Source organism: Vombatus ursinus, unplaced genomic scaffold (assembly GCF_900497805.2).
Source record: "Vombatus ursinus unplaced genomic scaffold, bare-nosed wombat genome assembly UNPS02010548.1, whole genome shotgun sequence".
Taxonomy (NCBI): Eukaryota; Metazoa; Chordata; class Mammalia; order Diprotodontia; family Vombatidae; genus Vombatus; species Vombatus ursinus.
In genome coordinates, this window is record NW_020950326.1 from 8318083 (window position 1) to 8445965 (window position 127883).

General features: G+C 39.8%; 1 protein-coding gene and 1 long non-coding RNA gene across 2 annotated transcripts; one reads left to right on the forward strand and one right to left on the reverse strand.

Annotated features, from left to right (window-relative positions):
- The first annotated feature begins 23069 nt into the window (after nucleotides 1–23069).
- LOC114037759 lies at nucleotides 23070–71624 on the forward strand. The gene is made up of 4 exons (XR_003568496.1): nucleotides 23070–23158; nucleotides 30469–30517; nucleotides 61974–62179; nucleotides 71539–71624. It is a non-coding gene; the product is annotated as an uncharacterized LOC114037759 (long non-coding RNA).
- On the reverse strand, nucleotides 71491–121651 carry TFCP2L1 (transcription factor CP2 like 1). The gene is made up of 15 exons (XM_027854712.1): nucleotides 121497–121651; nucleotides 115326–115477; nucleotides 96746–96822; nucleotides 96050–96155; nucleotides 95412–95518; nucleotides 94447–94599; nucleotides 89789–89899; nucleotides 86565–86656; nucleotides 85008–85056; nucleotides 84819–84912; nucleotides 83157–83247; nucleotides 82264–82364; nucleotides 78259–78401; nucleotides 73512–73563; nucleotides 71491–71666 (listed from the first exon to the last, which is right to left on the reverse strand). The coding sequence occupies exons 1-15, from the start codon at nucleotides 121556–121558 to the stop codon at nucleotides 71620–71622; spliced, it is 1437 nt and encodes a 478-aa protein (XP_027710513.1). The 5' UTR covers nucleotides 121559–121651; the 3' UTR covers nucleotides 71491–71619.
- Nucleotides 121652–127883: the final 6232 nt, after the last annotated feature.

Consider the following 127883-nt stretch of genomic DNA (forward strand, 5'->3'; position numbering starts at 1 on the left):
GCTCCCGACTTCATTAGCATACAGAACTTCTAGATATGGAAACTCCCTCCACCAGTGGAAGTTGGCACCCTCTCTGTAACGTGTGTCAGAAGCAGGACTTGAACCCAAGTCTTCCTGGCACCAAGGCCTGTTGTCTATCCATCATGCCATGCTGTCTCTACCAATGAGGGAACAACAATAATAGCTCATGTTTATACAGGACTTTAAGGCTTGCAAAATACTCTGTAATTGGATCCTCACAAAAACCTGTGAGGTAGGGGCTATTATAATTCCATTTTTACAGATGAGAAACCAAGGATTAGGGTGGTGAAGGAGCTTGCTCAAGAATTAGGTAAATGCGGGATCTGGATAAGAACCCAGGTCTGACAGGAGTGTCGAAAAGAGTGATTTCTATTATGGTTGGGAGCCTCAGGTTCCAGTCAGCCAGCCAGTCTCTGACTCTCATTCGCAGGAACTTACTACACTGGGCTGTTCAGCATTGTGATAGAACAATGTCTGGGAACATATCCTATTAACCTCTGTCTGTCCACATGATATAACTCATCACCTATTGTCCTATCAGGCACAATGACTGTTAGGTAGGGAAGGAACATTTGTCTGGGGAGGACAATGAAAATTGATTATTCTGGCAATGAGAGCTGGCAGCCACAGGAGGTAGTTTGGTTTGAGGTTTCTTGTTGGTTTTTTTATATGGATGCCTAAGTCTGGCTGCTTCTCATTCTCTGCTCTTCCTGGGCCCCTGGGCTTACCCAAGGATCTATTGTAAAAGGATCCATACAACAATCCCCCCAACCCCCCCTTACCCCAATTGTGTGTGCTCTTCTCCCAGAATTCCCGGTGTCACTTTTGGAGTGATGACTGTTAATGGGTAGATCAGGGCCTGTGCCAGCATGCATGTGCCCCAACCAACACAGCCCCACCTGGCAAGAGTTGCCAAGAGCAAAGCACCTTGGGAGATTCCAGTCTCCTCACTCGGTGCTTGTCCACTGCCCAAGAACCCACAGGGCAAGTGCCAGCGACTTGGGGAGGAGGGATTAGTGGCCATGTTTGGTTCCTGATGTCCAGCTATCTGACACACTATGTAGCCCTTCTCTGCCTTTTGTGTTGTTTTCACTGTGATTATAGATAGACTCCCTGAAAGCAAGGACTGTTTGGCTTCCCTGTATTTGTATCCCTAGTGCTTAGCACAGGCATGGCATATAGTAGGCACTTGATAAATGTTCTCTGTCTCTGTCTCTTTTTCTCTGTCTCTTTCCATCTTTCTGTCTCTCTCTCCCCCCATCCCCCTCTCTCTATTCCCCTCTTTCTTTCTCCCTTTCTCTCTCTCTCTGTGTCTCTGTCTTTATCTCTGTCTCTTTCTCTCTATCTATATCTATACATCTATATCTATATATATCTACAAGCTAGACAATGATAGAATAATGTTTTATCTGGAGGGGGAGGAATATAGAGGAAAATATAGGCAATGTAAAAACAAGGTTATATCAATAAAAATTTATTTTAAAACATATTTTATTCAATATTTCAAGGATTCATGATATGAATATACCCATAAAAGTATTCTCCCTAGCAAGAAAGATTACAACCCCTCTATACCCTTGTACATGTTCTTCATTAGTTGCTGCAACCCCAAATACTCACCCCTATTGGCAGGCCCCATGATAATGAATTTCTCTGACCTGAGCTAGACTGGTCCTTGAATGAAAGGCATATGGTCCATTACCCGGTTTTAACTCAAAGTCTGTTCGAGTTTGATAGGATCTACTAGAGCTGGCCTGTCTTCTGGTGGTGAAGGGGGCTAGCAGAGGGTGCCTATAGATACATAAATGTACATATACATGCAAATAGAATTACAGACATCACACTATATACACACACATAGCAACATAAGTAAAGAGCTGGAAAGGACCTTCGGAGACCATCTAGTGAAATCCCCTCATTTTACAGTTGAATAAATTGAGGCCCAGGGAGGATAGGGGATCTCCCCAAGGTCATAGAGGGAATAGTAAGTGGCAGGTGAGATTTTAACCAGGGTGCTCAGATTGCATAACTAAGTGCTCTTTTTTCCCTATGCCATACTCTAACCCAGTGGTGTCAAACTCTAATAGAAATGGATGCCACTGAAGTATACATGAGGATCTCTGTGGGCAGCATATCAACTTAGTAAACAACACTTGTTTGTGTATTTCTTTTTTCATTACTACATCAACATATTAATATCAGATAAGAACTAAATTTTGATCTTCCGGTCACCTGATGGGGGGAGGTTGATGTATGTTTGACACCTCTGATCTAACTGATCATTCTACAAGCATTTATTGGACACCAGGCACTGTGAGAAGCACTAGGGATACAAAAAAAGGCAAAATCACAAAAATAGTACCTGCCCTCAAGGACCTTATATACTAATGGGAAAGATCACATGTAAATAAATGTGCATAATAAGATACATACTGAGTAGACAGGTGACCTCAGAGTGGAACACGGAAGGGTTAGAGAGAAGGCCTCTGGTGACCAGCCTTTTTTTCCTTCCTCCATCATGAGTTAGGAGTCAGGAGTCTGGTGTTATGTCCACTAATTCATTGGTGACATTGAGCAAGTCACTACTTCTCAGCTTCTGGGAAAGGTGATGTGGTAAAGTGGGAAGAGCATTGGTTTGAATTTAGAGGAAATAAGTCCAAATCCTACTTCTGGAATTTGCTACTGGTGTAACTAACTGGTCTCAGTTTCCTTCCAACTCTAGCTTTATGACTTTTTGAATTGAACTGATTCTATATAAGTAGATTATAATAGATATAAATTATAATAGATTATAATTTAGCTGTTCAGTTGTTTCCCATTCTTTATGACCCCACTTGGGATTTCTTGACAAAGGTACTGGTTTGCCATCTCCTTCTCCAACTCATTTTCCAGGTGAAGAAACTAAGGCAAACAGGGTTAAGTGACTTGCCCAAGGTCACACAGCTAGTAAGTGTCTGAGGCCAGATTTGAACTCAGGAAGAGGAGTCATCCTGACTCCAGGCTCAGCATGCTATCCACCATGTCACCTAGCTGCCCAATAGATTATAATATATAATTATATTAATTTAATTCCATGTTAATTATATACATTGAAATTATGAAAAAAATAAAGTATTAATACTATCTCATTCATATCATTCAAATTATTCATATCATCATAACATATAAATGTTACTAGTAGTGTGAATTGTCTCCCACCTCTGCCTCACCTTCATCTCCAATGTCTGAGCCAATACACCTGAACAAATGCAGGGACTCCGCCTAATCTCATGGCGGCAGTGAGCCACACATCATTTTGATGTTCTATCGAGAATTGTCATTCATTGCAGGCAGCTCTGCTCCTGTGGCTTGGACTCTGGTCCAAGGAGCTCAAACTGTTTTACTGACAACATCTCCCTTCAGCGTCATGACACCAGAGGAGGTGAGGGGAAGGTCATGGGGAAGATGGAGAAGCAGGGGAGCAGCCATAATGAAACTCAGATATTATCTCCCCTTCCCCACACCCTGTTTAGCAGAAAAGGAAAAAGAAACACAGAGAATATCTAACTGCCTGGCCAAGACTGTATTAAACCAACCTGAGTTCTTACACTTTATATCCATCCCCTTCAATTTAGGATGATGGAGTGGAGTCAGAAGACCTGTGTCTAAATCCCAATCTGTCCCTTACAAATCATGACCCTGGTCAAGTCACAACCCCTGAGCTATGATTTCCTCATTAAGAAAATGGGGGCTTAGATTCTTATAATCTAGCCACTGCTCACATTCTTAAAATCTAGCCAATAGCTTACTAATGTTCAGACTCTTTAAGAGTCTGCCCAATATGAAGGAAGTTCTAATAAACCTTGTCTTTGGCTGAAAAAAAAAAGAAAGAAAGAAAATGGGGATAATGATTATACTACATACTATATGGTATCATTGTAGGAACAGCACTTACGAAACCTTACAATCCCATAAAGAGGATAGGTGATGTTACCCATCTTTCTCTACCAGGCCCATTGGCGACCTTTTCCAATAAAGGCTGCTCCTAATAAGAATTTCTCCCTCTCTTCCCAGACTGCCCATACAGCTTATTGTCCACTACATCAAATTTATTGGCCCTTGATGTGATTAAGTTTAGCCTTTTACACTTTTTTCTGTTACTCTGCAACTGTTTCCTGTGACATATTTTTGTCTTCCCAACAGTACCAAAAATTCCTCAGGAGCATTGACTGTATCATGCACTTTTCCTGTGCCCCCAACAGTTCATAGGCACTCAATAAATATTTTGACTGGAGTTGAATTGAACTGAATTGAAAGATGCACATCAGAGGTGCCCCCCTTCCTGTGTCCCCACCACCACCCTTATCAGAGACATTCAATAAATACTTTGACCTGAGTTGAATTGGGGTGCAGCCTAATTGGAGGAACAAAGGCAGGGACTCGCCTGAGCTCTCCCAAATTCCTCCCCAAACAACTTTAAAATAATGCTTTAAAAAGAATTCTAGAGTGGCAGAACCAACAAAAGGCTGAGGTGAGATAACTTTTTAGCCCAAGACAACTTAGAAGGTTGGCAAAAAAAGATCTGTGAGAGTAGAGCACAGTCCAGCAGAAGGCCTTCAGAGTGACTGAACTGGCAGCAGGGGGCTTAACAGTGGCTTCTGGAGAGCTCAGCCCATAAGCACTAAGGGAGTGAGAAAATGGACCAGAAGGTGATTACAAGATACCCTTTGCTGGCAGTGGGTGCAGGTCTCTGTTGTATTGCCCATATGCAGTTCTGGGTCATAGTCCCAGGATGAGGAGGAGCACTAGCACACTAGAGTATGTGGCCACAGGGGAGTGGGGACCCTGGCCACAGTTTCAGGGTGGAAAAGAGTGCTTGTGATTGCTCATAGACCAGAACACAGGGCAGGAGGGCAGTGACCACACCTCTCTTTACATCATACCACCTTAGAAGAATTGAAAGCTTACAGACCTCCAGAACTACTCTGAAAACAGTAGCACAAAAAAAAACCTGAGGCTTGGGACAGTGCCCCCTCCATGCTGAGAGCAGAACCCAACTTTAACATAAAGTTCAAAGTCAAGAAATAGGCTGGAAAATGAGCAGAAAACAAAAAATAATCTGACCGTAGAAAATTACTATGATGACAGGGAAAATCAAAATACAAACTCAGAAGAAAACAGCAAAGTCAAAACAGCTATATCCATATCCTCAAAGAAAAATGTAAATTGGTCCTAGGCCCATAAAGAATTCCTGGAATAGCTAAAAAAGGATTTTTAAAGTCAAATAAGAGAGAGTGGAAAAAGTGGGGAAAGAAACAAGAGTGATGTAAGAAAATCATGAAAACAGAGTCAACAGCTTGGTAAAGGAGGCATGCATGCACACACACACACACACACACACACACACACAAATACTGAAGAAAATAACAGAATAGGCCAAATGGTAAAAGAGGCACAAATGTCCACTGAAGTGAAGAATACCTTAAAAAGTAGAATTGAACATATGGAAAAGAAGGTACAGAAGCTCACTGAAAAAAATAATTCCTTAAAAATTAGAATTGGGCAAGTGACTGGAGTTGAATTGAACTGAAATGAAAGAGGTACACCAAAGGAGAAGCTATGACTTGGTAAAGTAGGGATAGTCTCCCATTTTATGCTGTGTGGAAGACATGTAGGAAAGGATACCCAAGAAGTAGTAGACAAATTGCATGCCCTCAGGGGATTTACGATCTCATGTTGTAAGCATCCCTACAAGAAAACCTAAAGAATAATTCATTATAAGGCAAAATTATTTAAAGTGGTTTACCTACTATAAAATTCTTACTTATTATTATCAATTATTATTTATAGTATTAATAATAATCACAATTTATTGTGATGTGGTAGGGGAAAAAAAAATAAACCCTGGCATCAGAGGACCTGGTTCTAATCCCACTTCTGTAACTTAATGCTTATGAGAATTTAGTTGTCACTTAACCTGTAAAATGAGGGGCTTGCATTGGATAGCTCTGAGACAACTTCTAGCTCTAAATCTGTAGTTCTTATCATCATAACAATAGCTTCCTTCAAGTCCCAGATAAAATCCCACCTTTTAGAGAAAACATTCCCCAATCCCCCTTAATGCTAATCTGTTGGTTATCTTCAATTTATCCTGTATATCTGTGTGTATGTATACGTATATGTATTACATGTGTGTGTATATATAGAATACATATGTTTATTTATATATATACATGTGTGTATATATACATACCTGTTCATCGGTATATATAAACATATGAATATAGATATATGTATATAGGTATATATAAACTTAGTTATGTGTGTATGTATATATGTATACATGCACACATGCATATGTGTCATTTGTACATAGTTATTTGCATGTTATCTCTTCCATTAAACTGAGTTCCTTGAGAGCAGGGACAGTCTTTTGTCTTGTCATCCTTAGCCCTTAGCACAGTGTCTGGCACATAGTAGGTACTTAATAAATGTTTATTGACTGACTCATTAATATTCTTTTTTTTTTGAGGCAGTTGGAGTTAAGTGACTTGCCCAGAGTCACACAGCTCATAACTGTATGAGGCCAGATTTGAACTCAAGTCCTCCTGATTTCAGGGCCCTCCCTCTTTCTATATTATTCATATTCCTTTAAGGCAAGGGTGGGGAACTTGCAGTCTTGAGGCCACAGTCCTCTAGGTCTTCTAGTACTGCCCTTTGACTGAATCCACACTTCACAAAACAAATCTCCTTAATAAAAGGATTAAAGTTTAAGGTTTACCTTAAAGTTTAAGATTTACAAAGAGAGGAAGGGTGGGTATAGTGGATAAAGAGCTGATGGCCTCAGGGTCAGAAAGACCTGGGTTCAAATCTCACCTCTGCTATCTACTAGCCATTTGACCCTAAGTAAGTCATTTGACCTTTCAGTGCCCCGGGAGGAGTGAAAAGCAATGGAATCAAGGAGTCTGGATATAGAAGGAAGTAACTGAGGAGAGAGGAAAAAAAAATTCCTGTGAAAGATAGCTGTATTTAACTTGGAAACTTCCCAAGAAGAAATCAGCTTAGGCTATCCAGATGCATCCAAAATAGAAAGATGTCAGCGGCTCCCCCCATCATATGCAAATGATGTGGCTCTCTTGACAAAGGTATTTTCAGTACAGAGACAGAGACAGGTCCTGTTTTAGAAACTCAGCTGTCCTAAAGGGGGCCATTTCTTCTCCTTATCAAGACAGAGGCAGTGTCCACTGAGCATAGTGGATTGTCCTCCATACTACCAAAGATATTAAGAGAAGATCAAGTTTCTGCTCTCAACATGGTTAAGGTTCAGGAAGTGAAGGTAACTTTTTCAAGGTAAACTTTTATCAGCAGAAGTTCAAGAACAAGAAAAGATCTGGGTTAAAATCCTGGCCCTGCCGTTTTCTAAATGGGCATTTCCTATTTAGTCAGATAATCACTCTGGGCCTCTGTTTTCTCAGATGTAATGTACAAATAAAGAGGTTGGACTAAATGATCTAAAGTCCCCTGAAGTCCCCTAAAGTCCCCTATACTTCTAAAAATATAAGATCCTTGTACTTCCATTTGTAAAAAAAAAAAAAGTTATATTAAAAATTGTCCCAATCATTGCTCTACCCATCCCAAATTCCTCCTTACCTGTCCTCTTGACCAACTCTGTCTCCAATATAAATGCTTCTCCTTTTCCCCCAAACACTCTTCATCCAACCAATCCCTCCTTTTTCTTCAAGACTCAGATCAAATCCTATTTCCACTAGGAAGCCCAAGGAAGTATTATAATTCAAGACATCCTAAATGGAAGGTGTTCCATTAAAAGGGCTGATTGCTTGATTTTAGGTTTAAATCTATATCTTGTAAATTTAACTATTCTAATTTTGAAACCTCATGAGCTCAGTTGCTATTAAGGTGAGCTGGTGGTCACCCTTGTGAGAAAGTATCTGAAGTCCCCAGCTCCTACCTGAATATGAACTATAAGCCAAAGAAATGAAAATTCTCCAAAGTGGTCTTTTGTGTTATGAGGGGACCTCTTCCACAAAGGGGTATATTTAGATTCTATTACTTCTATTACTCTCAATTGTGACACCATATGACTTATAGGCGGCTATGTGGAACAATGGATAGAGTATTGGGCCTGGAATCAAGAAGACTCATCTTCCTGAGTTCAAATCTGGCCTCAGACACTTACTAACTGTGTGACTCTGGGCAAGTCACTTAACTTTGTTTGCTGTAGTTCCTCACCTGTAAAATGAATAGAGAAGGAAATGGCAAACCACTCTAGTATCTTTGCCAAGAAAACCCCAAAAAGAGCTCACAAAGAGTCAGACATGAAAACAACTGAATAAAACAACAAATGACTCTGACTTTTATTCCACCCCAATTCTTCCTTTCAGGAAGGAAATGTGTCGATGAACTCCTTCATCGTGACAGGTTAGTGACATAATGAGTTATTTTTCCAAAATAATTTTCATTTTTAAAAAAGATCACAGGGGAAAGAAATGCCCCAAAGGGATGAGTCTCCAGGGGCAGAATTCTGGGAACCCTCACCACCACCAGAATCACTATGCTAGTGATAGAAAGAGATTTGAACATGGTAACTGCCTTCCAGCTGTTTACAATCTAATCTGAGGCCACAACATACCCATTAAGGAAAGAATAATAATACATGTCACTGTATGTAGGTAAGTGACAAACAATTAGTCACAGAAAGCAAGGAATCAATCCACAAGCCTCTGCTAAGTGACACGAACCTTGCTATGCAATGTGCTATGGACACAAAGACAGGAGCAAGAAAGTGTCTGCCCTATAACCAAATGCAATATATGTACAAAATATCTACAAGGTGATTTGGGTAGCAGCAGGTGGAACACTGGCTGTCTGTAGGAGGGAGCTCTTGAGCTGAGACTTGAAAAGAGGTACGGATTCCAAGAGGCAGAGGTGAGAAGGAAATGCATTCCAGGCATCGGGGCCAGCTCATGCAAAGACACAGAAGTGGGAGATGAGGCGTCATGAATGCGGAATGGCAAGTAGGCCTCTGTGACTAGAACACAAACTTCACGAAGGAGAGTAATGTGCAATAGGCTGCAAAAGCAGATGAGCAAAGTCGTAAAATTCCTTAAGTGCCAAAAAGAGAAATTTATTTTATCCTAGAGGCAACAGGGAGCTATGGAAGCTTCTTTAGTAGGGGAATAATATAGTCAGATTTATGTTTTCAGCATAGCATTTTAGTAGCCATGTGGAGGACAAATTGGAGAAGGGAGAGAATGGAAATAGGGATGTCAAGAAGGGGGCTATGACAATAGGGTTGGCTAGGTGGTACAGTGGACAGAGTTTCATACTTGGCAGCAGGAAGAGCTCAGTTCAAATCCAACCTTGGTCACTTACTAGCTATGTGACCCTGGACAAGTCTCTTAGCTTCAGTTTCCTCAGCTAAAATGAAGATAATAAATAAAATGAAGATAATAATAGCACCTAACACCCAGGGTTGTCATGAGGACCAAATAATACTTGTAAAATGCTTAGCGCAGGGCCCCGGATACCTAGTAGGCACTATATAAATGTAAGCTATTAATACTAAAATTGTCAAGGCAAGAGTTGCTGAAAAACTTAACTAATTGTTTTAGTCTTCGTGGAAATCAGATGTGAGAGATGTTGATGAAGTAGGACCAACAAGCCTTCGCAATGGAGGGGATATGGGGGGATAAGAATGAAGAATTGAAATGGCTACCCTATGTGGCTGGAAGAATGGTGATTATGTTAGTGCCCTGAGAGAAAGAGGGAAGCTGGGAGATTTTACTTTAGGAAGAATTGGAAGGAGGAGTGGGGCAGGGTGGGGAAAGGACTGGAAAGGTGAGAAGAAAAGGGGAAGGGGAGAGGAAGAGAGTCCCAGAGTATATCCACTCTTAGAGGGAAGGGCATGACTGATGATCTTGACAAGGAGATTGAGACAGATCAGTCAGCCTGGTAGGAGAACCAGGAAAGAACAATGTCACAAAAACCCAAGGAGATGGGAAAACAGCCAGAAGGAGGGAGTGGTTAACAATATCAAACAGGGAAGACAGATAGAGAAGCTTGAAGACTGAGAAAAGACCTTGGGATTAAATAATAAAGAGATAACTGGTGACTTTAGAAAGTAGTTTCAGGTAAGTAGTGATGAAAGGCCAGATTGCAAGGGAAGGGATGAAGTTTTTACATAGCTCCTACTATGTGCCAGGCATTGTGCTAAGTGCTTTACCAAATTTTTCTTTGTTTGATCCTCACCACTTGTGAGGTAGTTACTGTTATTCCCATTTTACAGTTGAAGAAACTGAAGCAGACAGAAGTTAAGTGATTTGCCCAGGATCACATAGCTATTAAGTACCTGAGGGTGGATTTGAACTCAGGTCTTGCTGACTCCAAGCCCAGCTCAGGGCCACCCAGTACCTCAGGGGATGAGAAGTAATATCCTTAATAGAATGCAAGGTTCTTCAGGTCAAAGATGGTTTCTTTTTTTGGTGGGGGAGGCAGGGTTTGAGGGTTTAATTTTTTTTTAACTTTGGGGGTTTTTTTTTTGACGGTTTCATTTTTGATGTTGAACCTCCAGCATCTAGCATTGGGTCTTCTTCTTGTTGTGTCCAACTCTTCATTACCCCATGGACAACACTGTCCATGGGATATTGTTGGTAAAGATGCTGCAATGGTTTGCCATTTCCTTCTCTAGTGGATTAAGGCAGATAGAATTTAAGTGACTTGCTCAGGATCACACAGCTAGCAAGTGTCTGAGATCAGATTCAAACTCAGGTCTTTCCTGGCTCCACTGAGCCATCTAGCTACCTCTTGCCTGGTACATAGTAGGTGTTTCGTAGGAGCTACCTAGTTGTCTGTACATAGTAGGTGCTTAATAGATGCTTGTTGTTTGGTTAATTGATCGATGAGTGCTGTAGGGGCTCAAAGAATGGAGAGAAACACAAGAGTGGTCAGGGAAGCCTTCATGGAAGAGTTAGAGCTTTGGGGCAGCTAGGTGGTTCAGTGGATAGAGCACTAGCCCTAGATTCAGGAGGACCTGAGTTCAAATCCAGCCTTAGACACATAACACTTACTAGCTGTGTGACCCTGGACAAGCCACTTAACCCCCATTACCCAACCAAAAAAAAAACAAACCCAAAAACAAGAGTTATAGCTTCAACTAGTCCTAGAAGAGAGGGTCAGACAGGCAATCCAGGCCAGGGAGAGCTTATGAGCAAAGGTATGGAACCAGGACTGACCCTGCCCTTTTCAGGGGATAGTAAGTAAATTGGTTTGCCTAGAGCCATGTGTGGAGTAGGATAGCAGGAGATAATGCTGGAAATGTAGGTTAACATCCTATTTGAAAGGTTTTGAATGCCAGGGAAAGAAGTTTGGACTTTATCCTGTAAACAGTGGGAAGAAAATTTGCAGGGCTGGAGGACATTGTTTAAAAAGCAATAGGCTGATAGGAGAGATTTTCTTTCTTTCTTTTTGGAATGGGAGGTAGACTTTTCTGGTGTCCCTCAAATGAAATGGACAGGTTGCTACCTCCTCTTAGCCCACCTCTTAGCCCACCTCCATACCCCACTCCCTCTCATACCTGCCCCCAGCACCACAGTCCTTCCCATCTAATAACATTTTGCCCTCAAGCTCACCACACAGAAGTTGGCCATCTTCCCACCTTTGTAATTCACTGAAATCATCTGACTGACTTGGAAACTTCCCCAAAGTTGTACTGAAGTTTACAATTTGTAATGCAGATTTTCTCACTGATAGAGAAAGAAAAGGAAGAAAGAAAAGGCAGAAGGTTGGAGCTGAGATTGCCAGGTTGCAAACCACATTCCACCTGAAACTAGCAGGTGTGTGACTCAGACTTTGCAACCCAGGAGGATCTGGAGCTCATGCCTCTGTCCCAGACTAACCCCATGCAAACCTCAATACAGTCCTGGACAGGCAAGGGGCCCATGCCTCGGGGTTCAAGAGGAGGGTCTTACAAGTGACAGTCAAACTCTAAGAATATTGCCACTGACTTTGCCCAGACACTGTTGTTATTGTTCAGTCACATCTGACTCTTCATGACCCTATCTGGGGTTTTCTTGGCAAAGATGCTGGTTTCCTTCTCCAGCTCATTTTACAGATGAAGAAACTGAGGCAAACAGGGTTAAATGACTTGCCTAGGGTCACACAGCTAGTAAGTGTCTGGGGTCAGACTTGGAAACTGAGACCCAGGGCAGTTAAGTGATTTGCTCAAGGTCACATGAGTGGTAACATCACAGTTAGGATTTGAATCTAGGTCCTCTGATTACAGAGTTCCTGCACTTTCTCCTAGTGAGTGAAAAATCTGTAGGAGATATTTTTGGAAAAGGAGGTCTTCTGGTAAGTATATATTACTATAGGATACCACTTATTTCAGGCAGCTAGATGGTGCAGTGAATAGAGTGCCAGGCTTAGAGTTAGGAAGATCATCTTTCTGAGTTCAAATCTGGCCTCAGACACTTACTAGCTGTGTGACCCTGGGCAAGTCACTTAACTCTGTTTGCCTTAGTTTCCTCATCTGCAAAATGAGTTAGAGAGGGAAATAACAAACCACTCTAGTATGTTTGCCTAGAAAACCCCAAATGGGGTCACAAAGAGTTGGGCACAACTGAACAACAACAAACCACTCATTTTCTTCCCCCTTCCCTCATTCAAGAATTACCCCTCTGTCTTCTGGGAGCAAAATACAGATAAGCAGAACAGTAGCTACTGGGCTCTCGCCTATAAAAGCAACACCCCATAGGACCCAAAGAGTCTTTGTCTGGGTGGGCAGCATTGCCTAAATTAGGGAGTGCTTCCATTAGACTCAAATGGGCATGTGTTCTAGGTTGGGCCCTACTTAGGCCAGTCTCCTGGTAGTTTAGGTTCAATATTGGAACAAAATGAGGTACTCGGTCATTTGATAGTAAATAATAATAATGATTTATTATTATATTTATATAGCACTTACTATGTGCCAAGCACTGTGCTAAGTTCAGGGCATTAAAAAAAAAAAAGGCAAAAGAAGGTCCTCGTCCTATAGGAGCTTAGAACGAAATGGATCATACAACTAGTAAATGTCTGAGGTTGAATTTGAACTCAGTTCTTCCTGACTCTAGGTCCTGTGCTCTAGCCATTAAACCACCTAGCTGCCTCCAACTTAGAGTTATATACCCATAAGCAGGAACTCTGTAGTCAGAGGACCTAGGTTCAAATCCTAACTCTGATGTTGCCACCCATGTGACCTTGGGTAAATCACTTAACTGCCCTGGGTCTCCGTTTCCACATCTGCAGAAAGGGGGTTGGTGTAGATGATTTTTGAGGTATGTTACAGCTTTAGATTGATGATCCCATGGTCCTATGTATATATTATATATATATAATATGTATGTATGTATGTATGTATGTATATACCCATTCTACAAGGATGGGCATGGACACTTACAGTGGATTAACCTGAGAAAAGCTCCCTTTGTCTAACTGGCCATTGTGATCCACCAGCTGAGCATCAAAGGGCCCCGGAAGCTGTTTGTGGGGGCTGTTTTGTCCTCAGGGATAAGGAAGAGATATCAATAGTCTGAGGCTTCAGTTGCCTGAGCCAACCAAGTCTCAAGGATGGTCTTAATACCTTTTAAGAAAAAAAATTAGCCTAACCTGTTTGGGAAGAAAGATTAGGATGTTGTTGTTATCATAACTGGGGATCTCATCAATGCTTAAGTCCCCTCCACCAGTCCATTCATCCTGTATGACTCTCATCCATGTCCTCTCAAGTTCACCATGCGGGATCCACCTAACAGGCTGGGGCCCTTCCTCACTCTCTCATGACATCTCAAGGGTACCCGTGGCTCAGCCTAGTTGACTACCTGTCATCCCTTGCTCTCTCCATGTGAACAATCCATCTTCTATTTCCATCTTATAATTCTCTGATGACATCCTTTATTCCTGCTCTTCTTTTAGAATTCCTTGTTGTTTTGTATGCTGCAGCCTACTCATACTTGCCATGAGGCTTTCCAGTGCCCTCTTTGTGTGTTTTTAATTCTTCCAAGATATGGAATTCCAAGCCTTGTTGTCAATAGCAATACGAATAAAATGTCTGTGTTGAAAAGATAGGCCTGTGCTGTTATGGGAAGCTTGGAATCAGTAAAAATACTTTGCAGTTTCCCAGAAGGAATCCAGCTTTCCTCTTCCTTTCCAATTCTAGGCCCTGATCATTTTCCATCTTTATTATCTGTCCCAGATATACAAATACTAATTGTCACACAAACTATACATGTTGTCCATTCAGACGCATGTTGAAATCTGAGCAATAGATCTTCAACCTTTTGGACTTTCCTATGTGATAACCAGTGAACTCACAATGAGTGATTATAAATCTCTTCCAAGAGGCTCTGCCACATCTTAGGGCTTAATGCAATCAGCGCAATGTGTTCTACAAACAGGAATATCTGGAAGACCTAACTATTCACAGGGAATCCCTCCTTAACTTAGACCAGGTGTGGGGAACCTGAGGCCTCCAGGCCACGTGTGACCCTCTCGGTCCTCAAGAATGGCCCTTTGACTGAATCCAAACAGATTCTGTGAAGCCTTGAGGCAGAGGCTGCAGCTTCCTCACCCCTGGTAGACTCAGGACCAGATCTCCATCACAGTGGCAAATACTTTTGGACAGCAAGCATCTCTCCGTAGTATACCTTGTCTGGTGTTTATTACCAAAAGGTCATTGAAAAGAGTTATTCCTATTCTCTTGTAACATCTTCCAAAAAATCTTGGAATGATTTTAATACAGAAATGGGAGACACCTTGTAATAGAGCCTATTAAGCAATATTGTGTAATCAACAAGCAATAAATGTAATGAGATCTTATATTCTCCACTTCTTTCAGTCAGTTGTGAGATGGTAAAGATGTGGTCCATTGGTGAAGACTCCTTGCTTCCATTATACACATCTAAAAGAGGGCACATTATTAGTATATGAGGGAAATAGACTTTTTTTAAAAAAGATAGTACAAGATGTATCATGAGCAAAGGTCAGCAACCTTGTTTATCACCTTTCTAATTCTTTTCCAAAGGAAATTGTTCCAATCATATGTTGGGCTTTTCAATAACAGTGGCCCCTTCCTTCCCACTCCCAAATCTGGATGTTGTGTAGCAAAAACTACTTTTTATCATGGCTATGCCCTGCTCAAGAATCCTCCATTGCTCTCTATTGCAGGATACAGGACCAAGTTCCAATTTCTCAGGCTGGCCATAGATCCTTCCCCAACCTGGCTCCATCCAATCTTTTCAGCAGTATCCCTACCTGCTACTCCCTAGCATGAACCCTCTATGTCAACTAGGCTAGCTTAGTCATCATCCACCCAAAGTTCTATAGTTATTTTCCTTCTTTTGTTCATACTATTTCAACTGCGTGAAAGGCCTTTCTCAGTCCTTTATCTCAATTCTATCCATCCTTCAAGGTCTCCTCATTTTCTATAAAGCCTTACCTGATTACCCCAGTTCCCAGTGATTTCTCCCTTCTTTGAACCTCTGCACCATATCTCTGGCACTTAGCATATATATTGCCTTGTATGGGTAGTTACCTTTCCACCTTGTCTCTCCAACTAAAGCAAAGGTTCCTAACATTTTATGGGTTTCATAAACTCTTCTAGCAGTCTGGTAAAGTTGATGGGTCCCTTCTCACAATAATGTTTTTAAATGCACCAAGTAAAATGCAAGGATTTACAAAGGAAATTAATCATATTGAAATCATTATCAAAATATTTTTTTCTGAAAAGTTCATAAGCCCCAGATTAAAAACCTTTGAACTATATGTAGTATAAGCTGCTTAATAGCAAGGAGTATATTATACATTATCTTATCTTCCAGAGGGCGAGCCCTCAGTCCTTTTTTTTTTTTTTTTTGGTGAAGCAATCGCTGTTAAGTGACTTGCCTAGGGTCACACAGCTAGTAAATATCATGCGTCTGAGGCCAGATTTGAACTCAGGTCCTCCTGACTCCAGAGCCAGTGCTCTATTCACTGTGCCACCTAGCTGCCCCACTCAGTCTTACACATAGTAGGACCTCAATAAGTGTTGATTAATCAAATCAATGATAGATTATTGTATATTATATCAATTATTTATCAATTGTTTATTTTATCAATTATTAGATTATTAAAGTGATAGATCAATCAAAGGTAGAGAATACACACCTATTTTGGGTAATGTAAGGTATTCTGATGTTGTGAACAAATACCAAATAAGGTTATGAAGAAATAGAACAGATCATATATCATAAATACCATATGATCACAGATCATAGATCTTTATAGATCATACTTTTGCTCCAGTGATTTGGATAGCTATCCAAATGTTCCTCAGTTCCACTCACCCCACAAATCAGCCCTGAGCTCTGTCCTTCCCACCCTATATTATTTTAAGTTCAGCACCATCTATTTGAATTTTAGAATCTCATAATCACAAGGAACCCCAGAAGCCATCTAATCTAACTCCTATATGAAGCACAAATCCCCTCTACAATATTCCTGGCAAATGTTCATTGACTCAGCTTGAACACTTCCAATAATGGGGAACTCATTATCTACATTCCATTCATAGATAGCTCTAATTATTAGAAAGATCTTCCTTATACTGAACCAAAATCTGCCTCCCATATAACTAATACCTAATTCTCCCTTCCAGAATGAGAATTAGTCACTCTAGACTCATTATTAGTCTAGACATTCATTAGTCAATGAGTCAACTCCTACATGATATCCCTTAAAATATTTGAAGACAGGTGGTCTGTCCCACCCAAGTCTTTTTTTAGGCTAAATACCTTCATTTCTTTTAACAGATCCTCATATAACTACTAATAAATAACCTTCAAAAGCCGAGAAGGCAAACTTAATCTTTCAGTCCAGTTTGCTCAAAGGCCAACTCTTCTGAGGACAGGACAAGGTGTCTTGAAGCCAAGCCCTGAGGGAGTCTGGGACACAAGCCAGGGACATGGTTTGGCCCTAGAACATCAGCGAGTAATCTGAACCACCCTCAAAACCAGTACTCAGCAGCCAAGCCAGGCAACTGGTCTAAGTGGCCCAGTGGATCATATGGAGTTACTGAGTTAAAGGGTTTGCCTCAATAGGGGCAAAGGAAAGCCATAGTGTTTGCCAAGAGCCTTGTCTCCTTCCACTGCTCTCCAATACCAACTCCCAGCTCCAGTCAGGTCCTTCCCTCCACATGCTGGTCAGTACTCCTTTCTACCATGCTCATCACCACCTGCACACCCTGGGGGCCATCGTTTTCCTGGTGGGGAACATCTTTCCATCTAATGTCTATTTAGTCAAATTCTACCTATCCTTCCAGACCCAGCTCTTCTACCTTTTTCATGAAGTCTTTGGAGGGTTAATAATGACCTTTTCCATCAGACTTCATGTAACATTTTGTTTGGTAACATTCTAATGCATTTATCATGAAAAATGGAAGACTATAGTTATTTGTAGGTAACAGTGGATAGAGGGTTGGCCTTGGAAGCAGGAATGTCTGGGTTCAAATCAATACTTGCTAGCTATGTGACAAGCCACTTCAATGCTTCACGCCCAAGCAAATTTCTAAGATTACAAGTGTCTTTCTCCTCTAAGGCTACCTCCCTTCTGCTTTATATTTATCATGTCACTCAAGGGTTCTTAACATTTTTTTTTGTATCATAAACCCCTTTTACAGTCTAGTGAAGCCTATGGACCCCTTCTCAGTATGATGTTTGTAAATAATTGAAAGAAATGCTAAATTGCAGTTGTAGGTGAGTGAAAACAAAGATGTATTCTTTTTTTTTTCCCATCCCAGTTCATCTAGCCCCTAAAATCTGTATATAGACACCTAGGTTAAGAACTTCTGCTATTTCTACTTATTTATACGTAACTTGAGTCCCAGAGCCCATTGGCACAGGTGATGGAGAGCAATGCCTCAAGACAACCTCTCTTCAGGTCACTGAAGGGAGAGAAAGACCATGGGAAGAAGTCAACATAAGAGAAGCCATCACTCTCTATCATGTCCGTATCCTTGGCTTATTACACTAGAGATTTCAGGGAATTTCTCCTCAGATGAGATCTGAGACTCTGTATCTCTTAGTTGAGTTGAGTTATCTCACTTCCAAAGAGAAAGTTCCTTCAATCTGTTGTTTGATATATATTCTCACATGTATATTTTCTCTGATTGTTGTTTTGCTACAGACTTGGATAAATGGGTTTCTTTGCTGTATGCTATGTGTGTTCATCGTTGAACTAGTATTTGGTGGGAAGAGAATCAAGTTTTGATATATAAAACTTGAGGCCCTCCTTTTCCCATTAACAAATAGCAATCAGGAGGTTAGCAAGAACCTTAAAATTACTTCCCCTAGACTAACAATATTTAAAGGAGCAAATATAATTCTAGCTTGGTATTTCCTCACTCTAAGGAGAACAGAGTGGTGGCCTCAGGCCCCAACCTTCTGGTTCCCTTTCTGGCAAGAATTAAAGTTTTCCTCAGAGACGCTAGAGATATCTATTCCTATGAGGAGACACTAGAGATATCAATTCTTGCTTCTCTGTGGGCCAAACTGAGATGGTCTTGCTACTTATATATCACATTTCCCCCATTAGAATGTGAACTCTGAGGAAAGGGGCTGCTTTTGCTTTTTCTTTGTATCCTCAGTGATTAGCACAGTGCCTGGCACACAGTAAGTGCTTGATAATCGTTTTCATGGATTCATTGGCTGGTTAAAGTTACAGAGGGCCAACTGAAGGGAGAGAAAGATTCTGGGAAGAAACCAGCATAAGAGGAGACAGCCAGCTTCTATCATGTCCCTGTCTTCAGATCACTACACTAGAAACTTCAGGGAATTTCTCCTTGGGCTAAGATATCAGACTTTCTCCCAAGGGTGAGAGTAACTGTACCAGTCAATACACGAGTTCCCGACACAGATGAAATCATGGGTAAGTCCCAAAAGGGAGGAAAAAGGGCAGGGAGAACTGTCCATGTCAGTATCTCACCCCTATAGGCTATAAGCTCCATAAAGTCAAGCCTTGTATTTTACATGTATTTTGTGCATTCCCTCACACAGTTATAGAGTTACTCCGTTTCGCAAAATAGGTGATTAATAAATGTTCATCATCACTATGACTTAAACCTTTAATGACCTTTCTATTCTTTTAATTCCTATAATATTTAGGACATAAAATGTAATCATTAATTATATATTTGTTTAGTTCTTTTGTTATATTTATTTCTATACTATTCCTAATGTTATCATGTGCTTTGTAACTAGGCAGTGAGGCCCTCTAGGGTGGAGATTCCCTCTTATATTCTCCTTCCCCTCCCCACACCATTTGTTGTTCAGTTGTGTCTGACTCTTCATGACGCCGTTTGGGGTCTTAACAAAGATATTAGAATGATTTGCTATTTCCTTTTGCAGCTCATTTCACAGATGAGGAAACTGAGACAAACAGGGTTAAGTGACTTGCCCAGGGTCACACAGCTAGCAAATGTCTGAGGCCAGATTTGAACTCAGGAAATTGAGTCTTCCTGACTCCATGCCCAGCACTCTATCCACTGTGCCACCTAGCCGCTCCTTACTCCACACCATAACACCTAACTAAGCACCTAAGTGGTTCTCAATAACCCCCCCCAAAATGGTAATATATCAGGGCTAGAAGAGACATTGACCAAACATTCTCCAAATTAATTTGAGCCTTGAGCATTTGGGGATGTGAACTATCTCAGCAGAATCCACACATGTTGGATAAGGGGGAGGTTGAGAACATGAGCTATTCTGAGGAGAAAGGGAGGTTGGAGAAATACTGAAACATGGTGAAAGAAATTCACATTCATGTACCAGAGGCTGGACCAGAAGCTGAGCCAGCAGACTAAATTGAACTCCTTGAGACCATGGACTGTCTTTTGCTTTTCTTTGTCCCCGCAACACTTAACCCAGTGCCTGGCACATAGTAGGCACTTTTAATATATGCTGTTGACTGACTGCCCGCCTGCTGCTAGCACATGTGGAAGAGGTCAGGGAGCCTGCTTTCACGGAGGCACCATCCTAATTTGCACACTAGAGAATGCACAAATGTTCTCTAACTGGTTCCAGTCCACAAACCAAGTGGTAAAGAGACAGGCTGACTGCTGCACCAGAAATGGGATGCATTCAATAAGCACTACCCAGCCAAAATGAGCCTCTTTTCCCCTGCTCTTCCCTGCTAGGCTGGTGTTCAAGCCAGGAGGATGAGCCGCCGTGGCCCTGGGCCCTCTGTCCCCCAGAGCCAGCATGGAGCAGAACACGTGGCCCTCCTTTTTCTTCTGTCTTTGCAGTGTCTCTTCTTGCCTGTGTTCAATCAGTCAACTAGCATTTATTAAGCACCTACTATGTACCAGGCACTATGCTAGGTGCTGGTGAATGAGTGAAGACAGCTACAACCTTTTGAACATCAGAAGATCAAGAGAGTGAACCACCAGGAGTCTAGGAGCTGAAGTCAGTGCCGGGATTTTTCTAGAAGCCATCCAGAAAAGAACAACCTGGTGGATCCAGCACAAGTCAAAGGCAGCCAAGAGGGAGCTACAGTGATTCATCTGTCAGCTCTGCTGAATTAGGAAGTGAACTTGGTGGGGTCACATGACATTTAGAAACTACTCTAAGTGTAAGCCCACTCTCTCCAGAGACCTAGGTGGTATAAGGGAGAGGGTGCCCCCAGGGAGAAGGGAGGGAGAAGGGAATATTTTGTAACTTTTGACATATCCTTGAAATAAATATCCTTTTATAAAAGAGGGAAGAGAATAAACATTTCTATAGCACCTACGTGTGCCAGGCACTGTGCTAAGCTCTTTATAAATATTGCCTCATTTGATCCTCACCACAATCCCGGAAGGTAGGTGTTATCCTTTCCTGGTATTATCCCTATTTTACAGTTGAGGAAACTGAGACAGAAGTTAAGTGACAGCTATTAAGTAAGAGGCTGGATTTGAACAATGGTCTTCCTGATTCCATGCTAATTGGTGCTAATGGGTTAAGTGAAACTGGGATGCTAATCACTGGTAACTAATATTGGAGAGAAGTACCAGATTGGGGATCTGCCATTAGCATTAAAGAAAGCCGCTGAGGCAGCTAAGTGGTGCAGTGGATACAGCATGGGCCCTGGAGTCAGGAGGACCTGAGTTCAGATTCAGCCTCAGACACTTTATACTTACTAGCTGTGTGACCTTGGGCAAGTCACTTAACCCCATTGCGTCCCCAAAACAAAACAAAAAAAAAAGCCAGTGCACTGCCCCTCTGGGTTACTTGTAGAACCTTGGAATTTTAAAGGGGAAAGATGTATCCAGCTTTGCTCTGAGAGAGTGAGCTCAGAGTAGGACTCTACTAGTTTCATTTGGAATGATTGCTACATGTAATAATTATTTTTGATACATATGTATATGATTCAATATAGTGATACATTCAAAATGTTAATTCATAATTAATCTTCTAATTAAGTCTTACCTTACCATACAAAGAAGACATCCCTGTGTTCTCAAAGACTATGCCAGTGGATGACAAATTCTCCCAGATTCTTCCAAGCTGGATATGGGCCTAACAATGGATCACATGTCTGTCATCTATGCACTGGAGAGGCCTAAGAAAGCCCTCTAAGGGGCAGAAAAAGCACAATCTTCATGGATAGAAGGAAAACCCCAATCTAATGAAATCAAAGATTCTGAATTTAAGTAAGCCCATAATTTAATGTTTTAGTTCAAGGGGGGAAAAATCACACCAGCACTGAAATTTTCTCATAGATCCTTTATTCCATGTGAAACAGTAGATTCTGCAGAACAAGGATTAGAAAATGCTGATCTAATATAATTTCTCATTTTATAGATGAGGAAACTAAGGGGAAATGAGCTTGTTGGTAGAAGAGCTAATATTAGAACTCATCTTTCCAGACTCCTAGTTCAGTTGTTGACTGGATTACTTTGGCTTCACTCCAGTGCTAACATCTGACAGCACAGGTTGCCTGGATTACTTAAAAACCTACAATGAAGAAAACCCCTCTGCCTCTTAGATACCTCCTGCCCCTCATAGCTAGCCTCAATCCTTTGAGTTATAATTTCACTTTTTCCTGGCCAGTCTTTGGTAGAAAAGAATGAAGAAATAACAACTGGTGTTAATTTTCAGCAATCCCTGGGATTCTGTGAACACCTTATGACCAGTCCCTAATTGGTTCATTCTCCTTTCTACTCTCCCATAATCATGGAAGCATGGAAGGATCTGTTATGTATAGAATTAGGCAGCTAGGTGGCACAGTGGATAGAGTGCCAGGCCTGGAGTAAGAGGACTCATCTTTCTGAGTTCAAATCTGGCCTCAGATACTTACTAGCTGTGTGACTCTAGACAAGTCACTTAACCCTGTCTGCCTCAGTTTCCTCATCTGTTAAATGAGCTGGAGAAGGAAATGGCAAATCACTCCAGTATCTTTGCCAAGAAAACCTCAAATGAGGTCACAAAGAATTAGATATGACTGAAGCAACTGAAAAACAAAAATAAGGTTTGCACTAACTGATTTCTAAGTCCCTTTCCAGCTCTAAGTCTAATTGTCCTATAATGAAAGGAAGGGAGATGGAAAGAATCCAACCAATAACATACTCTGTGAAGGATCCAGGCCTTATACTTGCTCATCAAGGTGGAGAAAGCGCTCCAGGTGCCCCTCTGCATGCTGTGGGTATGGGTCATATCTCTTCCTGCCATGGGGAGCAAGTTTAGGGGGAACAAAAAAGGGAAAGAATGAAAGAAAGAGGGAAAATGTGAAAATCTAGACCAAGAAAGAATTCCAAAATAGGCTAATGGGAAAAGAAAAAATATCCTTGTCGTATGGTCAACAAGGAAGAACTAAGCGGTCAGAGAAGCAGAGAATGACTCACGAGGGAGAGATTTCATGGGTTTCCAAAATAGGCAGGGTCATTGCCAGGTAATCACTCTCAGTTAATGTTTTCCAATCCTTCTGTCACCTTCCACTCCCTGTTCCTTTCATTTCTTAGGTACATTCTGTCCGTGCTGAACAGTGAAGTTGCATTTGATAGGGTACCCCAAAGGGCTGCTGCAACCTTAGAAATGAGGCCCTGTTGGCTTGTCCAGGATCCAGGGACCACTGAGAACATTGGTCCCAATCATAGGAGGTAAGTCAACAAGTCTTTGCTGGATGCCTACTATGTACTCAGTCCTTTGCCAGACCTGGTTAGGGAGACCAGGATTTCCATTATCAGGCTCCAAACTCTATTTCCAATCTTATTCCATATCACTTTTTTCCATATATGCCACATTCCAACCCAATTGTCCTATTCTCCATCTTGCCCTCTCTCACCTCTCTGACTTGGTTCCCCAACCTGGGGGCCATCCATGTACGCTATGAGGCCTGCCCTGTTCTTATAGTTGAAAGTGATCTCTCTCTCCCCCAGTTTTAAAATGCTTTATTGATGCTATTTTTAACATATTGCTGTCATTTATCAATTATCCCACTCAGAGTAGAACCCTCATTTGTAACAAAGAAGTACAGTTTAGCAGCACAAATCAATCTGCTGGCTATGTCTGAAATATAAGTCTCATTCTGAACCTGCAGTTCACCACCTTTCTGCTAAGAGGTCCTCTGAAATCATGGTCCTCCTCAATTTTTCATACTGCTCAATCATACCTTACCTTTGTACTCATCTCATTCCTTTTTTTTATCATAGTAATTTCTATACATGTAGCTTTCCCATTATTACATTTTTCTGCTCCTTAAAGCAGCAACTGTGTGACATTTATCTTTGCATCTCAAGCCCCAGGAACAAGGGCTCGTGTATTCCTTCAGTTCTTTAATGTATATATGATGTCATTGGTGAGGGTACTTCTTCTGATGGTATAGACAGCCAGTTAATAAGCATTCATTAAGTACCCACTGTATGCCAGGCACTGGGTTAAGTGCTGGGAATACAGAGAAAAACAGTTCCTGCCCTCAAGGATCTCACAGTCCAATGGAGTATAGATTACAACTCACCCTTGGCTTCTCATCCTGGAAGACTCTTTCCAAGTCCTCCCATAAATCCTCTATATGGGGCCTGCCCAACATTCTAGGAGCCTTCCTCTCTGTCTTTTAACATTACATGAGTACCAGCATAATCCTGGGGCTGTCCATCTATTAAATCTCATTCTTACTATATGATTACCCCACCTCCTTTTCCAATCCTACATCTTTTTTTTTTTTTTTTGGCTAGGCAATGAGGTTAAGTGACTTGCCCAGGATCACACAGCTAGTAAGTGTTATGTGTCTGAGGCCGGATTTGAACTCAGGTCCTCCTGACTCCAGGGATGGTGCTCTACCCACTGTGCCACCTAGCTGCCCCTAATCCTACATCTTCTGGACAATGTCTTTTCCTCTGCTTCTTGCAAACAGACCTCCATGGATAATATTTTGCAGCCAATTATGTGTACCATATATCGCTACTTTGCCTTTTGTTTCATTGGCTATTTTGGTTCTATGAAATTTATAGTGTTTCATGATACATAATCATATAGCATCACTGGAAAGACATTGATGATTAAAAGGTATGTGTGTATATATATGTGTGTATATATGTGTGTGTATATATGTATATGTGTGTATATGTATATATGTATATATATGTGTGTGTGTATACATATATGTATATGTGTGTGTGTGTATATATATGTATATATATATATTTTCAGGGAGGAGTGTGGTGTCATCAAAAATGTTGCTCTTTCCCTAAAACCAAACTAGTCCATTGTCCTATGCAATTATACATAGTGCCTGCCCAACATATACATACTGATAAACTAGTCCAATGGACTGTCCTTCCAATCACATATCATATTCTAGGCAATAGACATTCCTCATCCAATTTATTTGACCTGTGTACATTGTTGAGCCAAACTCTTTTGAGTAGTTAGGGATCATATTTAGAAGAGTTCTGTAGTATTTGTGAGCTTGCTAAAAATCAACACAGTGTTCCCTACAAACAGGAATATATGGACATTAATGGTTTGGGGTTTTTTTTAATTAAATGAAATAAATCCAGGAAAGAATAAAACATGATGCCTGCCCTAGTGGAGACTAAAATTTACTGGGGCAGCCAACTCTAATGCACACAAAATAATGAACAAACTAGACATTATAAAAGCAAGTATAAATTTTGGCCTCCTAAGGCTATAGGAATTTAGAAAAACGAGTGAGAGTATCAGGTAAGGTTTTACATTGGAGACAGGACTGGAAGAATAGATAGGATTCAATAAAGCATATACAAATAAAACAAATAGAGAAAAAGTCCATCCATACACTTGGTTTAAGTATTATTTCTTCCATGAAGCCTTCCCTAATTTCTCTGAAGTCTCATTGTATTTACAGTTTGGTTTATACGAGGTGTCCCAAAAGTCTTGGTGCAGTTTTAAGCTTTAATAATTCTGTGTGTCTGTGTCTGTGTCTGTGTGTGTCTGTGTATGCTGGTGGAAAGGGAATAAGCATTCATATAGAGCCTTCTCTGTGCCAAGCACTGTCCTAAGTGCTTTACAAATATTATCTCATTTGATCCTCACAACAACCCTAGGAGGTAGGTGCTGTTACTCTCCGCATTTTATAGTTGAGAAATTGAGGCACATAGAGGTTAAATGACTTGCCCAGGGTCACACAGCTAGTAAGCATCTGAGATCGGATTTGAACTCAGGTCTTCCTGACTGTAGGCCCAGCCCTCTATCTACTTCTATTCACTGTGTCATCTAGCTGCCCCAAAATACTCTCTCTCTCTCTCTCCCTCTCTCTCTCCCTCTTCCTCTCTCTATCCCTTTTCCTCCTCTCCCCATCCCTCTCCCTCTGTAAGCTGGGGATCAAAAGATAAGGTTAGAGAGACAGAGTAACTATGCTAATGAGAACTTCCAGATGGGAAAACAGGACTGGATGTTATTCCTAGATGCCTCTCCCACGTCAGACAGAAACTGGGAAGGCCTTTCTGCCCCCAAGTTTGGCTCCAGGCACCGGGAGCTAGAACTCTGCCTGGCAATGTAATCAAGGTGATGTGAGGGCTTGGAGCCAAGAGCCAAACTATGTCCCTTTCTTTCTGGCCTGCCTTCCAAAAACACACCTAAGCCTTTTGTCTTAAGGAAAAAAAAAACACTTTCAATTCTACCCCCTCCATTTTGCCACACCAAAATGGGGCACACCTTGGGCCCCATTGCATAAGGATCTCACGAAAAGGAATTGTCCTTGGGGCAGTAGCCACTGGTAGTATTTACAGCCGAAAAACAATTCTCCTCTCACGAGAATAAACTCTAACCCTCTTCCTCTCCATCTTCCCCACTCCTAGCTTCCATCATTTACTCTCTCTGTTCTTTGCCCTTCTTCTCTACCACCATCTTTTCCTCCCCTTCCTCCTCTTCCTCCCCTTCCTACAAGGCATCTGGCGTTCTCCATAGGTGATCTTATTTCAGTCTCAACATGATCACAGAGAAGTAAATATCCCCAAGAAACTCTGTGCCTTTGTCTTTGCCAACATCCCTACAATGCATCAAAGAGACATGGGGGGGGGGGGGCTGGAGAGGTGCTGTGGTCGGGATCTGGAAGGAAGACTCAGAAGGAGTGGTGCAGCCCCTGAGGCCCTCTCACTCAGGTACAGAATCCTGTCTGAAAGGCACTGTGACAGGCCAGCTTGTGCAGGCCCCAGCTTCCATTCTCAAAGACAGATTGTTTTTGGAAAAAATCCCAGTGGCATCCAGTGTGAGTTTATTTGAAATATGGAACTGTTTCAGGGCCTCACGTCAACTTGATGACATTGCCAAGTAGAGCTCTGGCTCACCTGTGCCTAGAGTCAAACCGAGTGGTAGACGGAGCCCCTCCCAGTTTCCACCTGGGGGCTCCTGTAAAAGTACGTGTTTCTGAGGGAGCCATGGAAATTATTCACATATCTCACCTCTAGAATCCTTCTCATTTGCCAGAAGAGAGTCATGGAATAATCTTAGCATTTGAAGGGCTCCTGGAGGTCAGCTAGGAGCCAATGCAGAAACCAATTCTATAGTATCCCTCACAAATAGTCACCAACTTCTGCTTGAACACTTCTGGTGCTGGGAAGCTCACTGCTATTATTGGACACTTTTGGTTGTTAAAAATTGTTTTGTATTTTGAATCAACATTTGCCTCTCCATAACTTCCATCAACTAGTCCTAATGCTACCCTTCGGAACTCCTCTCTTTTTCACATGAAAGCCTTGCAAAACCTTGAAGAGAGCTGTCAAGCTCCTCTCTTCTCTTATCTAGGCTAAATATAAATTAATCAATCAGCAAGCATTTATTAAGAACCTACTGTGTGCCCCGTGCCATGCTTTAGGCTTTTTGCCTACAGAGCCAAAAATAAAAAAGTCCCTGCCCTCATGTAGCTTACATTCTATTGGAATATAAATATCCCCAGTTTTTTCAACCATTCTTCATATAGTTTCTAGATCTAGTATCTGTCCTCTGAACAATATTCTTTCAAAAATGTGGTGTTCAGGGAAAGAATTTCTATTTTTTTTTTTTTTTTGGTGAGGCAATTGGGGTTAAGCAACTTGCCCAAGGTCACACAGTTAGTAAGCGTTAAGTGTCTGAGGCTGGATTTGAACTCAGGTCCTCCTAACTCCAAGGCCAGAGCTCTATTCACTGCAGCAGCTAGCTGCCCTCAGGGAAAGAATTTGAAGGCAGTTAGTTTGTGCAGTGGATATAGTTTTTGGACTTGGAGTCAGGAAGTCCTAAGGCAAGTCGTACCCTCTAGAGAATGTAAAGGAATACCCGTTTATCTAAGAAGGGCTGAAAATTATTCTGGTACCCAATCATTTTCCTGGTCATTTACTCTGATATTATGTCTCAACAGCAGAAAAGGCCAAGAACACTGTTCTCTGGAATCTGAGCTAGAATCCCAATCACTTATCCTATGATATTCAAATCCTACTTCTGATAATTACTATTGCCATGACCTTGGACAAATTACTTCTCTTCCCTAGATCTCAGTTTCCTTATTGATAAAATGAGGGTGTTAGATTAGATGGGAGGGGGAGAGGAGTACGCATTTATATAGCACCTACAATTATGTCAGGCACTTTGCGAACATTGTCGCATTTAATCTTCACAACCACTCTGCCAGGCAGGTACTATTATTATCTCCACTTTACAGCTGATCAAACTGAAGTAAACAGAGGTAAAGTGACTTGTCCAGGTCACCCAATCAGGAAGAGTCTGAGGCCAGAGTTGAACTTAGATCTTCTTGACTCCAGGCCCACAGCTCCATCCACTGATGGCTTCTGAGGTCCTTTCCAACTGTAGGTTTATGATCATATTTATTTGCTATCAAATACATGGCTTGTTCTTGGTCCATGAAGAAATAGTCACCACACTGGGGGCTTGAGTCATAACTTAATAATTATGATTATCCAAAATAGCTCACACAAAACCTGAGTTAGCAAGCAATTGAGTGAGACCCAAATTATGCATGTATAGCTATCTGTGTTGGTATTTCCATCCGCCTTGTTGCTATTGTCTTTCAGTAGTTTCAATTATCTCCAATCCTTTGTGACCCCATTTGGGGTTTTCTTGGCAAAGGTACTGGAGTGGTTGGCCATTTCCTTCTCCAGCTCATTTTACAGATGAAGAAACTGAGGCAAATAGGGTTAAGTGACTTGCCCAGAGAAGTCAGATTTGAATTCAGGTCTTCTTGACTTCAGGCCACATGCTTTATCTACTGCATCGTCTCGCTGCCCATCCCCCTACAACACTATGAATTCCATTAAGAAGGGGCTGCATTTTACTCCTCTAAATACTTTATCTGTATCAGCACTTAGTGCAGAGCTCTACATGTGATAAGTACTTAATAAATGTTTGCTTTATTTGTTGCTGTCTATAAATAATGCCCATACTTCAAAACTAAGCTCAAGTCCCAGACTCTCAAACACAATCCCTAAATGCCCAGCCCTTCTTTCTCTGAAATCTTTTCCTTATTGTCTAAACCGGGGGTGGGGAACCTGCAGCCCTGAGGCCACATGTGGCCTTCTAGGTCCTTGGGTGCAGCCTTTTGACTGAGGTCAAGTTTTACAGAACAAATCTTTTTATTAAGGGGATTTGTTCTGTGAAGTTTGGATTCGGTCAAAGGGCCACACTTGAGGACCTAGAAGGCCACATGTGGCATCAAGGACAGAGGTTCCCCACCTTTGGTCTAAACCATACAATTAATGCCTGGGTTCTATACCTTTCTCCAGCTGCTTCCCTTGATTCTGTTTCACTAGACTATACATTCCCTGAGCACAGGGACTAAATGTTCTATCCCCCTAACACGTAGAAGAGGGCTGAACACAGTAGATACTCAATAAATGCTTGTTGACTACTTCTCTTCCTAGCCCAACCTAATCATTTACTGTACTCTGACTTTCCTCAGTGGTTTACCCAAAGCTGTGCTATTCTCCCCAAGTATTCTGCAGTGTTAGCACAAAGGTATGAATTCATAGGCAGACATACTTTTTGCTTTTAAATTTTTTGACAACTTTTTTTTTACTTTTTTTTTGGAAGCCAGTGATCTGAAGTTTCCCGCTCAGAAGTTACCTTTTCCTGGAAGCCTTCCCCAATTAGATAAAAGGGTTATTGAACTGTTTCCCTTTAGCCTGACCCAAAGGTGTGTTTATTGGGAGCCACTTGTATATATATAAACATTAGGATTGCTTGTGTCTGGTTTGCTATGAAAGATTAGAATCTCCCTTAAGGACAAAGGTCCTGTTCTACCTAATAATAACAACAATAATAGCCCCCATCCATACTGCTCTTAACAACAGAAAACATTTATATGATTCTTCTGATAGCCCCTGAGAGGTAATTAGTGCAACTGTTGTTACTCCCATTTTAGAAATTAGGGAACAGAGACTCATTAAGGACATCAAGGACCTTACATATAGTCACTAGCATGTAATACGTGGTAGTCATTAATAAGGGCTAACATTTATATAGTGCTATATAGGTTTGCAAAGTGCTTTACAAATATCTTATTTTATCTTCACTATAACCCTAGGAGGAGATGAGTGCTATTAATGTACTCATCTTAAAGATGGGGAAACTGAGACAAACTTAGGTTAAGTGACTTGCTTAGGGTCACCCAACTGAGTATCTGAGACTGGATTTGAACTCATCTCCCTGATTCCAGATCAGGTGCTATATCCACTGAGCCACCTAGCAGAGTTCCTCTTAAACCCAGGTCTCCTGACTCCTTACTAATTCCACTCCACCACACAACCTCCTAATGAGCAGTGTCAGTACCTGGTATATGTTTGGGACATTGTCTTTTATTTATCTCCTTTTAAAATAATTTTTATTAATAGCTTTTGTTTTTGCATCACATTCATTTCTAAATCCTCCCTCCCCTAACCTCAGTACATTCTCTATGAATGAATAAACAGATGTCATGAGCAGTTTCTCTTTCGGTCTTTCCCAGTTGAAAATGGAAAATCTTTGAAGCACAGAGCTGCGGAAGAGGGGCCAAGGTAAGAAGTGTGTCTGTTGCACTGGTGACTTCTCTAGCCTTCTGAAAGTGCCGGCTTTACCCAACCAGGGGGACCACAGATGCAGTTTTCAATCTCTGTGGGTACTGCTGTCAAACTCCAATAGAAATGGTTCCCTGCAGGGTGCATAGTGACTTAGAAAACCACAAATTAACATTATTTATATTGTATTCTATTTTTTATTTATTTTGTTAAACATTTCCCAATTACCTTTTAGTCTGGTTCAGGATACACTGGGAGTTTCCTGGGTTTTGAGTTTGATACGTTTATTTCAGAGAATCCTCACAGAAGAATATACAGCTAAAGGGGGAAAGTCGTCTCTTGCTGAAAGTTGTAGCCCCATTGGGAAGGGCTTTCAGGGTCAAACAGACCTCTCTGCAATTTAATCTTAAGTGAGACTTTTGAACTTGTTTATAGAATCATAGATTGAGAGCTGTAAGGAACCTTAGACATCATGGACTTCTGCTCCCTCATTTTATAGATAAGGAAACTGAGGATCTGAGAAGTAAATGACTAGCCTATGGTCATATAGCTAGTAAGTGTGTGGGGATAGGGGCAGCTAGGTGGCAAAGTGGATAGAGCAAATGGCCTGGAGTCAAGAAAACCTGAGATCATATCTGGCCCCAGACACTTAGTAGCTGTGTGACCCAGAGCAAGTCACTTAACCCTGTTTGCCTCAGTTTCTCATCTGTAAAATGAGCTGGAGAAGGAAACGGCAAACCACTCCAGTGTCTTTGCCAAGAAACCCCAAAAAGGGATCACAGAGTCAGACATGACTGAAAACAACTAAACAACAAAATCTGAGGATAGGATTTTAATCCAAATCTTCCTTACTCCAAGTCTGAAACTCTATCTTACCACACCACTCTAGTTCTCTTGTAGTTTGAGATCTATCTACACAAGGTTGGATGGGTCATAATGTCTCATAACTGTCTTCCAACCTGTCCTGGAGGCTCTTGACTTTCCCTGAATTCTCCTGTCTGTTTCATCCCAATATGCCTCTATGTACCCATCAACTTACATGGAATGATCCACTTTCTGGCTCAGTCCTGTGGCTCTGAAATCATCTCTTGAGTCTATCCTGGTGCCCAGTCATCTATATTCCATGTGCTATCCTTACTGATGCTTGTTTAGTTTGTCTCCTGGTTCTAAGCCTTAATAGGGTCTTAGACTATAACGGAAAGGTAGAAGAAAGTTCAGTCAAGTGACCTGAGTTCAATACCTAACTCTGATCCTTATTAGCTACATGACCAGGGGCAAGTTACTTTACTTCTCTGAGGCTCAGTTTCTTCACCTGTAAAAGAGATATTAAAACCTATCCACCTCACAGAATGGTTCTAAGGAAAGCTCTCTCCACTCTTACTGGGCTAGCCTTGCTACGCCTCACACATGACATTCCATTTCTCATCTCTGCCCTTCCGTACAAGCTAGCTTCCATTCCTGGAATTCATTCATTCTTTACCTCTCCCTCCCTAGAGTACTTCAGAACTCAGCTCAAGGGCCATCTTCTATCTGATATTTTTCCTTATCTCCCCAGCTGCTAATGACTCCCTCTTCCCATTATTATGTGTTGATTTTTTAAAATCTATTTTATATGTGTCTGTAGATGCACTTGCCTCCCAGAATAGAATGTAAACTCCTTGAGGGCAGGGACTACTTCCCTTTTGACTGAATCCTCCCTCCCCCTCCCCAGCACAGTACCTGGCTCATAGTCAGCAGGTGCTTAAGAAATGCCAGCTGATTAATTAATTGACTTGTAAACCATAAAGTGTCATATAAATGTGAGCTATGATTTTTCTGTGAGTCATCTGCCTCACTCTTGCTTTATATCCTGATTCTGCTCCTAGCCCTTCACTATCTGCCTTGGCTTTTGATACTCTAGTATTAGGCTATCCAGGTTCCCTACTCCAGACTTGCTGCCCTGCTCCCAGTCACTGGTCTTAAATCCTGAAGAATCCAAAGAGATACATGTGCTACAGTGGTATTAAGTTTCCTTAGAAATTCCTGATGCTCCAGGATGAGGCAGGAAGAGGACCCTCAGTAACAGATATGTAGGATAGGAAGGAAGGAAGAAAGAAAGAAAGAAAGAAAGAAAGAAAGAAAGAAAGAAAGAAAGAAAGAAAGAAAGAAAGAAAGAAAGAAAGAAAGAAAAAGAAAGAAAGAAAGAAAGAAAGAGAAAGGAAGGAAGGAAAAAAGAAAAGAAGAAAAAATGAAGAAAAGAAAATTAGAGCAAGAGAATCAGTTGGAGGAGCTGGGACTGGAAAAAGGGAGTAGTTTTCCTGATACTTGTTTCTAATATTGGAAATTCAACTATGCCTCCCTTTAAGAAATGCTAAAATATACAAATTAGAATTCAAAAAGTATTTGTTGAGTGCCTACCAAGTGCCTGTCCCTGTTTTAGGTATTAGAGACAGGAAGATAAAAATCACTACCTGCAAGGAGCTTATATTCTATAAAGGAAAGAATATAATCATTGTTCAGTCATGTCTGGGTCTTCATGACCTCATGGATCATAGCATGCCAATGCTGCCCATGGGGTTTTCTTGGCAAAGATCCTGGAGTGGTTTGTCATTTCCTTCTCCAATGAATTAAGGCAAACAAGTTAAGTGACTTGCCCAGGGTCACACAGATTGTAAGTGTCTGAGGCCAGATTTGAACTCAGGTCTTCCTGAATTCAAGAATATGCAAGCATATAGATCAATACAAAATATATACAAAGTAATTGGGGGTAGGAAAAGCTTCATGTAAGAGGTAGCACTTGAGTAGCACTTTGAAGGAAGCTAGGGATTTTTTTTTTTTTTTTTGCTTTTTTGGTCAGGCAATCAGGATTAAGTGACTTGCCCAAGGTCACACAGCTAGTAAGCGTCAAGTGTCTGAGGCTGGATTTGAACTCAGGACCTCCTGACTGCAAGGCCAGAACTCTATTCACTGTGCCACCTAGCTGCTCCCAAAGCTAGGGATTCTTAGAGACAGAGCTAAAGAGGGAATGTTTGAGGCAAGGGGGACAATTTGTTTATACTGTAAAGCAATGGTGTCCAATTCAAATAGAAAGTGATCCCCAAGGCAGCATAGTGACTTAGAAAACCACAGATTAACATTATCTATGTAATATTGTATTTATTTATTTGTCAAGCATTTCCCAATTCTATCTTAATCTGGTTTCTCCAACCAGCCCTATGTGGCCTGTGGGCTGGAGTTTAACACCTCTACAGTAAAAAGTGTGAGGATGAGTAATATTTAATCAACCTGGAAAGTTAAACTAGAGTCAGATTATGAAAAATTTTAAAGGCTTTGCAGAGAGACTTATATTTTATCTTAGAGACAACAGAAAACTACCAAAGCTTCATGAGCCAGAGAGTACATTGATCAGACCTGAGCTTTGGGAATATCAATTTGGCATTTTTAAAGAAGAAAAACTATATGGAATTATTTACACTGTAAAACGATTTTTTGATATGCAAAATCATTCTCCATAGTTTCTTAAAATTGCAAGCAGAAATACCATCTTCTGCTTTAAGTAGGTTACACCAACACTATTTTCTCTAGTTCTGAAGCTGCCCTATTTTTATTCTCCTCCCAGCCCTGTTCTTGGCTTAGAGAGTTTCATTTACTTATTCATTCATTCATTCATTCATTCATTCATTCATTCATTTATTTATTTGATTTGATTTTTCAACATTTATTTTTATAAGATTTTAAGTTCTAAAATTTCTCCCTCCCTTTTCTCCTCCCTCCTGAAGACAGCATGGAATTTGATATAGGCTATATGTGTACAATCATATTTCCACATTAGTCGTATTGTGAAAGAAGAATCAGAGCAAAAGAGAAAAACCATGAGAAAGAAAAAAAAGAGAGAAGACGGTGTGCTTCGATCATACAGACTCCATAGTTCTTTTTCTGGATGTGGAGAGCATTTTCCATCATGAGTCTTTTGGAATTGTCTTAGATCATTGTATTACTGAGAAGAACTAAGTCCATCAAAGTCTATCACCGCACAATGGCACTGTCACTGTGTACAATGTTCTCCTGGGTCTTTCCAGGTTTTTCTGAAGTCTGCCTGCTCATCATTTCTTATGAAACAATAGTATTCCATTACATTCATATACCCCACCTTGTTCAATGGCTTTGAGACTAAAACCCCACCTGTTCCATAGTCTCATCCTGGAATTTCCCTCAGAGCCTGGGGTCTTCTTGCCCTGGAACATCCAATCATCCTTGTGACCTTCTCAACATGGAATGTTGAGCTCAGAGCTCTCCCCAAAGCAGATTTCAGTGAAGGTTAGTGGGAGAAATAAGCCTTACCTGTTCAATGACTTCTCGCTCATTGTTGACCACTGAAGAGGTAACATACTTATGATGGACACATGCTTAGGCACCTCGTGGGTTTATTTTTCTATATCTCATAGTAAATCAGTGGTTATTGGTTCTAGAAATTGGAGTGATAACAAAGGGATAAAACTCATCTTGTGGATAAAAAAAATGGTCATAAGGAGAGGAGTTGGTGGACAAAGGGGAAGAGAAAGAAATGAAGTGACTCAGGAATGTTGCAGCTCTTTACACCACGCCATTCATCATGAGGATAGTGAGAGATGCTGAGCCTCAGTTTGAGAAGTAAATTGAGGCTTTGTGGAGTGTAGTAACAAGACTACTGGGACAGAAATCAGATAAGACCTGGGTTCAAATCCTGCCTCAGACACATCATAGCTGTATGGTCATGGGCAAATCATTTAAATTCTCTGAACCTCAGTTTCCTTCTCTGTAAAATGAGGGTGATAATAAAACCTTCAATACTTGCCTCAGAGAGTAATGAAGACCAAATGTAATAAAGTATATAAATCAATTTGCAAACTTTAAAGTGCTATACATTTGTCAGCAATTTTTATTATTCAGTGGTCCATGCAAATCTAGGCTCCTGAGTGGAGGGATGGCAGTGCCCTACAGATCGATTTGAACCTGGAGACCTGTGTTGTGCAGCCACATATCCCTGGTGACAGCCTTGATTAGCTGTGTTCACAACCTGGAGCACTCTTCTGTCTCTGACTTCAGTGGAAACAAATTCTCGGGTACAAGGAGACATGCACCCTGATCAAGTCTGCATTTGTAGGCGGTCTGTCTAGTACCAGCAATTGTGCCTTGAGTCTACAGGCGTCTATCCTGGAGGGTTCTGGATTAAGGGGACAGGAATCAGCCTTAGAGTGAAGGTCCCAGGCAAAGTGATCTGGCCTCTGATCCACCAGAAGCTGGGGAGCAAGGATCCACCCCAAGAGAGGACACATCTGCACTAAGACCTTTGGCCAGAGCTTTAGAAAGGAGTGGGTCCTGGAAGATTCAGATTAGATTAATTCCTGATTATCTTTCCTGGGTAAACAGAACTGGGGTGGCATGAGACTAATCAGAGACTAGTGAAGAGTGTGTAACCTTAGAGAATCTGACCCAAATGCTTCAAGAGAGAGCTCTACCTTCTCATGAATCTGCCTTTCCCCTAGTGAGGATCACTGAATAGAAAGGAATAAATTCTGGTCTCCTGACAATGAGGTCCCAGGTCCAAAAAAGAGAATGAGGAATGATATGCAAGTCTTAGGAAGCAGAATTCAGCTCAATAGAATAGAAAAATAGTTTACAATATTTAAAGATTCATAGAAATAAATTGGGCTATGCTATTCATTAGATATACCCCAATGGAAGTCAAAGACAGAAACAAAGGTCAAATATATTCAAAATATTAATAGTAACACTCTTTGGGTTAATGAAGAACTAGAAATAAAGTGGGTGGGTAGTCATTATTTGGGGAAGGACTGAAAATAGTATGTGAATAGATGGTATTTGGAATAGTATATAATTATAACGGAATATTATTTTGTGATAAGAAATGACAAATATTTAGGACGTCTACATTTGCACTTGATCTTGACTCCATGACAAACACTCTTATTAATCTTGGACCTCAGCCAAATGGATTGTTGGTGAGAGGCACTGTAATGAGCACTGGATGGAGAGTGGAGACTTTTGGGTTCTACTTCCAGCCTCACCACTAACTCAGCTGTGTGAACTTGCAAAGTCACTTAATTTTCCTGTGTGTCAGCTCCCTCTTCTTTAAAAGTGAGGACAGAGTTTTCTCAATATACCTCACAGGGATTTTGTGAGTTATTTATCATATACATAAAGCATATGTAAACACTTGAAGAAGTATAAAGTGCTATGTGGATGTATTACATGAATTATTATTATGTATTATCATTAATATTTCTCACTACTCTTCCACATGAAGTTTCCACTCTATTATGGCTGACTCTTCTCCATTGTCCCCTGCACTTATTGTCTTCATTCCCACCTCTTTGCCTCTGCCCTTCACGATTCCCTGCATGTAATACCCTCTCTGCCCCCTTTTCATCCACAGAGACCACCTCTCGACCTGTCTCCATCCTCTCCATTCCATAGGATCCACAGATCAGTCCTAAAGCTTTCTTTGCTTCCTCCAGTCCACCCCAAATGTTTCTTTCTTTGAATTCCACTCTTGGACAGCTAAGACTTTCCTCCTTACATAAAGATTCAATACCACTACCCCATTGCTCCTAGTTCTGCCCTTTTGGACTAAGCAGAACCCACCTCTTCTTCCATATAATATCTCTTCAGACATTTAAAAGCACTTATCACATCCTCCTCATACCCCTACTCTCCCAGTTCTTATTGTATTCTTATGGCATGGTCTCCAAACCTCTCATCATCCTGTTTGTGGTCCTCTGGGCAATGTCTTTCCTAAAATGTGGTGCCCAGACCTGACACACTGTGCTCTTTGGAAGAGGAGGGCTTTACAAAAGGTTCATCCTCCCTCTGTAATTGGGGGGCAATGCAAGAACTGGGGGTCACATTTGTTCCATGACTGCTATGGCTATAAAATATAACATATAATTTCAGTGGGAAGAAGAGACCACAGACATTTGCCCTGGATTTATTCATCTCTCTTATTCATGAAAATTGTTTCTTTGTTGACAGAGAATTTTGTAAGCCTTTACATTAGGACCTGAGGAACACTAGTCTAGGTTTAAACACAGGCAGAGTGGCTATCAGCCTACCTGTTGTAACATCAGGGGCAATGAAAAAGGCCCCCACCCCCACCCAAAAACAGTGGGTCCCTCCTCTCCTCCCTCCACCAATTCTCTGATTCAACTCTAGAGGACAGAGTGAGGCTGATGGCCACACAGCCCTGCCTCACTTAAATCCAGTTCACTTCCAGGTCAAGACTCTTTATGTCATTGGTCCTCTTCTAGAACGAAGGATGAACCACAACAAAAATGATCCTTGTAAGGAACAAAGCCTTTTATTGTTGATAAATCAAAATAAATTTATTAATTAAAAAAATTAAAAAATAAATTTTAAAAAAAAGGAACAAAGCCTTTGAGAGTAGGCTCTCTGTTGCCTACTAGGTAGAGTTTGCCTAGCATTCAAGGCCCTCTACAGTTTAGTGCCTGCTTTATCCCATGTAGACAAACTAGTCCTCCTTCTTGCCTTTGTGCCTTTACTTGCCTGTTCCCCATACCTGAAATTTCCTCCCTTGCCCTCTTTGTTTGTTAATTTCCTACCATTCTTTTTTTTTTTAAGGCAGTTTGGGTTAAGTGACTTGCCCAGGGTCACACAGCTAGTAACTGTCATGTGTTTGGTCTGAGGCTGGATTTGAACTCAAGTCCTCCTGACTTCAGGGCCAGTGCTCTATCCACTGTGCCACCTAGCTGCCCCTCCTACCATTCTTTAAGGCTCAACTCAAAAGTCACCTTCTCCTTCCCTAATCCTCAATCAATAATGACCTATACACACACACACACACACACACACACACACACACACACACAGAGGGAGAGAGAGAGAATATATATTTATATGATATATATAGGATATATTATATACATAGAATATTTATTTATATGACCTATATATTTATAGGTCATATATATAAATTTTATATATATATATAAATTCTATAGAATTTATAGAATATGTTTATTTATATTTTTTTTACAGAATACATTTTAAATAAATAATATCCCTTAAAGTTAGTATAACTCCAATTTGTAAGTACTAGGTTAAGAAGCAAATTTCTTGGGTAAGGTATCATACATAGCACAGTGGGAGCTTTAAGTATTGTACTTAACGTCAGGATAGATCTGGGTTCAAATCTCAATTCCAACATTTACTAACTGTTACCTTGGGCAATTTACGTAACATTTCTAAGTCTCAGTTTTTTTTCTTTATCTGTAAGGAAACAATAATAATAACAAATACCTCTTAGGTTTATGAAACTCAAATGATATAATATATGTAAGGTGTTGGCTATTATTACACATAGCATGTTAAATCACAGCAACTCAGTGTCATTACATGTGTTCATATTGTCACCACTAATAAAATGTAGCTCATAGAGGGCAGGGAATGTTTTATTTTTGTCTTTGTAGAAGCTTGATTAGTACTTGTTTAATTACATATCTCTATCCTTCCCAATGTGATGGAGCCGAGTTCTTCTAGCCAAGAGAAGCTCTTTGCAAGGATATTTTGAATGGGATGGGGCAGAAAGTGTAAATGGAGAAAAGGAAGAATGGACAAATAGAGGGAAGAGAGATGGAAAAAATCTTATCCAAAGATCATTCCCTAGTGTCCAGAGGCTTCATTTCTCTTCTTCTCACAATGTCCTCAATAGTCAGTTTTTAAGGTTTTTTTTTAAACTTTTTTTTTAAAGCATTTAAGGAAATTCTGGAATACAAACTAGATACAGACTAGGCAAGTAATCAGTATCATATTACTCAGCTAGCTCAACTCTGTTGAAAATCTCTAGGTCCTTCCAGTTTCATTCTGAAGTTGAATGGCATACTCCTATAGCCACAATCCTTAAGTCTTCCTACAAGGATAAAAAAAGATTTACCTTTTCTTACCCTTTCTTCTACCCCCTCTCACAGCTCCCTCCACTCCATCCAGTCTAGTCCTAAACATATTTTCTTAGCTGTCCTGGTCACTGAGGAAGCAGGGTCTTTTCCATCCTGAACTGACTCCAAGTTGAAACTATTCTCCATGCAGTCATCTTTTTTCAGTCCCACTTCAGCCACAGATACCTTAAGAAATTAGCCTCCCCCTTTCTCTAGCACATGACCTCAGCCAATGCTTCCAAGCTGATTCTGCTTCTAACTTTTCATGGAGTCTTCCTTTACATTTCCCTCATTTGACACCTGGCTGCTCTATATAGCTCTATAACCTGGTGTTAGTCACCTTACAGTTGTCTTATGCTTGTTTCACTAAAGATATTCTTCTTTACACTCCCTATCTCTGTTTCCCATTCCAGGTCAAAATCCACCCCCACTTTTTTTTATCAAAAAGTCAGAGACACAAGATACACATCTGTGTACATCTGTTAGCATTGCTGCCTGATCAGAATCAGCACTAGCATTTGAAAAGTCCATACCAATGGAAAGAGCACTAAAATGAATGTCTAAAGAAATGAGTTCTTGTCCTGGCTTTACCTATTACTGACTGTGTGACCTTCAGCAAGACAGTTTCTTTTTCTGTTAAAAAAAATTTTTTTTTTTAATTTTAAAGGGTGGGAGAGGTAACTGGATGATTACTAAGGACCTTTCCACACTTGGAGATTAGAATTTTTAAACTTTGTGTGGAATCTGATAGGTTTCCATGCAAAATGCCTCCTTTAATCCCTCAAAGTCGCTTCATACATATTTTATGTTTATTTACCTGTATACATGTTGTACTCCCTCCCACCCCACCCCACCCTCAATAGAATGTAAACTCATTGAGAACAAGGATTGTTTTATCTTTGGCTTTGTATTCCCGCTGCCTGGTAGAGTGCCAGGAACTTAGTAGTTCCTTAATAAATGCTTAGGGAATAGAAGGAGCTTTCCCCTACAAGTGGCCCCACCTTAGAGCCTCACGTAATATCACCTGGACCACCTCGGCCCTCTTCCCTGCTGGGAGGAGACTTCAGAGGGGAAAAATTTTTTTCAAAGCAACAACAAACAAGACAAAAACTCTTGGTTTCTCTTTCATAGTAAGCACTTTGTGTTTGACCTACCTTCAGTCCTCTGGCAAGGATCCAGTCCTCCAGCCCTGTTTTGTATACAAAGGGCCATGATAATGCATAGGAAATCATGGGCCAATTTTTTTTTTCCACCCAACATTTAACTTTTTCATTTTTTTTCCCATGGCACATCTGCTAGTTCCTGGGTAATTCATCCCTAGTTTAGACTTTGTTTAAAAGGAATGACTGGGGAACACAGCATTCTCTATGCTTGGTATTAAGGGAAAGAACCCTGAATTTAGAGTTTGAGGACCTTAGGGACCATATCCTTATGGGATCATATCCCAGATCTGCTACTTACTCCTTGTGTGTAATTTGAGCAAGTCACTTCACATCTTTTGGTCTCAACTTCCATGCCTATAGGAAACATCTTTGCCCATCTTATGAATGGCAGACTGAAGGACAGCCTTATGATCATGATGTAGCATGTCTGTACACATGGTAAGAAATATGACTCCTTATTAGCTAACAGTCCCACAGAGGACAGTAGGCTCTTAGCACTATCTGGAGTTGCAAGCACTGGAAGTCAAGGGACATGCTGTGAGACAGCTCCCCAAGAGCTGTAGACATTTGAAAGTTCAAGTTTGCTTCTCATGACCACCCCTCAATTTCCTCTAATTATTTAAAGAAAGCCCTTCTCTCCTCATACAGGCATGTAGTATCCCAACTCAGCATTCCCTCAGCCAATCAGAAGCTAGGTCTGCTGATGCATAGGTAGCCACAATGCAGCACCATCAGAGGGCTGTCCTTCAGGGTATTGCTTACAAAGTGAGCAGGGGTGTTATATTCAAAAAGAGAAAGTTGGACTAGGTGAGCTCTAAGGTCCCTTCCAATTTCCTGGTGTGGAAACTGTCCTCCTATTCAGATTGAGAACTCATCTATAAGTGAAGGTCATTCTCCTCCACTCACTCTCCCAAGTAAAATCAACAAATACATATTAAGTAGTCACTATGTGCTAGGCACTGCTCAAGAAACTCCTAAGGCTCCCTTTTACTTCCAGGATTAAATACAAAATCCTGTATCATTGAAAGTCTTTCAAAACCTGACCCCATTCAACCTTTCTTTATGGTTTACTCCCCTCTGTGAATCTCTGGTCTAGCTACATTGCCTTGCTCTCTGTTCCTCATGCACGATCCTCCATCTCTGGACTCTATGTCTACGCCCCTGGCAATCCTCCATGGCGGAATACTCTCTCTCCTCATTTCTGCCTGCTGGCTTCCCTGGCTTCCTTTCAGGATTCAGTTCAAACACCAAGTCAAGAAGTCACCCCATGATGTCATTGGTCCTCTTCAAAAACAAAGGAAGAACAACACCACCTTCTCCTGGAGGCCTTTCCCAGTCATTGCCTTTTCCTCCTTCCTCCCCAGATTACCTTCCATTCCCCTGATGTCAGGGTCCTCTTTGAGAACGAAGGACAAACAACAACAAGCACCTTCCATTTACACTGTTTATATCTTGTAGGGAGATAATTATCTATGTGTTGTCTTTTCCATTAGAATGTGAGCTCCTTGAGGGCATGGACTGTGTTTTCACCTTTCTTTGTATCCCCATGGCTTAGCCCAGTGCCTGACACATGGAAGGTGCTTAATACAATGACTGTCTTAGAGAGTTGTCTGCAGATAGCTAGGTGTCACACTGGATAGAGCACTGGACCTGGAGTCAGGAAGATCTGAGTTCAAATCTAAACTCAGACACTTATTAGCTGTGTGACCCTGGGCAAGTCACTTAACCCTGTTTGCCTCAGTTTCCTCATCTGTAAAATAAGCTAGAGAAGGAAATGGCAAACCATTCCAGTATCTTCGTTAAGAAAACACCAAATAGGGTCACAGAGAGTCAGACATGACTGAAAAATGAGTGAACAATACGAAATGCCTACTGTGTGCCAGGCACTGTGCTAAGTGCTGGAGATACAAAGAAAGGCAAAAGACAGTCCCTGCCTTTGAGGAGCTCACAACCAGAGACAACATGCCAACAATTATGCACACACAAACTATATACAGGATGAATAGGAAACAATCATCCCAAGGAAGGCCTACCTTCTGTACTCCAAAGAGATTTAAAAAAGAAAAAAGAAAAAAGAAATGTGCATACCCTTTGACCCAGCAATACCACTTCTAGGGCTGTATCCCAAAGAGACTATAAAAACCAGAGTCTGTCAAGCCCTGAAGGTTGAAAAGAAGATTAAGCTGGGCACTGATATTTTTTGTTTATCTCCAAGAGGGATAATCTCTAGCTTATAGGGCCCCTGGAAGAGATAAAATAGGAAATCTTTGGTAGAAGCACATGGAAAATTATGGTACAGTAGAAAGAACACTAGACCTAGAATCAGAGGACCTGGATTTGAATCCTGACTCAGCCTTTTACTGGCTGTGGGACCTCAGATAAGTTACTTCACTCTACTAGACCTCATCTCTTCATCTATAAAATAATGGGATTTGGAAGTGCTGAGCTCTCCCCCAAGCCCCTCCAAATGACTCTAAACAAATTCTAGAGCAGCAGAACCCACAAAAAGATGGAGTGAAACGAATTTCCATCCCAAGACAACTTGCAAGGTTGGCAGGAAAGGTCTGTTGCAGCTGGGTGAAAGTGTAGTGCAGTTCAGCACAGGCTATGCCAGAATACTCCCAGCCCCAGCAAACCAGGAGCAGGCCTTGAGAAGGACTGAATCAGCGGCAACAGCAGCTGCTTCTGGAGCTCTCAGTCCACAGACAGTTAGGGGGTCAAACAATTGGTCAGAAGGAAATTACAGGGGTCTTTTTGTTAGCGCTGAGGCAGGACTCTATTGCTTTGCCCATACTTGCATCTGGGTCACAGTACTGGGAGGCAGACCCAGGGTGAGGAGCTTGCAGCCACAGCAGGGGGGGATCCTCCTCACAGTACCAGGGCATAAAAGAGTGCTTGTGGTCACTCACAGACCAGAGCACAGGAACAGAAAAGTAGTAAACAGTTCTCCTTAGATCATACTACCTTGGAAAGACTGAAAACCAACAGGTCCCTAGAAGTATTTCTGAAAATAGCTGCACAAAACCCCTGAAACTTGGAACAGGGTACCTTCCACCCGGGAAACAGAGCCTTACTTTAAGAAACAGTTGAAAGTCAAGTAACAGGTTGGGAAAATGAGCAAACAATGGAAAAAATTTTTGTCTACAGAAAGTTATTATGGTGACAAGGAAGCTCAAAACACACACGCAGAGGAAGACAACAAAGTCAAAGCTCCTACATCCAAAGTTTCCAAGAAAAATATGAATTGGTCTCAGGCCATGGAAGAGCTCAAAAAGGATTTTGAAAATCAAGTAAGAGAGGTAGAGGAAAAAATGGGAAGAGAAATGAGAGAGATGCAAGAAAATTATGAAAAACAAGGCAGCAGCTTGGTAAAGGACGCACACACAAAAAAATACTGAAGAAAATAACATCTTAAAAATGGAAAAGGAGGTCCAAAAGCTCACTGAGGAAAATAATTCTTTAAAATAATGGGATTGAGCTTGATGACTCCTGAGGCCCCAGTCAGCTCTAAATCTTTGTTCCAGACATAGTATGAGAAAACGTAGAGTTAGAAATTAAACTTAACGACCTAACAAGCTGTGGTATGTGATTGTGATGGCATACTACTATGCTATAAGAAATGGTGAGCTTGATTATCTTAGAAAAACATGGAAAGACTTGCACAAAATAATGAAGAGTGACAGGAGCAGAACCAAGAGAATGTTGTATACAGTAATAGCAACATTGTTTTAAGAACAACTTTGAGCAAATGTCATTTTGACTATTATGAATGCCCAAATTAAAAATAAAGGACATAAGAAGAGAGATGCTATCTGCATACAGAGAAAGAACTGATAGATAGAAGTATGTATAGAATGGTTTTACATGTATATGCATACTTGTGTCTAGTGGTAGTCATAGGGGAAGAAAAGAAAAAAAGAGGAAAAAAAAAAGAAATTTACATGTTAACTTCATTATATATTTAAAAGGAATAGAAAGTTGTACATAATAGATTTGCAGTTTCATGTGCAGCCATATTTTTTTATTATATTCTGTTATGGAAATGCTTTATTCCATAAGGCAAAAATAAAATTAAAAAAAAGAAGTTAAATTTAAGATTAATCAAAGGAAAGGCATTTGACCAAAGTCATAATTAGTAACTTTGGCTTCAGGATTCTCTAGGCGATGATTTCTTCAGGTATGAAGAGTCTTTCTTATCCACTCATCTCATTTTACCCAGCATACCAACAGTCACAGCAGAGCTCCACAACTTCGCAGTAGGTAGGGTCCAAAATTAAAATAGACTAAACTTCTTCAGGTGGCAGATGGGTTAGACTAGAGACAGACTGGTGATGGTTGGTTGCTGCAGGTCATGTGACAAACAGGAGAGTGTGCAGTGGCAACCCTACATTTTTCACAGGCCACCCAAAATCCTTTGGCAGGCACAAGGGACCCATAGGCAGTATATTGTGCAGGCCTAGGTCATAGTATTCTTTCAGTTGGCCAACTTCAAATTCATTCTTTGACTAATTACCAAGTCTCCCCAGTGGTTACACACTGCCTTTCAATGACTTTTCATTGCTTATAGAATAAAAGTTCAAATTCTCATTCTGGCCTTCAAGGTCTTTCATAATCTGGCCTCAGTATTCCTCTCCAAACCTGTTTCTTATCACTTGCTGATATCAACCTCTTTTGCTTTATTAAACTAATCTAAGTCATCATGTACCATGTATATGATCCCTAATCCCTTTTCTCACACCATTTTCTACCCCTTTCTTCTCAATTACTGACTTTGGGGAATTCACCTAGTCTCCTTGAGTCTGTTTCCTTGATTATAATTTGAGGGGCTTCATAGATCCATTTCATCTCTAGGTCTATGACCTACCTTCATCTCACTCATCCTTCAAGGTCTAGTACAAGTCTCACCTCTTCAAATGAACCATTTCTGGGGCAGCTAGGTGGCGCAGTGGATAAAGGACTGGCCCTGGATTCAGGAGGACCTGAGTTCAAATCTGGCCTCAGACACATAACACTTACTAGCTGTGTGATCCTGGGCAAATCACTTAACCCCATTGCCTAACCAAAAAAAAAAAAACCAAAAAACAAATGAACCATTTCTGACCATCTCCATACTGAGTTCTTTTGTCTGTGAACTTCAGTAGCATTTTTTTTTTGTTGGTAAAAAATTCATATGACAAGTATTCATTGCTTTGCCTTGTTATTTAAATTTTCATGTAGCTATATCTTTTCTCCTCAACTAGATTTGAAGCACCTTGAGAGCAGGGTCCTTATACTTTTTTTATGGCCCCCTTAGCACTGGGCTAGGCACACAGTGGGACGTTAAATAAATATTTGTTGAAGAAATGAACAAATGAATGTCATTCCTCTATCTCTTCTCCCCTCCATATATACACAAACATCTCCCCCACACCCTTTGTCAGAATCTCTCCAGTCATCAGATATTTCAATAGCTGCTCCCAGTTGATAAGAGCTTTCTTGATAACCTCCCTCCCCTTTAATTGTGTTTAAATATTGATCAACTCAATGCTGAGCTGGTTAATATTCAACACACCCAAGCTCCTGAATGCCTCTTCCTGACACACTGAGACTCACCTGCCTTAGGCATCTAGCAATGGTGGAGAACTCTAGCAAAAAATCAGAACAGCCAGGAAAGAGTAAAGCCATTTCCTTTGGTTCAGGTATGCCATAGTAAGACATGAACTCCGCTGGGAGTTAGAAGACCTAGGATCTGGATTCTCCTGAAACCAGAGGTGTCAAACATGGCCTGTGTAGCATATGACCCACAACATGCCTCTGGAACCAGATTTTGATCTGTAATTGGAAAATATTTAGTAAAATTAATAAAAATACAGTAGAATATAGATAATGTTACATTTTAAAACCAAGTCAATATGCAGTCAGTGGGGATCCTTATGTATAGATTAGTGGTGCCTGTTTTTATTTGAATTTGTCCTAAACTACTAAGTAGCTGTTTGACCTTGAACGATTTTGAACTGTTTTTATTTTGGTATAGGAATGTGTGTGTGTGTGTGTGTGTGTGTGTGTGTGTGTGTGTGTGTGCTTGCGCACATATACATATATATCCATAGATATATAATATATATATCATATATATGTGTATATGTATACATACGCCCACACTCAGGGCTTAGCACAGTGCCTGGCACCTAGTAAGTACTTTATCAATGTTTGTTGAATAAATGACCTTAGGCAAGTCATTTTTCCTGAGTATCAATTTCCTCATCTATAAAATGAGGGTAATAATGCCCATCCACTCTTATTCATCTCACAAAGTGGTTGTGAAGAATAATTGAGAAAATTGCATAAGTGTTCTTTAAATGTGAGGTATTAGTTGTCAGAAGCTATTTAGATATATATGGATTTTAAAACTGGTTCAAGGCCCTAAGTGGTCTCTTGAAGGGTCCTTCAGAATCATCCCTTTAAATTCTCCAAATAGAGGCAGCTGATGGCACAGCAGATAGAGTGCTGGGCCTGGCGTCAGGAAGACCTGAGTTCAAATCCAGACTCAGACACTCTGAGCTGGGTGAATCTGGGCAAGCCAGTTGCCCCTCTGTTTGCCTCTGTTCCCTCAGCTGTGAGATGGGGATAATAATAGCCCCTATTTCCCAGGGTTGTTGTAAGGATCAAACGAGATCATAAGGGCAAAGCACTTAGCACAGTGCCCGGCACACAGTAAGCACTATATAAATGCTTATTCCCTTCCTGTTAGGCTCATCAGATTAGAAGCACCCAACAAGGTAAAAGTAATCTTGGCTCCCAGCAAGAGGAAGACTAAACAAACCCAGACAAATAATTCCTTTTACCAGAGACCTCAAGAGAATGTGATTATGATCATCTCTTTTAAAATATAGATTTTTTTTAAAAATTCATAAAGCAAATGGCAGTGAATAGAGACCTCATCTAAGAGTCAGAAAAACCTGCATTCGAGTCTTCCTCCAAAACATACTGGCTATGTGTCTCTGAGTAAGTTATTTAACCCCTTGATGACTTGGGAAGTTCTTTAAGACTATAAATTGCATAGAAGTGCATCTTCTTCAAAGCAGATTTGCCATCTGCTTTGGTAAAGTTTCCTCAAGGGAGTTTTCTACACCAATGAAATCACATGTTCAATCCCATCCTATCTTATCCCAAAGGACTTTCACAGTTATTACCTCCTTCAGTTTTCATAATAACCCTCTGTGATAGGTATTATTATCCCCATTTGATAGATGAGGAAACTGAGTCTTATAAGATGAAGTGATTTACTCAGTCATTGAATCATAGAATCCAAGAGTTGGAAGATGCCTTAGATATCACTTTCTCCAGCGTCCTTTGAGTGAATTAGTGGTAGAGCTGGAACTTAAGAGTTGGGAAGAAACTCAGAGGTCAGCTTATCTAACTCCCTTATTTTACATACAAGGAAACTGAGGCAGAGAGAGCTTAAGTGACTTATTCAAAGTCGCCAGGATAGCAAAAGAAGAGTTGGAATTCAAACTCAAGTCTTCTAAATCCCAAGCTAATGCTGTTTCCACTCTGCCAAGAGTTCAGGACTTCTGACCTTTGGCCCTAGTGGTCTTGCCACTATGTCATGTTGACTTTATTACCTTAGTTGCTGATGACAACCCACAAGAATCCTACAGCACAAACCCTTGGTTAGAGCCAGTCTTGGACAAAAGAGAAGTTGTTCTCTCTCTTGGTGAGGTAGGTGGGAGATAGGGGAATTTAAATGTTGCTTCTATGGTAAACTCTTAATGATTTGGGACTCTGTCTTACTTGTTTCAGCTTAATGTCTCGCCAAAAAAACAGTAGTTCTTCTGCATTTGCCAAAGGCAGCATTCACTGATAGCATCAGTACTGTGGTCACAGAGCTTCACCATCATCATCATTATCATCATCATCATCATTAACAATTATATGTGGAATGCCAACTGAATACCCAGCTCTGCACTGACAGAGCATCACATGGTCCTTGTTCTCAAGGAGTTTGCAGTCTAATTTGGAGGCTGGATGTGAAAAGATAAGTGGTAGTATAAAATATAAGTCACAGAAAAATTAACAGACAATAAACTCACTAATACAGGGTCTCCCAACCTTGCGTGCATATGCTCCCAGAAAATATGAGAAGCTTCTTAATAAAGTACAGAGAGTATGTGGTAAATAACTATACTATGCTACTGAAATATCCCAAAAGTAATAGTGAAAAAATTTGTGGATGGGACTGGTGATGAGGCAGGGATGTATCTGAACAATTTGAAAGGGCAGTTGAAGAAATAATTCCTACTGTCCAAAACCAAATGCATGAATTTTGGATACCAAAAACACTTTTCATCTTAAGCTAGAGAAAATCAATGACAACGACCTAGTGAAAGAAAAGCTAGTTGATCTCTACCATAATCACAAAATGGTCTTCTAAGGCTTAAGTTCCATTTATGATAATTCATCTCTGTGAATTAGAGTTCTTAGTCCTGTTCTTGATCAAATCCACAGCAAGAAAGAAACTGGAGGCTAGAAGCGATATGTAGTTATCTCTTTCAAAAACTATACTGAAAATGAAGGCGTTGGTGGACAGTAAACAAAATCAAGGGTCTCCGTAAGTTATGAGACTATGTTCTCATAAACATTTAACCACTTTGTGATGCTTAAATTACCAAATAAAGTTTTCTTGATGAAAATTAAATTTTTTATTTCTTATGCATGTATGCACCATAAACTCTAGAATTTGTTTTCTTTCACACTGAATAGGAGGGGGCAGCAAGTTGGAAGATTTGCTGAAAGCCAATGGGGATAGGAACTGAAAAATATTAGAAAGCTGTACTCTAATTGCTAAAAAGAGGGCAAGACCCATGTGGGCACAGAAAGTTTGTGGAAAGGGGACATGATCTGGGTCTTGTAAAGTGATAGGTAGATAGGAGAAAGAGGGCACACCCATTTGGAGATCAAGCACCAGGAAAGATAGGTGCGTAATAAAGCAAAAGATGTGCTGGTGATATCTTGTAGATTAGTGTGGCTGGAGGTGGTGGTTCTTGTAAAGCAATGACAAGAGAAAAGGCTAGTGTGGTACCATTTTGTAGGAGACATCAAAGTCAACAGCAGCTCTGGGCCCTAAAGAAATCAGAAAATCACAAGACTTAAAGCTGGAAGGGAGAGGTGGGCTTTTGCCTTATCTTGTCTGGACTCCACCTCACTTCCCTGACACCAGCTCCAAACCATGGCCTTCCCCTCCCACTTTCTAGATCCCTTTTAAATATGGTCTTTCTCCACTAGAATGCAAATTTCTTGAGAGCAGGGATTATTTTGCTTGCTTGTATTTATACCCCCAGTACTTAGAACAATGCCTGGAACATAGTAAATAAAATACTCTGTCAATTTACATATCCATCTATCTATGTATCTTAGAGTAGTAACTATCGTTTTGATCCCATACATGGATGGTAGAAATAATCCTGGGTTCTTGAAAGGTATGTTAGCCTAGCAAAAATCTGGCATATCCTACCAAGGTGAACAGGCTTACATGTACAGGCCTGGTAATGGATTCTATGTCTGCTAATCACCAGGTTGGACATGAAGTGATTGAATTTTCTGGCCACAGTAACTTCTGGAGATCTCTGGACTATGATCCATTTTGAATGTATACCCACACTGATGAGATCATGTGTACCGGCCGCGCCGACCTTATGCCGGCCGCGCCGTACCCTCTCCTCCTATAAGGAGCAGGCTGCCAGAGTCATACTCACTCACAAGTCTTTGGTCCTCAGCCGGATAAACACACAGAGACAAGCCATCGGGAGGCGCCAACACCAGAGCTTTATTCAGAGGCCATCACAGCAAGCCATCACAGCAAGCCCAAGCAGCAAGGCCAAGCAGGAAGGCCAGAGCAACAGAGCAGGAGCCAAGAGAGAGAGCGTGATCTGACCACGCTCATTCCTAAATACCTACCTAGCCCCTCCTCCCCAGCCCGCTTACTAGCCAATGATTGTAGGGTCAGATACCAGAAGGGGCTGTCTGAGTTTAGCACACCAAGGGAGAGGGAGTGACATAGGAGGCTAGGACCGGATACAGGAAGGAGGCGTCTGGGATTAGTGCATAGACAGAGTACGTGACCTAGGAAGTCAGGAAGGAGGCATCTGGGGTGAGTGCTACACAAAGGGACCCAGGAAGTCAGGAAGGTCACAGGAAGGAGGAGTCTGGGGTTGATGTTGCATATAGGGAGGGGACTAAGCAAAGGGAACTCACCCTCTGCCGTCCCACTCCCACGTGGCACCGCCCCTTGCCTCAGGAGCACAAGCTCCGGCTACTTCCTTGCACCCAGCTTATCTCACATAGCACTGCCCACTGCCTCAGGGCTTCTCCGTACCCAGCCCATCCCAGTCCACCACGACTCCGCCTACCACAGCCCCTGCCTCGACTTCCAAAAATACCCAGATCTTACCCCAATCTTGCCACAGCGCCCACCTGGTAGTTGCCAACATAGACAGTCCCTCACAATCATGGATTTTAGCATTATTGTAAGTATCATTAGTAGAAGTCTAGCATTTGGTAAATACAAATATCTTAACTAGTGGGGTAAGAACTCACTATTTGACAAAAACAGTTGGGAAAATTGGAAAGCAGTATGGCAGAAACAAGGTATAGACCAACATCTCACAATATTTAACAAGATAAGCACCAAAGGTGTACATAACTTATACATAAAGTATTACAATATTTAAAAAAATTTTTGTTAAATAAAATACATTCTATCCCTCCCACTTTGTCACCATCCCTCATTGAGAAAGCAAGAAAAAACCCATTACAAACATGTATGGTCAACAAAACAAATTCTTGAATATTATATTAAAAAGAAGTTTTGATCTGCACTGAGTTCATGATTTCTTTATCTGGAAGCAAGGTGCTTACTTCTTCATGAATCTTCTGCACTTGTGATTTGTTCAAGGTGTCAATCAGAATTCTTAAGGTTTTCAAAGCTGTTTGTCTTACAATATCGTTATTATTGTATACATTGTTCTCCTGATTCTGCTCATTTCACTATGCATTCATTTATATAGGTCTTCCCAGGTTTCACTGAAATCATTCCCTTGATCATTTCTTATAGCACAATATTATTCCATCATACTCAATACCATAATTTATTCAGCCATTCCCCAATTTATGAGTATCCCCTCAGGTTCCAATACTTTGCCATCATGAAAAGAGCTGCTATAAACATTTTTCTACAATATAGATCGTTTTCTTTGGGCTATAGACCTAGTTGTAGTATTATGGGGAAAGTAAAGGTAGTACAATAGATAGTGTGCCAGGCCTGGAGTCAGGAAGATTCATCTTCCTGAGTTCAAATCTGGCCTCAGACACTTACTAGCTATGTAACCCTGGGAAAGTCACTTAACCCTGCTTGTCTCAGTTTTCTCACGTATAAAACGAGCTGGAGAAAGAAATGGCAAACCACACCAGTATCTTTGCCAAGAAAACCTGAATGGGGTTGCAAAGAGTCAGATACAACTGAACAGCAACAAGAAAGCATTATTATGGGGTCAAAAGGTATGCATAATTTAATAGCTTTTTGGGTATAGTTCCAAATTGCTTTCTGAATGGCTGGACTAGTTCACAGCTCCAATAACATTAACATATCTGTTTTCCCACAGCCCCTCCAATACTTGTCATTTTCCAATTTTTGTCAACCTTACCAATCTGGTAGATATGAAGTAGAACCTCAGAGTTGTTTTAATTGATGTTTCTCTACCTATCACTGCTTTAGAGGATTTTCTTCACTTGTCTTTTGATGACTTGGATTTCTTCCACTGAAAACTGACTGCTTATATCCTTTCGCCATTTATCAATTGAAGAATGGCTCTTAGTTCTATAAATTTTAATTAGTTCCCTATGATCTTAGAAATGACACCTTTATCAGAGAAACTTTTTTGCAATTTTTTTTCCTATTTACCTGCTTTCCTTCTAATGTTAGCTGACTTGGTTTTGTTTGTCCAAAAATGTTTTAACTTTATGTAACCAAAATTGTCACTTTTACCTCCTATGAATCTTTCTATCCTCTTTTGGTCATGATGTCACCATGACATCATATACAAACTAGAGAAATTACCTGTCAGATCAAGAGTTAAACATGGACTAAAAAAGGGATAAATAATGGATAAAAATGGACTAAACAAGGGATAAAGAGGTTTACAGGGCGATAAAATGAACAATTTTGATTATATAAAATTAAAAATGTAAAAGTTTTTGTACAAATGAAACCAATGAAGCTAATGTTAGAAGGAAAATAGATAACTCGGGGAAAAAACCTTTGCAGTGTCAGCAAGGTTTACTGATAACGATCTCATTTCTAGGATATATAGGGAACTGATTCAAATCCTGAGAATAAGGCCCATTCCACAATTCATAAGTGGTATAGGATATGAAAAGGAAGTTGTCTAAGAAAGAAATCCAGTTATCAAATATCTACATGAAGAAATGCTTTGAATCATTAATAATTAAAGAAAGGCAAATTTAAAGCAACTCTGAGGCTCCACCTGATATCCATCAGATTGGCAAAGTTAAGAAAAGAAAGAAAATGGCAAATGCTGAAGAAGCTCAAGGAAAATAGGCAAATCAATGCACTACAGGTAGATCTGTAAATTGGTATGACCATTCTGAAAAGCAATTTGGAAAAATGCCCCCAAAGCTATTATATGTCTTTGACCAAGCCATACCACTGCTAGGTCTATTCCCCAAAGAGAGGAGGAGGAGGAGGAGGAGGAAGAGAAGGAAGAGAAGTGGATGAGAAGGAGGAAGAGGAGGAAGAAGAAGAAGAATTTTTTTAATTTAGAGCGACTATTTTTATAATAGCAAAGACCAAGAAACTCAGAATGCCCATCAATTGGGGAATAATTAAACAAATTATAGTATATGGAAGTGATATAAATTTATTGCACTAGAGGACAAGATGAAAGGGATAGTTTTAGTGAAGCCTAGAATAATTTGTATGAACTGATGCATAGTAAAATGAGCAGAATAAGCAGAACAATCGCAACAACAATACAAAAACAAACAACTTTGGAAGTCTTAAGAACTCTGATCAATGCAGTGATCAACCATGATTTCAGAGGGTCCATGATGAAGCACGCTTCCCACCTCCTGACAGAGAATTGATAGATTCAGGGTGCAGATGAGGCAAATTTTTTTGGACATAATGTAGAAATTTGTTCTATTTGAACATGCATATTTCTCGTAAGGGTTTTATTTTTCTTTTCTTTTTCTTTTTCAGTGGAAGGGCAGGATGGAAAAAAAATGATGTTTGTTAATTGGAAAAAAAAAACCTTAAAATACCATTTCTACATAATGTCCTCACAGAAACCTCCCTCAACCCCCCTCCCCCACTCACATCATGTGGAATAGTTTTTAATGTGCTGTATCAGAGAAAGTCCAAGAATCATTCTGAGCTAGAGGTGAGATAAGGTAGGATTCATTAACCTTGCCATTATGACATTCAAAAGGTCACTGAAATGTATAACAACATCTCCTTACTCCAGAAAGGCGCTAAAAGAGAAGAAAAGAATCCATCCAAGTATCTGACTGCCTTGAAAATCTGTCCTTTTTCTTGGGAAAAACACAGAACCTCAGGAAAACACCAACAATCCCTAATATGGAGAGGTGGGCCTAGGTTAATTGCTGGCCTCCTCTTAAAAGTTTCCTCCTCATTTCATCTGGCTTCTAAACAAGGCCTAGCTAGAATAACTAGAGCACTAACATACTAATATAATACAAGGTTGAATATCTTCAACCTTGGATTTCAATGAGGTTTCTGGAGTAAGTGCTAAAATTCCAGTTTTCTCACCCCTAACCCCACTCCAAGGTTTTAGTTTCTTACTGCTTTAGAGAGAGAAGGGAGACCTGGGCCTTTAATCTCTGCACCTGAGAGGTTTTACCATTGTTTTCCCCAGTGGAAAATTAATAAAAAACTTTGTACAATTTTGCTTTTCTGGAGGATTTAAACGTGATTATCCTACAGCTTTGGCCCAGGTCCTTCTTTTCATACTTAAAGACTGGCCTTCAGTTGAGTTGATGGATAACACTGATTTTTGAACTCTGCCCCACCATCCTCATTAAATTAATTAAGGCATTCATTCAACAAATATTTATTCCAGAATTTATATAGCAGTTCTAGTTATTACTTGCTAATCCTCACCATGTTTGACAATAAGCTCCTTTGGAACATAAGGGTTATTATTGAGACAGAATAACTTAGTGGTTAGGCCACTGGGCTAATGGAATGAAGGTCACAGATTCAACCCATAAGTGAACCAGTGAGCTATGCTTGGTTCTAACCCTAAAAGGTTACATTTATGACCCAATTGTCTCCTCCCCCTAACCAACTGACCAGCTGCCTTATTGATGTGCACTTTTCAATGACAAGAGAGACTAGGCCATAGACAATTCTACAAAAATCTATACCCACTTCTGGAAACATGACTCTAAGTTCTGTATACTGATGATGGGTCAAAGGTATCATTGTTGTATGTCAAGGATGGCCCACTACATATCCCTGGTAAATTGCCAGGTACCCAGGGTGGATTCTTTCTAAATGCTGACTGCCTTTACATCTACATGTTGTTACCTATCAGGCACATTTCAAGTTTCAACACCAGAGCCCCACTAAACATTTAGGATCAAAGGCCATTGGGAATCAGCCAAGATTACAAATCTGAGAGACCACAATATTTCCTCATGTAACAACAATAGTGGCTGTGATCCTACTACCATGAGATCTGAGTTGCAAGGACCTCAGTGGCCCCCATAAGAACTCCTGCAACCATATAACTAACAAGTGGTCATCTAGTATTTGCTCGAAGGCCTGCAGTGAAGGGGAATTCTCCTCTGTTCCCCAGGCAGGCGTCATGAGACACAAGTAAACCTCTCCAAGGTGAGGTTGCCTATTAATCACTAGGAAGCTCACATTTCTGTTTCAAAGTGTCATAAATTTAGTGATGGGAGGAACCTTAGATGCAGAGAAGATAAGTGACTTACCTAGGGTTGCCTCACTTGAAAGTATCAGAGTTATGATTTGAGCCCAAGTCTTCCTGGAGCAGATGTGAGCAGTGCATAGAACCCTAGACTTGAAAGTCAGGAAGACCTGAATTCAAATCCAGCCTCAGACACTTACTCACCTGTATGACCCTAGGCAAGTCACTCTGTTTGCTTCAATGCCTCATTTGTAATAATAGTCCCAATCCCACAGGGTTATTGTGAGGATGAGATGAGGAAATATTTGTAAAGGGCTTAGAATGTGCCTGGATCACAGTAGGTGCTTAATAAATATTTGTGTCCTTTCTTCCTGATTCCACGTCTCACATTCTAAGCTTTTATTTTAACAAAAGGCTTTGCAAACCTTGGTGAATCAATCCTGGACACCAAAGTAGTTGGAAAATTATTTTTTTTGGAGACCCCAATACAACTAATCAATGTTTCTATAATATTCTCATTCTCAGAACCCTGGATGACTGCCTAGGCTTCACAGGATGGTAGGATTTAGTGATATTAAGGACCCTGAAAGAGCATGGTAGTCCAGTGCCCTCATTTTAGTAAAGAGATAGCCAAAGTCACACATGTAATAAGTAGCAGAACTAGGGATTTGAAACTCAGACCTCTTGATTCTAAATCCAGTACTCCTTCCACTTTGCCAAGATTTCAGAGGCTCCATTTACATTTCCCTTTGCTGAGGTGGTTAGATAGTACAGCAGTAGAGCCCAGGCCTGGAGTCAGTAAGACCAGAGTTCAAAAATGGCCTTAGATACTTGCTAGCTGTGTGACCCTGGGCAAATCACTTAACTGTTGTCTGCCTCAGTTTCCTCACCTGTAAAATGGAGATAATAACAGCACCTCCCTCACAGGGTTGTTGCTCAAATCAAATCAGGTTTGTAATGCACTTTCCATAGTGTCTGGCACATAGCAAATGCAACATAAACGTTTATTCCCTTTTCCCCTTCACTACCTTTCACATAAAATTAATAATTGTTTGCACCAATGGTGTCAAACTCTAATAAAAATTGGTTAATATATAAGGTTCCTTGTGGACTATATATTGACTTAGTTTTAAAATGTGACATTATCCATATTTTACTGTATTTTCATTTATTTTGTTCACTATTTCCCAATTATGTTTTCATCTGGTTTGGCCAGCACTCAGGAGTGTTGTGGGCCATGGGTATGACACCTCTGTCTTTACTAATGGTCTCCAGCCTCCTACTCAATATTTTTCTGAGAAAATTGGTTGCCTTTATTCTTTTGCCCCTGGAATCTTTTTTCTAGCTTATATAATTCATTCTTTCAATATGTATTTCCTAAACAATGGGGAACCATAAGAATTAGGGCTAGAACGGAGCTTAGATATAATCTGGTCCAACCCTCTCACCTTACAGATGGGAAAACCAAGATATTGAAAAGTTAAATTTATGACCTTTATTATTATATTCAAAGGTTAAAAGATCCAAATGTCATCTAGGGAGTGAGCGTCAGATTCACCAACCAGGCAGCAGTTTTTCCAATTCTCTGTACTACCTTCTGTATACCACAATACTTTAAGCCCAAGACTGCACTAGATGTTATGGGAAATACAAAGAAAGCACAAAACATGATCCCAGATCTCAAAGAATGTATATTTTTGTCAGGGAGACAAGACTTAAATACCGAATGATGTAATTGTATATAATAATGCAAGGAATCACTGTGAGGTATAACCACAAGCTTCCCGACAACTAGCCTGGCAGTGGTCCGTGGAACCATAGGGTCAAGGATTTAGAGCCAGAAGGGACCTTTGAAGCTATTGGGTCCAATATCTTTATTTTACACATGAGGGAATTAAAGCCCAGAGAAGTCACATGACTTGCCCACGGTCACATAGGTGGATTTGAACCCTGCTACTCTGTCTCTAAATCTATTGATTTTAGGAGAGGGAAGAGATTAGAAGTAAGGGACTAAAGCAGCAATCCAGGCATGAGTCTCTGGATAAGTAGGAATGAATGGAAGAGACAGGACTTGGCCATTGTGGCCATTGATGGGCTATAGATGACAAGGGTGAGGGGGGAGTCAAACTGAATCTGAGGGTGGTTCCAAGTGTGGATGATGACAAGAATGGTGGCTCTGGCCAAGACAGAAAATTCAGAAGATATGCTTGGGGGTGGGGGTAATGACAGGATTCCTACTCTCCAGTAGGAACTAGAGAGGCATCCAGGTGGCCTAGAGTGCTGAGCCTGGAGTCAGGAAGACTTGAGTTCAAATCTGCCCTCAGACACTTCCTAGCTGTGTGACCCTGGGCAAGTCACTTAACTGCTGCCTGTCTCCATTTCCTCATCTGTGAAGTAGGGGTAAATAAAAGCACCTCTCTTCCATGGTTGTTGGGAGTATCAAATGAGATAATATTTGTAAAGTGCTTTGAAAACTTTAAAGCACTATATAAATAATAAACAAGCATTTATTAAGCACCTACTATGTGCCAGGCATTATACTAAGCACTAAGAATACAGATACAAAAAAGAAAGATAGTCCCTGCCTTCAAGGATCTTATAATCGAATGGGGAAGACAACAGAAAAAGAAAATTTAAAGGGGTGGGGGTGGGGAGGTACCCAGCTTGGAAGAATGAGGGGGAAGTCAAAGGAATCCAAAATGAGTGCAGCCACGTGGGAAAAATAAATGCTAGCTATTATTAGTTATTAGCTAACAAGATATACCCTGGGGCTAACTAGATTTTAGATACTTTTTTAAAAAAAATTCCAAGGTAGAGAAATATTCAATCGCTTCCACATATGATTTAAAGGAGAGAATATCGGATATGGAGAAGAGCTAGTCTCCAATAGACTAAACTTAGTCAATCTCTTCATCTTTCTTTTCCTCATCTGTAATATACAGGGGATAGGCTAGATCAACAATTCTCTAACTTTTTGGTGTCAGAGCCCATTTACAGTCTTAAAAATGATTGGAGATCCCCCAAAGAGTATTTTTTTTATGTGAGTTATATCTCTTCATATTTACCATATTAGAAATTAAAAGATCTTAGATTTTTATAAAAATGGCTTTGACCTCTTATCTCCCTGAAAGGGTCCCAAGGATTCTTAGAGATCTCCAGACCACACTATGAGTGGTCTTCAAGTTTTCTTCTAGCTCTAATGACCCTATGATCTAATGATCCTATGCTCTTTAGGATGATGACCCAAGCTTGGGGTAGATACTGAAGATTATATGCTTACATAAACAAAAAAAAAAAAATGTAAGCACACATTTATATCAACTTATCTCATCACCCCCCTTTCCTACAGTCCTACCTTCAAAAAAATTCCTTTCTCAGTCTTTAATCTTAGTATCTTTCTTCTGATACGGACTTATCCAGCTTATCCTATCCATATCCTATCAATAAACATTTATTAAGCCCTTACTATGTGCCAAGCACTGTACTAAGTGCTTATTTGTACAGTTGTCTATATGTAGTCTATGTTATTAGACTGTGAGTTCCTTGAGAGAAGGGAACATTCTTTGCCCTTCTTTATATCCCTCGTGCTCAACACAGTACCTGGAACACAGTAGGAGCTTAATAAATGTGAATTTACTAATATCTCCATCAATAATCAAACAGAGTCCACAGAATCCACCATGATCAAAGAGAATCCACTACAGCCATGATCAAAATCTATGTCCCTTCCAAAGGGAAAGAGAAAGCATGGTGAGTGGATTGGGAGCAATCTTTGACATCAGGGTGATCTGGGTTCAAATCCCCCCACTAGCACATACTGTTTCTGGGACCAAGGGCAAATTACTTAATCTCTCTATGCTTTCTAAGCAACTCTCTAAGACTATAAATTGGGCATCTATGTGGAGCAGTGGTTAGAGTGACAGCCCTGGAGTCAGGAACATTCATTCCTCTGAGTTCAAATCTGGCCTCAGATACTAGCTGTGTGACCCTGAGCAAGTCACTCAACCTTGTTTGCCTCAGTTTCCTCATCTGTAAAATGAGCTGGAGAAGGAAATGGCAAACCACTCCAACATCTTTCCCAAGAAAACCCCAAATGGAGTCATAAAGAGCCAGATACAACTTAAAAAAAACATTGAACAACAACAAAAAAGACTATACATTGCAGAGAAGCTGCCAGTTAGCACTGAGTTTCCTTACTTCGGAATTCCCTATACCAATGAAATCACAAGTCCAGTCCCTATCTCTTCCAAAGGGAGCCTCTGATAAGAGGACAAAATTTCCCTCTTATTTGAATGAGCCATGAATGGAAAGTGCTAATGTTTATTTCTACCATTAGTTCATCATCCTGAAGTTACTTCATTCCTAAGAACCTCAATTTTCCCTTCTTTAAAATGAAAACTCCCCTTGTCCCCTAGGATCTGTAAGGATTATAACCACTAATATTTATATACTTTTATTATTTAAAGTTTAAATTTTATATATTAAAGTTTACATTTTATATTTAAAGTTTATATAGTACTTTTTCATCAAGAGTAGATCAAATTAGACTGGGGGAATAAGAAGTGTGTTGTCCCTGAAACCTAGCTCATCTCTCTTGTTTAATTGGTTGGTCCTTATTAAAAGCTTCTATATATATTCTATATGACATTTATATTAGATTTCTCCTTATTAAAAGCTTCTATATATATTCTATATGATATTTATATTAGATTTCTTTTTTTCACAAAGTCCATTTTTCTTTTAAAAAAAAAGTTCTAACAAACATTCAACCAAATCCACATTGTTTAAAGTGGAATTTTGCAATTTCATTAACACATAAATATCACTTAAAGAGATTACTACTTCTAGAGGCATCCTCTTAGTTTTTCCAGAACCTGGTAGTGACTGGCACATAGTAGGTACTTATTTGAGTTAAATTATAGGATAGTGGAAAGAGCACTGGCAGAAGACCTGGGTTTGACGGCCAGCTTCATCACTTTCTAGAGGTGTGGCCCAAGGCAAATCATTTTAATGTAGGCTGAGAGATCCCTGAAAGTACCTCCAATATTCTTGACTTTTTCTTCATCCAAATGAATTTTGTTATTTTTTTCTAATTCAGTAAAATAATTTTCTGCTAATTTAATTGGAATGGCATTGAATGTATAAATTAGTTTAGGGAAAATTGTCATATTTATTATATCAGCCCTATCTACCATGAATAATTAATATTTCTCTAATTAATGACATACAGTTTTATTTATTTAAAAAGTTATTTTATAATTTTGTTCATATAATTCCTGGGTTTGTTTTGGCAGGTATACTCCCAGGTATTTTATGCTATCTAGAGTTATTTTAAATGTGGTATCTCTTACTATCTCTTCTTGCGGGGTTTTGTTCATGACATATAGGAATGCTGATTATTTATGTGGATTTACTTTATATTGTTACTTTGCTAAAATTATTGTTTCAACTAATTTTTTAGTTGAGTCTTTGGGATTTTCCAAGTATATCATCACATCATCTGCAAAAAGAAATAATTTTACTACCACATTCCTTATTCTGATTACTTCTATTTCTTTTTCTTCTCTTATTTCTATTGCTAGGATTTCCAATACAATACTGAATAATATTGGTGACAGTGGGCATCCTGTTTTCACATTTCATTTTACTGAAAAGGCTTCTAGTTTATCCCCATTACAAATAATGCTTGCTGATTGTTTCAGACAAATGCTTTTGATCAATTCGAGGAAAAACCCATTTATACCTATACTTTTAAGTGTTTTTTAATAGGAATGAGTGTTGTACTTTATCAAAAGTTTTTTCTGCGTCTATTGATATACTCACGACTTTTTTTAACTTTTATTATTGATATAATCAATTATGTTAATAGTTTTTCTTATGTTAAACCACCCTGCATTCTTGGTATAATGTGTAACCTGTAATATATTGTTGCAATCTTTTAGTTAGTATTTTATTTGGAATTTTTGCATCCACATTCATTAATGAAATTGATCTATAATTTTCTATAATTACGCCTCCGGCTTTAGATATCAGTACCATATTTGTTTCATAAAAAGAGTTTGGTAGGATCCCTTCTTTGCATATTGTTCTAAATGATTTATTTAATATTGGAATTGATTGATCTTTAAGTGTTTGATAAAATTCACTCGTAAATCCATCTGGTCCTGATGCTTTTTTCTTAGGAAGCTCATTTAAAGCCTGTTCAATTTATTTTTCTAAAAGAGGTCTATTTAGATATTCTATTTCCTCTTCTGCCTAATCTAAGCAATTTATATTTTTGTAAATATTCTTCTATTTTGCTTAAATTGTTAAATTTATTGGCATTTAATTGGGCAAAATAATTCCTTATAACTGCTGTATTTTTATCTTTTTGTTAGTGGCATATTCACCCTTTTCATTTTTTTCATTTCAGACCCTTTCAGAGACTCCATTTCCATAAATGAATGAATAAAAAACACTATTATGCACTCACTGTGCTAAATGCTGGTGATATAAGCAGAAAAAGTGAGCTAGTTCCTGCTCTCAAGGAGCTTACATTCTAATTGGGGAAGACAACACATATAAAGGATGTCAGGAACAAAATGGATGGAAAAGCCTGAAAGTCCTAAGGGGGAAAAGGTAGGATCATACAATACTTTTACACCCCCCCTCATAGGATCATCAAGAGTAAAGTGCTCTGGAAACCTTAAAGTACCATATAAATATGAGCTATTATTGCTGTTTTGGGGAAGAGGCATCATCAGATAGACATGTTTACAAGAATCTGATCACTGCGAAAGTGATGACCTGGTATCTTTTATATAAAATGCAGAGGGATGGTTCAGAGTTCAGCCAGAAAGTTTGGTCGTTTTCATATCAAGTTCACTCTTGCAATGCAAAGTACAGGACACTTTAGGAATTGCTTTAACTCCTTGGAGCCCATAGAAAATTATGATGTTCTCTGGAGAACAAAGTTCCTTTAACAGGTGGCCTGTAGTTTGAAAGTGTTAATTAATGCCTCTCTCAAAGAGTTGCTTGTCACCATCAGTCATTAGCAAATATTATGTAGTAAGCAATAACAATCAGCACCAAATGAATGGCACTGTTGAACATCTTAGGCAATAAATACCTTGAGAGATAAAAGGATAGATTACCCTGGACTGAAGCGGAGGGATCTAAGAAAGCTGCATTGATACAATTGGTCCTAGAATCATAAAAATTTATAATCAACATGCCCCAGCCCCATTCTATAGATGAGGAAAGTGAGACCCAGAAATAAAAAATGGCTTGCCCATGGCTTACATAGCTAATTAGTGATGAAATTACTATTCCTCTCCAAGACTCTTCACACTGCCTTCTTAGTCCCATGGTCTTTTCAATTCAGAGGAAGGAGAAATCACCATGAACTGGAATATAGTAGTCATGGAGGTAGAATTTGAAGGATAAATAGAATTCATATAAGCTAAAATATGTGGGGATATGGGAGATGCATTTCAGAAGTGGAAGCAATGTGAATGTGGGCAGGAATACATAAAGCATCTTCAGGGAACAGGAGTATACTTGTCTGAATGAGTGGAATAGTTGGGTAGGTTCAAATGGAACAAGATGAGGAAGGGCTTTGAATACACTGCATTCTGAGGAGGTACACAGTCAGCTCAGAGTCATGCCTGCCTGGTGATGTTAGCCTTTGTGCTCTCTCCGTGGATAAGCACTGTGCAAATACACCAAAAGATCCACCCACTTGTCAAACTTCAAAATACTGAACCTTCCACCACAGGGATTTCTTACAAATCAAATTTTATTTGCATTTTGACTGAAGCACAGATTCCAGATAAGAGATTTCTCTTCTGCACAACAGTACAATAAGCCAGTGCAAAATATGCTTTATTCACATACAAAAACAACGTGGCAGTATGATGACTGTTTACACTTTAGTCTCCATTCTCCACTTTCCATGTGCCCTTCCTTAGTCACATCTACCTAGCCGGTAATGCCACCTTTATCTAATGGTTCAATCTCCAGGGAAGAGATGATAGATTCCCATAGCCCTTTGGAAGAGAATCACCCAAATGGAACAAACCGAAAAAGGCTACTTACTAATGAGGGGACAGAAAAGCATGGTAAACACCACGTAAAGCGAAAATGGGAGGAATAGAGTTGATGGCTTATGGCACATAAAGAAATGCAGTAATTTGAAATACACATATTACATATTACTAATGTTACAAATATTAGATAACACTTTAACAAATGTTAAACTTAACAAAGAATGGAAGGGAAAACTAGTCTTCCTTCTTTTATTTGCCCTAAATTAAACATCCCTAAGAAATGTTTCCTCCAACCAGTGTGGTATCCAATGACCATTCACAATCACAATAACATCTAAGCAAGTAGAGCTGATAAAGAAATTACTGCTTAAAAGCATTTTTAGTAACAGGGCTACCCCAGATACATTTTCAGCTTGACTCTGGAAACTCTGAAGATGCAGACATGCTGGTGAGCACAAAGGGATGGCTGCCCACTATCTACCTGAAATAGGGCAGTCTTCACAGCTGGTTCAGACTGATTCCAGGCTTTTGGTTGACTTGCCTGAACTTTTTTCAACTCCCTTTGCTTTCAAGTGGTACTGAACCGAAAATCCTCCATAAACTAGCTTATGAAACCATCTTAGAAACAAAGCTGTATTCACAAAAGCACATTGCTTAAACCAATTAGAAGTAAGGCATAACAGCCAAATAAGTTCTGTTCAAAGACAATGAAGGAACAATGAAGGTACCTCCAAAAGTACCAAAGCAACAGCTAATTAAAAGGCAATAAATGGTGCTAACTAGAAGTTTAAGGGGATAGAATACACATACAGGGACATATACATTAATACAGAGATAACACACTACATATCTCAAGTCCAAAATCCTTCCCTCACTTAGGATAGGTTCCTTTAAAGCCTAGTAAGGGTTAGGTTATATGGAAGGTAACATTTACGAAGAATCACCAGGATAGAATCCTTATCAATTCACACAGAGAGAACTTCACCAGGGAAGAAGCAAAGGAATTTAAATTATACTAAGGGGCCACAATAACATTAAAGTGGGCTGTTCCAAGTAGGTTCTCCAGCTAAATCTTATCAAGGTTTAGCCCAGTAATGTAAAGAAGGGGGAGGGACCACACCCAGACTGTCCTTTCATAAGACTCAAGCCTAAAAGAGCCTCTAGACACGTCCCTACTTTCTCCCTGAGGTACCCAGGGTCCAAAAAATTTTTTTTACATCAGCTTTGGGCTGGGTTAAGATAACACATTCACTGATTGGGGCCTTTTTCCTTAGAATGGCTGTGACTTCCCACTGATGGCCAGGAACAGACCCAGGGAATGAAGGGAGCTGCCTAGGTTTTTATTGGAAGGCAGCCCAAAAGGACACAGTTAAACTGCAAGCTCCTAGAGACCAGGGACTGTCTTTTGCCCATCTTTGTACCCCTAGTACTTAGCACAGTGCCTGGCACATAGTAGGTGCTTAATAAATACTTAATGAAAAAAGGTATGTCCCTCATTGTTCTGCCCCAACAGATGGGACCATCCGCTCTTCCTATCTGTATTGAAATGTATACTACTAGAACCAAGGAATAATATTAGAGTAGAAGGGATCCTAGAAAGTCATTTAATCCAATCTCCTCCAATTTTATACATGTTGAAGCTGAGGGGTAAATGGGTAAATAAGGTGACCTGCCCAGATGATCCATTTAGCAGCAAAACCTGTACTGGACTTAGTGGCAATCTGCACTCCTCACTCCTTTGAGATGGGCAGTAAAGACAGGGTGACTTATCCCTAAGTGGCATTTAAAATGCACATTACACAGGAGGGAGGTCATTCTGATTTTAGCCCCCCCTCCCATTACACAGTTACATCAGTTTATCAGATGACCTCACTTGTAGCCTAAGAGACACAGAGTCTGGAGGAAATAGTACACAGAACAGGTATGTTTTTATGGTGGAAAGTTAGATTATCACACATACCCAGGTAGCCAAAGAACACCAAGAGGATGCATATCTAATGAAAGTGTAGAAAGTGAGGTTAGAATAAGTCTAGACACATTTCACTTATCTTGCCATTTCTCCTATGCCATAGTTAGGAGTTTGGTAGTTTCCAATAAAAGTTTGGTAGTTTCCAAACAGGTTGAAATTACTTCATACACAGACCTTGGGTTTCCTAGTGCTTTCTACCAAGTCTCTTCGTTTTCCAACTGGTACTGCACCAAGATTCCACTGTGTACTACCGTAACAGGAATTTTCTCAGAAATAGGAGGCAAAAGGAGAAATTGTCAATTAGGTGAACTTTGCATTGGAGTGGCTCTAAGGAGCAGTAAAGATGGGCAAAGGCTTGTTCTCTTAGAATGTCTTCCAGGAGTCCTCTACTCTTGCAAATGAAAAAGTAGGATTGGACATTGCTAGCCCAAGCCCCAGTATTCAGACATTTCCACGGCCTTCCATAAAATCCCTCTTCTTTCCAGGAAGCCAGAAAAGAAAAACAAAACCAAAACAAAACGAAATTTTGGGGTCAAAGTGAACAGAGTACCCAAGCTTTTTCAGAATATTTTACAACCCGACCACACTACACAAGGGTGTATTTTCACCTTTTATAATGGGATGAGAACAAAATCAGGATCTAGATGTTTCATCTGAGAGACAGTAGTCGTACTTGGGGAAAATCACAACCTTTCTGTGGTTCTAAGTTTATTTAACTGAGACAAGAACTCTCTAGATTTTATCAGTATATTGAGGAAAACTATTAGTATAGGTCTCCTCTGTAACTTATGGTGCTGGAGAGTTTCCTAGGGGATGAAAGGTTAAGTGACTTGCCTAGGGCCTTACTGTGTTGGGGCAGTCTTAAATCCAAGTCTTTGTCCCAGGCCAGCTCTCTGCCCGTTACACCAAGCTGTCCCTCATTTTGCAAAATCTGCTTTAACTACTTTGTGGTGGGGAAAGATCATGGGAGTATACAGGGCTTTCCCTGAACCCTGAGCAAAATACTAATATATACATATGTGTACATACATACATATGTATATACATGCACACACACTTTGCTGCCTGTCAAATTAAAATGCTATTGAGAAAGAACAGCAGTTGATTTATGTTGTTTTAATCTCGTTTTTATTAAATATATAAGCTCCTCCAAAAGGAAAAGGTCAAATTCAGTATAAACACCCCCCAAAGTCCTAAGTGCAATCCCCCTACCCCCAAAAAATAACCTAGAAATTTCAGATTTAGGTAGCCTTGAGCAATATTCCCCTTAAATGAAGGCATTAGTGTTCACACAGAATGGTTCTCTGGGCCTCAGTCCTGTGAGTGATCACCTAAGAGTCCTCCAGGAGTCGAATGACAGATGTATTCAGTTGTATCTGTGTTTCAAAGGCTTGTAGAAATCCTGAAGAGTACAATAAAACCCTCTGAATTCATACCTTATGTCATTAGAAAGCATTTGACCTAACATCTCTCATTCATCAAAAATCAATCACAGGTAAATTTGGTAATGTGCCCAGGTCAAAACATTTAGAAACTTCCAGTTTCAGTTGGAGTGGGGTAAGAATTGGAGTTGGGGGGGGGGGGGGGGTACTTTCTCACAAGATATCCTGCCCTGAGTAAACACAGATGTATAGACTTTTACCATTTGCTAAATATAGGCAGTCTGGTATGGTGGAAAGCACTCTTAATAAACACCAAAACAAGAAATACCTGGATTCAAATGCTACTTATGGAAATTTCCAGTTGTGTAATCTTGGGCCAGTCATTCAGCCTCTTTAAGAGTTTGAGTTTCCCCATATGTAAAATAGGTTCAATAGGACTAACCTATCAGGCTGCTGAAAGGATCAAATAAGAATACTTATAATGCATTCTACAAATGTCAGTTAATTCATAGACTGAGATTCCTAGAACTGGGACATTTGTAGAACAGAAACACACCTAAGAAGGCAACAAGCTTGGGCTCAGGGTCACTGGCTAGGGCCCCAGAAAAATGACTGGTTAATCAATCTTTGCCCCCTCCTTCCCCCAAAAGCAAAGAGTAGTCTTAATCAGTGATTTTTCCTCCACTGGGCAGAGGTATAAAAATAATTAGCACTGACAGATCACAGATACTAAGTGATCCCTGTAAGCAAGCAAGTACAATGAATACTAGATCCTTGATGTTGAGTAAGAATTTAAACCCAGAATAGTGATTCAGAATGCTAACCATTTCCATACCTCTTTGAGGAAGGAAAGAGAGAGCAGACTGGTAAGAATTTTTCACACAATCAATCCATTTTAGTAATGTATACATCAAATATATACACACTAAAAGAGTTATTGAATGGAGCAATCTCAAAAAGAAATTCCCCTAAATCCAACCCTATTATTTGTACTACCTTTGAAGTCTTGCCCTATGATAATAGTATTTGGGGATATAAAGGACTAGCTGACCTAGTTAACAGTAACCCAGAGGTCAGACTTCTTGGAAAAATAAGGCGTGAGGTGTATAAACACTCTCTACTAGGTACGCATATATATTAACACAATAATATCTAATGGCTACTAAAGTCCAAACCCCATCTAGTGCCTAAATAATGTCAAGTTTTGTGAAAGGAAAATAGGGGGCTTGCTAATTTTTTTATACCATGAGGTGTTTCAGTCTGGTTTTTAAATTTTATTTTGAGGCTGGTTCATTTTTTTTTTAAGGCAATTGGGGTTCACTGACTTGCCCAGGGTCACACAGCTAGTAAGCGTCAAGTGTTTGGTCTGAGGCCGAATTTGAACTCAGGTACTCCTGACTTCAGTGCCAGTGCTCTATCCACTGCGCCACCTAGCTGCCCCCTGAGGCTGGTCCATATTAATTTAGTGATGACCAGGCAGCAGAAGTGGGTTAGTTTTCCAAAATTTTCATATTAGCCAAATCTTAATGGCTAAAGTCAAGATTAGCTGAACAATAGGCTTCAGCCTGAAAATGTATATAGATTTATGTATCTATAGACACATTATATATTTAATCAGGGAAAGAAGAAACATGATGTTACCTTGTTACTGATGAGACATCTATGTAACCAGTCTCTTAATTTTTACTCTCTGTATGCTTTTCTTCCTTTTCTATAACCTGGGGGCTATTTCCCTATGCACCACTGACTACGTCAATAGAAGGAAAAAAACCTTTTTTTTTTTTTTAACTTTTTTGGCAACACTAACCTGTTAATGATTTTCTGACATTTAGTTATTCAGGCCCTCCCCTGAAGCAACCCTTGACTTGGGAGATTTGTGAGCAGTATGGGTGAGAGCTCACAGCAGGTTAATGACTCTTCACCAGCACCCCGAGGCAGAATAGGGAAGGGGTCACCAAAGGAAACAAGCTCTCTGAGGTGAGGGTGAGAGTGGGGGGCTTCTATTCCAGTCAACCCACTTACTCCTGACCTCACCAAAGTTACAACTACCTTTACTCAGGGAGCCTAGTTGCTTTGCCATTCAAGCTGTGAGCTCTGAAGGGAAAAAACAAAAAACAAAAAACAAAAAAACCCTGAAGGGGAAGATAGGATAAAATTGATCCAGATCTCACAAGCAGGCACACTTGTGCCCAGTTCATAAAGATCACGGTGATTAAGAGTCAAAACTACTCATTTTAGCACAAAGAATCAGACATGACTGAAAACGACCGAAACAACAGCAGAAAGTTCTATGAGGAGCGGCGGTTGGATGTAGTCTCACTTGTTATTACTTTTCCACTTTGGAATATTTTCTTCATTTACAAGGACCCAGGAGCTCTTTTAAATGCAAAGCAGCACGCATGAGTGACTGAGATCTGATGCCTCTAGAAGGGAAGGGGCTTGTGCTCCCATTTTAAGTTTTCTAGATTTTTCTGTCTACTGGCCAGCTTCAGTAAAGAGGAATATGAGCTCTAGAAATGCTTTGGATCTAAGTAAGTTAACAGAATTAGATGAAACCCTCTTTATAATTAAATTTTATTATTTTAGCTCTACCCACCTGCAGGTGTGAGAAGACACTCAGCTTGGGTAAAGCCCTTCCACATGGACTACAACCCTTTATTTCTCCTCAAGTAAAGTGTCTTGTTAAGCCCCTTGAGAGTGGAAATGGTTTCATTCTTTATTTGCATCCCTACTGCCTACCAAAGTCCCTGGCATAATATGTAGTTAATAAATGTTGATTGATTGATAGTCCACTGAAAAGAGTACAGGGCCAGGAGTCAGAAGACTAGGGTTCTAATCCCAGTTCTGCATGACCTTAGACAAGTCATCTGTGTCTCAGTTTTCTTAGTTGTCAAATGGGAACAATAATAGATGTCCCCAGTCTACTTAACTGAGTCTTAGTGACGATCAAATGAACTAACAATGTGAAAATTCCCACAAAACATTTTAAAATCACCTCAAGGCAATATATGCTACTCAGATAGGCTAAGGAAGGAGAACTGGTACGGGGGACTACTTGGGGCACAATTAAAAGGTACCGCTTGACTTTACAAGTCATGAGGTACATGTAACCAAAAGTCATCTGAATGAAAGAAAACAGAACAAACTCAAAATGAACAGAAAATAAGAAACCTCTTAGGCCACCAGCACAGCACATACTATGGTTTCACATACAGCATCCCAAGGGTATTTATGCCCTTTACAACCACAGATAGTTTAAGGCCCTGAGACAGTCTGGTTCACTGGGTCCTAGGAACCATTAATAAACAATAGTCTAATCCAATTCCACTCTGCTAAACTCAAATGCAAATTGCCAACAACTGCAGATCTAAGAGCCAGAATTTTCATGAGGCACACTTGGGCCCCATGCATATTTCACTGATGTCCTAAAGATTAGAAGGGACCTTAAAATATCATCTAGTCCCTTCTATGTCTTCACTCAAGATTGCTTTAAACTTTCCCCTACAGACGAGACAGGCCAGAACTATGACAGGTAGCACGTAGGAAAAAAGACATCTTACCAAACCTAGTGAAGTCAATAATATTCACAAAGATCAATCCCCAGTTAAATTTTATATATAAATCCAAGAACTCTGGTACCATGATTGTCAAAAACATTTCAGGGTTAACTAGAAATTCAGGGGCTTTTTCCTTTCCCAATCATTACCAATCTCACAAATGTTTAAAAGAAAAGATAAAATTAAAAGCACACCAAACCACAGGATAGGCTGTGGCCTATACTTTGAGCCCCATTTCAATTACCCTTTGTGAAAGTCAACATTCACTTTCTTTAGTTGTGGAATCCTTAGAAAATGGTCTAATCTCACCTCTGGGGGCCCAGAAGTCTTCCGAAGGAGCATTTATCAATATAGTGGGTACTACAAACAAAGTGGGCCATTCACAAATATCGGAGTGAAGATACAACTGCACCAAAGCATGCCCTGGGAGAGGTTATACCATACTTTAAAAATGTACAAAATTATTCTGAAACATGGATAGGGAAGGAAGGAGGGACAGCAAACAGAGACAGGATAATAACACAAAATGAACCACAACTGTTATATCATTAAATCTTAGAGGAAAAGAAAAGGGGAGGCATTCCCCAAAAGAAGTGAAAAGGGAAAGTACTTCTAGGAGCCTTGAGGACTTGGCAGGGCAAGTCACCAGAATCTAACAGTTTTACCCATAGATCCACTTAGTCAATGAGAAGGCACTGATGTGAAACAAGAGGACTGGGAGACAGGGAAGCCAAGGAATCCAAAGGGTAAAAAATTCAAACCCAGGCTCCTCCCCAGGAGTGAAGTTTCAGAGGGAAAAAAATGAGTGCTGTTGTTTTTTCCTTCTAGAATGACATGGCTAGTGAACAAGGATGAGAAAATGGGAGAGCTTAAGAAGGCTTGAGGACAAGGAAGTGAGGGAGGGGATAGGAGTACATTTTCTGGACAATGTCTTTTCTTCCATCTCTGCCAAGTTGTCATCGTCATCGCTGTTTCCTGTAGTTGTGGTGGTCCCTTTTAAGCTTTTGCTTTTTTTTTTTCCACAAGTCTCTGTATTTTGCAGCTGGGGTGATGTCTACGTTGAGGGGAGAAGACAGAAAGAAAGGGGTGCCTTGGAGTCTGATGTGGTTAAGGATCCTGGCATTCAGAGTCCGCATTTCAAGATGACGTGGTAGCCATCATTGCTTTCAGCTACAACAAAGAAACAATGGACTTTTTCAAGGAAGAGGGCCAAAGAATTATTAAACATATTAAAAAACCAAATTTCCGGCTATGAAATTATAATCATCAAGCTTGACCTCAGAGCAGAGATATAACAAGTCACCTCTCTACTTTCTCCCTCCAACCCACACTCCTTCTTTGCAGAAGGAATATTACCTACAATCTCAGGCTTCTTCAATGGGTTGATTAGTTTTTAAACTGTTTTTTTTTCTTTCTTTGTTAATAAGGGATTGCTCTCTTACAGGAGAAACAGGGAGGGGGGATGTATTGAGAAATGTAGGTGCCATGAAAACAAAAGATGTCACTAATTTTGAGAATCAAAGATTCTCGAATCAAAAATCAAAATTTGAGAATCAAAGATTCTCAATTGATTTATAAAAGCTAAATATCATAAACTAACTTTGTTTAAAAAAAAATGGCAGGCAAACCCCTCTGTTGTATGAAGAGCTGATACATTGCTTGATACTTCCTCCACGCATTTCCTAATGACCAAAGAGCTTTCCCATTCGGTTTGTGATTATATTACAGCTCATCAATAATAAACCCCAATGAGGAGAAAATTTGGAACTCAAAAATCTTATGGAAGTGAATGTTGAAAACTAAAAATAAAATTTTAGTAATAACAATAATAATAATAATAATAAACCCCAAAACATATTCAACTTGAACACAAGCCTAGATAGCATACAAAAATCAGAATAAGGGCATGAAAAAATATTAATAACTGAAACTATAGACTATAACACTGTTTTTATTAGTTATCAAATTCTGCTAAGGACCTGGACAGGGGAATAAATATATTATGTGCATCTCCTGAGCAAAATTCTAAAAGGGTATTTCCTTCTAGCCCATCACTCCCAAGCAAAACCCTTGTTACAAGCTCCTAACACCAGCCCCATAGGTATTATGTATGACACAGTTTGCACGTGGGGAAGTGTTGGGTAGAATCTGCAAGCAGACTGAATATATATTTTCATTTGCTGGAGGTTTTTCATTGTCTTTTTAAATTATTCTTGCCAGGCTGCAGTAAATAACAAGGATCTGCAGGAAGTTCCTAAATGTACTTCCAATGTTGTCTCACAGATCCTCACGGATGCTTGCTGAGTTTCTGATGTCATCACTGGAATGGCCCTCTCTCTCAGTCATTAAAGGTACAATAGTGTGGCATTTTTTAACTAACTTGTCCCTAAGGGAGGATCTTACAGGCCAAAAAACAAACAAAACATGGAGTGTTCTTAGCACCCAAGAGTTTCATTCAGAAGGGGTCCACCAAACAACAAAGCTGTGACTTTTCTCAGGTCAATGTCATCGGTTATGGAAACAAACATGTAATTAAATGTTTCAAGTCACTCATGAATCCATTATTAGAGAACTATACGTTCAAGCCAATATTTTGAATGGCTGTTTTCTGTTCTCTCAAATTTCATTTAAAGTAACTATTTCATGTGTTTCTACCTCTATCTACTATTTTCAAGCTCACAAAGACCATCTGATATCCAGGGAACAATGAAGAGTTCTTTTCATAGGCCCCCTCTTTCAAATTTCAGAAGTTACATTGGGTCAACACAATTTCACTTAGCTAAATTTCTGTGTGGTGCTCTTTTCTCTCTTGGTAGTATTTACCAGGACAAAGCCACTGATACCATGTGTCTCCCCCACCACATAGACCAGATCTCTCATGAGAGGAAGTCTCAGACCTAGCTAGCTAGGCATCATTCCTTGTTCCCAATTTCAATCTGCCCTAGCATCTTCTTCTGACTCTTATACTGCAATCAAAAGTACTTCATCTTTTTTAAAAGGCAGAAGAGGTCCTACCTTTTAATGTGCTGATAACAAAACAAGATTCATCTTGGAAATTCTGTACCATCTGAAAGACAAAAAGAAAAAGAAAAAAAAATGGTACCTTCTTTCAGCAAGCCAAATATGTAGGACAAAACCCAGAGAGACAGCTAACTTTCCATTTTGTAGTACTGACCAGGCATAAAAATCTTAGTTATCCTTATGTAGATGTACAAATCAAGATTCCCATGGCGGGGGCACATAAATGATAATGGAAATCTCTATGATTCTATTTTGGGGGAGACAGATGATAGTCACTGGACTTGGAATCAGGAAGACCTGAGTTAAAATCCTACCTCTGATACTAGCTGTGTGATCCTAACACTTAAACCTCTTTAAGCCTCAGTTTCCTTATCTGTAAAAGGGGATAATAATAGCAACTACCACCCAAGGTTATTGTGAGAATTAAATGAGATAACATATCTACAGTATTTTGCAAACATTAAAGTGCTCTATAATATCTAAAGGCGCATGCGCACGGACACACACACACACACACACACACACACCCCTCTCCATACAGTTGTAGAGGACAATTCTAATGATTTTCTCCACTGAGAAAAGCAGTAGAGAGTCCCAAGAAAGAAGCTAATGGCAGACCTACACCCAAAAGAAGAAAATGCTGCAGCAATAAAATTGTAGTCACTTTTTTTGGGGGGGGGGGGGCTAGGCAATGGGGTTAAGTGACTTGCCCAGGGTCACACAGCTACTAAGTGTTATGTGTCTGAGGCCAGATTTGAACTCAGGTCGTCCTGAATCCAGGGCCGGTGCTCAATCCACTGCGCCACTTAGCTGCCCCTAAATTGTAGCCACTTTTAAAAAGACCTTGTCCTCTGGTGCTTCAATTTAAGGAACAAGTTGAACAAATATGATCCATTTACATCAGGGCCACCATGCTGTCCAATGAAAGAATTCAAGCATAGCCACAAAAAATTCCCAAACATGCCCCTGCCTGCTCTTTGCTATCAGAGGCTTCAATTCATCAGCACCAACAATGGATATTAAGTGAATGCCCTGGCAGGGTCCAATGATGCCATCTATATCAACCCGGCCTAGAGGGAACGAAATGAGCTCAGTGCTTTGTCGTACACTTTCCATCTCTAGCTTCCCCAGAGGTGGCATATGTAGAGCTGAGGTAAATTGCAGAATTAATTGCCCAGAGTCAGAGTCTTACTATGGAATAATGAACAATGAAAGATAACATTAAAACTCCCACAACCTCTGTTGGGAGCATCCTCCCTCCATCCAACTTGCCAGACTCTCTCTTTTGCATCAAGCTTTTTGTAAAATCCCACCTCCCATCTCCTCCTTCCATGTATTCCAAACCATGGCTGACGCTCTACTATGCAACTCCCAAGTTCACTTTTGCTGTCAGGCCCTGGTTTTGTTCAAGAACTACTGATACATCAAACGGTCCCAATTCTTTCCTTTCATACAATGTAATATTCATTCATTCATGTAACAAAATATGATACACCATTTATAAGCAATGCACTTTGCCAAGCACTTGTTAAGTAAACAAAAATAACTAAGAGCCAATACTGCTCTCAAGGAATTTACAATGTCATTTTTTTGGTAGGGGAAGGAGGCTGCAGTGATTTTAGTGGTGTGGATAACTCTGTGTGGGGACAAATGTCTTACCTATGTAGATTTGGTTTTAATTTAGCATCCTAGGGAGGCATCAGGAACACTAAGACATTAAGTGACTTTTGATATAGTGGCTATGTGACCTTGGGCAAGTCACCTAACCTCCTAGTGCTTCAGGCAATTCTCTGATAATTAAAGCTGCAGAGAAAGCTCTGACCTATACCTATCAAATATACCCTATACCAATCAAACAACAGGTCTGGTACCTATCCCTCAAGAAGAGAAATATTCAAATTGTGATCTCTATGGAACAAGGTGTAGAAATAGAGACAATGTGAAAAGAGGTTAAACCTTCAATAACACATCCTCTGTTAAGATGCATTGGGGTCTGGGAGAGGATTGTGATCATTTCTGGATTTAAATGCTCCTCCAACTTATTGTCCCACATCTTGGACCTTCTCTATTCCATCAGCCTTTTCTTACCCAGGAGGAGTTCAAATAGTGAACTGGGTAACCAAGAAGCACATTTGGGAACAGAAATTATCCCTAAACTCAAGGATCTCACAATCTTACAATGTAGGTGATAACTTTGTATACCAGTTAATAAAATGGGAGGGATGTGCGTGGCAGACATCAGTGCACAGGAAGGAGACAGCACAAACCATTTATTCTGATGAACTGAGAATCCAAATGTTGATTCCATGCTTGGTTACTGTGCAAGTTTACTCTCTTTCTCCAAGCCTCAGTGGCCCAATCTTTTTTTTTTTTTGTATTTTTGTATTTTTTTAGTGAGGCAATCAGGGTTAAGTGACTTGCCCAAGGTCACACAGCTAGTACGAGTCAAGTGTTTGGTCTGAGGCCGAATTTGAACTCAGGTCCTCCTGACTTCACGGCCAGTGTTCTATCCACTGCGCCACCTAGCTGCCCCGGCCCAATCTTTAAAATGGCAAAATGGCATCCTGCTTTAAATCTGCAACTAACTTTTTATAAAGGTCACAGAACTCTCTGACTAACAATGCAACAACCAAAGAATGTGAATGATAATTTGGGCTTGATCATTCCCCAGGATCCCCTCCCCCAGCTCCCCTCCCCCCGTCCGCTCCAACACGCACATATACCCACTTCAGGTGCCTAATGATGCATGAAGTATGTTTATTCTGTTCCTCTTGTTTGCCCAATCTATTACTCTGGCTGTCCTGCTGCATGGCCACGAAAGCCCCCAAATAAAGCCATATATATTGTTAATCAGTAACTTAAGCATTTCATTTAGTCCCCTTACTCCCAAAGGGGCCAAGGCAATTCCCCACCAGGGTTGCCTCAAAGCATTTTGAGATGATTAGAGTTGAAAGTTTCTCATTTAATCAGGGCAAAAAGGCAAGAAGCCTCTGCGGAATAAGCACTGCCTGCTTAAATCCAGGCCACGTTTGAATTCTGCCTTGTTCCACTTGCTTTAACCAGCTGGGTCTAAGCTTTGAACACGATGTTATTCAATGAATTTCCTTCCAGGATTGCAGTTCACAAAATTGCAGGGGTCTGGGTATTAGGTTTTTTGTTTCTGGTTTTAATAAATGGTGATTCATTCTTGAAAGCCAAATACCAGGGCTCCTCCTCCCTGACTTGCTTCATCTCTAGAACCTTGTAAACTTTCTTATTCTAAAGTTATCCTGTGTCGCCAAGAGCTATTTCTCCAATCATCCAACCCACAATCTTCTTTCTTTTTGCCCCAAGTAGTCAGCACCAAATATTGAAGCTAGCTAAATGGTTCAATAGAGAGAATATTGAATTTGGATTCAGGAACACTTGCACTTGAATCCTACTCTAGACACTTACTAGTTGTGTAACTTTCTAAACCGCTCTCAGCCTCAGTTTCTTCAACTGTAAAATGGAGATAAAAGCAGCATCTAATTGTGAGAATCAAGTGCTATAACACATCAAGGGCTTTCCAAACTGTAAAGCGCTACATAAAAGCCTGGCTATTAGCTTCTTCTGCAACATACACAAGGACAAATAGATGCTGTGGACACATTCTGGCCAAAAGAGCCTCTGGATTTAAACTTTCATGTGGGCAATAATAAAATACTATAATATAAATGTTAGTTATAAAAGCTCTTTCCTAAAAAAACAAACAAACAAACAAAAAAACAACCCTTAATGAAGATGGTGCAAATTTTATTATTCCCATATTGCAGATGAGGAATCTGAAGGTCAGAAAAGTTAAGTGACTAGACCAGGGTAACAGAGCCTAACAAATATTGGAGGTGGGAATCAAATCCAGATCTCCAGGGTCCAGGGACCAGGACTAGTGTTTTTGTTACTACATCATATTGCCTCTATGATGAACTACCTGTCTTAATCCCAACTAAAACTGGGAACCCATCTCCGTTGTTTGCTTCACAGTGGCTCAATCTAGAGGTTAAACTGCTAAAAGGAATGTTTCTAGTGTCCCACCTTCTAGGCTGCCCTATCTTCTCTGCCCACCAAAATTCTATTCACCCTTTAAGTCCAAGCTTCAATGTAGTCTCCTCACTGAAACTTCTACTGACCATTCTTAAGGCAAGAGTGATATCTTCTTTTTTAAAATTTGGATAGATAGGCCCTGAATGGAAACACTATTCATTTCCACACTTGGTCTTATATCGCCTTTTGTGGATTGGAATTTTCCTGTGTGAGAGACGGTGTGGTATAATGGAAAGAGAAGTGGCCTGACATTCCGGATCTCTGGACTTTTCCTTGATAGCCACATGGTCCCAGGCAAGTCATTTAAGGTTTCATGCCCTGCCTATCTCATAAATCATTGGTTTTGAGGGAAAGGATTTTGAGTAGATGGGGTGCTGAAAATCCTAAGTGAAATGGTAATAAATCTTCTGTCTCTAAATTTGGTAAGACAATCTTTCTCCCTAAACAAGCCTGGGTCTCTGAAAGATCACTCTGTATTGAAATAATACCTGTTATCATTTCTAAAAAGAAAAAAAGTTAGCTATAGTCATGCCTATACCCTACATTTACCTCCCCCCCACCTTTTATTTCAGGCAACTTTGTCCAGGATCTCACCACAGTCCAAAAGGTCACCCGACTTAAGAGGAATAAAGGTCAGGTAGCAGTTGAACTCTGCTACCTGGTATCAGATGGTCCTCACCTCATTGCTCACCACCACATGGATCCCCGTTGGTCCCTGCCTGTAGACTCGGTTAATATGCTGAGGGGAAATGCTGTAGAGATTTGCAATCTTCTCAATTAGCTCCAAAGTGGTCAGCTCTTCCAAAAAGATAGCATGGTACACTGAAGAGAGAAGAAACAAGAAAATACTTTTAGCTAGCTCTTTGGAAAAGTTTGCTCTCTAAGGAATATACTACTTTTAACTAATTACCTAAGTTAGTAGAAGTCCACAGATCCATGGAAAAATAATATCTTGCCTTTCTATTTTAAAGAATGGACACTGAGCAAAACCAAGAGAACCATTTATACAATAAAAACAACACTGTAAAAAACTGTTTTTAAAGTCTTAAGCACACTGGGCAATGCAATGACCAATCACAACTCCGGGGGACTAATGATGAAAACAAATTCTCCACCCTCCTGACAAAGAGAGACTAGATTTAAAGCTGCAGAAAGAGGTCTACATTTTCAGACATGGCAAATGGGTGGCTTTGCTTTGTTTGCTCATGCTTATTCATTACAGAGGTTCTGTTTTTCTTTTTCAACAGAGGGAGAAGTGAAGAGGGAAAGCAAGAGTATTGTCAAAAAACAAAAATGAAAAGTCAATGAAACATTAAAAAGAAAATCCAAAGAAGAGAAGAGAACCAAATTTAGACAGAAAGAAATATAAAAAGGATGGCTTTGAAATAAACAGGGTGAAACACACACACACACACACACACACACAAGTATTCACATGTATTTTGTATATAATATTTTATTATATATTATATACATATTTTTAAAGCTAGTTATATATAATGGCAATTCATAGTTCCATATATAATCATTTTTTTTCTGTTCTACTTTGCTCATGGGGGGAGGGTGATAGGTACAAAATAAAAAATGTTTAAAAAGAATGTTTCTTGTCAAAAACATAAACCACATTATTACATATACCAAAGAATGGTATTTCAAATTACTTATTGTAGTGGAATATGGTTATAATAAGCTTATTACTAGAAATAATATTCCTGGGCTACAGGATATAATACATGAAAGAGAGCCACTGCTCATCCTCTGTTGCACATTAGCAAGAGAATAAATTAGGAGAAAGGGGAAGGAGACATGAATATACCACTGACTTTTCCCATCATGCTTGTAGATCATTTTACATTGTTCCACTTAATGGATAATTTGGAAGTTGGGGGGAGGGAGAGAAAGAGAGAAGGAGAGTCAAAGGGATCGTAATATTTGATGGCCAAACAAAAGTACTGGAAAGAGTTCAGCTTTCCTGTTCCCTTCTTATACCCCTCCCCTGCAAAGCAAACAACACCCAAGCAGGTACTTTAGGTTATAAAGGATAAGAATTGCATGGTTTATTACAGAAGCTGTAATCTAATTAAAAGAGTTATTTACTCTGGGTCGTTCAAGGGGATGTGAAAGTTGCTTGGTTATATGGAATCCTTCTTTGATAAATAATGCCTTTTATGATGATGATAATTTTAACATTTAAACCATTTTCCAAGGGAACTGGGCACAGCAGACTGAGGACTAAACTTGACTCAGGAAGATCTCCATTCAACTTCTCTACCATCTATTAGCTGTGTATGCGTGACTCTAAGCAAGTCACTTTAACCACTCTCAGTCAGAGTTTCTCTCATTCATAAAATGGGAACAATGATAGCACCTGCCTTATAGGACTGCTATGACAATCAAATAAAATAATATATGTAAAGGGCTTTGAAAATTTTAAAGCCCTATAGAAATGTTAGCTAATATATAAATAATAGGCACTGATACTATCTCTCTCATCATTTATATTTTGTTACAAAAAAATTATATTAAAAGAGAGACTTCTCAGAAGGAGGCAAAAAGTAGGTATGATGCATATTAAAAAAAAGAAAGCATCAACAGAACATTCTTAAATGGAAAAAAAAATAGGTAAAGCACATTCTAAAAAAGGCAAGTTATCTCCCTGCCCACCATTCACATAGGAATTTATTTGTGGTCATTCATAAACATGATAGTTAGTTACTCTTTTTTTTTCTTTGGAGGCTGGACTTCCCTATTTCACCCAATCCTATTGCTGATTGGCAGGGAAGCTTTAAGCTTTAACCTGCTTTGTTTCCAAAATGGGCTGGTTCACTTCTCCCTAGCAGCCCCCTTCTCCCTGGGGCTCACCACATTGGTGCCAAAATTAGTGCAGATGTTCAGTTGACTTTAGCCCCACTGATATTCAAAGCTTCCAAACTCCATTGATCCACCAGCCTCAGCCTCCTCAATAGCAGAGACTACAGACATGCACCATCCTACCCACAGAGTGGTTACTTTTCTATCTTGTATTATGTATAGAAGATTCTTTCCAGCTCTATCTTTTAGATTCCAAAAAGATGAAATGAGAATATAAAAAGGTTATTGGGGTTTTAAAAAAATATGGTTTTTGACGACAGAGTACATGAACTATTTTGAAAATTTTAATGCCAAACATTTCTGGTGGCTGCTTTGCCACCCTAAAGATACAGGGGTGAAAGGCCAGCCAACATCTAGGACTCCAGAAATAGTTGTATCACATTAACTGGCTAAAGGCTATAAAGTTACTTGAATGTCAACCATATATTTCAATAAGGAAGGCCCATAAGCTGGAGCAAACAACTGACTTTCCAATATTTAACTACTCTTTAAACTGTAGTAATCTGGAGCTTCTGATCCACGTCTGGTTTAGCTGCAAAGTCCCTGTATTTATCAGGACTCCTTGTCTTTACTCAACTAGCCAGTGAGATTGGTGGAAGAAAAAGAAAATCTATTTTCTTGGCATCTTACTCAACACCAATGACTATAATAGGTCAAACATGCCTATCAAGCACAAACTTTGGGACAAAAACGTACAAGAACCTTAGAGCCCAGTCCATACTATTGCATTATAGTTTAAGCCACATGATAATGTGTCTTTTGGCACATTTCAGAAATTCACCATCCCCCCAACTTCATAAATGTGGTCCAAGAAGAACATGTTTTAACCTGAATTCTACTTTACAAATAAACAGAGATGTAAAAATTCCAGTGTACCTCTTTAAGGATTAACAAACACATTTCTGTCTTTTTCTTGCAGCTAACGGTTATTTCCAAATCAAAGGGAAATAACGCATCATTGATGGGGTGCAGAAACAAGATCCCAAACTAGAAAGGGCCACTTTGGAGATTCTATTGGTTGGAAGAGAGGATCTGAGTATTATAGTTGCTAATACTTCTTAGGAAGTTAAACCATTGTGGCTTATGTGTTCCTAAGATCCCCTAACCTCCCTTTAGCCTTGCCACTATTGTTGTGGAAGAAAAATGAAGTTCACTTAAAATGTACAATCAAAGGAAGGTCCACAGATTTTTATCAAATTCAAGGGGGATGATTATAAGTCTAGGGAACAACTAGGCAGTGTCCATCGTCTATTGCTTTATTCCCAGGAACATAGTGATTAAGCATCATTTTTTTCATAAGCATTTTATAAGCTTCTTCATTGACTATGACATAGTAGTGGATGACATATTCTTCATATATTACAATGGAATGAGCAATGACTTGAGGCTGAAGAGACCCGAGGTTGATTCACAAAGTTTACCAGATATGTGACCTTGGGCAGATCACAATCACATTTAAGGATTTGAGTTTCCTCACCTGCAAAATGGTTGAAGTCTCTAAAGGGCCATTCTGGCTTTAACAATCTTAAGACCACATAAAACTACATTTAACAAGACTTCCTATCACATAGATCTTAAGTATTAAGGAAGGAGAATAGAAAAAAATCCTCCTGGAGATAACTTTCTTGCCCCAGTAATAGAATTTCCTTTTTCAGAACACCATGCCAAAGCATAATTCTCTGACTGTGCTTATTTATTTCATTATTCCATCCATACTTGCCACACAGCTCACAAGCGGCCCCTTGTCTAAAGAGAAAAGGATGATGAATGAGAATCTCTAGTCCCACTGGTTAGCCCCTCCTGACCAACTTACCACACAAATTGCTGTCTCCACCTTCTCTCTTCTGCTGAAGATGAGACCTGTTCTGCTCCAAATCCTGGCACACATAGATGGTCATCTTTGGCCTTACATTTCTAGCAGTAAAACCAAACAAACAAACAAAAAAAAGCAAACAAACCAGTAACAAATGTAGGTTCTTACATGGGATAATGGTCAGTTAATTTAATTCTCTGTTTCCACAGAAAGCAGAATAAGAACAAAAAGACTAAAAATGTCCTGGAGAGGATCGAGAGAGGAAAGAAAAAGACGACTCTGGATTTTAAGTTGCTAGATAGTAGAAGAAAGTCCACCAACTTCTATCTGTGAAGTTAGCAATAGGAGACAGATACCCATCCCTCTGGAATGACTTAAGAATGACCCTGCTTAGAAAACAAGTGGCCCAAACTACCTTGCTATATATCCCATGAATGAGCCAACTGTCCAGCTTCCTAATTGTCAAACAAATACTTCTACAGATACACAAGTCCCAAACTGGAGCAGAAAGACAACAAGGAGGAACCAAAGGGCTTCTGAAGGACTAGTACATTTGCCCTTTAGGTCATCAGTCCATAAAGTTGCCCTGGAGTGGGAGAAGAGCCCGGAGACAATGACATTCAACAAATGTTTGAGCAACTAGATAAAAAATAGTCTAAGTCAGCAAAAAAGGTGACAAAGGCTTAAGTCAAATTTGGAGCAAAGAAACAGTCAATATAAGCATCAGTTCTGCCATGGAACTCTTCAGTCCCAGACCAACCAGGTACTCCAGTTTGGATATAGACTCAGGGTATATGGTTTCGGTCACACCAATGATAAAAGCTCCAGAAATCTTCAAAAGGTATTGTAACTTCAAACTGCTCCAGATGTGCTAGTTTGAAATAATCACACACCTGCCTTTGATGGCATTGAAGAGGCGGATCCCATCAGCAGGGCCACAGATTTGAACAAAATCTTCTTTGGACATCTTCAGTAAGTCAGCACCTAGACATTAAAGAACAGGCACCCACAGGGTATAGAAAACAAAATCCAGGAAGGAACCATTAGTCTTTATGTAGCCAACCTAATTTTTCTCTAATACCATGGAGGGCAGAATACAACCGAAAAAATTAACTACAGATTTTGATCTTTAGATTTGGGAATGGATTTCCTATAGTGAGGATGAAGAATCTCCTTCTCTGTAGATCTTTATTATTGCGCAAGCACCTGCTACACACATTTGCTACACACAAGGGACTAGGCTAGGAAGGCATTTTGTGGAATACAAAGAACAACATGGCACAGTCCTTTCTCTTCAAACTGCCCATAGTCTACTTGAGAAGACAATACCAAACAAAAGACTATACATAAATGAGTTTTAAAGAAAAGAGTTATCAGAAGAGGGAGAGTTTTCTCACAGGTGGACAGTTACATAAAGTAGACACCATTCATCAGCATTAGGAGAACTGTAGAGAAAGGACAGAGAGGGAACACAGATGTGAAGCTTAAAATTCTCCAGACACACCAGAGAGAGGATTTATGCCCTTAAATAGAATTCATCTAATGCAAACTCCCTTTACTGCAATGCAATTCTCTTTAATTCAACAAGGATTTGCTGAGCACAGTGTCCAATCTAACTGAATGGACATGAATATACATACAACACAATTAAGAAATGTTACAAAGAAATTAACTACTTTCTACATGGTGCCTTTACTACCAAGACTTCATTTAGAATCTTTGGAACAGGAGGAAATAAAAAGACCTGAGGAGGGGAAAAACCTAGAAGGTAATGAGGCAAAGAGTAATTTCAGCATATACAAAAGTAACCAAAATAACACCTTAAGGAAATATCTCCTGGATTAGTCCTATGCTCCATTCAAAGCAAGATTCTGTTTTTGAAGGGTGGTGACATAGTGTTCTGGGAGAGGTACCAAGAAACAGGTTATTCCTCCCATATCACCCCACTAGGTATCATTTACCCATGACTTTATCTAAACTTTCCTAAACTTCTTTATATTTTCAGCCACTATCACCTACCTTCAAAGACCTTTGAAGCACTATGTGATTAGCAGTTTGGAATGGAATCTTTCTTTTATTGTTACTACCATTTGTCTATATTATTATGCCCTAAAAAGTGGAAACTATGTAAATTCAGAAAAACATGGGTACCCTTGTATGATACAGAAATAAGCAGAGCTAGGAAAACAATATATGCAATGACTACAACAATATAAACTTAAAGAACAACAAATAAATGCTGCTTAAAATATAATGAAAAATCTTGTCTCTGGAGAAACAGATGGAAGAAGAGCACCTCCCTGCAGGAGGTCATATTTGCTCTTGATTGGTAGCAAGCTTTTCTTTCCCTGGAAGTCTTTAAGGAAAGACTGGATTAAATGCCTTCCAGATGGGGTGCAATAAGGGTTCTTTTTGGGGTACGGATGGGAGATGGCACTGAGACCCTTCCAACACTGAAATGCTGTGATTGATACCATAGCGTGTAATACATTCTATAAATATAGAAATAATCTACCTACACTTGAGGAAGGTACTTAGGGAACCATTTAACTCACCAGAGAAACTTGAGAAGAGTCTACAGAACGGAGAAAACCTATTGCGGTAAAGCCATTGCTGGGCATCTTGAATAGAAGCGGAAGGAAGGAGGTGCTACATTGCAAAAAGAATAAGAGGCCTTGAAATGAACTGTTCATCAGTGTCCTAAAAGAGAAAAGCAGCACATTAAAATGATCTCAAATACTTACATCATTGCTGATAGGCAGAGGCTCCACTTGGTGAGTTGGAGAACTGTTGCTAAAAAATTTGCATAAGATTAGGAGAAAAAAAAGCATTAGGGCAAATCCTCACAGTACAGCATACTAGTTATCTAACGACTGTGCTTTTCTAAGAATTAACTAAGATCTGTCTTTCCTATCAGGCACATTGCAATGTAGGTAACAGTATTATTTTTAAGTACAGCTTACTTTAAATGAAATGCAAACAAAAGATTTTCTCACACAATTGAATTCTTTTTCTTTTTTTTCTTTTCTAGCTTTTTTTATTTTGGTGCAGTCAGAGAAAATTTATTTTAAAATATGAATCATCAAAATCCTGAATTAACCCTTTGTTATTTGGCAGAAGGTCCTGGTAAATTAAGTCCAATGGATAATCCCTCCCAAGCCCAGGTAATCAAGTTGCAGATACTTGCACTAGGCAATGAAGTTAAGTGACTTGCCCAGGGTCACACAGCTAGTAAGTGTTAGGTGTCTGAGGCCGGATTTGAACTCAGGTCCTCCTGACTCCAGGGCTGGTGCTCTATCCACTGTGCCACCTACCTGCTCCCACTGCCTTCCTTTTAGTAACACAGACCCCAACAAAGATCATACAGATTTTAAATTTTAGAGCTCAATCTCTTGACACAAATAGCTATATGGGCACATTTACTTTCTTCATTATAGTTTCCTCCACAAGCAGCCAACCTATCTCAACCCTGAAAAGAATCTAAAGAGGGAGAAAAATTATTCTCATGGGGCTTCATAATCCCAGCCAGCTGGAAATCAGGGAATCAGAAAACTGAAACTCAGACCAAATTCTAGGATACCAATTCTTCATTTAAGGGTATCATATCTCCAAAGGCCAAGTAAATGCATTCATCACAGGGAACGTTCAGTGAACTACTAGGCATTTTCAGAGATGAATGAAAATACAGACACCATTCAGTCCAACTCTGTTTTGTAGGTGAGAAAACTAAGGCACTGAAAGGTTGATCAACTTCCCCAAAGTCACAAAGCTAAAGCCACAGTAACCCAGTATCAGATGGAGGACTAGAACTCAGGTCCCCTAACTTCTAGTCCACTGCTCTTTTCTTATCATTTATCACACTGTCTCCAATACCTGCCCTAAGGGACATCAAAATGTTAAGAATTCCAAGCCCATCATTAGTGACAGAAGTAGAGATTGGGGTATATTTTCCCCACAGACCTTAATGTGTTACTGCCTTATATATACATAACATAAATGATCCAAGCCAATCAATGACTAGCAGTTTATCTGCCATCCTAAAGTAGAGTTGGTCTATGTGTTTCCTAAGGTTTCCGATCACCCTCATCATGCTGAAAATAGGCTCTAAAAACTGAGGGGTGATGTACATTTGTCTCTTTTATTAGCATTAAATAAGGGTAATACAATACTTTAACTAAACAATTCTCAAATAAATCTCAATGCCCCCCACACTTGGGCTACAAGAGAGATAAAGGAAGATGACAAAATAAACCTAACAATATCTTTACACATAATCCAAAGGAAGAAATTTCCAGACATACCCATCTCCCAGGCTGAAGCTGTTTGGAGAGCTGTTGTAACTCGGTGATGGGACATTGTTTACTTGGTAAGGAATATCTGGCCATGGAGAACACTGTCAGAACAGAGCAAAGAGTGGTAGTGACCCAAGTGTATTTTGGGGCTATTGAAAATGTAGATTTGGTGCCAACACTGTTATTTTCTCCTTTTTTCATGGGAACATTCAAAACCAGACATGAACATCATTCTCTTCTCTACCTCCCATCCCTCCCCAAGTAATGGTAGGAGAGAAGATGCTGAGTAGTTCACCTTTCAGATTAAGTATGAAATTCAAATACAAAGGATAATTTGTGCTGGTTGGGATTACCTTTTCCTCTAAGTAGTCCCATCAGGTTATTTCATATCAGTCTTATTGTGCTATAAAAAAGGTGGCAAGAAGTGTCATTCCCATGTGCATAACTGAGAAAGTGAACTCAATGTGAACTGATTCAACCATTCTGGAGAACAATTTGGAACTATGCCCAAAGGGCTATAAAAATGTGCATACCCTTGGATCCAGCAATAGCACTTCTAGGGCTGTATCCCAAAGAGATCATGAAAAAGGGAAAAGGACCCACATGTACAAAAATATTTATAGCAGCTCTTTTTGTACTGGCAAAGAATTGGAAACTGAGGGGATGCCCATCAATTCAGAAATGGCTGAACAATTTGTGGTATATGAATGTAATGGAATACTATTGTGCTATAAGAAATGATAAGCAGGCAGATTTAAGAAAAATCTGGAAAGATGTAAATGAACTGATGCTAAGTGAAGTGAGCAGAATCAAGAGAACACTGTGGGATGACCAACTTTGATAGACTTAGCTCTTCTCAGCAATACAATGATCCAAGACAATTCCAAAAGACTCATGATAGAAAATGTTATCCACATCCAGAGAAAGAACTATGGAGACTAAATGCAGATTGAAATATATTATTTTCACTTTTTTTGTTTTTTCTTTCTCATGGCTTTTCCCTTTTGTTCTGATTCTTCTTTCACAACATGACTAATATGGAAATATGTTTAATATGATTGTACATGTATAACCTATATCAGATTGCATGCCATCTTGGGGAGGGGGGAGGGAAGGGAGAAAAAAGTTTGGAACTCAAAACCTTATAAAGGTGAATGTTGAAAACTATCTTTATATGTAATTGGAAAAAAATTATTAAGTGAGAAAAAAATTTAAAGTGGGGGGCAAAAAGAAAGAAAAGAAAGTGAACTCAAGTTACATGGAGGCAGATGAAGAGCACATTGTAGTAAGGAAATGGAACCCAAGAGACAACCACCCTCAATTCAAATCCACAAATATTTAAGAAATTACTGAAGGCATATTATACCCAAGACATTGTGTGAGTGCTTAGCTCTCTGCTGAAAGAGCATATGATCTTATTGAGATAATATTAATTGCCACAGGAGTCTCCTAAACCCATGAGAAAACATACAGGTTTGGCCTATGAGAAGGATAAAAATACTGTAGTTCTGGTTATCTGTTCCTTTCCTTCCTTGAAACTGTTTCCTTGTAGAGCCAACCTGTAGCATTCCTTAAGGTTTACTCTCGCCCTCTAAACTACAGACCCAGTAAATATTTAACTCCATAGTCAATGCACGATGGAATTTGATGGTGCCTAATTCTACAACCTGCAAAGGCAAGAGGAAGTCTAATGAGTAGGTATAACTACGCCTCCCTTCATGTGAGTGCTTTTACAAGAAGACTTCCTAGCTCAATGACTGTCAAGGCAGAGATTCCACACAAAACAAATGAAAGTTAGGATTGGACTTTTACAAGATATAGAAATCACTTATTGTGAATGTTTATTGACTGACCTGAATGACTAATACTACTTAATGACTACCACTCACTGGGCTTTCAGCATAGGCTACCTTATACTGTTAGTTGCCTTTGTATATACCTGTCTTGACCTTCCTCCACTAGACTATAAGCCCCCTGAGGACAGGAGCTATGTCTTGCATTGGCAGTGGTAGTGAGCACAGTCCTAGCCTCAACATAGATGTTGTTGTTGTCCAGTCATTTTTTCAGTGATGTTGACTTTTTGTGACCCTATTTGTGGTTTTCTTGACAGAGATACTGGAGTGGTTTGCTACTTCCTTTACCAGCTCATTTTTCAGATGAGGAAACTGAGGCAAACATCGTTAAGTGACTTACCCGGGGTCACACAGCTAGTCTGAGGCCAGATTTGACCTCATGAAAATGAGTCTTCCTGACTTGAGGCACAGCACTCTATCCATTATGACACCTAGCTGCCTGTACATAACATAGATAGCTACTCAATAAAGGTATGTTGATCATACCATCACTGGGTCATTATATGTTCCCAAAAAAACCCCTGGGCTAAGTCCTAATCCTTCTAGTCCATTATTTCTCTCCAGGCCTTTCTTTACTCATGCTGTTTCTAGTACCTGGAATACTCTCCTCCTTCTTATCTACTTATTCATATCCCACCTATCCTAGAAGGAAGGCCAAGTTGAAGCCCCATCTCCCTAACAAAGCCTTCCCTGAAAACTCCAGCTCTTGTTGATCTAATTCTAATTACTACACTCTAATTCTAAATACTACAAGGAAAATCCTAGAATCATTAGGAATTAGAAGGGAATCTCAGAAATCATCTTGTGCAAACAACACTAATTTTGCTACACCCATCCCATCAGCATTTCATATTCTTGTAGTTGGCTAGTAGTTTCATTTCTTCCAACCAAAAGTTGGGAGGGGATCCTGTGGGTAGGGTCTCTCATGTTTCTTTTGTAACCTCTACAATATTTAACACAGTGATAGGCACACGGTAATTACTCAAGAAATGTCTGTTAATTGACCAGGACTGGAGACTAGGGTGCATGTTAGCGATAGAACAGAGAAAATCCAAAGGAAGAGAATAATGGATGACTGTGATTAATGAAAGTAAGAGCTAGAGGTTAAAAAATATTCCTGATTCTAGGGAGTGGCAGGGAGGATTAAGATGCAAAGTGAATCCTAGTCACCAAACATTGGGAAATCACCTTCCTCTTAGGTTATTTGTGTTTAAGACCCCATGGAGAACAAGCCACTATTTAACCTTAATGTGGTTTTTTTGTTGGTTTATTTCATATTTGCCCTAATGCCAAAAGGGCATTTTCACAAGAATCTAAAACCAATCAATACTGTACAGTTATGTCCTAAAGGCATTCAGGAAGGATTGATGGTTTCCTAACCTCTGTGAGGATTGTAGTTTCATAAGATGGCTGGTACTTCTCCTTCTCCTGTGCAGTTCTCTTCTCCATTTTCTCCCTATCTGTCTTCTGTTTCCGATCTGCTCCCTTTGGCTGCAAATATAGAGTAACAGGTGTTTGTTTAGCCAAGACAAGCAAAAGTGTGGCTAACTGAAATTCAGACTCCTTGATATCCACCAACAACGCTTTTCCCAATCTCCCCTGTTCACAAGCATTGCCCACTTCAAGTGGGGATTCAGAAGATCCTAACATGGCCAATTAGAGAGAGACTTGGAAAGCAACTCAACAAAGGGTCACCTTTGGAAGAATAATTATAACCACCAACATTGTTATTTAATTCCCCTTGGAGAGTGAAGTCTGATTGAAGTGTACAGGTGACTATTGGTCAGTTTTTATTCTTGGTTTGCAAGGCTATAATTGGCAACCAAAAAAAAAAAATCCCCTGCCAAAAAACTTTAGGAATAGGCATATTTTTGAAGAAATTCTCTTTTGTACTCCCACTAACATGTATCATAGATACTATTCAGTTGGTACTGAAATCATTCACTGACTTATGACAATCACCCATACTGCTCACTTGCAGTATTACTGGAGTTCTTATTTGTTTATTTCTGCTTGTCTCTCTCCAAAATAGATTCTAAGTTCTTTGTGGGTTAGAACCATGTCTTCTACTTCTCTCTATTCCCATACACCCAACACAGAATTCATGGTCAACATGTTGAATGAGTGAATAAGTGAATAAATGAAGCAATCCTCAGATAATTCACTTTGAATTCAATTTTCTCCCAGCTTAATGTTATGGAGGTAGGTAAGGAGACAAGCTGAAAGGAGTTTCATTATTGGGAATTCAAGCCAGAACTTCTGCTCTAGATGACAAATTTTGCCTAAATCCCTGGGATCCCTCTGTGCCTTTGGAGAAGCACCATTGTTCATTGCAGATGAGCCTATAATACTTCTAATGATAACCTATCTAATGATAAAAAGACATAGATAAATTTGGTTTCATTGCTAACCTCACACTGATGCAGAAGGAGACCAGCCTCAGAGTCCTTACAGACCTTCACTGTGTGCCCAATCTTAGGGTTAGCAAAAGTAAAAGGGAAAAGAACTTAGATGCCAAATGAATAGAATATTAGAACCAGTTTCAGTTGCAATAGATAAGCCTAGTCCTATCAGGACAGACAATCCTCCTGGATAAGCCAACGTGCATTTGAAAGGAAGAGGACTCTCAAGGTGAAAACCCAATCTGAACACAGGCTCAGATGCTTAGACAGATGACCTCCTAGACACCTGGGATCCTTTCCTGGCCTGCCCCCATTTCCCTGCTGTCCTTAGTTACTCTCTGTAGTGCAAAGGGAGGAGCCCCTGCCCATCCCACGAGTCACAATATGTGCTAAACCCACAGATACAAACTTTTCCAGCACATCAACTACCTAGTCTTGAATAATTCCTACAAGGGCTGGCCTCCTAAAAAGCTGGGAACTGTTGTTCTTTCTAACCACCCTCAGAAGAGTTTCCCTTACAGACTCACCATTTTCTTTGGCAATGGCCAGATACAAGAGTTGCAAAGAGAATAACTGACAATTTTGCTCAATCTTTCTTGTTCCTTATTCCACACTTATTTAAACTGCTTTCTTTATGTGAAGAACAACTGGTAGATCAAGTGAAAATATCAGCTTGGGCATTTTGTGAAACCAGTTTTGGAAATTTTAAGATCCTGTCTAATTCCAAAACAGCACTTGACTAGGAGCCAAAGACTTGGGTTCTAGTTCTAGCTCCATTACTAGACATCTTTGTGGTTAGAGGCAGATCATTTACTCTTTCTAGACCTTGTTCCCCTTTTGTAAACTGAGGAGGTTCTAAGGTACTAAGACAGCATGGTTCTTAGAATCATTTAACTATTAGTGCATGGTGGTTTCATGAACATGCCTTTGCTCATCTTGACTTCCTGACCTTCTTTCCTCACTCTCCTTTGCCATTTTCTAACCCAAAGATAAAGGATAGAGTCTATAGTGATTGTGACGGAAAAAGAAGAGGAAAAGAGCTGACATGTATATGTGCTTATGTAGACATATAAGGTAACCAGGGTTAGAGATGGATGTAGTTTGACATCTAGAGAATTGAATGACTGGACTCAATCCCTCAAGACCTAATTCCTAAGATACTTACTAAGATACTTACCCTGGTTTGTACTGGCAAGTTTATAGATGAAAAAGGGCTGGGAAACACTGTTTAGAAGCTTTCTTAATAAACTATTGCTATCACAGAATAAGAGAACCAGTAATTGTAAAGTATTACAGGAATGGAAAATGGGCCACCTCCCTTGACAGCCTCTTTCAATTTTTTACTATCTTAACCACAGGAAAGTGTGTCCTTAGGATCAATCAAAATATCTCACTGTAATTTAAACCTGTTTACTCTATTTCTATCTGGTAAACAGACAGACATCTAGTTGAGACCTTCCTTCTAACATCCCTTAAAAAATTCCAGATTGTTCAAAGCCCCCTATAGTTTTCTTAACTCTAAATCCTTTTCTTTCCTTTCTTCTAGGTCTTATCATCAACAGTAAACATTTACTATATCCTACTGAGTAAAGACACTGTGGGGCAAAATGCCAGGAATGTAGAGCATAGTCCTTGCTCTCAAGAGGTTTATAATCTCATTGGGAGACAAGGATATATACTTAAATCATCCATTATTTTTGTTGGTTTTTTTTCTATAGGAGATTTCCCCTCACCTTTTTCCTTATCCCTCCACTTAGTAACGTGGATAAGAGTGTGAGCCTCAGAACAAGGAAGGCCCAGGACTGAGGCAACTAGGTGATAGAGTACTAAAGATGGAGTAAGGAAAACCCAAGTTCAAATCCAGCCTCAGACACTAGCTGTGTGACAAGTCACTTAACCACTTTTTGCTTCAGTTTCTTCATTTGTAAAATGAGGATAAAAACAATAATTACCTCCCAAGATTCTTGTAAGGGTAAAATTAGATACTATTTGTAAAGTGCTTTACAAACCTTAAAGAATTATCTAAATGCTGCCTATTATTATTACCTCTGAAACATACTAGCTGTGTGACCCTGAGCAAGTCATTTACCTTCCTGCTGTTCCAGGAAATTCTCTAAGACTATAAGTTACAAAGAAGTTGACAACCTTTGTTGGTAGAAGGCATTTCCTCATCTGAGAGGTCCCTATACCAGTGAAATCACAGGTTCAGTCTGTATCCTTTTATAATATTAATGAGACAAAAATTGATCCAATAGTCTAATAAGCCTGACACAAAAGGATTAACTCTTGAATCTCAAAATATAGTGATATTTAACTCTTCTAAGCTGCTCCCAGATCTGCATGAGTTTGGGAGAGTAGGACCAAGAAAATAATTCAGTTCAATATCTCCAAGGCACTTACTGCTAGCCAGGGCTAACCCCTCTTCCTCTTTACCTAGGACATGAAGCTCACACTTCAGTAACTCAGGAGGAAGCAACCTGAGACAAATATAATCAATGTCCTGAACAACTCTCAAATTTTTTTTTTTTGAGGCAATGCGGTTAAGTGACTTGCCCAGGGTCACACAGCTAGTAAGTGTCTGAGGTCAAATTTGAACTTAGGTCCTCCTGACTCCAGGTCCAGTATTCTATCCACTGTGCCACCTAGCTGTCCCTCCTGAACAACTCTTACAAATGATTCACTTTTCCAAAAGACCTTACCTTTTTTGAGCACCATAGTGAACATATAGATTTTGTACTTCCTCTTAGGAAGTATGTGGCCAGAAAAAGAAGTGACGTATGCAAAAGAACAAAAGGGAAAAGAGATTTCTTTACCCAAAGGCTAGCTGGGAAAAGAAGAGTGTCAGATACATTCATCTTGCATGCCTCAAGTCTTTTTTCAGTCCAGCCTATAAATCCACCATTTCCACAACCAATTTTCATTTTTAGAGATCACCTAATTCAAAAACAAAAACAAACAGACCTGGCACAATTTCACATACTCCACAAACTGAAAATAAACCGAAGTGGGCCTATTTTAAATCTGTCAGTGAGACTAGAAGTCTCGGACTATACAGTGCCTTCTTTAGTATTTGGGAAGAAAAATTGTAACTGGAAGATTCCTTAATTCTTGCCAAGATAAGTCAGATTTCTGGATGAAAACAAGACGTTTGGCCTTTGCTTCTTTTTTTTAAAGACCACATTTCTCCATTTTTCCCAGGGTGGAAGTCCACAGCCTGACCCCACATCTAAGTGGCATGGGAGCTATTTCCAACATGGCCTGTTCACCCTCCCCTTTGGCAACATGATGGCCCCTCATTCCTAGGGGTTCAACCACATTGATACTGAACTTTTTGCAGACACCCAATCAGCATAGACCTTTGCAGCTCATAATTCCAGAGCAAGATCTGCCAAACCTCCCTGGCAGTTAAGATTACTAGCATGAGTCACTATACCTGGCTAGGTTTCTGCTTCTGAAAGTTATCAAAAAAATCCAACTATTCCAGAGTGATTGGACCCTGCCCTCACCAAAGGACTCCCCTCCTTCCAGTCACCAAAACCATCACCATATCCATACCAATAGTAAAACATGAGTGGGATGAACAGTCCTACAGACTTAACCACAGAAGAGGAAAGAAAAAGAGACATAGTAATCCACCTTGAACACTTTGATCTGGCAACTGGCTGAATGCAAATGTTCTGTGTACTCCCCATTCTCATTCTGTTTAAAGGTATCAATCTGCACTCGAAAAGGAACTCCTTTTTCTCCCCCGTGTTTCCTGGGTGTGAATTCTGTGCTGATGCAATGTACCTGGAAGAAAAGCAATAAGCATACAGCAACATGAATGGACCATAGTCTAAAAGCAAATTTGATTATGTCATTCAAAAAGAATAACCTATAATGTCTCTTTATTGCCTGTCAAATCCAATCTTCTCTGGCTGAAATTCTAGACTCTTCCTCACCTGGTTTCATCCCTTACCAATCCAATTTTATCTCTTACTACTTCCCAACACATATCCTTCTGCTCCAGTTAGTTAGTCTCCTCACTGGCTGTGTCCCTCCCTCTCAGAACCATCCTCATCCTGCTCCCTCCAAACATATACACATCTTGCTTATTTCCATTCCTGGGCATTTTTGCTCACACTCTTGCCCCAAATGAAATTCCCCTCCCTCCTACCCACGTCCCTACATTTTCCACTTATGGGTCCTAGATTCTCAATAAATACAGTCCAGTTCAGGTCCCATCCTGGTTCCTTCCTGTCTCACCCAAGAACTGAACCCTAAACTGAATTCTCCCTTCTCTGAACTTCTATTGCACCAAGAGTCAGTACAACATTGGTTAACACTCAATTATTATATAACTGCTGCATGTGATTTAATCCTGCTTATCTTACTTACTAACTACAAACTCCTAGAGGGCAGAAATCACATTTTATTTGTGTACCCCACAGTACTCTGCACAATGCTGAGTATACTTTAGGTACTCAATTACTACTGATTGAATGACTGATTTTAGAAAATACTGGAGGAAAATGTGGGGTTTGTTTTGAGGACCAGCAACAATGTCAATACTTGAGTGTGTTATTAGCCATACAGCGAGAAAAACACAGTATGACTATTACCTGAATGAAGGCTGAAGCTCTTTTTGAGGGATCCCACAGAAATTCAACTGCATTTAATTGTGTTGGGCTGGCCCTGGGGTCCAAGATGCCAACAGAGAGAGGGATATCTACATAAAAAGAAAAACTCTTTTAAATAGCCCAAGCAAACCCACTCAAATATTCAGGGAAGTCATGGCAAGACATCAATCATATGACCCTGAACCTCCTCATGCTGCCTCCCATCCCCACCCCAACTACCCAGTAACGCTCCCCTATCAAAACTTTACCCATCCTTTAAAGTACCATTCAGATCTCACCTCTTCAGTGATATCTTCCTGGATCACACCAACCTGCAGTCATTTTTCCTTTTCTGAACGTCTATGACAGTATCTGCATCACTCATTGGACCCTAATCATATTTGGTTATATTTCCAAATAGACTGTGAAATCTTTGAGGGCACAGTCTATATAATATTCATCTATGTGTGAACAGTTCCTTACACAAGGCTATTATTTAATTAAATATATGTTCATTTGACTGATGTGTGTCCATAGATGTGGGCATCAAATGATCAGGTATATACCACTGGGAAGGAGTCTAACACAGTTTAAACTTCAAGCTATGCATTTGGGCAAAATGCCAAGCAGGAAAGACCCACCAATATCCAGGATTCGATCCCCAGGTCGGCTCCATCGCCAGCCCTCCAGCTGCTGATGCTCTGTGTACTGGAGTCGCCGATCATGGAAAACCACACGGATGATACTCTATGATGAAAGAAGTCCCCAAAGGGAAATTTGTGTCAGGATCACCAAGAGGATTCATCTATTGCCCCTGCTAGGAATGTCCCTCCTCTTCACGACCACTTTCTATCCAAATGCTAACAATCCTTTAAGGTCTATTTTACATCTTACCTTCTCCGTCAAGCTTTCTCTCATCACTCTAACCTAGAGTGATTTCTACCGCTTTCACCTCCTATAGCACTACTGCATCACTCATTATACATTTATTATTCAGTTCTTTGTATTGTTAAGTCATGTTTTCTTCTGTCAGTCTTATCTTCCCTGCTAGCTCCTCCTTAAAGGCAAAAGATTGTTGCTTAAATTTTTGTATTTCCTCTCAGGACCCAGCATAAGAGTGTGCCTTCTATTCTCTAGTCTCTCAAGAACTATCTTTTGACTGACTGTTGGCTGTTGATCTGAAGAAAAAAAAAAGGCAAAGGTCTACAGGATTAAGCTTCCCAGTCTCTCCTATGACATGCTCAACCCAAATCTAGGCTTTCAGAGCCTCAGACTGAACACCATGGTTTCCAGGATACCAGGTACCAGGAAGTAGAAGGGATTCCAATTCTACTTACCTTCACATATTTTGTGTTGAGATCCTGAAAATCTCCCAGCTTCCGATTCTCCAGAAGTCGAATTTCATAAGACTGACCTGTAGATATAATAGCATCTTTTAAGTTTGACTGTCCTCCCAATTTCAGGAGGACTTGGAGATATTTCCAGGATATCCATGTCAGAAAAGATTCAGACAGCCCTTTTCCATGGCACAAGGCAAATACACTCAATAAACAAACTTGAAATAGCTGTTGCAGCATCAGCTCACCTCATACTATATACAAAATTATTATCCAACTTGGTGAGGGAATGGGGTGCTCTAATTATCTCAATATTTTGATCAAAAGTTACCTTGCATATCCAAATTTCAAAGAATGAAAATTCAATAAATGACACCAAACATAATTCTATTGAACAGTATTCATCTTTCTCTGCTGATCTGGAATATTCTTTAGTCCTTGTAGAGCTCCCAAAATCATGACCAACAGCACTCAATCAATCATTGTCAAGGCCAAACCTTGAAAAACTATACACCCAGCCAAGTTTATCTTTATTCTTCCAGTTCCTCCTTTTTTCTTTCTCCTTTTCCCCTCATTAGGCACCCAGAGGCTTCTGGCATTCCCTAACCCAACTTCATTTATGCCTTAGTGTAGAACCCTCTCTCAAAGGTTTCTGCATTAAGTCACATTTCCATTTACAGGCTAAATACCTTTAACTAGGGATAAAATATATTTTAGGAGGAATGATCCCAACTGGCATGGTACAAGTGGATAGAGCTCAATACTCAAAGGGAGTTGGGAGGAACTGAGTTCAAACCCTGACTCTAACACCAACTAGCCGAGTAAGCATGGGTAATCCTTAACTTCCCTGAGTCTCAGCATCCTTAGAATAATACCTACACCTTATACAGTTGTTACAAGGTTCAAATGAGGTAATGCACGTAAGGCACATTGTAGATTTTAAATCACTATTACTAAGAATTATAGAGATATAGAGCTAGAAATAATGTTTAAAGAGGTTTTTGTCTTCCCAATAACCCACAGATCATTGAACTATGAGACACCTACTAACGGACATGAAATAAATAAGTACCAATGAAATGAAGAAGTACCAATAGACATGTTTATTATTATTATTTATTATATCATTTACAAGCAGCAAATAAAGTTGCATTATAATTAAGGCCCACTTCACTGTCTGAGACGCTACACAGAAGACAAGAGCTACGGAATGACACTGCCCCATCCTAGGACAGAGATGCCAGCATCAAATACTCATCTATTACTCTGACAAAAGAAATACAATCATCAAAGAGACATTTTCCTCTTAAAGAAATGAGTGGTTTCTTACATATGGTCAGCCAGATTTTAAATATACCAAGTCAATCTTTACAGGAGAACACAACACTCTCAATGAAATGAGAAAATAAATGAGAACACATGTCAACCGGTTTTTCCTGTTTTCTTACTCCTTATACTCCTCTTTCTCTGTTCCCAACCCCCCATTTGAAGAATGTAGAGCAAAGTATTCCATAAGCCAACAAGCAAGTGGTCATTAGCTCAGGTTTACTAGCTCAGGCAATGTCAGATGAGCCCTGACCCCAGGAACTATGCAAACAGAGCTCTCTTCAAGCAGACACCTCCCGCCCCGAAGAAAATAAGGAATCTTTCCAGTTTTTGAAGTCAGAAATGTCAGAGGTGATAATTTTACAAGAAATGAGTTACTGGATGAGGTAAGAGAGTCCAGTATCAGGACTTTCTCCTAGATGGCATATCATAAGCAGGCAGAATAAATTAGGGTAAACTACTTAGCATTCCAGAGACCAGCTCCCACTTTCTCCTTATGAAGTTTTCTTTTATAACGTCTGTCATGGCCATTATTTGTCAATCCTCTCCACTCCACTTTTGCATAAATCCTTACGGGCTTTCCATTTAGTGGCACAGTAGATAGAGTACTGGACCTGGAGTCAGAAAGAACTGACCTCAAATTCAGCCTCAGACATTTTAATAACTGTACAACTCCAGGCATATCACTTTACTTCTGTCAGCCTTAGTTTCCTCAACTGTAAAATGGAGATACCTCACATGGTTGTTGCATGTAAACTGTTTAGCACAGTCCCTGGCACATAGCTGGTGCTTAATAAATGCTTATTCTTTTCCCCTTTCCACTCTTTTCCCTTCCTTTTTCAGTCTCTAGTCTGATCTCTCACCTCCACCCTTTCTATACATCTGCCAAGTCTTATTTTCCAAAAATACTTTAAAATACTTTTAAATCATTTTATTCCTCTACACTGAAATTTTTAAAATTTTCTCCTTACCTGAAGGATAAAATTTAAATCTTTAGTCTAGTATCGAAAGTCCTCCATTATCTAAGTCTAATTTATATGCCTAATGTCAGTCCATGTTATTATACAACACAAATCCTTTCTTTGCTCCAGTCAAACTGGCTTACTCACTGTTGCTCCTTCCCCACCCAAATACACTGTTGTGCATTCCCACCACCATGTCTTTGCTCACATTGCCCCTTACATCTGCCTATCCAAAGGCCACCAATGGCCAAGGCTGAACTCAAGTTCCACTTCCACTAAGACCTCCCAGTCTACTAAAGGTGGCAAATCATTTCTCCCTCTGCATCTTCATAGTTCTTATTGTTTGTGCCTCCACATGAGAACTAATTATCTTTAGCCTTGTATAGATATGTGCTTATCTAGTCTTAACCAATTAAAATGTAATGCTCCTGAGGGCAGAGACTATTTTACTTTTTTTTGTATTTCCAGCCCTAGACCAGAGCTTTACATATAGAAGTCACTTAGTAAATGTTGAGGGGAATGTAATTACATTTCTTTGTAACCCTATAGGAAAAAAGAAATGTGTGCTAAATGAATACATATTCACTCCCTGGAAAAGTTCTTCCAGAAAATGAGTAAAAACTAGATCAACACACACAAAAAAAAGAGTTATTTATAATTTTTTCCTAAGGGAAATATAAAAATTCCCTAGTGGAGTTTGTTATATGCTAGAATGGGCTACTGAGGAAGTTTGTAAAATAATCTTCCCTTAGTGACCTTTGGTCCATTGTTAATCTTGTGACACTTCTGTTCTCCATCCTTTCTCCCCATTTTCCTTTATTTTTTTTTGCAAGGCAATCGGGGCTAAGTGGCTTGCCCAGCGTCATGTAACTAGTAGGGATCAAGTGTCTAAGGTCACATTTGAACTCAGATCCTCCTGACTCCAGGAGCTGTGCTCTACCCACTGTGCCACCTAGCTGCCCTCCTTAGTGACCTTTTGAAACAAGTTAAGTATTCTGGAATGAAAGAAGTTAACAGCCCAGCTAAGGGAGAGGAATGATTTTAAGATAAGAAGGTTATACAAATTAGTTTCCTAAATGAATCAATAATAATGTCTTCATGAAGATTTGGGTTAGTAAAATTTGTAGTTTAGTGGGTTGAACAAAATTACTTAATAAGCAACCACTTATTTCCCTTCTTGTGAAACTAAAATTTCTCAAACTTGGCCTAAGATAAAATAAACATCCGTACTATGATTGAAAGTTTTCTATGAACAAAATATAACTATCACCAGGAGATGAGGGATTTACAATCTTAGTTTTAAATGCCATATATTCACAAGTCCTCAAGACCACATCTTCCAATCCGTCTAGGAAATCCGATCCAGGCTTGAAAGCATTCTGTATGTCACAGGTCTAAGAATTCTTAGGAAGACAATAACACCAAAGAAAAAAATAACCCCTCTTTCAAACAAGATGTCACTATCCTAACCATTAACCATACTTTTCTGACCAGTAAAAGTTAGCAACCAACCACATATTAATCAGTCAACAACAGTGTACTACTAGTGGAAGTTCCTAGCTACATTTCTCAAATCAGTTTCCCAGTTCTTCACTCTCAAGAGTATTGTCTCATTCTGCTCCCAAAGAAATTCATTCTCATTTTTAAGCCCTATAGGTTCATCCATATTATTTTCTGGTGATTATAATACTCAGTCATTCAAGTGGTCCCCACTGCTATTTCCTCCTGTTTCTTCACCTTCTCTTACTTTCCAGAGCAGAACTAGCTTCAGTCTTATTATTACCAGGCACCTCCTTGAGTTCCTGCCTCTAGAAAAATCATGCTAACCTGGGACCTCTTTCAGATTAAAAATCACAAATAGCAAACTAGAGGGCAAGGGCCATGACCCTTGAAACCCACCTATCCTTGGACATATATAAAAGCTAGTGTTGATTTAGATGTTTAGATCCATATTAACAGAGAAAAAAAATATGAGTTTAACACAATAAAGGAGAGAGATAGCCTAAAAGCTCCATGGCTCTCCCAAAGTTCCTCTTTCACTAAGAGTTAAATTTTTAACAAAATAGTTATCAATATGCTGGCTCTGTCTTCTAGTTAATGCTTCCTAGCCTTCAAGATTTTGGATATAACTTGCTCTACCTGGAAAATGAAGACTTTATTTGACCCACAGACACAATGCTTGGATTACATGTGCTTTCGTAAAATTTTATTTTTTTAATCACTCTGAACCTGTGTACACAGTAGGAAATCCTAAGCAATAATGAAAAATTGTGTCTATTATCCTAATATTTCTACATGTCAGGATCCGGTGTCATTTAGGTCAAATTTCTGGATGCTAGATTGAATTTTCACCTTCTATTCCAATGTGCCATGTGGTAACAAAAAGGTGAAATCTGAAAACTTTGCTAAGAGCTGTTGCACAAATGATCTCATTTGGTCTTCATAACAACGCTATGGTTTCGGCACCACAAGTATCATTATGCTCATTTAACTTTTATTCCTTGTTCCACTGTTTATTAGCTTTGTACAGACTGAAAAAAAAATTAACAGTCAAACCCAGGGGAACAGACAGGGAGGGGAACCCCTCCCCAATAGAATGTTCCTCAGGAAAGTACTTTTGTCCACAGAAAAGGGATACCATAAAAGACTGTGTGGGTGACGTGTCTGCAAAATGAATTTTATTCTCCCATTTACTTAACATTATCATTTCGTGATGTTCCTTCTTCTCTCATCTTCTGTCTATCCAAATCCTATCCATTCAAACCTAGTCCAATCTCTACTATTAAACAACATTCATTCATTCATTCATTCGATTGTGACCTCCTTGAGGGCAGAAATTATCTTTTGCCTCCTTTTGTATCCCCAGCAGATAGCACAGTGCCTGAGACATAGTAGATGCTTTATAAATATTTATTGACTGACTGACTTATTATCAATTCAAGAAATTATCACATATTTACTGAGAGGTAGGCACTATACTAGCCATCAAGAGATATAAAGTTTAAATAAAATGTTCTCTCCTGACCTTAAGGAGCTTACAGTCTAGTAGGGGGAGGTAAAACATACAATTAATTAATATCAAAAGATAAAATATAATAGGTTTATAAAAGGAATAAACAAGAAGCTAAGAGAGTTCTGGAAGGAAAGATTACTTAAGTCTCAGGATGTTCTATGGAGCCCAAATGTCAAGTAGGATCTTGAGGCTCCCCATTCACCAAGTCCTAAATCACTCGAGATTATATATTATATTCTATTATTTGCTAATATGTTTGACTTCTTTTATTTCCCAACTAGAAGAGAAGCTCCAGAAAAGAGGATAGATTTTATTACTTCCTTGGAACTCCTACCATTAAGAACTCTACATTCACTCATTTAAGAAGGATTTGCAAAGGAGCTCCTAAAGCTTTAATGTTAAGTGTCTCAGAGCCCCTCTTCCTCCTACTTAGGTCAAGTAATTAAGGGTCTTTAAAGAAACCAAATAGTCCAGTTGAGTTCTCATTTAATGGAACCCTTAGGGTAATCTTTTGTAAAGCCAATAGAGTAATTCACATAAAAGGTTATCTTAAACCAGATAAAAAGGTAAGTGTCCAGCCCAAGGCCCTAGCAAATAAGCTGAATTGCAGAGGTCCAAACCCAGGAATTTATGGCTCTGGAAATGATGCTAAAAGCCCAGTCTCAGCCGCTACCTCCTCCCTCCATCTTCTACCCCTCAACACTCCACCTCAGTCCCAAATCCTTTCAATGGAGAGATGTCAACAGATTTGGGCAGTCTAGGCTTTGAATAATGGAGGTATTCTGTTGAGAATCATTTCACCCAACTTCTATTTCTTGAGATCTTTTTGTCTCTTTTGCACTTATCAAATTGATATGTCATAACCTCCTGTTAGATTATAAGCAATTTGAAGGCGGACACAGAAGGTATTTTCTCCTACCCATATCACAATGTTTTGTACACAGTATGTACTTATCAATTTTATATATATATTTTTAGTATCTTTGTATCTCCAGTGCCTTACACATAGTCAAGGTTCTTTAAACTGAATTGTTCCATCTCCTCCCTTAGGCCTAGGGGGCAGTTCTTTCTGACACTTCTGGCTAGCCTAAAATGATACTTAAGAAGTAAGCAAGTTAGAAAGCTACCAGGAGGCCAATCTAATCTAACTTCTTGGTGATCCTCCTCCAACACTCCAAATAATAGTTTAGCACATACAAACCTAGAGATGAGCCCCAAGATTCCTGCAGACAACCGTCCCTCTTTCCACCAAATGAACCTTTTTCTTTCTTTCCTTTCTCCTTTTTCTTCTCCCTCATATTGAAATTAGATGACCTTCAAGGTCTCTGCCAACTGTAAGAAAGCCTAGGAACCTATGATTCTTCTCTTCTTATTCCCCTTCTTCTTCTTCTTCAGGTATTGCTTATTCCTACTGGAAGTCTTGTTCAGGCATTTTTCTCCAAATGCTGATCCTTCTTCTCTCTGACAGTGTCAGGCGAGCCAAATCAAGAGACTTCAGGGATCAGGAACTGAGTTAATGACTTGGGAGAGATTAATCCTTATAATTTGTAGAGTTAACACTTAGCTCTGAAAAGAGTCACCCATTAGGAACTATAGAAATGAGAGAAGAGGTATTAAAAATTACATTTTTCCCCCTATGGGTCTCCACATATTTTTTTGCAACTTCAGAAAGAGAAATAAGTATGGAATAAACTACATGTTTGAATTTTTTGCATGCCAACTGTGTAAACTGATGTAAAATTTTTAAAAATAATTTTATTGTAATTTCTTCTATCTGTGCAAATGTACTCTAAATACAAATAATTACAAGGATATATTATAATTTCACTTTGAAATAAATAATTTTCATCCTACTATCTCTAGTATGTGTAAAGGTACTCTGTCAGGGCATAGTTCTAAATGGCTCTCTGGAATGGTTGGATCAGTTCACAACTTCACCAACTGTGCATTAGTGTTCCAGTCTTCCCAAAGCCTCTCTAACATTTATCATTTTCTTTTATATAAGGTTGCTTACTGTCTCAGGGAGGGAGGAAGAAATAGAATTTGGAGCTCAAAACTTAAAAAAAAAAAAGGTAAAAAATTGTTTAAAATGTAATTGGGGAGAAAAATAAAATGGTTTTTTTGTTTTTAGTGAGGCAATCGGGGTTAAGTGACTTGCCCAAGGTCACACAGCTAGTATGTGTCAAATGTTTGGTCTAGAGGCCAGATTTGAACTCAGGTCCTCCTGACTTCAGGGCCGGTGCTCTATCCACTGCGCCACCTAGCTGCCCCTAAAATGTTATTTTTTTGAAACACAACTTGGTGCTTCAAAGTGCAGTAGTTTTAAATTTCAGTTCTTCCAATATACAATATGAAAACCCAGCTCAAGTAATACCTCTTTTACTTTCCTGTTTCCTCCAGCTAGGAGTGATCCCTTGTCCTCCTTAGATCCCTCATGTATTTAATCACATCCTAATTTGTATTACAGTTATTTGTGTAACTGTGTCAATTTTGCTATTAGATTTTAAATTTTTTTGAGGGCAGGGACTATATACAGACTATAATCCATCACTATGTTTTAATTTTAGATTCCCCAGTTATTTATGGGGGCTAATGAGCTTCTCTGCTGCCAATGCTAATTGTTAAAGAACTAGGTTCTTTAACCCCTAAGCTCCTTCATTTGACAGTCTGGTGGCCTTCTGATTCCAAATTTAATGTAGACACCAAATGGCCTTAAATCCTACTGCATGAAGCCAGGAATTACAGAATTCAAGTGCTTCAGCCGCAGCAACAGAGGTTACCTCTAAGCCACCCCACCTGTCCATTAAAAGCATCCAGAATTTTTTGTTTTTATGGTTGAATCATGTTTTCAATCTTGGTGACCCCATTTGGGGTTTTCTTAACAAGTATACATTTCCTTCTCCAGCTCATCTTACAAATGAGGAAACTGAGGCAAACAGGGTTAAATGACTTGCCCAGGGTTATCCAGAGGTTGGATTTGACCTCTCCAAGAGGAGGCTTCCTGACTCCACAGGCCTAGCACTCTATCCACTGAGCCACCCAGCTGCCCCATTTCATTAAACATCTATTAAACACCTACTATGTGTCTGAAACTATGCGAGGTGCTAGGGATATAGCACCTAGACAAAGACAAAAATGAAACTGTCCTTAGCATCAAGGAGCTCATATACTCTCTTACAGGCACAAATATTTGCTGAATTTAGCAACTGAATTAATAAATGGCAGCACTGCTATCTAAGAGACCTGTAGTCAAAAGAAAGAGGGAACATTTGCAAGTTAAGTGACTTCTATAAACATCCACAGAACTCTGTACATTGTTAGTCATACTATACTTAAGTTAAGCATGTACATATGTATTTGAAATTTTAAAAGTAGAATATGGTACATTAGTGAAAGTTCCTTATTTCACACCTAAGTTCTCTCAATGAGGACACCAGATTACTCAGTAACACTAACTGGAACTATTACAGATCAGACTGGTATGAGACAAAATAAAGAGGAGGGTATTTGGTACTGGAAAATTTCTAGGCTAAGCTACATCTCAACCCTATTCTAAGATGGCACTCTGATTACCTACAGATGGGGAAACTGGAGACAACCCAGTCTCAGGACAATCCATTTAACACCTCTGAACCTTTGTACAGATCCTTCCCATCCCTGGAATATACCACGTGTCTCCCCACTGCTCCCCAGTAGTGTACAAAATTTATGCAAAGTAAATGCATAGTGATTTTGAAGCAATGGGGAAAGGTGGATTGCATGTGAGATGATCAGGAAAAGCCTGATGTAGGTAACACTGGAGCTGAGCTTTGAAAAAGCTAGGGATTCTAGAAGCAGAGGTAAAGAAAGGGTGTGGTTCCAGGCAAGGAATTGTGCTTTGCACAATGCAAAGGTGTGAAGAATTGAGGGAGATTGTCTGCTATGTGCCACAGGTTTGTGTTAGTTGTTATGGGGATTACCAGAGAAAAGGTCATTAGAGGCTGGGACAGGGGATGATTAAACCCTCCAGACATGAAATAGTTAAATAACAAAAAATGGCAGAAGGGAGGGTTGCAAACATTATTAGTTTGAAATATGACATCTGAAATCTGATAACTGTTTTTCTTTATCATGAGAAAGGATACAATGATGGGGAAAAGGGGAAGAAGATGGGGAGAGTATATCCAGAAAAGATTGATAGGAAAAAGTTTTTCAAAAACAGAGGGGAAAAAAAAAAGAGTTCAATACATCATCTTCTAAAATCTAGAAGAGAACTAAACTAAATTAGACTAGACCTATACTAACTAGAAAGGGCTGACTTTGGACTTTAGTTGAGGCCTAGCAGTGAGAACAATGGATTTCCCCTAAGAGAATCTTCAAAGAGGCAATGGTATGGTATGCCCAACTGGAATATCCTTGATCACACACCCCTTTTTCTTCCCTTCCAGTCTTTTAATACCCAATCAGAAAGCCACCACCTTCAGTAGCCGCTCCAAGTATTTACATAGAGTAGACACTTAATGTTTGTTGAATGGAATTAATCCTACCACACCCAAGGAAGTGACTTTGACTTTGATCCTTCCTCCAGGTATTTCACTTTATTAATTGGCCCTCCTTTGTATGAGATTCTGTAAACAGTTTAGTCTTAAAAAAAAAAAAAACAACAACAACAACTCTGTTGGCCCCTAAAACTAGACTAAAAGGCTCTTGAGGACAGGAGCCACATGCTTCTCCTCTTATATTTAAGGTAGATTCTGCTTAGGCACCTTAGATGTAAGTGCAAGGTAATAATACAAAATCAATAAAGTTCTTGAATGCAGTGGGTGCTTAAAAGAGATTGCCATTGATTGACAGGTGCCCAGACTGCATTCCTGACAATCCTACCACTGTTAAAGGATGACAGCAGGGATGGTGAGACCATTCAGAGTCAGGTAAAATAAGATAAGGCTATTCAAAGTGAAAGAGTTAGAAATGCGACTTTGGTAACCTGGGCTTCTTCTTAACCTGGAGTTTGTAGGGGTTCACCCCTAGATTTCAAGGGGTCTGAGAACTTGGATGGGGAAAAATTACATCTTTATTTCAATGAAATTACCATACTTTGAAAAACCTGTGTATTTTATACTTTTAAAAACATTATTCTGGAGTCCACAGACTTCACCAGACTGCCAAAAGGGTCTATGACATAAAGAGTTAAAAACTCCTGACTGAAAGGAAGGTGCTGCCTTTTAAAATGAATAAGTTGGACTTTTAATAAACTATGAAGAATGAAATATGAAGAATCAAAAGAATAATTTATATAACAAAGACTATCAACAACTTAAAAGTTGTTAAATACTACGATCAATACAATGACTATTCCTGATTCCAGGACTGATGATGAAACATGCCATCCATTACAGAGAGCTAATGAATTATGGGGGCAGAATGAGACATGTGTTTCAGTAAATACCCATTGAGGGAATTTGTTATGTTTGACTATGCATTTGCAAACAAGAAATTTGCTTTTCCCCCCTTTTTTAAATGATGTGGGAAAGAAAATAGATTTGTTTGTTTTGTTTTTTTTAAAGAGAAGTATGATGGGATATCACCCATATTAAATATTTCATGAACTTTCAGATGAGGTCTCTGCATTAGTTTTAATTAATTTGCTTTACTTTGTTACAAAAGACCTTCAGAAGTATGAATAATCTGTAAAATTTGATAATGTAAAAATGAAACATTAATAAAACTGAAAGTGTGAAAATGAAAATATATTTACATGTTACAGTTTGTAAAATCTCATGAGGTCCTTCCAGTAATTCCATAAGGTAAATGGGACAGATATTATTATATTATCTCCGTTTTACAAAATAAGAAATTATTTGTCCAAAGTCACTTAGTGAATTAGTAAGCAGAGCTGGTTAGGGCTAAAACCCCAGTGGGGATTTGTTTCTGGATATGATTTCAGCAAGATAACTCCAGGCCTTCTATTTCTTTCCCTAACACCACATTGCCTCCAAATAAAGAGGCACTCTGAGGGGTGGAATCCTCACACTCTAGTATGATGGAAGGCTTGTCTTCTAGCCAATGACCATGTTCTGTGCCACTGTCGAGCAGTAAGCAGATCAGTGATCTGCCCACCAATACTCGGGCAACAGCCAACCATTCAATATGGAGCATGAGTCAATAGTACTCAGCTTAGACAAAATTTATAGGTTGTTCACCTTCCAACTTTTATTGGCTCTGGTAACTAAAGTCATATAAAATGTAATCGAGGCCTCTCTATTACCACAGGAATAAAAGAACTGGATATCAACAATCTTAGTATATAATGATTTGAAAGCCAGCCTTTATAATGAGTATGTATGTAGAAGAGAAAAGGAAGGAAGGGAAGGAGGGAAGGAGGAAGGGAGAGAAGAAAGGAAGTTAGAAAAAGAAAGGATATGCCAGATAAATAAGAATTGAATAAGGAGACTGAAAAACTAAATCTCACTCATTTCAGAGACATCAAGACCAATGTCATGATTCAGGGAAAGTAGGAAATTTTATATCTAAGGATGGGACAGGAAAAGTAAAAATCTTTCTGTGTAGTTAGTCTGAGACTGCTCCCTGTCACGGCCACCACGTTTTCAAGGCCACTGTGAGAGTAAATCCAAAGTCTGGAGAACCACGCAGAAAAGTTTTTTATTAACTTACATTATGTAACAAAGGCCTTCCTCTATAACATAGGTTTCTTAGGTATTAGTAGTTCATTTTACAAGTGAGAAATCTGAGGATCACAGAGATATTAAGTGACTTGCCCATGGTCTCTCGCTGGCTCTTAAGTTTCAGAAGTAGGTTTTGAACCCAGGTCTTCCTGGAAGGTACCTTAGAGTTCACCTAGAGCAACTCCCTCATTTTAGTTTCAAATAAAATGAGAACCAGATATAGTTAAGTGATAATCAGCCAGAGACTGAAGATTTGAATCCAGATTCTCTGCCTTCAAATGCAGTGGTCTTTCCACTCTATCATGGAAAATTCCTCTAAATGCTTTACTGAAATAAAAATGCTGTAGGGATTTTCACGGTAGTAAGTTTTCCCAATAATCACTCTTTATATGTTGTGAGGTCAACCTGATCTTGTCTAAAGGAGGGAAGCAGCAAGCACTTGTTCTTTCCTTTTATTAACAGGGGCTTCTCTTGCCCTTACGGTAAGGAGAGCTCCAGTTTACAAAGAGCTACTTCAGAAAAATGTGTCCTCTCCTCCCCTTATTATGATATTCTGATAACACAAATAGGGAATAGATGCAATCGGACTGGAAAGTATACAGAAAGCCTTTTTTCAAAAGCAAATAGAACAAGAGCAACAACACACACAAACGTTTGGAAAGTTACGAAGGGCATTCAAGGTGTAACTCTAATCAAGTGAGAAAAACGCCAAACAAGGAAGTTAGAGAGCCACATTATGGTCCATGGGAATGGGGGAAGGGGAATAGGACAGAACAGACCTCCTACTGAATATAAGTCAATTTTAAAACCCCACCAACATTATATACATGTATATGCATATGTATATGCGTGTATGTATAAATGTGTTTGTGTGTGTGTGTGTGTGTATATACACACGGAGAGAGTGTGTGTATATATGTATATGTATATGTATATGTATGTGCACAAAGGTTTATGAATTTGTATTAGGAAGAATCTTGGAGCTTCCTAATGAAGCCAGCTGCCATGGCTCAGAATTCAGGATTAGACAGGTCCACCCTGACTCCCATCCAAGTAGATTTATTCCTAATGCTGCTCATATACCACTGACCTGCTGCAGGGCCAGTGCAGGAAGCAGGCTAGTGCAGTACTGTGACATCCAAACACATCCTGGAGAAAGCAGAAGATCAGAGGAGGACGCCTAGTTTTGAATCTCCATTGCCCAGCTTTGCTAGATTCCTTGGGTAAGGCAAGTTATGTGGGGTGCATAACTGGGCACATGGTAGGTGCTCCATGAAGGCTGACTAATAAATAAGAACTAATATTTAATTAATTAATTAATTAATATTTAATTATCAATAAATGCAATCCAGAAAGTAACAGATCACCTGGGAAAGGTGATTCACTGAAGTAGAAGCTCTACTGCTCTTTCATTCTTATACTCAGAGACTGCTGCCTGCAAAAACAAGAGTGCGCATGTTTACCTGTTCTCCTTGTTCAAGGGGATACCCTGTAACCCACCAAAGCAAATATCCTACTCTTAAAACTTCCCAAAGGAGACTCTTTCTTTCTGTTGTTACATGCACAAATCTCATAACACGCATCCAGTCTGCTTCACCTTCCCCTACACAGAACATGGGAAATATATTAAAGGAGAGGCAGTGGGTGGGAGGACAGAGATCCAGCCTTGGAGTCAGGAAGACCTGGGTTCAAAAGCCCCACTTCTGACACCTGTCAGCTGTGAAACAGCCCTGGATTTGGAGTCAAGAGGACCAAGGTTCAAATTCCAACATGTGACCTTATGTCATTTAACCTCCCAGAGCCTCACTTTCCTTATCTGTAAAATGAAGGGGTTGGGCTAGATGAGCCCGAAGGTCCATTCTCCATTCCAGTTCCCCACTTAATAAATAGGTGAAGTAAAGGGAAGAGGGATACATATATGAACTAAAAATAAATAAATAAATATAACAAGCAAAAATAAGCAAGCAACCCTCTTGACTTACTCAGTTCCTTTAATGCAAAATTACATCAAAATCTGGGAACAATTGGAACAGAGATGCAGCCTATGACCTCCCTGGACAGTTTACCTTATTTTGGGATAGTTCTAATTGCTAGTAAATTTTCCATAAGTGAAACCAAAAGCTGATTTTCTGTAACTTTCATTCATCGCCCATAGTTCTGTCTTGAGGGCCAGGTAGAACAAGTACCTGTTTCACATTAGGGCTCTGTCAACTAAGGATTTATCCTAAGCTTTTCTGAACCCATTTATATTTTAAGCCTGTACCACCTCTAGGGGCAAATAGTTTCCTAAGTTTATTACCAGCTTTTAATAGAAGTAAGCCTTCTTTTGTTTGTCGCAAAACCACCTCTTTCAGCCTTCAAGAGAGACCAGACCACTCTCCCCACCTTGACAGGAATACCACATGTTGACTAATAAGGTGAGAAGGTGGAGAAACGAAGAGCTTTGAAAATTTAGAGTTATAAATCAATGGAATTAAAAAAAAAAAAAAAGAAAGAGAATTCCTGGATCAGGGATGATTCCCACGGAGAATTCATTCCTGAAGAACATAATCATGAAATTTTTGGTAGATGATAATAAAGTTTTCTTACATTTAACTGTTTTCTCCTTTCAAAAGTTGTTTCTCATTAAAAAAATTAAAATTGACTACAACAAATGGTACCCTTCGACTCTTCTATTGCTCTCGTCTTCTTCCACTGCCCCCAAAGATTTAACATGTAGCACTAAAGTCAATCAAATTGATTTCACAACTAAAAGACATTTTCCCTGATGGTCCTCCCATAAAGCACACACTGATAAGCTAACAGCCCAATCCCAGAGCTGGAAAGGAACTCAGCGGCCATCCAGTCCAATGCATATCTGAACAGGAATCACCTTTAACACATCTGTAAAATGAGGGAGAGCTATATCAGATGACCCGTCAGATTCCTTTATGTGATCCCTATGTCCAGTCAACACTTGAAGACCTGTAGTGAGGGGAAAATCCAAGACTTCCCAATGGATAACTAATGGTTAAAAAAGGTTTTCCTTATAATTTTCAACTCCTCATTCTGTCCTCTGGGGCTCCAAAGAATGAGTCTCATCCCTCTTCCACATGACAGCTGTTAAATATCTGAAGATAGTTATGTCCCCTCTCTTCTTCAGGTTAAATAACTCCAATTCCTTCCAACAGTTCTTTGTATGGCATAATCTCAAGGTCTCATCCTGGTTGGCCTCCTCAGGACACCCCTGCTTATCAATGTCCTTTCCAAAATGGCACCCAAAACATATTTCAGACATGGCCGAGCCAGGGTAGAATACAAAAGGACTACTGCTTCCCATGTTCTAGACACTATGCCTTTCTTCAAGCAGCTTAAAACAGTATTATCCTTTTTGGCCTGATATATAGCAATCAATCATTCCATCAACAAGTATTTATTAAACTTCCGTGCCAGGTACTATGCTATGCACTGAGATACAAGGACACAAAAGAAACAATGAAGGAAGCCCTGCCCTCAAGGAGCTCACTTCAATGTGATTTATCCACAACAAACCTGAGTTAAATACTCTTAAGTATTAAGACTTTCCTTTTTCCAGATGAACAAACTGACTTTCAAAGAGGCTGAATGATTAGCTTGTGGTCAGTCATATGGCTAGGAAATGGTAGAGCTGACAGGTTTACGCCTCCAAGTCCAATGTGTTTCCATCCCATTATCCTGATTCCTTCTCAGTCTTGCGCCATAATTTACTTTTCTGGTTATGGCAACTGTAAAACTGTGTTTAAAAACACGGCCAAGTACAATGTGTTTTTAGTTGTCTCAGGCAACATTTGGCACTACATGAAGAAAAAAAAAGGTATCACATAGCTTTAGGTAGAAATTCCATTAAGCGGGTCTTATGCTAAGGGGATGTCCATATTTCTAATAATAACAAGAGTACACATGTGGAATACATTTATATAACGAAGATAATATGGGAGAGCCTCACAGACATGTTGAAGGGCTTAGTCAGTGGACACAAAAGTGCTTTTAAAGGTTTACTGCTAACTGCTAAAAAGGCCTTCATGAATAGTGTGTCAAAACCACAAAGATTTTTTTTTCCCAAAAGTCCCACAAGCTTTCTGTTAAAATCCATGGCAAATGGAGTGTTAGGAAGATGGTCTGCTCAAGTCTGCTAAATATATGTATGTATGTATGTATGTGTGTATGTATGTGTATATATGTATATGTGCATATATGTATGAGTATATGTGTATATGTATGGGCATATACACACATATGTATATGTGTGTCTATGTGTGTGTAGGTATATGTATGTACATATGTGTGTGTATATATATATAATAAAAATGAAAAGTCTGCTATCCAAAATTTGTTAATAAATGGAAACGAAAAAACAAATTGAAGGAGCAACTATAATGTTCTCTCAAATGCAAATGGAAACTCATTTTCAAAAGTCAATGTCATAGACTCTTCATGGAAGCAAAAAACTGTTAATAAAATGGGTGCCCATCAGTTGGCTGAACAAATTACAGTTTGTAAATTTAATGGACTGCTATTGCAGAAACAACAAAAATTAAGAACTCGGAAAAATGCAAGATCTGTATGAAGTGAGAAAGAGGCAAGAAAATTGAATCAAGAGAGCAACATATATAACGACACCTATATACAATAATAAATGATAACATCACCAAAAAACTGATGGTGAATCTGATTACAAATCTCAGTCCTGGAGAACTATTAAAGAAACACACCTACTTCTTGGCAGTGAGGTGTGAACTCTGGATGTGGAAAGTGGTATACATTTATCAGGTAAGTTATACCTCTTACACCTCTGATTTTTGGAATCCTGAGGAAGAAAAGGACCATCTTGGTAAAGTTGGAGTAAATTAAATTCTCCTTAAAGAGCTGGTGAGTTCAGCAGAAAAGGGAATGTGCAAAGGGTCAGGTTGGACTTCTACCCCTAGCTATTTCCCAAACGAAAAAGTCAAAGTTCTAGAAAGAGTCAGTGAGATAGGAGAGGGCCCAAAAAGCTCTGAGGATTCAGATACATTCACAGTTTTGCCAAGTGGAGTAATATATCCGCCTTTCTTACCACCACCACCACCCCCACCATACACCTATTCTGGATAAATTGTTTTCACTGCTTTTTAACTCAGGAATAATACTTAACTCTCATCTTCGAGGATGGCTGAACATCAGAATGTCTATAAAAATGCTTCTTTACAACTGCAATCATTAGTATAATCTTGTTCATGACATCAATACGGACAAGGTCAAATCACATCCCTAAAATGTAAGAACTTCCTCACATTGGGAAGCTTTATGAAAGTCAATTCCCTGCCATTAAAGTGTTTCAGTATAGGCTGAATGAACACTCATAGTGACCACTTTTGGAAGATATTGTAGATAGAACTGATATCACAGGGGTCTGGGTTTGGGCTAGGCTCCAGGGGTGGGGGAACGTGCGGCTTCGAGGCCACATGTGGCCTCCTATCCTTTCACTAAGGGGATTTGTTCCGGGAAGTTTGGATTCAGTCAAAGGGCCAAACTTGAGGACCTAGAAGGCCACATGTGGCCTCGAGGCCACAGGTTCCCCACTTCTGCCACTAGACCATCTCTACCATCCACTCTAACTTGAAGTTATGGGAGTCTGTTTCTTAAGGCTTTATCAAAATCTGATATAGTTTTTAGAGTAAGATGGGAACCTACAATACCATTGAGTCCAATTCCCCCATTTTACAGATGAAGAAACTGAGGCAGAGAGATTAAGTGACTTACCCAGGATAACATAATTAATATCTGGAGGGATTTGAACCCCAGCTTTTTGAGTTTTCTATCCTTTTCTCATGATATTATTAAGCTAGAAATGAACATTCATTCTGTCTCCCACTATTAATTATAAAAGGTTACCACCATATTCAGAAACTAAAAGTCTTTTGGATTTTATACATCTAAACCAGGGATGGGAAACCTGTGGCCTCAAGACCACATGTGGCTCTCTAGGTCCTCAAGTGTGGCCCTAGACCTTTTAAACCTCTTCAAACCCTTAAAAGAATTGATATCACAGGGGTTTGGGCTAGAGTCCTGGAGTGGGGAACCTGTAGCCTCCTATCCTTTTATTAAGGGGATTTGTTCTGTGAAGTTTGGATTCAGTCAAAGGGCCAAACTTGAGGACCTAGAAGGCCACGTGTGGCCTCGAGGCCACAGGTTCCCCACCCCTAATCTAAACTAACTATTTTATGAAAGATAATCAATTCATTACACAAATAATCTCTAAGACAGCCAGGATATATGTGTGAATGTATACATATGTACTTATATGAATATATATATATATATATGCATATATATACACATGTATGTACATATAAATATACATACCAAACATATTTGCCAGATATAATATGCAACAAGTGTTTAATCTGCATCCAACAATGACAATGATGATGGATTTTTTTTTCTTTCTAATTCCCTATTCCTTCTCTCTCTGCCAATGATCCCTACCCCATTCTATCCCTGTCACAAGAAATTCAGTAACACATCATGCTAAAATGTGAATGCTTCTATCTGGGCCACTCAGATCAAACCAATCCAGGTCCACAGAGGAGCTTTTCCCCTTTGGGGGTTAATCCTACCTTGATTGAGGTAGGTCAGAGTTTCTTCATGAAGTTTCACAGCTGGTGATGTGGCTGCACAGAGCACATACTGAAATGGGGGCAGTTTGGCTTCATTCTCAGGGGACAGCTGAGGTTCCTCCTGCTTAAAGATTGGCAGTGCAAGGACATCACTGAAACATATAGTTAACACATGTGTCAGCAAAATATCTAAAAGAAGAATCATTATTTTTGAGAAGGAAAAAAAAAGCCTAGATAACTTATGGCATTCTTGTAGAAGTAACATGAGATAGACATCAATGCGTCAGTCATCTATCTCCCCATTTCCTCCACTCCCCTTCCTGCCCACCTCCCCCCCCAAAAAAACCTTAAACCTTTCGAGAAACTTCTGCAATTGTAGAAATTCCTGTTTGAAACTTAAACCTACTACAAACTGTCATAAATATTACATACAGAGGTTTAAAAGTACAGTAAAAAACAGAATAATTTGTGGCATCTCTTTCTCATGATAGGACACCACGTATAGAATTATAAGACACTTATTCTGTAAATCTAGAGGACAAAAATTAGGATTTTTTTAGAAGAGCTAAAAAAAATTCTCCCTCTAAGATTAATAAAATATTAATGTTGGAGGCAATTTTATGACATGTCACAAGTCCTGGTCAAGCATACAATCTGTTACAATGAATAGCTATTTATGCACTACATGAAAAAGTATTAAAGTATCTTTTTAAAAAATGAAACCTATTTCATCTCTATAGCCTTTATTGTGCTGAATACATCATTTACCCTGAGAGGATCTACAGCTCTACACAAGTACTGAGATGAAGAATCCATCCCAGCAACAGAGAGCAACTGGATAATAGGTAACTCCTCTTCTTTCAGCACCATATTAATCTCTCCTGAGTTTACATTCAAGCAAGAAATCTAGGTTTGACTTTTTTTCCTTAACCAAATGGAAATTTCTTACCAAATGGAAAGACCTCGAGATTTCTCCCTTCCTCTTATTCAAAAGAAATCCCCACTCACAGGACCTCAAAAGATAAAAAATGGGATGGAGGGTAGGAAGAATGGCTCCTAATAAGCTGGGCAGTACAATTAGTTGTATTTAGAACTGACTGGATGGCCAGCCTCAAAAGAGTACTCATTAGAGGTTCACTACAGAGTTGAAAAGGTCTCCAGTGGAATACCATGAATCTCTGCTCAGTTTGTGCTAAGAAACATTTTTATCAGCAACTTGGACATAAGCATAGACGGTATGCCACTCAATTTGCAGATGACAAAAATCTGGAAAGGCTAAGACAATACACTGGATTAGAATCAGACTTCAAAAAGGTCATGACAAGCTAAAATCTAATAAGAAATTATACAGGGATCAATGGTAAAATCTCACATGGGTTCAAAAAAATAAACTTCAAAAGTTCAAGATAGGGCAGTGGTGACTGGATTATCAGTTGACGTAAAAAATTTCAGGGTTCCAAAAAAGAATTTCATGGTTTTAGTGCAGTGTTAAATTCAATGAGCCAACAATGTGATATTGTAGCCAAGAAAATTATAGTCAAAGAAGGTGACAGTCATGATATATTCAATCCTGATTAGACTACATCAGCAAAATTATGTTTTGCTCTCAGCACCACATTTTAAGGAAGTAAATTGATAAACTAGAGTGTGTCCAGAGGAGGGCAACCAGGATAGATATAGCTCGAGTCCATGTCACTAAAGTGAAGAAAGCAGAAAGCAGGGGTGCTCAACTTGGCAAAGATTTAAGCTCAACTTGCCATGATAATGGCAAGTATCCACATCAGTCAAGCATTTATTAACCACCTACTATGTGCCAGGTCCTGTGCTAAGTGCTGGAAAGAAAGGTAAAAGACAGCCCTTGCTCCACGTGAAAAAGCAGCCTTTTTCTGCCTTGTCCCATTAGACAAAACTAGTTGGAAAAAGAAGCTTCAAAGAGGCGAATTTAGGCATGCCATAAACTTGCTAATCACAGTGTTCTCTCCAGTGTCTCCACAGCTGCCAAAAGAGGTAGTGGGCTTCTCTCTCTCACAGGACATCTTTAAAACAAAGGCCAATGACACCTTGGTGTGTATGATGTTAGAGGGGAATCTTGCTCCAGTTCAAGCTGAGCTGGGTGGACTGAGATCCCTTCTAATTCTGAGATTCTAGAATTAGTCTGGGTTATGACTGAGGCATGGAAAAATCCTGACAATATGAATGGCCTGCAAGAGAGAGACTCATTAAAGTCTAATAAATTATGAAGAATAAAGGAAGTAGGAGCCAAAAAAAATACCAGTCCCCTTATCTTGATAACCACTCTACCCCCCTCCCCTTCTCTTAATATGCTTTACATAATAAATCAGATTAGCTTATCCTGGATCACTATAAAAATTGAATAAATACCAAAGTCACTGGGACAATCTGTTCTCCGTCTAACACAATAAACTTGTGTCTCTAAAATACATAAACATTGTACACACCCCGCCAACATCTAGCTAGTTCCCTGAAGGAAAATATGGGTTTGAGTACACCTCAAAAATCCTTTTTACACCTGCCCTTCTGTTTTCCACTGCCCAGTGAAGCCAATATTTAGCTCAACTTTCAGCTTACTAAAGAGCAAGGCTGCCCCCTTTCCTTACACTAAACCTCAGGTGCACAAATACGTCTGTAAATAGCTATCTGGGAACATGCAAAGTGTGCACTGGCCCTTCTAACTTCAGTGCTTTTCATATTTGCCCACATCATATTAAGTTAATAATCCATGTGCTTTGGTGTTAAAAAAAAGGGGGGGGAGGGGAGGGAGAAAGAAAAGAAAGTGGTTGACTTGTCACTCAACACTAAAGTCACTCATGGAAGGGTATTTGTTAACAAGACAGTTATCCTTATTTGCAAAGAAATAAAAGTTGCCCAGAACATCGAACATTAAATGAGGAAAGAGACTAAAGGTTCCTGCTTAAGGCCAACCTGAGTAACTTCAACATTACAGTATAGTTGCTAGAGACAAGACTCTTCCCTTGAATACATCCTAAGTCTGGGTGAACCATGGCCTTCTCTCACTTCAATTTCTAGGAGAATTATTCAATCTCCTAAAAAGGGGGAGGGGAGGTTATCAAATAAAAGACTGTTGACCAATTGCTTTGATTATTTTTGGATCAAAAAGCACTACAATAAACCTTTAGTCTTATAGTTTGCTCTCTTTCTGAAACTCTACTGAACTTTTCATTGTAGCCAAGCTGAAATGTTTCTCAGCTGCCTCACAAGTGGGTGAATCTCTAACCTCTGAGGTAAACACGAAAACTGCTGATTGGCATGCCTCACAAAAAGAAGGCACAACATTTATTCCTTAATGAATTACTAGAGTGTAAGTACCTTGTGAGTAGGAATAATTTTAGTTTGTTTTCTCTTTCTCCCTATTCAACCACTTCCCCAATTTCCGCTGAGCTCAGGGTCTTAAGCTTTTTATGCCTTAAGGTTTAAAGTTTTAAGGTCAAGTTTTATGTTCCCAAATTTAATAATTAAATTTAATAAATTTAACTCAATTGAAATTTCTGGGATATGAAATTTAAGTAAGTTTCAATCATGTTTATACAAACCCACATTTTTAAATGTCCTAAAATATTTAATAATCATAGAATAGGTTTTAGATAAAATGGAAAAGTAAAGTCATGGAATATTATTTTAGTTCCTGGGGTAAATAGAAACTTAGTTTTCTCCAGAATGTTTTTTAAAAGGAATTCTAATGAATTGATACATTCTCATCAGAGCAGGGTCTATATTTAAATTACTCTGGGCTGTTATTGGCTCAATATCTTACCTTCACTGAATATCCCTGCAGAATTAATAAAGATCCACCATCATTTACCATCTTTCTAATAATTAAATCCAATGAATGATGAACTGACAATTTTAAAAAATTAACCCTTTCATTGCTCTTCCCTTCATTTCTAAAGGAAAGAGGAATAAAGGCTATTATATCAGAGTGGGGAGATTTGACAGGTATCACTTTGGATATTTGGGAGAATTCTCAAGGCAGGGAGGGGTACAAAAAAACCATCTAGTTCCAATAATGGTACAATCATTGCCTGGTAACCATTCCACAAATTCTGCTTTTCCCAAGCCTATGTTAACTGCCCCTTGGGTTAAATTAGGCACAGTTAATAAACTGTGACTAGGGTGGAAATAAGACAGGATAAAGCTGGTTCAAGCAAGTTCAGAAAGTGAAATTAGAATCCATTAACACTCAGCCTCCAATAGAAAAGGAGAAAAAAAATCCCACAGAACTGAGGGAAAAGGGGGTGTCCTACTTCCTAAAAGGCCAGTTTCTGAGTGTTTTGGTATTTTGCAAAACAGACAAGACTCACACTATTCCCTTTGAAGAACACTAGTCAAATCCCTGAAGAAGAAGAAAGATTTCCATCAAGGGAATTGGCCAGAGCTCAGGCAAATACATACAAGATTATCTGAGGGGGGTATCTGCTACGCTGTAAGCAGAAGAGATGCTTCCTGCAGCCCCAGCCCTTGGGTCAAACCCTCTACCCCCACCCTTGCCCCACCCCCATCTGGAATTCAAGTCTTCACCAGTGCAGATTCTAGAATTTGAAAACCAAGAACCACAAAACCCTTCTCAAATAAAAAGGCACAATTTGGAGGGCCAAGGAGGCAGAATGCATAGACCCTACCAGTATCATGTCAGGTTCCTGCACACTTCCTCATTAGGTGAACTATTTCCAAGGAAAAAGAATTCTGCCCTTTTCCACCCCCCCCACCTTACCCTCCTCCCTCCCCAACGCTGATTAATGTCAAGATAAAAAATTAGTCTAAAAAGCCAATTCTCTTCCTTCTCACACATATCAGTAAACTAGTTAATAAATCCTAACTTGTTTCATCTTAATCAAGTTGACAATAAATTAAGGTGATAGGAAGTATATCAACTTAATAAATATTAAGTGCCTGCTATGCGCCAGACACTGCGCAATTTTTACCAGAAACACCCACAACACAGGGATGGGGAGGATCATATTTGTAGAGCTATTAGGTAGATATTTCAGAGGCTACTACATATAATCCAACTGTCTTCATTTTACAGATGGCCAAATAGAAATCCAAGGTGATTACATGACTTGCCCAAGGTCACCGAACACAGTAAGCATCACAGGAGGGATTTGGGAATGCAACTTCTGCCTGCAAATGCCGATGGCGGTCACTAATGCTCCCAAAAAACCGGAACTATTGCCCGGCTCTTTCCCTCGCCTCCCATCTATTTCTCTCGCTCCCCTGGCTCCCTCCCCCAGTCTCCATAGGTCCGTCCTGTCTGTTTCGGTTCTCTTTCTTTTCCCTGCGCAAGGGTGTTTGTGTCCGTCTGTCAGCCAGTCTGCGGGGTTTTTGTTGTAAAAGTCTCTTCCCCAGAGGAGAGAAGGGCGAGCCTGAGTTCGGGGGAGCGCTGCCCGCGGCTGCTTGCATGTGCTCTCTCAGACACCTATGGCCTCTCCGACACCGCCAGACACGGCGTGCAGCCAGGCTGCGCCGGAGCCTCTCTCAGCCTGTCAGCCAAGGGTCCGAGCAAACTCAGACGGCGGCGCTCAGAGGTGATGGACGGGGGAAGGGGGAGCTCCGGCCTGGGAAGAGCCAACCGCGGGAGGGGAGCAAGCAAAATCACAAATTTAGCCCCCTCTTCCCTCCTCTCGAGGAATAGGGGTAGGGAGAGGGACAACGAAGGCTCTTTTTTTAAAAAAATATATTATGTTTTCTGATGTGATTTCCGGTGGTAGTGTCTTTTATGAACTAAATCTTCTCAAAACTGAATTATAAAGCTGTAACAACTCAGGCCATCTAGTCTACTCCTCCTTATTGGAAAACAGAAGATAGTGAGGCCCAGGGGACTTGACCAAGGCCACATAGGTAGGTAGTCCGCGTGCTAGGTAGGTATGGGCTTCCAGTTAGGGCTGGCACCAGCTGCAACCTCTTCTCCCAGGGGGCTCTCGGGGCCATGTGATCTCCCTCAGTTATCCTGCACCCCCACCACCCGCGGGGGGGGGTGTCTCCCTACGATTAAGTGTTACAAGGAACCCTCTCCCCTACACCACACCAGGGCAGGCGCAAAGTCCTGGGCTGCAGGGTTACTCGAAGGCATTGGCCGGGGCGGCAGCACCTTCGCAGAGCGCAGAGACCAGGGGACCGGCGATTGGAGCTTACCGCAAATAGCTGCCGGAGTTGTGCTGGTTGTAGTGCTCCGGCTGAGTGTGCCAAAACAGCATGGTTTCTTTCCTTCTCGAAACTCAGGAGAGCGCAGACAATATAGGGAGGGGAGTGTGCCTCACCGGTGGCCAGAGCCCCCGCAACAAAGCCGCTCCCACGAGGCAGCGGGGCACGGGGGCTGCAGCACGCGCTTTTATTTACCAGTGCCGAGGGTGGGGTTTGGGCGGGCTTTGAGGTCATTGCGGATGCCCTCCCCGCACCCTGCCCCTCCCCAGAAGAGGGGTGGGAAGGAAGGAGGAGAAAGGGGTGGTTCCCAGGTTCCGCAACCTAGGCTGACCCCGCCTGGCACACCCTGCGGCTGCGAGAGTGAGGTGCCCGGGAGACCTGGACCAGGAGGAAGGATCTGCTGCGGCCAGGCGGATCCCGAAGTCTTTTCCAAAGGAAGGGAAAGGGACCAGGTAGAGTCCCTTCTTTCCCAGGTTCTCTCTCCAAAGTCAGGCCCCTCTCTGGAATGTGGCCGGTTAGGAGTAGAGTGGGGTGACAGGTGTCTGTGTTGGCATAGGCAATGGAACAAGTTGGCGGTCCTCCCCTGGGAGTGATCTGGAATTTGAAAGAGGTGAGTGGAATGATGCGACCTTGTCACTCCAAGCCCCAAAATCTTTTACAGATTAAAATCACCAAACATTTATTAGGGGCTTATAATGGTTGAAGGCACTGTGCCTGATGCTGTGGATGCAAAAATAAAAAGTAATATAGTCTCTGCCTTCAAGGAGTTTACATTCACCAGAGGGATACCGCATGCATACAAAAAGTATAATACAAATTAGGCTGTGGGGTTTTAGGAGCAAAGGAAAAATACAGGCAATATATTAAAAAAAAATTTAAAGAACCATGAGCTAAGTGAAAGGGAAAAAATGCATGGAAGGACTTTCAGGAATGCTCTGTTCAAGTACGGAAAAATTTACTATTACTACTAATAATGATAGCCACGATTTATGTAGTTTTGCAGAAAAAGAAAACGTGCATTTATTACATTTTGTAGAGGAAGGAAGGAAACAAGCATTTATTGGGTTTTGCAGAAGAAGGAAGAAAACAAGCATCTATTAAGCACCATGATCCTCAAAGATACTTCATTTGATCCTGACAGAGAGTCAGAGGTTAAATAACTTACACGTGATCACACAGCTAATAAGCGTCAGAAACTGGATTTGAACTCAGGTGAGACCAGCATTCTAGGCACTGCACCACCCAGCTAACTCTACCCTCCATTTTGGGAAGTACAATGCTAAAGGGCAGTGATTTGGAACAAGACTGGAAAAGATAAGTTGAAGCCATATTGTGAAGTGTCTTAAATACTAAGCTAAGGAATTTGTCTTTTATCCCAAAGGCAATGAGGAGCTATTGAAGGTTTTTGAGAAGAGGAGTGTTCATGGTCAGACTTGTGCACTCGGAAGATCATTTTGGCAGCTGTGAGAAAAATCCATTGGAGAAAAGAGAAATTGGATGCAGGAAATTAGTTGGGTTATTGCAATCTTACATGCAAGAGGTAAGGAGGGCCTGAGCTAGGGTGGTGGCAATATGAGTGAAGAGAAAGAATGGAGTCCAAGAAATGTTCTATAGATAGAGTAGACGCAAGGGTTGGGGAAGGGAGAGAGAATGAAAAGTCAAATATAATTCCAAAGTTTCCAGCCTAGGTGCCTGGAAGGCTCATGGTGCCTTAAAGAAAAACAAGAAACTTGAAAAGGAGAGTAAGGGGTTGTTTTTTGTTTGTTTGGTTTGAGGTTGGGGTTTTTTTCGGGGGGTACTCAGTTCAGTTTGGGACATATTAATTTTGGGTATTGGTCAAATATCCCGATAGGGATGTCCGGAAGGCATTTGGAGATGAAGACAGGAAAAGTTAGTGAAGAGTTTAGGGCTAGTTATATGAATTTGGGAGTCACCTGAATAGAGGAGACAAATAAGGTAGTAAAGAAAGAGAAGGAGAGAGAGAGAGAGAGAGAGAGAGAGAGAGAGAAGACAAAAGCTTAAATAGAGCCTTGGATAACACCAACGGGGGGGGCAGAGTGAGATGGGAATAAGAATTTGTATTTTTGTTCTTTTCAGTCATGTCTGACTCTGTGACCTCATTTGAGGTTTTCTTGGCAAAATTACTGGAGTAGTTTGCCATTTCCTCTCCAGCTCATTTAACAGATGAGGAAACTGAGGCAAACAGAGTTAAGCCCAGAGTCATACTGCTAATAAGTGTTTGAGGCCAGATTGGAACTCATGAAGATGAGTCTTCCTGACTCCAGGCCCAGTACTCTATCTGTTGCACCACCTACCTGCCCCCTGGTAGGTACATCTGAGAGGTAGCTGCTATTATTGCCCCCATTATACAGTTGAGGAAACTGAAGCAGAGGTTAAGTGACTTACCAAGGTAAGTGGCTGAGCCCCCAGAGTGGGAGGATGAAGATGAACCATCGAAGGAGGCCAAGAAAGTACTCAAGCAGGTGGGAGGGGTAACAAAAAAGCTGAGGAGACAGAGTATCCAAGAAGATGATAAACTTGAAGAAAGCAGTTTCATTCGAAGGGTTGAGGGGGATGAGAATAATATGCTATCTGTAGGGGTATGCATGGTCTGATCATAAATCAGCTTTACCCAAAGACCTTTCCCTTTGGCTTTAGACATTTCCTTTTCAACAACCTAGTACCAGTCTAGTACCTTAACCAAAAGAATGTAAGGTCTCATTCTGAGCCCTGACCGTCCCCAGTACTACTCTGTATCAGGTGTGTGCATAGCACAAAAGTAGGTATAAGTTAGTCTCTATCCTAGGGACTAGAATTATAGGCGAGCAGTGTTTGTATCTGAGGTAACTGGCAACAACAGCAACTGGGACAAGGAGAGAAATATGTGCTCTGAGCAGTTTAGTACAAATTTGTTTGCTTGAGGTGGAGAGGGGTGGGCTAGCTCTTGGGAATGGAGATCTCAAAACTTCTCAAGGCTATGCTGGGAAGGCAGCTGGAGGGAGGGGGGACAGAGTGAAGGCGGTCACTTCCTTTAGTTTCCCATCTTCTAGTCAAAAATGATTGTATTAAGCACCTGCCCTGGGCTGTGATAAGCATTGAAGAAAGGCAAAAACAGTTCCTACCCTCAAGGAGGGCAATCTAGTGGATCTTAATGTAATATTGTTGCTAACTAGACACTCGACTCCCTTTTTTGTTTTTTGTTCTTTTTTACTCTGCTACTAGATTAGAGCGCTCTCAACCCCCTATGAATTTCAATACCTTATGGCCTAACCCTGCTAGGAACATCTTACTTTTGTTTGCATGTAAGATTGCAATAACCCAACTAATTTTCTGCATCCAATTTCTCTTTTCTCCAATAGATTTTTCTCACAGCTACCAAAACGATCTTACTTCAACTTGGAACTGTAGAATGTCAATGGAGATTATTTAGTTAAACCCCCTCAATTTATAGATGAGAAGATTAAGGCCAGGGTAGGTTAGAATGAAAGATTAAGGCTGAGAACTGGGAAGCAAATGTGGCAATCCTGCATCCCAGCTCCCTTATTTTATCTGTAGAAAAATTGAAGCATGACGAGAGGAAGTCACAACAACAAGCCTTTATATAGTGCTTTAAGGTTTACAATGCACTTTACAAACATCTCATTTTGTATTCAAGACAACCCTGGTAGGTAAGGAATATTATTAACCTTATTTTATAGATGAGGAAACTGAGTCAGGCATGGTTTAAATTACTGCCTAGGGTCACACTGCTAATAAGCTTCTGAGGCAGGATTTGAACTCAGGTCTTCCTGACTCCAGGCTCTGCACCTAATTACTAGGCCACCAGCTGTGAGAAGTAGTTTACCAAGAGCTCAAGATGTGATGACTCCTAATGTCTTCACTACTGTAGCACACTGTGCCATGTTTGAATTGTCTTAGGAAGATTCTGAAGATCACCTGGCAAGATAAGGTATCAGGCACTGAGGTCTTCAGCTGAACTGCCCCATATTGAACCTCTACTTCAGAGAGGGCAATTCCAATCAGCTGGCAGTGTTGTCCGAATGCCAAATGCAGAGAACTCACACAAGGCGAGTAAGTGCTCATACGGCGGTCAGAAGAAGCAGTACAAGGACACTCTCAAGGTCTCTCTGAAGAGCTTTAGTATTCATTGGGAGAGATGGGAGACACTGGCACAGGACCACCCGTCATAGGGTGCCTGCATCGTAGAGGGTATTGTGTTCTGTAAGCAAAGTAGAATCACAATGGCACAAAGGAAACATGAGATGTGAGAATCTAGAATTTCCATCCCAAATATTCAGACTATTTGTGCCTGACCTATAGTAGACTGATCAGCCACAGGGGAACACCCTGGACCCCGACATCGTGATGTCATCGGGCCTCTCGTAGTACGAGTATGAAGGTCGAACAACAAGAAAATGATAAGCTTCTGGAGGTCAGGGATTCACTATATCTGTCACATTTCTGGGCATGGACTAAATGTTTAATAAATACTTGTTTCCTTGAAATGAGTAATGGAAACGTACAACACAGGACATAATAACTGAATTTAAAAGCATTTTGTATAAACACGGTTTCAATAATGCATCTTCATCCATATCTGAGGGAAAGAATCAGAAAGGTTAAGGTTTCCAAGGTTACATTCATAGGCAGAGCAGGAATTCCCCCTTCCCCTACAGAACTCTCAGGTCGAAGTATGGGCTTGCTGTTCCCTGAAAACCACATATACTTGGGACTATTCTGTAATGAAATTTCAAATAAATGGATTTAAACCTTTGCATAGAAGAAAGTCCTTCCTCTTCTGGACAGCCTCACACCACTCGCTATTGTAAATGATAATAAGCATGTACTCATCTCTCCTCAGTGCTCTGTTTTACTTGTTCACTTGCCAAAATAATCCCTGAGTCACTCATGACAGAGTCACAGGTTTTGAGAGGAGATATCTTAGTGTCCACTGAGTCCAAAACATTCATGAAAGGGAGATCATTCCACTTAGGGGCAGCCCCAATCAGGAGGTTTTTCCTGACGTAAAACTAAACTTCCTCTTCACATCTTCTGCCTATTGCTTCTGATTCTTCCTCTGGGATCAGACCAAAGTCTAAGCCTTCCTTTGCATGACATCCCTTCAAATACTTGAAGTCAGCTATAATGTTCCCCTGATAGGAGTGAGGCAAAAAATACTGTTTCCTTCAACTGAGACTCATAAAACGTAGATTTAAGGCTTTTCACCTTCATGGTTGACCTCCTCTGGACATTCTCATTTATCACACACGTATAGTTATTGTGGTGATTTAAAAAAATCTTTTAATTCTTTTTCTCAATTACATGTAAAAATTTTTAACAATCATTTTTTAAAAATTTTGAGTTCTAAATTCTCTCCCTCCGTCCTCTTCCCCCTACTTGAGAAGGCAAGCAATTTGATATAGCTTAGTTATGTGCAGTCATGCAAAACATTTCCATATTAGCCATGTTGCAAAAGGAAATGCAGACCAAAAAAAAATTAAGAAAATAAAAAGTATACTTCAGTCTGCATTCAGACTCCATCAGTTCTTTCACTGAAAGTGGATGGCATTGTCTTAGATCATTATATTGCCAGGAATAGCTAAGTTATTCACAATTGACCATCATACAATATTGCTGTTTTTCTGTACAATGTTCTGGTTCTGCTTACTTCACTTTGCATCAGTTCAGGTTTTTTTGAAACCATCCTGCTCATCATTTCTTAAAGCAGATAGTATTCCATCACAATCATATACCACAAGTTGTTCAGCCATTCCCCAATTGATGGGCAACCCCTCAATTTCCAATTTTTTGCCATTTGGCTGATTTTTTAAAAAAACTCGCTATACATATTTCAAGTCTTTGTACTGCCTTGTCCCCCTTAGTAGGTAGTTAACTTCTGGAAGAAAGAACCCTATCTATTCTTTAACCTATAGAGTTAAAAAAAAAGAGTCTAGCACACTTTGGTATACCTAATAGATAAATTCCATAAATATATATGAACAGAAAAAGAATTCATTGGACTACATAAGCATGTTCCATGAAGTTTGTTAATATATAATCATTTTAACATGATGGAGGAGAGCCTGAACTTTTCAAGACTTTGCCAGTTGAATCAAGTTCTTTGAAGAACTTTGCCAGTTCTAATCAAGTCTTACCAAGTTGACAAAGCTTGGAGTGTGGGCCCAGAGACAAACTACTCATCTGTCTTCTGAAGATGGGCCTAGCTAAACTTTCTTTTTTCATTTTTAAGTCTTAAGAGCAATTCAGCAAAACCAATACCTCAACCATGCCTGAGAATATATGTAATATTTCACACTCCAAATCCACCCCCAACACACACACACACACACACACACACACACACACACACACACACAC

Coding starts and splice junctions, on each gene's coding strand:
- TFCP2L1 (XM_027854712.1), bottom strand. CDS start 121,558: ATGCTGTTTTGGCACACTCAGCCGGAGCACTACAACCAGCACAACTCC. Junction 82,365..83,156: donor TTCAATGCCATCAAAGGCAG/GTGTGTGATTAT, acceptor TTTTACTGCTAG/AAATGTAAGGCCAAAGATGA. Junction 71,667..73,511: donor TGTTATCAGCACATTAAAAG/GTAGGACCTCTT, acceptor TCTTTGTTGTAG/CTGAAAGCAATGATGGCTAC.